At 38.2% G+C, this 123,928-nt stretch overlaps 5 protein-coding genes and 2 non-coding genes across 11 annotated transcripts; 5 read left to right on the top strand and 2 right to left on the bottom strand.

Moving 5' to 3' along the window:
- Positions 1 to 1,570: 1,570 nt before the first annotated feature.
- On the bottom strand, positions 1,571 to 8,378 carry alg3 (ALG3 alpha-1,3- mannosyltransferase). Of its 2 annotated transcripts, none has more exons than XM_027143262.2 (10): positions 8,358 to 8,378; positions 5,156 to 5,255; positions 4,760 to 4,907; positions 4,289 to 4,449; positions 3,954 to 4,074; positions 3,383 to 3,516; positions 3,125 to 3,196; positions 2,558 to 2,634; positions 2,208 to 2,352; positions 1,571 to 1,966 (listed from the first exon to the last, which is right to left on the bottom strand). In XM_027143262.2, exons 1-10 carry the CDS (start codon positions 8,359 to 8,361, stop codon positions 1,795 to 1,797), a joined length of 1,134 nt encoding a protein of 377 aa, XP_026999063.1. In that variant the 5' UTR covers positions 8,362 to 8,378; the 3' UTR covers positions 1,571 to 1,794. The 2 variants fall into 2 exon arrangements, with proteins under 2 accessions (XP_026999063.1, XP_026999062.1); XM_027143261.1 differs by lacking the exon at positions 8,358 to 8,378 and adding an exon at positions 5,845 to 6,087.
- On the top strand, positions 8,376 to 15,356 carry mul1a (mitochondrial E3 ubiquitin protein ligase 1a). Of its 2 annotated transcripts, none has more exons than XM_027143263.2 (5): positions 8,376 to 8,533; positions 12,075 to 12,232; positions 12,401 to 12,488; positions 12,683 to 12,803; positions 13,437 to 15,356. In XM_027143263.2, exons 2-5 carry the CDS (start codon positions 12,116 to 12,118, stop codon positions 14,128 to 14,130), a joined length of 1,020 nt encoding a protein of 339 aa, XP_026999064.1. In that variant the 5' UTR covers positions 8,376 to 8,533; positions 12,075 to 12,115; the 3' UTR covers positions 14,131 to 15,356. The 2 variants fall into 2 exon arrangements, with proteins under 2 accessions (XP_026999064.1, XP_047662248.1); XM_047806292.1 differs by lacking the exon at positions 8,376 to 8,533 and adding an exon at positions 11,466 to 11,602.
- A 6,064-nt stretch (positions 15,357 to 21,420) lies between these two features.
- camk2n1a (calcium/calmodulin-dependent protein kinase II inhibitor 1a) lies at positions 21,421 to 24,475 on the top strand. The gene is made up of 2 exons (XM_027143251.2): positions 21,421 to 21,873; positions 22,223 to 24,475. The coding sequence occupies exons 1-2, from the start codon at positions 21,705 to 21,707 to the stop codon at positions 22,291 to 22,293; spliced, it is 240 nt and encodes a 79-aa protein (XP_026999052.1). The 5' UTR covers positions 21,421 to 21,704; the 3' UTR covers positions 22,294 to 24,475.
- A 2,733-nt stretch (positions 24,476 to 27,208) lies between these two features.
- ece2a (endothelin converting enzyme 2a) lies at positions 27,209 to 99,439 on the bottom strand. The gene is made up of 3 exons (XM_027143250.2): positions 99,050 to 99,439; positions 70,516 to 70,799; positions 27,209 to 28,735 (listed from the first exon to the last, which is right to left on the bottom strand). The coding sequence occupies exons 1-3, from the start codon at positions 99,207 to 99,209 to the stop codon at positions 28,448 to 28,450; spliced, it is 732 nt and encodes a 243-aa protein (XP_026999051.1). The 5' UTR covers positions 99,210 to 99,439; the 3' UTR covers positions 27,209 to 28,447.
- A 548-nt stretch (positions 99,440 to 99,987) lies between these two features.
- On the top strand, positions 99,988 to 123,144 carry ncapd2 (non-SMC condensin I complex, subunit D2). 3 transcript variants are annotated; one of them, XM_027143256.2, is made up of 32 exons: positions 99,988 to 100,146; positions 100,359 to 100,482; positions 101,666 to 101,741; positions 101,845 to 101,903; positions 101,992 to 102,167; positions 103,898 to 104,043; positions 104,635 to 104,762; positions 105,054 to 105,177; positions 106,323 to 106,470; positions 107,843 to 108,040; positions 108,112 to 108,246; positions 108,673 to 108,760; positions 109,283 to 109,475; positions 111,357 to 111,475; positions 111,589 to 111,801; positions 112,113 to 112,287; positions 112,431 to 112,515; positions 113,128 to 113,264; positions 116,223 to 116,355; positions 116,474 to 116,549; positions 116,925 to 117,122; positions 117,320 to 117,474; positions 117,589 to 117,700; positions 117,845 to 117,968; positions 118,217 to 118,372; positions 118,608 to 118,785; positions 118,935 to 119,029; positions 119,104 to 119,184; positions 119,323 to 119,506; positions 119,876 to 120,017; positions 120,480 to 120,590; positions 122,808 to 123,144. In XM_027143256.2, exons 2-32 carry the CDS (start codon positions 100,365 to 100,367, stop codon positions 122,885 to 122,887), a joined length of 4,143 nt encoding a protein of 1,380 aa, XP_026999057.2. In that variant the 5' UTR covers positions 99,988 to 100,146; positions 100,359 to 100,364; the 3' UTR covers positions 122,888 to 123,144. The 3 variants fall into 3 exon arrangements, with proteins under 3 accessions (XP_026999057.2, XP_047662150.1, XP_026999059.2); XM_027143258.2 differs by having other exon boundaries at positions 99,994 to 100,146; positions 100,363 to 100,482; XM_047806194.1 differs by lacking the exons at positions 120,480 to 120,590; positions 122,808 to 123,144 and having other exon boundaries at positions 119,323 to 119,531.
- LOC113640688 lies at positions 107,412 to 107,732 on the top strand. Its single transcript, XR_003440121.2, has one exon. It is a non-coding gene; the product is annotated as a small nucleolar RNA U85 (small nucleolar RNA).
- LOC113640686 lies at positions 108,917 to 109,198 on the top strand. The gene has a single exon (XR_003440119.1). It is a non-coding gene; the product is annotated as a small nucleolar RNA U85 (small nucleolar RNA).
- Positions 123,145 to 123,928: the final 784 nt, after the last annotated feature.

Genomic DNA, 123,928 nt, shown 5'->3' with positions numbered 1-123,928 from the left:
TGTTACAATGTACAATGGATATAAATAGTCATGTCCATGTTAAACTGGCAGGTTTTTGTGATGATACCAAGATACATTGTCTTTTTCCACCCTGAATGTCAAATACAATGTATAAAATCTAAATGAACAATCAGCAACATTTTCAGGAAAAATGAAATTACAATAACCTGGTTGCAGATGAGAGCACACTTTATACGATGTGGCTTTTTATAGACTTTATTCTAGACCTTTTACTGCATTATATTTACACTCCTTGACAACATCAGGTGCATCTATATAAAGGTGCGCCTTTAAAGAACGCCTAGTACAATCCAATTATACTCAATTCAATGAAAAACAAATGACCAAATTCTTATTTTCCATCATAAGAGATTACATTGATTATTTTCCCCTCATAAGAAATTGTAGACCTGGAAAGTTCCTGTGATGGGGAATTTGAAAAAATGGTCAACGAATGACGGCAAATAAACTGGAAACTCTGGGCATCAACTTCATATTGAAAAGAAATTCATGAAAGTATGAGGTGGCACTGTGCCAACAATTTCACATTGGTGTTCCTATCACATTTTATTTCAGTCAAAACATTACCCTATGATTTAGTCTTTAGGGTAAAAACCGCAAAGGATGCTGATTTGTTGTTTTGTTTCTAACATTTGTGGCCAGCTTTCAACTGCATGTTGGTCTACGGAGGAATTATTGCTAAGCACAATGTCCAAAAAGTCTTCTCCCCTTTATACCCGTTCATTATACATTCCATTAAAATTTTGTTTTGAACTCTCCAGCTTTCTAATAACAAACACCAAATATATAGATAAACATGTGCATGAAACCCACTAATCTCCCTGAGATCCTTCCTGCACAGTTCATTAGTTCTGATGCACTTATGTACGTCGCTCTGGATAAGGATGTCTGCCAAATGCTGTAAATGTAAATGAAAATGATGTCTTTTAAAAAAAAAAGTATAAATATTTGTACATACACATGTTTAAATTGAGTCAGTTTGTAGTTACCCATTTCAATTAACTATGTTTTTTCACATTTGTTGTAAAACTATATGTGAACATAAGGGAATGCAAAGTATTCCCTTAAGGCCATCCTTAAAAATATTTTGGTTTGCAGTAAAAAAAAAAAAAAGTTTCAATGTAAAAAAAAAAAGTACAATTTTGGTGATGGTGATTACTTGGGTATGATTTTAAACAAAATTAGCATACCATGAAGTCACTGACTGGGTCTTCAACCCGTGCCTTCGGGTGCATCATTGCAAACCTTATTTTGATGCTGGGCACAGTTTTTCCAGAGAAAAAAAAAAAAAAGGTCGGTCTTAACGCAAATTTACAACCGGCAAGTCAGTCGGACTTGAGTCGGTCGGGTTTTTAAGGATGGCCTAAGTAAAAAAAAATGAAAATGTATAAAAATATACTAAATGGTATACCAGGCAATAGTCAGATGAAATTCCAAATACTGATCCAGATGTGGTCAATTTGGCTGTAAATTAAAAAAAAAAAATGCTGAAAACCACTGCTATAGGTAAGTCTTTCATTGTCCCCAAATCATGAAGTGACACCATTGGTCTTTTCAATTTGCATGTAATGAAATTCTACATGTATAAAGTCACATTATATGCTGATCCACATGAAAAAACATTGTTCTTTAAGATTTTCCTGCACATCTGAATCCATCTTATCCTTTAGAGGTCACAGGCTGAAAAAACAGCAGTGCTAACGTTCTCCCTCCTGCACCCAGCAGAGAGAGTTGTGCATGGAGCAAGAACACAGATGCCAGTAGCAGCAGCACTCATTGGCGTTTGGTCTTATGCGACTCTGAGCCTGTATCTGGTGGAGGAGAGGTTGGGTTGAACCACAGACACAGCAAGATGATGAGATGGCAGACATGCAGGGACAAAGAGCTGTAGGCGGTGGAGGGATACGTGTTCCATGCAAGCTCGATCAGACCCAGTATCAACACTCTGAGAGTCAAAAAGGTATACATAGTAAAAAATAAAAAATAAAAAGACATAGTGAGAAACATAAATAGAAATGTAAAACAGAGAAAGCAAAAAAAAACAAAACAGAAAAAACAGTAGACAACAAGAATAGAAAAAGAACAGGCGTTAAGATAGCAGCAGCTCTGCTACACTTACTAACAAGTGAAATGCAGCAAACATGATCGCTTCAAGTGTATGTGTGGTTATTCATTTGTGTTCTCACCTGAGCAGGTGAGCCAGTTTCTTCACCCCACCGCTCCACAGTAGGTAGGGCAGAGTGTGGAAATACCAAACGTAGAACTGGTAGTGCAGCGAGCGGCAGAAGCACATACCAATGAAGTTTGAAGAGAACAATATGAGAACGATCTGTGAGAGTCAGTTAGGGAGCACAGAACTAAGCAGGAAATATTAACAAACTACAAGTCTGGAAAAGGAAAAAAGGAAAACAACTAATACTTGGTTAGCCCTTTATATAAAAGAGATGAGTTTTCCAGATTTAAATGTTTAATTAATTATTATTACAATTAATGATTATAAAATTCAGCTCTTAAAATGCAGCACACAAAAAGATATGGTCAGCACTGAGCTTCTGTGTCATTGGCTTCCTCACAGAAGGATCTTTGAAAAGAACCCAAACATTGCTCCCTGACCTGTAAAACAAAGACACACACACACACACACACACACACACACACACACACACATACACACACATACACACACACACACACAGTTCAAATGTGTCTGCATTTCTCTTAATGAAAGAGTTTATACCACAATTTAGGAGTTGCGTAGACTGGTAGACAGACAGCAAAGAAACCAGATAAATGTAATCTGTTAGCCTGCACACTTCTACATTTGGGGGGAAAAAGATTTACTTTTGCTTTAATTTACCTGTAACAAATTGATATCACTTTTCATGTAGGTGTGTCCAGCTAGATTAGAGTCAAATAAGTTGTGTGCGCTATTTCAAATACGTCAGTCATGTTTTCGAAAAGTAATATGCACAGACTTCCATCCAGCTTGGTGGACTCTATCCAACTAGGAGTTTATCAATGACTGAGGAGTAAAAATTAGTAGTTGTACAACCCCAACCACCTGGGTCTTTTGTCACTGTGGACCATCAAAGAGTCTACCTACCTCTTCCATCTCCTCAAAGCAAAACAGAGAAGTGTGGCCAGGTGTGCAAATAACAGCACCAGGTGGAAGTACCTAAAGATGGAAACTGCATATTAAAACATGTACATATACTATTGTATTTGCTCTCATAATTCTGATTATTAGAGATAGTGTGACAAAAAGATTTGCTTTTCACACAGAAACATTTATCGTCCTCATACCTACAGTTTACATTAATAAATGAATATATCCTAACTTGCTGGGTAATGAAGAGAATACCTGCTGTGGAAAAGGTCCTCAGGCAAGAATCGCCAGTTCACCGTCCACTTAAACAGAAACTGACGGCCCAGATCAAACGCCCGGGTCACGTAGCCTAAAGGATTCACCAAGAGGAAGGGTAAACCTAAAACAAGCTGAGCACAGAAAGGTAAAGGAAGTTAAGAGATGAAGCACAAAAGACAATAGTATATAAACAAATAATTTGTAACTACTTTTTTTTTATTAATCAAGAAAATGATTTTTTCTGTGATTATATTAAATCTGTAAAGCTGGCCCTGCATTCACTGTAGAAAGCAACAGGATTTGTGACACAGCTGTGATTTCAGCAACAAGCAACCAGCAAAAAGAGACTCTTCTATTCAAATTAGGTACGATGTAGTGAAACAAATTCAAATGATTGGCTAATACATATAAATCATACAGTAGCCTGCATGCAACTTGATTACTTATGCTTCCACCTGGAACTTAAAAACAGGTTGGACATTGAACACTAAGTTGTGAACAAAGTGTGAATGTCCTGCTTTTAAGCTTAAACTTAAGCTCTAATGTCTTTTGAAACTATGTGTGAGACCTGGATGATGGCACAGATTGTGAGCTTGGGAAGAGTCTTCAACAGTCCAAACTCTGACAGGAGGATGAAGAGGAGTCCTGGAGCAAATAGCATCACGTTCATCTTCACCGACACAGCTAGACTGTTCACATTAGAGAATGTACCATTTAGAATTATAATCACATACACAATCACTGCAATAGATGTTTAACTTAGTCATGACATGTTAAGCTTTATATTTTAAAAAGCCATTCAAATCTAGGCCTTTATTTTTCCGTTAGATTTAAAAAATATATATATATATATTCTGAATTAAATCTATCCATCAAATGCCATTCTTGTCTATGTCCTTTTACCTATAAAGGGCACAACCCAGGGTCCAGTGTGCATCCAGAATTAGGTTGACTGCTCCAAAGAGCAGCATCATTGCCACAGGGTCATTAAAGAGTCGCAACACAAAAATGGAGTGGATTCGATATGACGCACAGCACACAAAGAAAAAAACATATGGTGGGACCTGAAGAAACAAGAGGTTTATGTTGATACATGACCTCTTAGTTGGATCAAATTGGTTATATTACCCTTTAATAAAATAAACACAAAAACACATTTGTAAATCTCTTTAACTAATGTCATAAAGACAATCATACAGTGAGAGGAAAAAAAACTGTATGATCCCCTGCTGGTTTTGTTTATTTACCAACTGACATTTAAACATGACACAGGAGTCTATCCCTTTCTGATTGATGAATAGTTAGTGATTGATAACACATCCACTTGTGCTAGGCCATTTTAATGCAGGTCTTTGTGTGCTTAGCCGTTCTCACCTTCTTTGTACGGTGGTAAATTCGGAAGACCAAAAAAAGAGTGATAAGATAGAAGCTAGCAAACGAATACTGTGCCAGTCTAATATTCAGCCCCTGATCTGTTATATAGTAAAGCACAGTGAAAATGTAGACAAATCCAGCTGGGTACCTAAACACACACACACACACACACACACACACACACACACACACACACACAGGGTTAAAACATTTCATCCAGTGAAACAGTTGATGACACAATAATATAAATGTGTATTTTTTTTTTTAGAAAAATGGATACAAAAATACTAAAATAAAATAGAGTCACAGTACAAGATAGGACAGAGTCTGAGCAGTGTGATACAGAAAAATGCCCGAGTTCAACAGTTATGGTCTGCAGGGTTGAATGAAACTCACACAAGAGGCCCTGTGTCTCCCTTTAACTGGGTATAGTCATAGGTGCCATTTATGACACCCTCAACCTCATCCATGTAGGCTTTCCAATCAATCTCTGTATCTGTGGAAGCAGACAGTACGTTTAGAACATAAAACAGTGATTTTCATAGAACTTTTAATATTCTATAAAGGATAATGCACCAATAGTGAACAAATTTTGCTCAATTACATGGCCAGTTGAAATATGAAAGGATGCCATATTTTCACATTCAAGCAGTTCACGGTCAAATTTCGTCATTGCATGTTATCGAAAACTAGAAGTAATCTTGTAGCATTTTAGAATTCTGGTTAACCAAAAAGGGAGCAAAAGAGAAAGCTGGAAAAATAATATCAAAACTTGATGTTGAAACTTGACATGTGCATGCTTAAATTTACATACATATTACACCAATTAAACCGAGCACACTGTAGCTTGGAATATATACAATAAAACACTTTTAAGTCCACAAGGGCACAATTAAATCCATGTTTTCTTAGATTTGGTTTTAGGGGAAAAAGACAGAAAATCTTAATGTCTAATCATTATAACGTCTCAATGGCACCGCAATAGTAATAGTGAACTCAAGACTATTTAGAACTCTAGTTTTGCGACATTTTACGCTACATGGCGGCATTACAGAATTTAGCCGGTTAGCTAGCACCAGACTTACATGATACTTTTTGAATGATCCACAAGTTAATGCCGATTTCCACAAACCACAGGACCGCCGCGACCAAGAGTGTGTGCTCTGGTTTGAACAAAATCAGGTGTTTGTCCTGCCATATGGAATTAATTGTGTTGTTAAATGTGGACTGGCGAACAGTCCTCTTTTTGCCTCCTGCCATGTTTGGCTGTTATGCCTGACTTTTCCCACCCATATTGCACCACGCCGCGTATAGGTGCAAGAAAAGAGAGACATTTTTTTTTTTTTATAATTCTAAATGCGGGTGGGGAAAAAAAATAACGTGTATGCGGAAGACACGTCAGTGGGGCCGCCATCTTAGGAGGGCAGTCTTCTCCTTGTTGAGCTCATGGTCTTAAATTAAAAAAATTAAAAGTGTTTTTCTTTTTTCATTAGTTGCTCAACATTTTAGTTTATTATTTAAATCACATGTATGTTACCGTACAGTGCTGTTTACTTATTTTTCTTTATTTTAGTTGTTTGTTAATGTTGGTTGTACGTTTAAACTTAGTGTTAAAGTGTACATTAATTATGATTTACAAAATTTATACAACCTGAGAATAAGACAATTTAAGCTTGAAATGTAGAAAAATAATATGACTCGATGTATTTCATGTCTTTTCCTTTATTCTTTGTCTGGTTGTGGAAAGTGCTGTCTTTAGAGACCAAACAAACTATTAATGAAGCCTTATTAGAAGGACAGAGTTCTCAGAGTTGGTTAACTAGATTTACTGACTTTTTTATTTTCTGGTGCGGGTCCCAAGGTGTGATTCCCCCCTCTTGAGATTTTCACAGTTCTTCAGCCCTGCTTTTGTTGTGCAAACACCCCCATCACCTGTGAGACCTGGCTCATTTGCATTTGTTCACTCAGAGTAGCTAAGATCCAAGGCAGGCCAAACCTCTGTGTGTGACGGAAACCTTCACGGCCTATCTATACAAAATAGTCTGTTTTATTTGTATAAAAAAATTGTGTGCTAAGGTTTGTCATTGCCATAGTACATCTGATATTTATATAACCCTTGTGCAGACCTGGGGTCTATTTGACTCATCTGGAAAGTTTAATGTGTCATAACTTGGGTTTCCTTCCACATATTTGCCTGAAATTTACCAGGATTGTTCCAAATTATGAACTTTGCAAGTAAAATTAATTTTGTTTATTTTCATTGAACTATGTGTTCGTAAAATAAATACATTCCTCCTCAAGTCCTCCTGAGTCAATTTGACCTGGCCACATTTAGTGGGGCAATAGGTCACACATTTGCCCTTTTCAGAGCAATGAACATACATACAGACACAAAAATGCACACATAAAATGTCCAATTACCCATGTACCCAAAAGACAGACACACACACACAAATTGGGCATTGCATTTCATTAGGCCTCCAGAAAAAAAGGCCACACATTTGTAAATATTGCACAATTTTGATATGCCTTTTGACTAGCAGAGGAGTGTGTATGAGACATGAGGAGTGTGTATGGAACAGTAAGAGTGTGTATGAGACATGAGGAGTCTGTTTGGAACAGTAAGAGTGTGTATGAGACATGAAGAGTGTGTATGAGATATGAGGAGTGTGTATGAGACATGAGGAGTGTGTTTGGAATAGTGAGAGTGTGTATGAGACATGAGCAGTGTGCATGGAATAGTAAGAGTGTGTATGAGACATGAGGAGTGTGTATGGAACAGTAAGAGTGTGTATGAGACATGAGGAGTGTGTATGAGACATGAAGAGTGTGTATGGAACAGTAAGAGTGTGTATGAGACATGAGGAGTGTGTTTGGAACAGTGAGAGTGGGTATGAGACATGAGGAGTGTCTTTGGAACAGTAAGAGGTGTATGAGACATGAGGAGTGTGTGTGTGAGACATCCCTTACTTGGGAAAGAATGATAAGATGCTAATACATGAATAAAATGAAAACTTGATAACACTTCAGTCTCCAATGTATGTTTGTAGACAAATGTCATAAGCTGAGTGAAGTTATGGTCCATGGCTTTTGACATGTTCGTACACATACAGAATAAAATGATGTCATTTCATTTTCATTGGCCATCAATGAATTATAACACCAAAAGTGAATTTTGAGACGGAACAAGAACCCAACATGCCTCCACAGAAGATGCACCATGGTACTGGGAAGCCCTGTCTGAGCCAGACGGCAAAAGACGGCACTGTGTGGGTAGAGGAGGACTGCTTCTCATCATGTTTCACACTCACTCCAGACAGATCTAGACTCAGATACTTATGATAAATAAATTGGGTTTTATTTTGTTTTAGATAAACAAAACAAACTACCTTACATTTGTATTGGTGCTAAACCTACATTGTTAAATTTTTGGCCTGACATTTTTAATTCATTGTTATATGAACCCATTTTGTTACCTGTACTTGTAGAAACGTTTGGTTTTCCACAATTGTAATAAATTTGTAAAAACGTTCAAATAAGTTGCGTAATTGCCTAATTATCCCGGAAATGTATATTTCCACCTTTTTTAATGTCTTACTCATGTCAACGTTGCCGCTGACTTCCAGACGAATCTGACCTTTCCAAGATGGCAGACGTGTACAATCTGCAATTTGCCATTCTAGAGTTTATGGGTAAGGGGAAGTGAAGCTGCTGTAGACCACGTGATCAAAACTAACGCTCAACTTCCGGGGATGACCTCTGACTGTGTTGCTGGTAAATTCGTTACTATTCCTTATTGCGTTTATATAGTTTATATAACACAACATGTGTGTTCGTGTTATGATCGTGTATTTATTCCCAAATTGTCCTTGATATTAAAATTGGACTGTGAAACTGTGTGAATGCTGACACTGTTGTTTATAGCAGCCTGTAGGGACATTTTATAGGGCAGTAAATCCATTGTGTTCAGTTAAGACTTTTATAGAGAAAACTGATTTGTAATTTGTTTGGATAAGTGACATTCAGAGAGTGTTAATGTTTCATTGTAGTTATGTAGAAATATAAATTCCAATTCTAGCAATGGTTCATTAAATTTACATTTACATACAGACGCCCTGATATCTAGAGTGACTTACATTATCTAATTTTTATACAATTGAGGGTTAGGGGCCTTTCTCAGGGGCCCAGTAGTGGCAGCCTGGTGGACCCTCTCTCTCTCTCTCTTTCTCTTTCTACCCCCCGTCTGTGTGCGTCTCCCTCTGTCTCTCCCCTCTCTATCTATCTATCTATCTATCTATCTATCTATCTATCTATCTATCTATCTATCTGTGTCTCTCCCTCTGCCCCCCCCCCCACTCTCTCTCTCTCACTCACTCATATATACATATATATATAAATGTATAGAGAGAGGTGTAGTTCATCTTTAGATTTGATGTGGCACTTTATCAGAATCGGGTTTATTGGCCTTTGAATTGGGGGGCACGGTGGCTTAGTGGGTAGCACGTTCCCCTCACACCTCCAGGGTCGGGGTTCGATTCCCGCCTCCGCCTTGTGTGTGCGGAGTTTGCATGTTCTCCCCGTGCCTCAGGGGTTTCCTCCGGGTACTCCGGTTTCCTCCCCGGTCCAAAGACATGCATGGTAGGTTGACTGGCATCTCTGGAAAATTGTCCGTAGTGTGCGAGTGTGTGAGTGAATGAGAGTGTGTGTGCCCTGTGATGGGTTGGCACTCCTTCCAGGGTGTATCCTGCCTTGATGCCCGATGACGCCTGAGATAGGCACAGGCTCCCCGTGACCCGAGGTAGTTCGGATAAAAGCGGTAGAAAATGACTGACTGACTGACTGGCCTTTGAATTTGGTTCCAGCTATTTGTGTCATTAATAACACTGTACTATATATTTAGCTTTGTACTATACAAGACAATACAGACGATGAAATACAATATAGATAGTATGAGTATTAAATATGAATACAGAATATATGACTGGTCAGTTATGCACGTAAAATGTTAGAATGCATGGTAGTGCAAATAACAGTATTGTGTAATATAATGCTTTTGTACAATATACAGCAGCAGTAGTGTGTGTAACGTATACAGATGATGTGATGACTGACAGTTCTTATAGATATGAATTACTTATAGATATGAAGCAGGTACTTATAGATATGAAGCAGGGAATATAATTATTGTGAGTTGCTAATGAGGGTGCTTGCCTGGTGCCTGGGGAAAGAAACTGTTCTTGTGTTTGGCAGTTTTGGTAAACAAAGTTCTGTAGTACCTTCCAGAAGGGAGGAACTGAAAGAGGTTGTGTCCAGGGTGTGAAGGGACAGTAGTGATTTTTTTCCTGCCCAGTTTCTGGTTCTGGGAGTCTTTCACCTCCTGCTGGTATGCAGACTTGTCACCATGTCGGATGAGTCCAATGAGAATAGTATCATCTGCAATTTTCAGGAGTTTAACAGTTGGGTCACTTGAAGTGCAGTCATTAATAAAGAAGGAGAATAGCATTGGGGAGAGGACATATCCCTGAGGAGCACCAGTGCTGACTGTCCAAATACTGTAGTTAATACCTCCCAGTCTCACCTAAATGTCATAAATGTTGTGCTGTTTTGTGAAGATTATTTTGTTGAACAGAACCATAAAGAGTCATAAACCTTTGTTGGTCTCGGGGCTTACTTTCAACAATAATCCTAAAACCACTAAAAAAATCTGTCGAGGGAACAAGGGTGATGCTAATTTCTGACTTGGTTAATACCTTCCCTTTGAAATGTCACACAGTGAATATATAAAGTCTACACACCCTTAACTAATTGCAGGTTTTTAAAATATAGACAGAAATAACCACATAAACATCAGACTTGTAGCATATTTTATGTGATATAACAAACAGAAATCCAGAGGAAAAAACATATGTAATTATTGTTAATATTTTAATAAAAAAAAATAACTACCGAAGTTTGATGAAGTCTGTCCCTGATGTGTGCTTTGGGTCATGATCATGTTTGAATGTAAAATTCCTCTTCATTTTCAGATTTTTGACAAAATGTTTGTGGCAAAATATCAGTTGGAGCTATTAATTTTCCCATCTGTCTTGATAAGTGCCCCTGGAACAGCTGAAGAGAAGCGGGACCAAAGCATAATGTTAAGACCAACTTTATATAAGTTCAACCTTTTTCTTGACAGACCAGAACACATTTAGCCACATGGCATCTTTTGGGATAATTTAGAGGCTTGCATATTCATTTTTGGAAGAAACAGCTTCCGTATTGTCACCCTACCCCACAGCCGAGGGTACTTGTTCAGAACACAGTAGATGGCTGTCAGATGCAAGAAGAGATCAGAAATTCCTGTAGTTCTTCTGATAAGTTTTTTCCTCATCCTCGCATCAATGATGTCTCTGTGGTGCCACATTTTCTTTACTTATTGTTAATTGATTTGACAGTCTTCCTTGGTACATTCAGTGCCTTAGATATTTTTTATATCCCTTTCCTTATTGGTACCTTTCAACAATCTTGTAGTTTCTTAGCCATCTGTTTGTGGCCCACTTGTGGCTCTCAGTAGAATGCAACCTCAAACACAAATATTAAAGAAACAGCTGACTTTTATCTGGTTCTAATCAGACTCCCTTGTCAAGTGTATGCCATTTACCTACAGGCCTAATATTGACTTTGACTGGTTAACTCTGAGCCCCCTTCTTCTCTGACTTGCCCGGATTTCTGTTTGTTAGATCATCACTTTAATTCTGTAACAAGTCTGATATTTATGTTGTTATTTCCATCTTTATATTTTAAAAACCTGAAATTTCATGAGGGTGTGTAGACATTTTATATCCACTGTAAAGGTTGATGGTATGTAATTTCATCGATATTACCTTAGTCATATCTTATAAGCAGGGGATTTATTTAATTCATTGTGGAACAGTTGTATTTAAACAAATCCACATGACCATGAATGCTGCTGTATTGAATGTCAGCACTCTTGGATGACTTACTTTTCCAGTCAGATTTATTGGTTGTGCCACTTAGCTTTTCAGACTCTTATTAGATAAAATCATTTCAAACTATTTTATTTATTATTCTTTTTTGTTTAATCTGCATATATGGCCATATTGTTGCTCCACCACCTATTGTAGCACCACATTTTTACATTTTGGGAAAAAATGGGAAAAAATTTTACATTTATTTGGGAATAAATGTAATTTATTTTGATGCATTGAAAAGGGAATATTGTATTGTAATTGAATTATTAATGGCTAGGAAAAGAGTCTTTGTTTATTGTCACATTTAATTGATTGCTTCTCTTTTGTTTACACACGTCCAGCTCACACTCTGTGAGATTTAACAAGGAAGAAAAGGAAGAAGATGGAGGAATTCTCTATTGGGACAGTGGAGGCAGTGTTTTTAGGCTCCAGTATTGCTTTCTCAGGCCTCTTCTATTATTTATACAGAAAGAAACGCAAAGCTGTGGACAAACTTAATGTAAGGCCCATCTAGTTTACTTATCTTGCTTATTTTATAGGAAAAAACATTAAAATGCAGTTTTTGCAACCATTTAAAATGCAGACTTTTAATTTAGCTGCATATTTATGATTGATTGTGTATTATATTGTAATGTTGTAAAAATGTGTGTGTGATTTGTGGTTTAAGGATGCTCCTCATATGGCTTTGAATGAGGAACTGGTGGATCTTCTAAATGCGACACCTGGGAAGTGTCTGCAATATGTGGTTATTGAGGGTAAGCTGCTTACTTCTATAATATAATGTAATGTTGCCAAAATGTAACATGAGCAACATACTTTAGTTGGTTCTGCACATATGTGATTAAAACCAGTAAAATAAAGATTTTATAAAGGGATTTCTGTTCATACAAATAGATATGGGCCGGTTACAAACACATACGTCCTTCTGTCTGTGCCCTTGTCACTGCAGGCACTGTGCAGCCCCTGGAGAAGCCCCTGAGCAGTCAATTTAAGGAAGGAACCTTTGGTGTTATACAGAAACTGCTTCTCCGGGAGCATAAACTGGTATGGAACAATTTGGCACGCACTTGGTAAGACAATGTTGAATTTTACATTTCTCTTTTTATGTTGGTTTAATACATGCAGTAAAAGCAGTTTATTTTTTTCTAAACGGTATATTGGTCTAGTGCCGTATTTTTAACATCAGTAGTTACTCCTGTCAAATATTGTTCTGATTTGTGTAATAAGTACAAATATACACCATTGAAAATGCAAAATTATTAGTACAATGATGTGAAAAATATTTACTTTTTTTTATTTCCTATTTTTGTCACAAATAACTATTTCTGATCTTTGACCAAAGGGTAATTTAGGACAAAGAGAACCTGAGTAAAATACTGTTTTTAAATATTTTATTTATTTATGTGAAAACTACATACATTTGGCACTACACATATACAACATGACACAACATAACAAATGTTAAAACAGTCTCAGACTAAAACTTCTGACAGTCTTTGGCTTCCCCTTTTCCCCTACATCAAAAACCCAGCAAGGTGCACAGTCAGAAGAATGAAGCAATTTTGAGATATTTCGCTGTTTCTATCAAGGCTTTCCCATGCACATTTTTAGCTTTATATAAAATTTGATTGATAGAAACCTTGGTAATGACTCCTTGTCTGGTTGACTTTCCCAAACACACAGAATGCTTTTATCTCCTGCAGGATGGACCGAGAGCGTGTGATGCATGAGCGTGTGAGCAGTGTTCCTTTTGCTTTGGTGGGAGTAGAAGGAGCACGAGTGCAGGTGCTTCATCCACTGGAGGCGTCTGGCCCCGAGATGGAAACAGTGCATGAAAAGTTCCACCAGGCAAACTACGGCTTTACTGACCTACTCAGCCAGTATTTGAGTGGAGAGAAAAGTAAAGGCCAGCTAGAGACAGAGGAAATGCTAAGGGTTGGTGTATCCCTCACAGTTGCTGGGGAACTCATCGTCGATTCAGACCGGCTGCTTAAACTCCGCCCCCCTACTGATGGCTCAAACTACTTCCTGACTACAGCTGACTTTGAGTCACTCCGGCTTGACCAAGAGAGCCAGGCATCCTGTTGGTGGGCTCTGGCAGGCACGTTTGCTCTGGTGGGCATCGCTGTTGTTCTTTGGGCAGGGGTTCGATATTATATGCAGATCCAGAGAAAATGGGAGAGAGAAAAGATTAAGAAGGAGTTTGAACAAATAGGAGAAGGGGAGGAGGACCTCGAGAACGCATGTGTAATCTGTTTAAGTAGCCCTAGAGGGTGTGTTTTCCTGGATTGTGGACATGTCTGTTGTTGTTACAGCTGCTATGAGGCACTACCTCAGCCAACATGTCCAGTTTGCAGGCAGGGGATCAGGAGAGTTGTTCCCCTATATCAGGCCTGAAAATAAGTGTGCAAGAGAGAGTAGATTAAGAGGTGTACTTAGCTGTTAGATACTGAGAGACAGAGGTCAGTGGGATATCCCCTACATGTCCTCAGACAGAATGATGCCAGAGAAATGGCTGCAAGTGCAATAAGAGAAAGACAATCTACAAAGGGGGACATTAATAGAAATTAGGTACACTGGTTATGCTTTTGTTTAAAACTTCATCAATATTTTTACATTTCTAAAGGCACCCCACTGTTTCTCTTTGTTGTAGTTCTCTCATGTTCAAGATTTAGTTTTTTTTTCCATGCCCACCGTAAATAAAACTAATGTGTAAGGTGGCCTATAAAAAAACATGATTAAAAGCTCAGCTCACCTGAAGTGAAAGATATGCAAAGAGTCTCTTATGATTATGCCAAATCCCTCCAGAAAGACAAACACTAGTAACATCTACAAAAATATTTCTATGTACAATTCTTCCACAATTAGTTTTTTTGGAAATGTGAAGCAATTGATTAATGACATTAACCTTGAGTGCTTGGTTGTGCTTGATCTTTTATTTATGGCCTATTAATCGTGTACTGTAAGTATAGGTGTGTGCAAGGAGAGTTTATAATGCTGTGATCTTTTCTTTTCAGGACTCTCATTTCTAGTGGCTACTAAAATTTTGCCTCTGTAATGACTTATATTTTTAAATGGAAAACAATCAATGGGTGAATGGTTTTAGAAAAATAAATGCTTTGTCATTTGTGAATGTAATCCACATTTCCACTCTTCCACATTAATAATCTATCCAAACATTTGCTTTGTCATTTCTTATTTTCCTGGCTTAGAAGGCTACGGAAGTGAGATGCCCTGGTATTCCTGTGTTAACACACAGAAAACTAAATTAGGAAATCTGGAATCAGGAATCTAGTTGTATAGAAAATGTGCCATTTTAATGCATCTGGTCACTTTTCAGCTTTATCAGCAATCAATGACTTGATGTGTTATAAAATAAAGGTATTGGATGAAATCTAACGATCATTTAAAACTCTGGGCAGCCAAACTTGGTCTTTACCTTCTAAAAACATGGATGCTCGTCAATTTTTATCTTGGTGCCTTAAAGATCTGTCTTGCTAATATTGGTACTGGTTCTTATTTATTATTTGAGATTTTATTTCAGGGGCTAAAATTGTTATTATTGTTGTTATTGTTATTGTTGTCCATTGTTTGCTGCTTAAATACAATTCTAGAACTTTTAACTTGTTTGTGATTCACTTATCTTCACAATGATAAGGGTAGGTAAATAGTACAATAGGACTTCTCTTAAGCCTTCAAAAGTCTTCACTAGGTGGCACTGGAGCTTTAAATGTACTTAGTCACTGAGTGTAAATTTCCATTCTGTGTACACAGAAGGCCCAATTTCACCCACCACCCCACCAAACACATCCATATTTAATTGATATAAGACCCAGAAGAGTTTAGAGGATTTCACATTGATGTTTGTGTGTGCTGTGCCCTTGTCCTTCTGACAGGCTGTGACATTAAATCCATATAGGGGCTGTTTGTCTTCTTGGTTCTGCCACCTGCTGTAAAATGAAACCGAGGGCTACAGGATTTCAGCTGGATGTTATCTGTTGATTTTGGCTACACTGCAGAAGAATGCAGAATTTCACACACATGAAAGGAATGGTTGTGGTGGGGTGTTCTTGTGGAATGAGTTGAACTGAACTGGGACTGTTTGTGTAGCACTTTTAACAATTGGCATGGCAGTTTTACCAAAACACTATGTCCATGAAACCTCCAAAACTGATCTGAAAAATGGCTTGAAAATCTGTTTTCAGTCTGAACACTGAGACTGAGAGTGTGAGTCCCGGAAACTAATTGGAAGACTCCATATCTGTAGGGATTTTTAGTAGAATGCTCTGCCCCCTGCTATCGCTTTCACTATTCTAGGTACCAGAAAATAACCTGCATCGGTACTGCAGTGTGAGACAATACAGTGTTTTTAGGTCAAGGTTTTAAAATCAATACAAATTTTGACTGGGAGCCAATGTAGTGTGGATAAGATAGGTGTGATGTAGTTATGGTTTCTGGTTCTAGTAAGGACTCTTAACTGCTGAATTCTGGACTAACTGGAGCTTGTTTATATACCTGCTAAAACATCCAGACAGTAAGACATTAAAGTATATCGCCTCTACTTCCTACAAAGACTGAGGAAAACCCATCTAACTCCCCCCATCCTGTCCACATTCTAGAGGGTCCATTGAGAGCATACTGAGCACCTGCATTACTGTCTGGTTTGGGAACTGCAATTTTCCGCGAAGCCAACATCATTGTGGATGGCTCCTCACACACACTCTTCAACCTCCTTCAATTTGGAAAAAGGTACCGTAGCATTCGGGAACTCACAACCAGACTGTGTAACAGTTTCTTCCCTCAAGCCATCAGGTTTCTCAAAAAACAGAACAAAACTATACTGAACACACACTCACACCCAACTGTGTGAACTACACTGGACTGTACAAATAAATCACTCACTCAATTGCTGTTTTTGCACACCGCATTGTTGCACAATGTACTTTATAACATAGAGTATGCACACTGGTCAGCACTATATTGTGTATTTTGTCTTGTGTTTTGTATTGTATTGTTGCACTATATGTGGTTAGGACTCAAGTCTGTATCTTTGTGTTGTCTTATGTAGCTTTATGTCATTTTATGTACCACCATGATCCTGAAGAAACGTTTCATTTCAGTTATATATGGTTGAGATGTCAAAACCTACTTGACTTGACTTAGAAGTAACAAAAGTATGAACTAGTTTTTCTACATTGTGTAGTATTTTGTTCTTAGCACTATTTCTGAGATGAAAGAAGGCTATGTTAATAATATTATCTGGATGAGCTTCAAATGAAAGACTGAAGTCAATGATCAAACCAAGTTCTTATTCTGCTGCACATGATGAAACAGAAAATTTATTTAGTGTTAGTGAGTAATCAGTAAGACTCTGGTTACATGTATCCCTAGTACAAGCACTTCCGTCTTGTCAGAATTAAGTAGGAAACTCCATTAATTAATTTCATTTTAAAGTACTAACTGAAATGAATTAAATATTAACATTATGCACTAACTGAGTATAAAAAATAAGCTTAACTGTTGTACAATGCTGTACTACTGACTGTCACACCTTTGAACCACAGTTGAATAAGCCTGCTTTATGGTCTGGTCCTCATAAGTGACCATTTGAAGAGCGGCTGCAAGGAATTCGTTTTGGGTCTGTGGTGAACTCGGAATTTGCTACTACCCATTAGTTCCTCATGAGCTCTTGGATGCTTAATTCCACTCAAGTACAAACTGTTGAAGAAAGGACATTACTTACGATTACATAATTTCCTTTCCAGTGTCACCCAAATGAGAATGGGTTCCCTTCTGAGCCTGGTTCCTCTCAAGGTTCCTTCTTTATATCATGTCAGGGAGTTTTTCTTTGCCACCATCCCCTCCGGCTTGCTCATTAGGGATAGAAGTTACAGATATATAGTAACTTAATTTTAAACTTTACCACTTTTATTTTGTTTCTATACTTATGTAAAGCTGTTTTAAAACAATGTGAGTTGTTAAAAGCTCTATACAAATAAATTAAATTAACTTGAACTACTTCTTGTATCTTGGAAGTAAATGGGAGGTTTAATATTGGCCTTTAGTTGGACAGCTGACAGAGGTTGAGGTCAAGTTTTTTAATCAGGGGTTTGATAATTGCTAATTTAAAATTTTTAGATACATAACCAGTGCTAAAGAATGAAATTTCTATTTTCAGAAGAAGTTTGACTGGTTCTGGTATTATCTATTTGAAGAAACATATTTATAGATCCCTTAACTAAGTTGATTTTGATGAGGAAATGAGTAAAGTTTCTCAAAGAAGAGTGAAAATTCTTATTAACATTGTATTCGTGAAACATTCTTATACATTAACTTTGCTACAGTATGAAATATGAATCTAGGATTAGTTTTTTTTATCTTAATTTAAGATGTAGAGAACAACTGATCTAGCAGTACTATGAGATACTAAGCGGAGACTCATTTTTGGTTGGTCCATGTGATTGTTAATCCAGGGTCCTAGTTTTTTCTCTCTGATTATATTTCTTTTAAGTGGAGCAATATTATCTAGGGTTCTGTATTGCGTTCTGTGGTGTCAGATGGTGATCCAATTATTGTTGATCACTCTAGACGATTATTGATCAACTGCTACACAGTACCTAACATGAAGGTATGTTTGGTGACATTTAAATGATAATAGACTGGGCTAGCTTGAAACTGTGGACATGTGACTATATTTTTTTTATATTTAATCTGAATTATAGTACTAGATCAAGAGTGTGACCACCATTATGAGGGGGTCCTGTTACATTTTGATTAAGCCCAACTGAATGGACTAATTCTTAGACTGTTCTTAGACTTAGACTAGAAGTCGGCAACAGTTACAATTTGTGTAAAGAAACCAGATTTGAGGTGATATCCACAAATTTATAAAGGAATTAGCTAAACTGGGTAGAATTTATTTTTGTGGCTATATATGTTATGTTAGTATAAAGGAAACCCAATATCCAAATCAGAATCAGAATCAGGTTTATTGGCCAAGTGTGTTGACACACAAGGAATTTGGTTCCAGCTGTTTGTGACTCTCAAAAGTACAGACATAAATAACATTATACTATACAAACTATGAGATACAATATAGACAGAACGAGTATTAAATATGAATATAGAATATGACTGATCAGTTATGTACATAAAGTGTGGGAGTGCAAATAACAATATTGTGCAATATTATTAATTATTTAATTATTATACACATATTAATGATGGTGCTTTTGTAACTGTAGTTACAGGTAAATATAGATCATCTTTGATCTACCTGGAGGCAATGCTTGGCTGAATCTTTGCTGTTCTGACTATCTTTCTATATGTTCAAAAGTATTTGCTCAATTTCATGTTTCTGTTTTTTCTTTTTATCTGGTTAAACCCAGTATCTAGGCTAAAACAGCCTTGATAAGGCTGGTGGCAAAGAAATCAATGGCTACTTTAGCAGAGAATCCAAAGTCCTCCAGAGAGATGGGATAACCTAACAGAAAGACGGATATTTCAGAAATACTCCATTAATCAGGCCTTTGCGGAAGACTGCCAATACGGAAGCTGAAAAATATTCTCAGGTTTAATGAAGAAAAAATAAACTTTTGGGGCTCCACAATAATGTAATGTTTGGTAAAAAAAATCAGGTCCTACCAACAATAATAACATGCCTAACGGTGAAGCATGGAGCTGGCAGGATAATGCTATTGGTTATTTCTCATCAGCATAGACATGGACACATACAACCTTCAAGGAACATGTTTCTACCTTCAAAGTATGAAAGGGTCTGAATACTTATCAGTGGCAGAGAGGGTGTAGTTAAGCACTGCTTGTAAAAGGAGGGCAAAGTTTGGGAGGAGGGGGTAATTGCATGAATAAGCATACAACATTGTTCCATTTATACACTGTGTCTTGCAGTGAGGGTGATATTCTGAGCAAAGATCTGGTGGTGACAAGCAGAGAAACCTAATTTGACAACATCTTGCTGAGCTCTGTGTGTGTGTGTGTGTGTGTGTGTGTGTGTGTGTGTGTGAGCCTGCACACGTGTGAAAGTGACTGCACCTTCCAGTTCTTTTTACAAGCTGATAGAATAAACAGCCCTGTTCTCTCTCTTACATCTACCCATGGACTAATTGCCCTCATGACAGCCAGGGTGTAACATTATCTAAATTACTGATGTTGGTTTTGGGGGATGACGTGATGCTCTGAAAGTGTTCTCTAGAGCTCCTCACTATATAGTTTTAATTATTTTAAAACACTTGTCTAGCATTTTATAAAACTGTGCAACAGCCAGGATGATATATGATGATATATTTTGTGCAGATTTTCAACCAAATAACTCACTTAGTAAGAAACTGTTACTGGGTGGTGACTTGAACCGCTACCTTAATCCGCGTCTGGATAAATTACCAGTGGTTGACATACTGTAGCTCCAGAAACATGGCATGATTGATATCTGGAGATTTTCAAATTGAACAGCTGAAATTTTCACATTATATTCTCACCCTTGTCAGACTGCTTTAAGAATTGAATACATGTTATTTGTGTGAATTCACATGATTAGTCTGCCTGACAAATTTGAGATAAGCCCAATAACTTCATAAGACCACTCGCCTGTCACTGTACCTTTGTTGTGACCCTGACGCATTTACCAATCTCTGACATGGAAGCTTAACCCCATCCATCTCTTAGATGAGAAGTCTTCAGTTACGTATCAGGTGTTTGTATGTCTTCATAGTCACTGAGGAAATTGCAGCAGGTCTGTAGTCATTGACACAGGTTATTTTCTCCTTTATGGCTTAAAAACAGAAAGAAATGTTAACAATGTAGAACAATGCTTAGTGATTGAATAAAAATGGCTGTGGATAGTGGGGTTCGTTGGCTGGCACACTGTTTAAGTGTGGCTGGAGATACATTGTCAAACCCTGCTCTCAACCCCCTGAATAATTTCAGCACATCTAGTTCATTAATAGAAAGATTGCCTGGGGCTGTGGAAGTTGATGAATGAATCATGATGGAGAGGGAAAAATAAATGGCTCATGTAGAGAAACGGGTTTAGGAGAGAAGACTCGGCTCCTACCCAATGTTAATAGCCATCTGATTAATCCAGAATGCTAGCTTCAAAAACTTCACGAAGTGAAAGTCAACTAGTGCTAATGCAGCAGCCCTCAGTGTTTAGATTTGCGCTTTTTTGCTTTTTAAGCCGTAGTGTATTTTCATCACAGCGCGTGAATACAGTAAACACATCCGTTTTCCTCCTGTACTTCCTAGTTTTGCCTGTAGGGGTCAACCATCTCTCTCTCTCTCTCTCTCTCTCTCTCTCTCTCTCTCTCTCTCTCTCTCTCTCTCTCTCTCTCTCTCTCTCCCTCTATGTCCCTCCCTTTCTCTCTCCCTCCCTCCACCTTTCTCTCCCTCTCTCCTTTTCTCTCTCTCTCTCTCACACACTGACACACACACACACACCCTTTCTCTCCCCCTCTCCCGTTCTCTCACTCCACCTCTCCTTCCCCCTCTCTCCATTTCTATCCCTCTCTCCCTTTCTCTCTCTCCCTCCTTTTCTCTCTCCCCCCTCCCTCTTTCTCCCTTTCTCTCCCTATCTCCCTCTCTCTCCCTTTCTCTCCCTATCTCCCTCTCTCTCCCTATCTCCCTCTCTCTCCCTTTCTCTCCCTATCTCCCTCTCTCTCCCTATCTCCCTCTCTCTCCCTTTCTCTCCCTACCCCCCCCCCCCCCCCCGGATGACTTCACTGTTCCGCCTGGGGTTCCTTTATGATCGCGGGATCTCCCCCTCCTACATCAAACACACACAAACACACACTGCGCTCATTCTCGCTCTCCTTCCCACCTGGACGCACTGACTTAGCTTTTGCTCTGCGCTATAATAAACTACTGTGTTTCACGGATATTCGCAGGATTTTCTACAACTTGTACTTGGGTTCGCGTCTGTTTCTGTCGTCTGCTATTCCGTTCCAACTTCTGTCACCATGTCTGAGGTTCTGCCGTACAACGAGGGGAAGATGAACGGCTACGGAGCGGACAACGACGTCAGCCAGATGTCCTTCAGCTGCGGGCTGCAAGACACAAGCTCGTTTTTCGGGGCGTCGCAGGCGAAAAGACCCCCAAAACTCGGCCAAATAGGCAGAGCAAAGAGAGGCGAGTACTGGGTTATAGATTGCTTTATCATTGGACATAATCAAGATCGTTATTCTAAGAACTTGTTTGTATATTTTCAGAGTATAAGACAAGTTATTAAAAACAATCTATAGGTTGCACGCAACCTTTACGCACTAATTCGTGAAAAAAATGCGTTTTATTTTACTTCCAGTGGAAACGTTTTGCAGCTGTTAGTAAAAGTGAGACAAATGAAGTTAATATGTATGAAGGTTAAACTAATATCCTGCACATGAGAATTGGTTTTGCGGATTTTGTGCGTGGTGCTATGGCAACACGAATGAATAATAATAACAACACTATATATTCTCTTGATCTTTTTTCCTTACAGTGGTCATCGAGGACGACCGAATAGACGAGGTTTTGAAGGGAATGACGGACAAAGCGTCATCCGGCGTCTAAAGGTCCAGCGACGCCTCGCAGACATTTAATTTTTAAAACATCACCAGTTTGAAGCAGTTGTCGGCTGTGTGTGAATGATGGAGGACGAAGAGAGACGACGCGCTGCCAAAAGGCGACAGAAGCGTAAACTAGAGAGAGTTGGCGACGGCGAGATACTCGGCATTCGCCGGACATTCTACAAAACGAAAAGCCGATTTCTATATATATATAAATATATATTAAAAGGCCTAAATAAAAGCGTAGCTGCGCAGAAAGTCATCGACGCTGCAGCGGGTTCCCATGTGGCTCCATTAACGAGCTCTGCCACTGCTTTCCACGGTGGACGGATTCGCCTTCACTTCACGAGCATTTTCTTCCAACATGCGCCGTATAAGCATCGACCTTAGAGAGCGCAGGACAAAGCACATCTCCAGCTTTATTATCGTATTTGTACAGAATCTCACATTCGAAAGAGAGTCGTATTTACGCCTGTAGCCAATTTGCGCTTCAAAAAAAAGTGAAAAGTGAAGGGTGTGTACTGAATCAGCACCTGCGCCTTTACGCACAGTGTAGAGTTCATTCCAGCTGCTGCTAGAGCTGTTTATAGTAGTCTAATACACATACACAAAAAGATATTTCAAAATCAAAAGACCCAGTGGATGGTGCGATGTTAATATCTTTAACTGTATAGACTTCTTGTTGAAAAGATGACGTATTTTGCCCGATTTTCATCGTGATGGCGCGCGGTCCCGCAACAAAGGACCATTGTGGGTGTGCATTAAATTCACACACTGAAAAAAGGACTCCACAGAAATAATAGATGATGGCCTATAAAATGGCCCAATGTCATTTTTTTTTTGCGTTTTGTTTCTCCACCTCTTTGCATGTATTTTTATCTTCGGTGCCAATGCAGTTGACATAACTTTTGTGCCGTATTCACATTACTGCGGAAAATAAACGTAGCGCATGATTTAATGACTCCAGCACTGTCGGCGGAGCTGCATATAGTGTATGATCAGGTTTGTAATCATGAGGTGGCAAAGGAACCACATTAAGGGGTAGCACCACTCAGTTATGTAGCTATAGAAAAACCTTGAAGCTGCAGAATGTTTGGTACAAAATGAATGGCTATATAATGACTCTGTTGGCCTTATAGTTATATAGTTTTTAAGATAAATGTTCCTTCATCATCACAAACTAGAATTTAAATAAACATAATCATCAAGATATTATTCGTTTTTGTACATAAAAAGTATTCCATAAAAATAATAGACATGGTTGATAGAAGATGAGGTCAGAATTGGTGTTTTATGATTTATTTAAAGGGTAGCAAGTGGTGCAGCAGACAAAACCATTTGACCTTCCTTCTGGAAACAATGCAAACAAGTAGCATTTAAGGCTAGCATAACAGGAAACTACAACAAGGGTTCTATTACACAAACAAATTCACTTTTAAACATTCAGGTAAAATAACCAACCTTGCAGATCATTTGGGTTTATTATCATTAAAGTCTATCTTTTTTGACGCACTCTAACAGCACAGCATTGAAAAGGTATGAGGACAACACTCAGTTCAGGTCAATGTCCATGGAAACATTTTCCCACAATGATATGAATACAGCATCACTCATGACAGATTTTTTTAAGTCACTTTTGTATTTTTCTTGCATCTAATATTTATTATATATAACCTCTGTTATTTTATTGTCTTACACAAAAATGTTTGTATCTCAGAAAGTTATGAGAAGATAACACAACTGAAAGGGTTGTTACATTGTTTAGTATCAGACAAGGGACTTTATTTCTCTCTTTAAAGGGACATGCTGAATGTGCTGCGGGGTTTATTTGCACAAATCAATGTTATTAATATAACTAAGAAATTGTATACTGTGACTTGAGTTTCATTGATTACTTTGTTAGAAGATGGTGACCTTAGATTCTACTACGCTGTTTACGACTATCCTCAAATAACAGTGTTATTTGATGAGTTTCTGAGCGTTATATCTATGCGTTTTTCTGTTTATTTTGTACAATTCTTATAAAAAAAAATTCTGGTTTGTTGTGCATGAAACCAACTTTTCAAAAACTGGCATTGTTTAAGCAAAGAAGCAACAAAAATGTAATCGCATTCTGAGAATGATTCATTGTATATTATGATGCCATTTTCACTGTACTTGGTGAATTAATAAATGGTGGGAAGAAACATGGGCTTTTTGGTTATTGATGTGACAATCAGTGGACTTTGGGTTTATTATAATGATGAAGGACTAGAGGATGATTAACACACTGAAAAAGAAAACAGAGACTGGCACATAATAAAAATACAAGGCTGTATTATCTAACACATTCATACTAGTACAATATAGAATGTCTGCAAACAGTGCACACAATTTAATCTGCCTAGAAAATTGTTCTACCAACAGCCAGGGTGTGCTTAAGCCAATGTGTGTTGTGAGGCAGGCAGTGGGAAGCATGCAATTTGCTTACAACAATGAGGTGCATCACACCAGTGTGAAGGACATTATGTTTAACACCTGGAAAGTAGCTTTATTTTCTTTCACTGGTTATTAAACCTACTTTTTCACCAGGCAAATATGAATAATAATTTTTTTAAAAAGTTTGTAACCAATAATATATTTCATATACTTAAATGGATACATGACTGATTGGCTCCTTATAAAATGTACATAAGGGGAAAAAAACAAAGTGGATTCATATTTAAGACCGAACACAAAAATATTTGGCAGAAGAGCAGGCCTTAAAACAATGACATTTTTCGCAATGGTAGGACACAGAAACCAATCAAATCTAAACATCTTCTTAAAGTCCCTGAAGGAAGAACATTTGTCAGTTGATGATCAGCAAATCCAGGCTTCTCTACACTCTGTGACATTGTTTTCATTTCTTTCTATTTATTCTTATTTTTTTTCTATTTCATTATTTGATTAAATAATCAAAACTTTTTTTGCACAGATACTTCTTTATATAAAGTTTAACAATTAATGCAACTAGAAAAACGTACAAAATATTGAAATTTAATTCACCATATTTGTGTTTTTAGGGCCCGAGCACCAAATGGTGCGAAGCCCTATTGTTTTTGCTCAGGTTTATTATTAGGGCCTGAGCACCAACTGGTGCTCTCTTTTGGCTCTCAACGAAGGCGGTCGCATTTTCTTTCCCTCTCCTTCCCCTTTACTTTCCCTGCTTTGCTCCTCTCATCTCATCTATTGACTTATACATTGAGAGATTCTCTCCGCACTGCTCTCCAAACTAAAAAACATCAGACCAGAATGGACTAAGAGAGTAGTCGTGTAAATTGGAATGCGTCTACTCGCCCCAAGACCAAACAAACCCAATCTTATCTGCTTTCGGCTCCCCTCAACCAGCACTGGCCTCGGCCAAGGCGCTGCTGGAACAACAATTCCCCTGGAAGAGCACTGCAGCGAGACGCTCTTGCGTTCCTTCCCCCATTTCCATAGACACCTGCGAATTGTTGACTCTGTCTGGGACCTGATCAAGGTTGTCTCCATGGCAACTTGCTGTGTATCGCTATGACAATCTTGCGGACTGAGGCACCGAGATTTGATGCTGGGAGCAACGACTCTCCAGGCCTATACATACATACATACATACACACACACACGCACATATATAAAGATATGCACTCACCCCAACCCCACCCCCCATCCCACGCCTTCGCCGCTTTGTACCGCCAGTCTGACAAGCGGGTCTGTGACCAGCGCCACAGATAAAGCCTGCAGGACCTGATTGCTGCTTGCCTGTGCTGGATTACCTCCACCCCCCACTCCCCTGTGATGGCTCTCTACCCGGTGGAAAGGCAAACCGGTTCTTAGAAGGTTTGCCAGTGGAACCAACTTTGAACCAACACTAGTGCTAGCTCTGAACCAGCACCCGGTTCTTTCCGGAGGCAATAATAGATCTCATCGACCAGAACAACTTTCGCGCTCTAAACTATGCGCTCCTCCCAACAGGAAATCGGCCATTTTGGATTGTTTTGTAAGTGCATGCGGTGAACTTTTAAATAGTCCTCCTAGGGAATTATAGCGCCACCAACAGGCCCCAGGAAGTGTGTCAGTCACAAAGGTGGATTTTTTCACAGTTGCATGCAATGAACTTTTAAATGCTCCTCCTAGGGGATTGAGACCAGACTTGGCCACCATGACGCAGAGATATTAGAGATGCAAAATTGCAAAGGCATTGTGTCAACGTTTACTTTTATGGCTTTGTTCTTGTAAGCATTGTTCTACATTGTTAACTTTCATATTTAAGGCTTTTGGCGTGCTTAGATTAACATGAAATTTGACACAGACATCACATTTGTCGGCTGTTAAGTGTGGATGAAAAGGTCAGACAAAGGTGTGTCTCTTAAGTGGCTCACTAGCGCCCCCGTTTGTCTAAAATGTGGGGTTTCATTTACCTACAGTCCACAAATGGGTCAGTAACAACATAAAATAGTCCACTGATAATTACCCACTTGATGCACTTGCCCACCGTGCATTGTTTTCTGGGAGGCACCGTATAGCGATAAAAAAACGTGCGAGGGCCTGCCATTGCTTCTTGCAGCTATATTATTCTCATTAACTCTCTATGAATCCCTTTACAAAAGCTCAGGTAGGAGCGGGGAGTTAATACCCACAAAATTACTTTTGTGGCTGGCGGTAACAGGAGAATGCAGCGCTCACTATAATTCTCTTTATGTGACCCTCATATCAGCTTTCCCAAGTAGTTTGGACATTTTGTCCGCCCCCCCCCACAATTTCAAGACACCAAAGCAGCCAGGTGAGTTAGTAGAGAAACCAACAGGATCAGCTGATACATAATACCTGCAGCTCACCTGATACAGCACCATAGCTCAATGCTGCTGTACAGAAGATGAAAAAGCCCTTATGCAGCTTAATGAACCATCACACATCTCTGACTGCTGAACTGCTCAACACAGCTAAAATATTTATTAGGCAAATCAATAGCATTTGTTAGCAAATAATAGCATTTTGCCAACATGCACCTCAGTACTGCTTTTAACTAACAAATGAATGCTAAGTGTTACAGTATAACATGGCTAATTACCCAAATGATTAGGCATGATTTAAGGCCACACACAACATATAGCATGCTTAGGACCAACTGGGATACTTTGCCACACTTACATGGTTAAGAGGGAAATATGGTTGTGCTCAAGGTGATTAGATTTTTCATACAGTAATAAATATTTCATACACCAAAAAAAAATAGAACTTTTAACATCTCTCTTTAAGAAGCCTAAGAAGATTTATAGATAACAAATTACACACTAAGAATAAGATGATGCAATACAAATGACCAAATGAATAGATCAACGTTTCAGTTTCAATTTTGCCAAGATATACTGTTTACTACTGGATTTACACTAACTGAGCTTGTATCATCTAAACACTGTTTTACTGCATTAAAAGGCGGTAAAAAGTAACAGTAAACAGTAAAAGTAACAGTAAAAGTAACAGCTCTTCCGATTAAAAGATGAATTTAAGTTCTACAATCCTGCAGCACATCAGCACAGAAAGCTCTGAAATGTGGGCACCTTTTTTCCAGGCTTTAAAAATAGCTAGTAATTAGATTTCAGAGCAAAATTAAAAATAAATGATTTCTGGTTTATTAATGACTGTCGGCAAGTCTTGGTGGCCAGTACAAAATTTAAACCTCATTTACAATAGGATGTGTTCCCTGAAAATAACAAATGAAACGGTTGTTTTTTTGTGATTATTCTGTGACAGGGCTGCCTCTGTATGAGTGTAAATATGTCAGATGAGTTCAGCCTATTTCATATCCATAACACAGCATATAGGACCTTATGCCAGACTGTAAAAAAAAAAAGCATGCAAAATATAAGAATATTTTCAGATTATTTAAAAAAAATGTATAAAAATATTATTATGGAGGCAGAAAATTAAGAATCTAAAATCTAAATCTAACAATATCTCACATTGCTTTACACATCACATATATACAAATCTGAAATCATATACAGATTTCAAGGACCTGAGAATTTTCTAATCTAATACTGTCAAAACAAACATTCCATATAACACTGCCAAAATGAATCCACAATAAAACATTTAAAATAAACAAAAAAACGCCATTGGACTTTGTATACTGGCTAGCTCAGTGTTGCATTCTTTTATAGGCCAATGTTATTGAGGAAGTCCTCATTTTCAACTTCCTGAAATGTGACTACAGTGGGCTGGTCCTCCACCTGGGAAAGCACCTTTCTCTCCAATGCAGCATCTTCTTGGCTAAGCTCCTCCCCTTTGGTAAGAACATATAGAAAATAGTGGAAGCTGTCACCATAGTGATAGTGGTTGATAGACCAGCTGTACTCTTTTCGAGCGTACAATTTCTTCCTGAAGTGCGGCTGCGCAAAGGTCACTGACACAAAACGACCACCAGGCTTCAGGACCCGACTGATCTGTTGATAAACATGAGATGGAAAAATAAAAGCCATCATAAATATTTATCTACAAATATCTATCTATACTTATATATGTATAAATCTATAATAGAAAGAAAATACACAGGTATACAGACAGACAAACAGAAAATGAAACAAAGCAGATATAGACAAGAAAATTTTCACCAGCATACCATTATATATAATAAAAGTAAGTATATTTAAATATATACATATACATATATTATAACATATAATCCATACAGAATAAGCCATTAGCTGAAAAACAAGGAATGCAATCAACTTGAGTTAAATTCATGATTCTGTGTGTGTCATGCAACAATAACCTATGAATCATCTAAGCATCTGCCCTGAGGGACACATGAGACAAAACAGGGTGAGGAGAGGGATGATACAGTATGTGCAATAGAAAGAGAAAAGAGGTGGAATAAAAGCACAAGACTGAAATAAAGCAATTCTTAAAGCAATTCTTATCTGGTGAAAAGGAAGAACGCCAGGTGTCAAATTCTCAATTCCAATTAAAATAATGTCCAGAATATTCCTGCATGTTCAGTTTTTAGGTTAGCAGATATTCTATGTCTGCTATGGGAGCCTTTGGGAACTCCACAACTTAACAATTGTGAGAGTGCCCTGTGATTAATCATTCCTTGTAGTTATAATGGACCACAAAACTCAAGGTTAAATGTATTTACATAAAGAACAGAAAAAAAAAACCTTTGACCCCAACTTCTCTATAAAGTGTGTAAGAGAGGCTGAACCCTACTGGAACCTTAACTATTCTGCTTGAAATCCCAATAGACCATTTCTCCCTTAGAGAGCAACATACATCTGCATCATTTAACCCAATTACCACAATCCTGGAAGTATTAAACATGGATTAAATCAAATTAGTATGTAGCACTAAATGAAGCTATATGTCCAGATACAGTTATATACATCATCCATACCTAACAGGCAGGGGAGGAGGCATCATAGTTATTTATTATGGTAATAAAGGCACCATACAAAAAATCTAGACAAAATTCAACACATTTGAAATTCTTTATAATAACATATTTAGCCACAAAATGTAAATCTACGGAGCTGATTCCACTGATTCTATTTACTGATTCTATTTACAGACATCCAAGCCATGTTCTGAATTCCTGAATCCAGTACATAATAGGACCCACTCATAATGGAGGTCACACCTTTAATGTCTTTTTAAAATTCGCATTAAATCTACAAAATATTGTCACATTTCCACAGTCTGAAGCTATATCAGACCATTATCTCATCTTCATTAAAATGTGCAGTATCTGCAGTAAAGGAAGCAAGTGGGTTTGATACATCAAAATGCTTCAATGACAGAATGTGTTGATCCCTGGACCTAATAAAACTGGCTGAGTTGACGTAAAAAATAACAAATACTTACATGTTTGCCAGAATCAAGGCTGACAGACATTAGAGGATCAGGCTTAAGAAATTTGAAAATAGCTGTGAAGCGAACAGGCAAACAGACACCTTACTAAATTGTAAAATACAACAGCAGTTAAATTGTAAATATTTCCACTTTTTCAAATATTCCTTTTCCCAGGAATGTACTGAGGCTGAAAGAATGGTATGTTCTAACCATAATCAGACCATTATGCAGATTTATGCAGAACTTCAAATGTGTGATGATTGAGATCAGTTTAGTTACTGTTTCTTAATTTTTCTCCCAATATTTTTCTCAGCCGTATGGCTGGACCCAGTGATGCTGCACCTCAGAACAGTGGAAATGCTTCAGATAGTGACAATGGTGTATGATGAAATGATGTAGTGGCATATAGCTTTAAATTTAACAGAATCTTGTAAAATGATTTTTTACATTTGCAAGTTATAAATTGTCTTGATGCAGATCTTGATTCTTACTGAACAGTCCTTGCCAAGTTCTCCTCAGATGTGACTTCTGCCAAGACTTCCTTCTACAAGGAAAAGCTTGAAGCTTCCTCACATGACCCTCAGGAAATTCCACAACATCATCTCTTCTCTGCTCAACCCCCTGGCTCCTCCTTCTTCATCCTCCCTGACTGCAGAAGACTTTGCTTCTTTCTACCAGGAGAAGATTGAGGAAATCTGCTGGACCTTCACTTCAGCCCCGACTGCACTTACATCTCAGAGTATGGATTTCCCTACACCTTCATTGTCGCATTTCTCAACTGTAGCAGCAGAAGAGATTTTACAACTCATCCAGTCTTGCAATCCTACCACCTGCCCATTGGATCCACTCCCTTCCAATATGCTCCAGACCATCTTGCAAGACCTTCTGCCCTTCATTACCACTATCATCAATAGATCCATAGCTCACAACCTTGGGGTAACCATGGACAATCAACTGTCTTTTTCCTCTCATGTTGACTCACTCATGTCGGTTTCTTCTCTACAACATTAGAAGAATTCGGCTATTTTTGTCCACACAGGCTGCTCAGGTACTTGTTCTAGATTACTGCAATGCACTGCTGGCAGGTCTACCTATGAACACAATCTGTCCTATGCAAATGATCCAAAATGCAGCTGCCCGGCTTGTTTTCAACCTGCCAAAGTTATCAGATACCACCCCGCTGCTGTGATCCCTCCACTGTCTTCCGGTAGCTGCACACATCAGATTCAAAACACTGATGCTGGCCTACAAAGCCAAAAATGGACCAGCTCCCTCTTACCTTAAAGCCCTCATCACTCCTCGCACTGCACCCCGCACCCTCCAATCTACCAGCACTGCTCGACTGGTTCCACCATCTCTCAGGGTAAGAGGCAAGTACTACAAGACTTTTCTCTGTTCTGGCACCAAGGTGGTGGAATGAACTTCCCCTAGAGGTCCGGACAGCTGAGTCACTGGCTATTTTCAAGCGGTGGTTGAAGACCTACTTATTCAGGAAACACTTCTTTCTTTATCTTTTCCATTAAAAAACAAAAACAAAAACAAAAAAAACACACAAAACCTTTGACACTTTTTCATCGTAACTTTGAACAAATGTTTTAAACTCATGGTACCTTAAGTATGTAACCTAGTGAGCCAGTATTAATGTAGTCAATGTTAGAGATTTAAGCACTTATGTACTTAAGGGCGTGTGCCAAATGCTGTAAATGTAAAGGTAAATGTAAATGTCTTTGTATACAAGAGGCACAGTCGCCAGTACGATGTGACCAATGTACCCTATTACCCGGTAATGAGTTAAATAGTAGTATGTTGGAAATTTTGTCTGTTCATAAAATACACTCACAATCAATACAAACAAAACAAACTTTAATACAAATACCGAAATTTAGATAGTTATCCGATCAGATGATTATTTTGCAGCAGCAGGATGCATAAAATCCCGCAGATACAGGGCAAAAGCTTCATTTAATGTTCTCATCATACATAAGAATGAAAAAAAGGTATCTCCATGGATTGGCTTTTAATGCCAGATGGGTTTGTTTGAGTATTCTGATCTGGGATTTTCACAACGCGACAGTCTCTAGAGCATAAAAAATGTTGAGAAAAACAAAAAAGCGTGGAGGGTCTGTGGGCTGAAACACTTTGTTGGTGAGAGAGATAAAGAAGAATGATTGTCAGGCTGACTGAGCTGACAGGAAGTCTACACTAACTCAAATAATCATTCTTAGCTCTAGAATCTGACACGGTCGTGAGCACAGACTCAATGAAACTGGACAGGAAAAACAGCTGATTAATTTTCTAATCTTAAGCTGTCAAGTTTCATTCAGTCTGTGCTCAAATTCCTGCTCTAGATAACAGGAGAGGAACCTGATATAGTCTTCTGTTGTGGTGTCTTGTCCACCGCAAGTTTAAATGCTTTTCTGCTCACTGTGGTTATCAGAGATATTATGTGAGTTACAGTAGGGTTATTTTTATCTCTCATCGACAGTTAGATAAATTTGCAGAGTGAGGGTGTTCACATTAAAGTGGACGGCGAGTGCAAATGTATATCAGTAAATGATGTGAGTAACTTTTAGTGATTCTAATTTAGCAAACTGCTAACCAACAGATTTCTCACATCCAATCTTTATAAATGACCAAAAAAAGACCAGAAAAACAAAAAAGAACAGTGTCCCAAGAATCCTGCTTAAGAGGAGTGTTTTAATGCACTGAAACTCTGTGCTTTAATGCCAGGTGGGTCCTTAAAAACATTTTCCTTTTCCTGAAATTACATTTTGCTGTCTAGCGTATTTATTGGTATCACATTAGCACGAAGCTACCATAGAAAACAGGTCAACCCTAATTTTAGCTTGTACACGATTTTGTTTTTAAAACCATAAAATTCCAGTAATGCATATCAACATATAAGCAAATAAAGCTACATGCAAATATAAGTTTTTGCATGTAGCTTAACAAAATCCAGGCATTTTAGTGTAAATGGATTGAGTGTGATTGGATATAGTGTACATGGATTTATTGTACAAGATTATTGAGTGTGCAACAAAATGAGTGAAACAAATCCAGGGTAAATGTGTATTTAATGAAAACGAGTGAAGGAATTTTACAGGTTTAGCACAGGAGAGATACAGCAGCACAGGTGGCTGAGTGAAAAGAGGAATGGGGAGGTGTGATAGAGAGTTGGCTTAGATTGTGTGGTAATAGGGAGCGGGGGAAGGGAGACAATGCAACAACAACACGCTAATATCACCTCAAACTAAATCCAAATAATTTGCTGAAACATTATACTAAATATCACTGTAAACCCTCTGTAGAGTAAATCTTACATTAATTTTGTTGATATGCTTTAATAGTCAAGGAAAGGGTGAATAACAATGAACTAGTGTTCATCTTTTGAAAACACAATATTATGTAATATGTGTAATAAAATGAAGTTGGTCAGAATATGATGAAACTGATTGATAGAGAGGAGTTTACAGGTTTAGGGCAGGAGAGTTACAGCAGCACCAGGGGCTGAGTGAGGAGGAGGGGGAGGGGAGGGAGGGCTGATAGAGAGGTCACTGAGACTGTGTAGTGATGGGGAGGGGGGAGGGGAGACACTGCAACTTCAACACACTAATATCACCTCAAACTAAATTTAAATGACTAATTCCCAATTACTAATATAAGGCTTTTACGGAAAGGTGTATTTTTTATATAATCACAGAAAATTAAGCCACAGTCTTTTTTTTTCTTTTTTTTTTACAACAATGTAAATAAAGTCTATGTAAAGTAAATATTAAATTAGTTTTGTTAACAGTTTAGTAGTCATACATAAAGTGTTGATTAAAATGAAACTAGTGTGTATATCTAGATAACATCAGGGGCTATGCAATGTGCAAGAAAATTAAGTGAAATAGGCATGGGCAGGTCACTTATGATTTTTTAAATCTATATAGTGCTTTATATTTTACCTCCTCGAGGTCGAAAAGGCGACACACATATACACTTATGCACGCACACATGCACACACACAGACATTTGCAACCCAACCCCAACCCAAATTTACACAAACAATGCAATATAATTAATTTCCCTCTTAACCCCTCATTCTGGTGTTAAGACAAAAACAAGAAGTGTATGAAACAGCACTTGACATTTACCACCTATTTTTTCATTAACCTTACATTAAGAGCTTCACTGAATGCCGTTTAAGTGTCACTTAAATGTATGACTTCCAGATGCTTTATTGCATCAACTCATTGCCAGTGTGTATGTAAGTAAATTTAATTCTGCTTTGTATTCCTTCTAATTCCTTCCATCTGTTTTATGTTCACCTGTACAATGCCACGTTCAATGTTACCTACCAAACTCCATAATGCCATCCTAAATAATATGTAGAAACCCTACATCAGCCTCCAACAAGGAAAGGGCATAATATACCACTCTAATCTCTTTCTTTCCCTTAAAACCAGCAGTGTTCTGCTTGGTTGGACTGAAAACCTGCACCCACACCGTCCCTTTCCGGATAAGATTGGACACCGCTGCTTTAAACATTCTATACCTCCATTTTTAAATGAATTTTAAACCAGAAGTGCTCTTTTCCCATTCACCTCATAAACATGCACACAAAAACAAACATATACACTACCATTTCCTCAGAAATGCAGAATTGTTGTGCATGGCAAAAATTAAATAACAAACAAAAAACAAACAAAAAACATTATTGTCTATATCAAACTAATTATTCCTAGTTACTGAGTACCAGGTAAAATAATCACAACTCACTGGGTTGTCTCACATCTGCATTGGAGATCTGAGACCCTTCACTAGAACTAAGAGGCCCAAACATGTTCTATCATGTCACTGCTGGTGTGACAAAGCATGAGTGGCCTGCACAGAACCCTGACCTCAACCCCACTGAAAACATTTTGGATGAACAGGAATGCTGACTCACGGATTCCGTGCCTGACCCCCCTAATGCTTATGTGGCTAAATGGACAAATCCCCACAGTCACAATCCAAAAGCTAATGCCTAGCCTTACCTGAAGTGTGGAGGTTATTATAACAGCAAAGGGCAGAATAAACACCCTAGGTTTGAGATGTGCTTCGAACCTAATGTGATGGTTAGTTGTCATATAGTGAATTTATTGTGTATTGTGCATAAAGAGTACTTTATGCATCAATATACAATAAATTTTAAATGTAAAAAGTTAATGTAAAAAATGTATGAAGTTATAAAGTAGCATACTGGGAGATATTGTATATTCAATACTATAAATTAACACAACATAATATGGCAAGTAAAAAGAAAGTGATATCCTTGTACAGTGTATGCAGTCTAAAAGCATCAGAGAACGAGTGGTCAAGGTTGTCAGTGCTCGCAGCAAGGCAGACTGGTATAACTGACGTTCAAATTCAAAGTAAATTATCACCCTGGATATTATAATTTGTGACTCCTGTTTGTTTATTCTTTTTTGCTTTCTGATTCTCTCTCCCTTAATCTAATTCCTATCATGCCCAAAGTTGGGCCACGAAGATGTTTGACAATCCAAGCTGGTGTAAGCTGGATATACACACATTTTTCTGCCTATTCCAACCTGACAGCCCTGACTGTGATTTACAAATGTCTAGTCATCTCTGCTTTAATTTTCTTGCCACTTGCCCTGTACCTCCATTTGAAAAACATAGGTATATTATGTATGTAAATGATCAGTTTAAATATAAACACCAAACAAACACATACTTTACATTTACACAGAAAGTTTGATGTACAATTTTCTGGGTTTGGCCCCCACCAGTCCAATGTGAGGCAAATGATATACAAATGGAGGAAATTCAGCACCACTGTTACTTTCACCCTGCAAAAATCACTCCAAGGGCACGATAAATAATACTGCCAGAATTTACAAAAGTAGCCCAGGGTAGCATCTAAAAACCTAAAAGCCACTGCTGAATTGGGTATGCTACGAAAAACCTATTGATACACCTATGAATTCTGGATTATGCAAATTTAAGCAGAAATAGAGAAAATTTTAAAGATTTCACAAACTTTCTAACAGCACTGTACCTAAATCTTACAGGCTTATTAAAAGTTATTAATCATTACACAAGCGACAGTACAGTACTAGGCAGTATGTATTTTTTTTAAAACAACCGATTGTTAAATGGATGCAAACCATTCTTATTTTCATGCCCCACTCCTGTTTTTTGTCATCTGACCATAAAACCCAGTCCTAGACAAACCTCCAGTAGCATATAGCACTATATTTATATAATCACTTGTATTTGGTTCAGGTGGAGGTTGTTTCTCATTATAAGACATTTCCATATCTAAAATGGCATAAAAAAAATACATAAAATCTTTGCTTAATGTTTCTTTATAAAATCTTAATGGAATAACTCCTAAAAATAACAACAAAAAATATTTTTCAAAAAGCAAAGCTGTGAACTGTCTCTGAATCTTGTCTCATTGCAAATTATAGCAAACAAATTCAATATTCCCTCAATCTGTTGCTCTAGGTCTGTGAGCTATATAGCATTAAAATTACACAGCTCCACTGTTTTTTCTAGACAACATACATTGCAGGACCAGATAAGCTGGTGTACTCATGAAGCAGTACAGCAGGAGATCTCTGTCTCAGCATGTTTGTGACTGAATTCAGGTTAAACTGCAGAGACACTGGGGAAAGATAGAGTTATCAGCTAAACCACAGAAGGGTTGGTGTTTGGTTGGCACCAGGCATGATGTGTTTCAAACATTCAGCCTTTACAAGCTCTATAAAATGACTTGGAAGAAACCTGCCACTTCTCCACTTCCTAGAGAAATGTTACTATGGAGACTGAAGTTTCAAGCCCTATATCTAGTCCACAAAAAAAAATTCTAAAAACAACAAAAATGGCACGATTTAAGCGTCATTTTAAAATAACACTTGTGTAAATAAATTCTCAGATTATAATAAAACATAAGTGATGCCAATAATAAGGCAGTATAGAATTAGCCTAATACATAGGCTAATTCTATACTGCCTTATTATTTGCATCATCTTATTTGTAATGAAAGACTGAGTCTGATGAATGTATTTTATCCATCTGACCAGTTATAGCAATGTATACTGTAGTGTAGTAAATTTTTGTCAATGTTATTAAAGGTGAAAATAAAGTTCTTGCCAAGCACAATGTACAGTTGGGGAGAGTGGGGTAAGATGAGCCAGATTTTACTTATGTGGATCTCCAGGCAAGTGAAATTTAGACAGAAGTAAAACGAAGACATCTACTGTTAATTTGAGATGTTGCCTATCAACTGAAAATATAAGAATGCACCTATGACATAGATCCTTGAAAATATGACCTCAGAAAAAAAAGTGTTCATGTGACTCAACTTACCCCAGGCTAGGGGTAAGTTGATCCCAGTCAGTGGGTAAATTGAGCCATTTGGGGGTAAATTGACCATCCTATTTTATGCAAGTATAATACAAAAAAACTAAAAAAGTTATTTAAAAATCCCTGTGGACCTGAATCCAGAACAGATATTCCATGGTGTCATTGCTGACATGAAAGCCTCGTTCACACATACAGGGATGTGGTACAATATATGCTGGCTGTAATTGGTCTTGAATGGACCATAGACACTCTTATCCAGAAGCTGCAGGCGATGAGATGTGTGGGGTGGAATTGTGAGCATAACAATCCCCTTTCTCTTTGCTTAAATCAAGTAGTAGCACTATTAGATGGTCAGATGAGCACTTGGTATGCTGAACCAGATGTTCAAAGAACTCTGCAAATGTTTCTTCATTGATCCAACCACTGGTTCAATTTACCCCACATCATCTGGCTCACTTTGCCCCATAGTCACCATTTTGGTAAAAATGGCCTAGCTTAGCAATTCAGGCTAACTTTTAGCTTGATGATTCACATGGTTTTATATGTTGACAAATCACCAACATGTACCATACACAACTTTAGACCTAGATAAATTTGCTTTGGCACAACAGCGAGTATACCCGAAATGCAGAAAATCAACTTTAACAAGCAAATAAGTGTTTTTGTGAAAAAAACCAACTTATCTCTTGTCCCATGTGCTTCTCCTCTTCACAAAAAATTACAAATGATGGAGTCCTTCAGAATGTATGGTCACATTACACCAAATTTGCATAGTTGCCCAGAAACAGGGGGTGGGTCAACTTACCCACTGGGTCATCTTACCCCTCTCTCCCCTACAATAAAATACATGAACTTTCATTTAGTCAACTACATTAATTTTCATTTAGTCAACTCAACTCACCACAAAATGGCAATTAAATTATGTTTTAATTACAACTAGGAAAAAGTGTGTGTGTGTGTGTGTGTGTGTGTGTGTGAGAGAGGGAGAGAGAGAGAGAGAGAGAGAGAGAGAGAGAGAGAGAGAGAGAGAGAGGAGAAGAGTCTGTGTTTCAAATTAATACATGTATCCAAATAAGGAGAGAATTAGAAAGTTCTCCAGCCATCCCAAAAGGCTGCTATAGTATCATAAACACTAGAAAATGGGCCAGTGTGTATCCCAGGTGACAAAAGTAGTAGTCAGGCAACTGCCAGAATCACTGGGTATATGGGCCAGCATGTCAGAGAGTGAAACTAATTATATAGGCCATCAGTGGAAATACATTATGGCATAACCAGTGTAATTGATATTTCTGTTGTAACCATGCCAATGCATTAATACTATAGAGAAAAATAGTGGGTCATTAACCCTGGCTTATTTTGCATAATAATCTTTAAAAATATAATATAATACTACATTAAAGATAGGGGACATCTTAAAAGAAAATCAGAAGTACTGCTGTGCTTGGGGCAATTTCTGCTCACACGGTGTGAGTACACTTATTCTCTTGGAAGGTCACTGCCAGGCAAAAAGGTCTTCTGGCTATTCATCCACATGTGACTGAAAGATCATCACTGAAAAATAATCAACAAGGTTTACAGCAGGACTACACTAAAATGTAGCCATGGTAACTGCAAGAGAAAAATTCTGATATTCATCTTGTAATGACTAAAACAAACCATCTAGTTAGGATTACTTTTCACAGGTTTTTTTTTCCACTGCTGTTTTTGAAGAATGCATGTATGAGTGGGCAAACATCACGAATAGATTACTAACAATGAAATATTACGGTCTGAATACGAGTGTAAGTAAACACATGCTGTAACATTATTGTTCCTTCATTGAACCCCAATTGAGCCCCAAACAATTTCCAGCATTAACAGTGCCCCTGTTTAAAAGCACTGCCCATGAAGACACAGTTTGCAAAGTTTAATGTGGAAGAAAATGAGAGGCCAGCACAGGGCCCTATAAATAAATTTGAATGCTGACTGCACAGTAGGCTAAAATAACTAATGCTTGTGTGTATGAATGAACAAATCCCCTCAATCCAAATTCAGTTACATCTTGTTTGAGAAATTTGACAAAATTCTCATTAGGTTTTACTAACTGGTGAAGGAGAAACACTCTATTACATATAGATCACTTTAAAACCGTGTGTCAAGATACTGAGTGTGACCAAATCTGTAGACTTGTCAGATGTAGTATGAAAGAAAGATTATCATCAATTAGGAGCTGGAATTTAGACAGGCACAGCTTTAAATATCTTAAATATAATTGAAGTTATCTACAAAACAAAGCTCAAATAGAGTCTGTATGTAGAGTTCTAGAAAGACAATAGAGAGACAGAAGCAAAGAGACAGATGAGATTTCTGTGAATCCGAACTCCATTTTAGGAACATATAAATAAATACAGGGCTCTCAAGTTTTGAAGACAGGCAAGAGTGACTTTCCAACCCCCCAGCACCAGTTCGGCTCAAGCCCAGACATTTTTAGGGTCATGATTGAGGACAATGTCCCGTCCAGAGACAAGCTGTTTCATGTTGAGGTTTTGTTCAAACAGCCCATCAAAAATACCCTCGACTAAGAGCTCCAGGGGAGAAGCGCTTGATTCCTGCCCGGTTCCATAGCGACAGCGGTACGGACTGATACATTTTGGGCGCTGCGGCTTATTAAATATATGATCAATAGTCAATTTTCTGCGCCCGAAATACAATGTGTGAGAGTGAGAAAAGACCAAAATGCGTGACTGTCACTCTCAATGCGTGACACTTGACAGCCCTGTAAATACATCTGACACAAGCAAGTGACCAAGCAAGGGCCATAGTTATGCTGACACACCCACACCTCCACATGCATACACACTCACACCAACAAAGTCTCACATCTAGATCTAGTTTTTACTCTTTAAGTCTTACAGACTGATATGTGAACACTGTGTGGGTAAGAAGTGTGGATGGATATAATCCTTTACACATTCAACACCACTCCTTCTGACATTAATTTTCACTCTCTCTTACATGTATACTCCCTGTCAATGTACAGTCTTAACTTGCTGCCTGTTTTCCTCTAGCTCTCCCAGTAGGGTGCATTGGAAGGGATTCTGGGATTTCCCCACTCTGTGAAAAGTCATAAAAGATATTTTCAAACCCCACAGGCAGTGCTAAAAGTGTATGCTATGCTATGCTGACATGCATTCAAAGTGCCCCATCCCAGCCTCACCCCCAAACACAACATAAAATGACCTAAGGGTTACTAAATTTGGCATAAGTAAACACATACAAAGCATCTGATGGAATTACAAGCAGTTAAATAAATGACCACTGACTGTGTCTACAAACAGAAATGATAAAAGGATAGATTTGTATTTGTATTGTGTGTTTGCAGAAAAGTGAAACAAAAGCCAAAACCAAAGTGACATAATCCCCCCTCTAAGGGTGGCCCCTGGCGCCCTTAGAGAACACTCCATCCAAAACAACAAATAGTACGGGAGGGTGTTGTAAAGGTGTCGGCACCTGTATTTTCATTCTAGTCCTATTTAGAATTACAGTTACAATTACAGTAGAAATTCCCAAAATGTTCACAACTGTGGTATATACGTTAGATTGTAAACTGAATATAACTGACCATTTAATTTTCTTGTTTTTTGAGCAAACTATAAATAGATCCATTCAGATAGTCAGCTGACATCAGGCAGACTTTAGCACCTAAAGCAACCCTAAAACAGGATAAATCTGGACTCATCATACAACATTACCTTTTTGCATTGCTCCAGAGTCCAATCTTTATTCTCCCTAGCAAATTGAAAGCTTTTTTTATTAGCCTCACTGACAAGGGAACCCATCCTCATCTGGGTCTGCATTTCCGAAAACATTTTCCTTCTATATCTTTATACTACATAGCAAAAAGGTGCAAATGTTTAATCTAACTTGAGCTTTTATGTGCAACTTACGAATATGAGAATCATGGTTCATTCTGAATTCACTATAGATCAGTTCAATTACAAAGTATTTTTTAGAAACGGCTGATATTCTGGGATTTTCACTCTATAGACTCTATAGTTTATAACTACAGAACAGTGGGAAAGAGAAAAAACATCCTGTGAGTGAATGGTCTGAAACACCTTGCTGAAGAGATAGATCAGAGAAGAATGACCAGACAGGATTGAGCTGTCTATGCGGACTTAAATAAACACATATTGCAACCATGGTAAGTAGAAAAGCAGCTTAGAAGGCACAACATATCAAACATTGGATGGATGGGCTACAACAGCAGAAAAAAATATCAGGTTCCACTCTTATCAAGAATCTGAGGCTATCATAGACAGAGGACTCACCAAAACTGAACAGCAGAAGATTCGTTTCCTGGCAGTTTGTTTTCACAAAAGCCTCATATTGTTGCTCTTAACGGACAAGATCGGAACCTGATGAAGTGTTCTGTTGTTGTTGTTGTTCGCCAACTGCGGGGGTCGACATTGGGTCCATGCTGCACCAAGTGCAGGGGTCGACATCTGGTGCATGCTGGTCCCAAGCTTGAATCAAAAAGTTTTTTCCACTGCTATTTCCCTTGTCCTTCTATTGTTTACTATGTTAAATATACCTAAACACTTTGCATTGATGTGAAATTCATTTGTGTTGCTTTCTATAGTGTCAATCTATATAATCTGCCCAAAAAACATTTAAATAAAAAAAGGTGTTACAAAGCACATCGAAAAAACATCTGTATTATTAACAGCCCTTATTTTTCCACATACATGCAAACCATTAGTCTAGGTTGCTAGTCAGATATATTTGGGGGCTAATTTTCAAGGCAAGTTTAGAAGGTCAAACAAGCAAACAACCAAAGTTTATGTGCCTATAAAGTGCCAGATTATAAAATTCAAAATCTTGTTAATGTGCCAGTAAAGGTGTAGGCATTTAATTAATTATGCAGACAGGCCTCACTGTACATGATAACAGACTGTGGATGATATGTTTACACCATGTGGCTAACCATCACACCACAAATGGAAGCTTTTAGCTGTTATTATGAATCACGTTCAATCTGTAATGTTTTCACTTTAAGAATTGGCCTTTGCTCACTCTTTGTTACTTGGACTGCTCTGACATTTGTATGATAATAAAATATGTAAGCTTGCGAAAACAATGTCCATTAAATGGCAAGGTGTGTGTGACTTATTTGTCTAATTAGTATGGAAATTTACTCCATTCATCTCTACAGTTGTATATTAAGATTTTTTTAAGATTTGCATCCACTTTTGTACAATATGGGCAGCCGCTCATCCCCGAACAGTCAGGAAAAAACAAGCTGTCTGCCTGCAAATACAGTAAACCCTACATAGTTTTATCTATAATAAGCTCTTCTGAAAAGCTGAAAAGTTTGCATCAGCATGTCTGTGTATCTCATCATCTTTTATTACTCAATATTGGTAAATAAAATCTAAAGAAAACAAAAAATATATCAAAAGACTAAAAAGGCATCAGCAATCTTTTCTTTGTTAAATGGCAGGGATGAATTGGTGTTGAAAGCACTGATTAACTTTCTATAGCAGCATGGCTATTATATTTGTTCCAGCTGCAAGCCAAATTACAGATACATATTATGTACTTACAGAGTACTTTATTAAGAAAACTATACTAATACTTGCTTCATTGCATGAATTCCACAATATTTTGGAAACATTCCTTGAAGATTCTCATCCAGGATGACATGAGTACATTTTGTAGTTCAGTTGCCATTGGTGAGAATCCCCCATTTTACCACATAACGTGACAGGTTCACGAACACCTAAGTCTGATTCATGTACATAGGAAGCAACTTCTAGCCCATCTTGACTGGTTTATAACAGGTGATCAGATGCTGTTTATGGTGTGTAGCCACAAGACTGCATTACGTCAGTAGTCCTATGCATATTTTCATGGCACAGATGCTCTTTGAGGTTTGCCTTCCAAGGACAGGTAATCTGATTCAAAGTCTAACCATGTGGCCTGTTTATGACACCTCAGATATTCCCATGGTAAAACAGATGGCCCTATTACCTCTGATGAACAGGGATACTACCTTATTTGGAAGTTTTTGGCTTTTAAGAATCAGACAAACTGTGGCATGTCCACCTTCTTGACACACAACATGGGGCAGTATCATAATGATATCTGGGGGAAAAACTCCCTAGTACCTATGCAGGCCTCACAGATCATCAGTCTGAAGCTAAATTCACTGAGAATGCCAAACACCCTGTTACTCAAACATTATCACACAGTGCTTATATAAGCAGCATTCAAGCTAGCGACATATTGGCCATGGAAAAGCTGTTACTCTGTTTCAGAATAGTTATTATATTATTTTTTATCCCAATCGTCAATACAAGAACTTGCAGAGAAATTAATTCAGCTCTGGGCATAAAAAAATGTTGTGACATTGCATGAACATCTCTTCTTAACCTAGAGAGCCCATCACTCTTGTCAGACCACATGACCTTTGTCCATTGCTCCAGAGCCCAATCTGTATGCTCCTAGCAAAATGAAACCTTTTTTTATTAGCCTCACTGATACCTTCACAGCTGTTTAGTCCAAATCTCTTCACATTTTGTGTGTGAAATGCTTTTATTTTCACTACTTAACCAGCTATGAGTTCTACTGTTGGCCGTTCTTAAACCAATTTTAGTGGTTTTAGCAATCTTCTGTTGGTCAATAATTTGGCCTTTCTGGAACAGGTGAAACATATTTTCCATGTAACATATTTTCCATGACCACAGGATACCGACATTGTTGATTATGAAATGAGAAGCTACTCACTACATCAGTTAGTGTAAAAAATGTAAGTAGTATTAAATAGTTAATAGTGTATAAATAATCATTTGATAATTAGCGGTAATAATCTTTATATAAAGAGAGAAAGAGAGAGTGAGAGAGACCACTGCTCCTTCATCCAAGACTACCATTATTGAACAGCCCAGGCCCACCATTGCACAGGGTTCCAGCTCCAGTCCTGCTTCATGGGTCTGACCCTCTATCCCACCCTTAACACTGCTGCCACCTTTACACCACCCTCCCGGACTTTTTGTTGTTTTGGGTGGAGAATACTTTAAGGGTGTCAGGAACCACCCTTAGAGGGGGGATTATGTCACTTTGGTTTTGGCTTTTGTTTCATGTTCTGGGTTTTACATCTTTTATTTTGAACCTGTTTCGTATTGTTTGTGTCTTGCTTCCCTCACCCTCATGCCTAGTGTATGTGTCATGTTCTGATTGGTTGTTGTTAGTCATGTGTTCCTGTTCTCATTTGTCATTGGTTCCCTGTATGTATTTAACCCTAAGTGTTCTCATGCTGTTTGTCGGTTGTTGTCCTTAATGGCTGTTTCGTATGCTCGTATTTCTAGTCCTGTTAAATTAAACCTTCTACCTGCATTTGGATCCTCTGCCTCAATGTTCAAAGCAGGTTACAGTGTAGTATAATAAAGTTGCATAAAACATTAAAAAAATTTATATTTACATTTAGTTCCTGTCAAGCCAAACAAGTTAAATTAGAAAGTGATCATATTGAAATTAAATCATGTTTAGTAGATTATTTTGGAGATATACCACATAGGCTTTATTGGTTTATTATTCTTAAGTTTATTGGGAATACATTTTGCAAGGGGTTGTTGATTATGGTTCTGCATTATTATACATCCACTTTTAACTGTCTGTCTCGCTCACATTCCTTCTCAACAAGGCAGATGAGAAGATGAGTCATACTGCTCCCTCAAGCATGCATTGTGATCTGGTATCCATGGAAACCTGCTGCTATGGAAACACCTCTTTCTCCCTCTCTCAAATAAGGAGATGCAGAACAATCCTCCAACGCCCGCAAAAACACGGATAGATACACACAAGTAATGCAATTATAAAACTTCATGAGTTTCATGTAATCCATCATGTCAAGCTCAACATTAAAAAGTTCCATATAGCAGCATAGAGTTGCAGCCTCATATACTGCTAGATGATTAATTATATGTTATATTCTGCAAAGGTGATTTCATTTATTAGTCCACTATTTTACATGTGATTAATTCTACATTACACTATGCTCCACATGTAATTGAATATGCCTTAACTTATATGAGACTAAAGCTATTCTACACTATACATCCAAGGTGATTACATCTATACTAGGTAAGTCTCCACAGATAATAGCTTAGGGAAAACTATGTACAAAGTGTGAAGGACAGATTATGTGGTCTGAAAAGCAAAATATTAAGCATCCTACAAAACCTCCAGAGGAGCTATGTTTTATCATATCAGTAACAGCAGAGAACAAAAGGAGTAGACAAAAACACCTCATTGAAATTCTCGTCAGCACCGTCAGTGTTTGATACTCTAAACATTATGTAACAGGGAAGTGATACAGATTGCTGTGTCACGGCACACAAGCTGACTGACTTACATACGCTAATCCATTCCTATCACTCTGTGTCTCATTTTGGTACAAACACTCCATTTAATGCTCAATATAACACCCAAGCAATCTAACACTTTTTAGCACTCCCCATATGACTGCCATAAACACACTTTTACATTCACAGGCACTCTAACCCGCTATTAACCCAAGGACGCAATTAATACTCTAGAACACGATGTCTCTATAATGTGTGTAAACAATGTGGGAGTTAGATTGAGTAAGAGTCTGGTACTATGAATAATATAAATAGATTTCAGTTTGCTAAAGGTTTTTAGCTTCGTTCTTGCTGAACAGGTGAGATAGTTAATCTTTCTCTATTTTGGTGGGAAGATAATTAAGCAACAGAGCTGCAGATCTATTCTGAACATCAGCAAGGCTGTGATACGGTTGTGGGTTTGAGACAATAGGCTGACTGCCACAGGTAATCATAGTCATGCTTATATTCAGTACAACCACATATCTGTGAGTGTGAGATTGCTTTTATACAAAAGTTCCATAAACAAGAAATTAAGATAGAGTACATTTACAGCATTTAGCAGATGCCCTTATCCAGAGCGACTTACAATTTTATCTCATTTTTATACAACTGAGCAATTGAGGGTTAAGGGCCTTGCTCAGGGGCCCAGCAGTGGCAACTTGGTGGACTAAGGAATTGAACTCACAACCTTCCGATTGGTAGCCCAACACCTTAACCACTAGGCTACCACATCCCGAGAGTATCTACCATCAAACACAATATGGTCAAATATTGATATATTTTATGCAGGAAACAAAGACAAGCAGAGAAATACAAACAGTGAAATCAATGCTGTTATACTAAAAATCACCAGTCTTAGAACGCCACTTGTCCAATCAGATTACAAGAGCAGAAGTAACTGTTGTATAATGAATGATGGAGTATAGTCAACTGATTTGTCCTTGTTGTAGAGCTCATATCGAAAGCTAGTTGTTGAGCTTGAAAACTTGTGATGGTTGGTAGTGACAAGATTGCTCAGATTCTCAAGTTGAAATAATTCAAGTCCTCTGCTCTCATGATGTGTCTTTGTATAGATTTTTCTAATTTGCAAAGAATGTCTGATTTGTGCTGAACATTATTTGACAGACATACAGATTAGATAGCAAGATACATTGAGTAAACCACTAGAAATGCCCACATTTTTTGGTTTTGTTCATTACACTATAATTTAGCCAGTTGTGTCCTGGACATGTGTTGAGCCTCAGGGAGAGCCTGTACATTTATCCTATCCTGTGCTTTGCTACATACTGTATCCTCAAGGATTACAGCAGAGAAACTATTTCTCCTTCAACTAGAACTCATATTTTTAGCTAACCATCTAAAATTAGTTTAATAGTTAATCTGAAATGATTTGCTATTTTTTAATTTTGTAGTATGAACACGAAATCCCAAAATTGTACATTCAACCTTTTATCTTGAATGCAAGCATAATAAAGACTCAAAAATTAAGACTAAATTCTATAAAAATTAGACTAAATCTAAAGTTTGCTTATTAACTCTCAAAATGCACAGTTTTAATTTTTGTACACAAAAAGTGAAAAAAAGTTTTTTGTTTTTTTTATGCTTAACGTGTACGTCATGCTGTTGTTCACAGGGTCACAATTTAGAATGAGATACAGCAAGTTTGGATCAATGGTGGCAAGTGACCCAAATAAAGTGTAGCAGTATTATAATATTACTGAAAAACAGTTCACAAGGCTGGTCTGTAATATGTCTAGGTTCAACCATGTGGCATTATTAGAAGCATTTAGAGCTAATCACACAATACACATACTTCCACAGGTCATTTCACAATGTGCACAAGGTGAAAATGTGGAAATGGGAATTTGGTGATGTTTTGCAATGCCTGAGAGAAAAGCACGATTGGGTAAAGATACTCTCTCTCTCTCTCTCTCTCTCTCTCTCTCTCTCTCTCTCTCTCTCTCTCTCTCTCTCACCCTTTTCATCCAATCTCTCTGTTGTGGTCAGCAAAGTTCTTCTGCTTCCTGAGGGCAGAGAGAGAGAGAGAGAGAGAGAGAGAAAGAGAGAAACTGACAGACAGACAGACAGACAGATGGAAGGAGAATACATTCACTCCACAGAACACTAAAAGGCTGGAAACTGTGGTGATGGTGTGACGGATATGGGGTGTGAATTTATTAAATGTTAAATCTGGGTTACACTGTAATAGTATATAAACTGAAAAGGTTATGTACATTGTGTTTTACATTTTGAGGTAAAGATGATGACATTCTTAGAAGATCAAGTCAGGTAGCACAGGTGTCTGAGACATTAACCTTTTGTCTTTATACACTTCCTGACCATTGGTCAGGGTTGAAAGTCACGTGACATACGGCTAAGTATGGTGAACCATACTCAGAATTCGTTCTCTGCATTTGACCCATCCAAAGTGCACACACACAGCAGTGAACACACACCATGAACACACACCCGGAGCAGTGGGCAGCCATTAATGCTCCGGTGCCCTTGGAGCAGTTGGGGGGTTCGGTGCCTTGCTCAAGGGCACCTCAGTCGTGGCCAGCCCGAGACTCGAACCCACAACCTTAGGATTACGAGTCAGACTCTCTAACCATTAGGCCATTAAAGGTGAATGCTAAGCTCAAAGAACAGCTGTGCCTTTGACTCTATGATAATGTGAAGATATAGGTGATACTGTCAGGCTGATTGGATTAGCACCTATGCATTTAAATTACATTATTATGCTGATGAGATCAGGGCTGGGGAATTTATATATATATACACATACATACACACACACACACACACACACACACACACACACACACACACACACACACACACACACACACACACACACACACACATACATATATACATTACATTCATACATACATACAGAGGTCACTGCTATCCCTGTATATAGAGTTGCTCAATTTTAGATGCCTCATATAAACCTGTCATACTTTCTCTAATCTGTCCCTCTGCACCTGCATAATAATCTCTTTCATACACAAGTCCCTCTGTGTGACTATGATCAGCATGTGTGTATGTGTGTGTGTGTGTGTGTGTGTGTGTGTGTGTGTGTGTGTGTGTGTGTGTGTGTTAAAAGAGCTCATATGGGAGGGATAAGCAAATTTTCCAAAATAAAACTGCTTACTAACGGTTAGGTAAGCATATCTGCACAGACAAAAATGTGATGCAGAGGCAGGGTAGACAAGAAGAGCTCTAAAACTTTATGATTGTAGCAACAGTAAACAAGATCCTGGGCAAACTTTTCACTCATCTTCAATAACCACTTTTTGTTAGACTCACACAGGGTACTATGTTTTTGGAAGGTGGGACGAAACCATCCAGAATAAAACCCATTCTGAAAAACTGTGAGAAGATATCAAACTCCATTCAGACAGTAATAAAGTAATTTTAAAGAAAATTAACATAAATAAATCAACATCCTTAAACTGAATCAAATCTAAGAACTAAAAATGATAAAAATTGAACCCAGATATGCATGTCTATTCTTGTTGTTTTGATGCAGAAATATTCAGTGTATTTAAATATACTTTTACGTACTTAGCCGCAAACAAATTAGCCGCATACTAAACTTCCACCATCAACACACAAGGGATAGTGTGGAAGGAGAATTAATGTGCAGGAAGCTGCACGATCACAAACTACACAAACATGTTTGATTACCCAGAAACTAATGATATATCATTTGTGTTCATGTCAGCCTTTTTCATGACAGACTAAAGATGTCACTCTTGCAGTGTAATTTAATCAAAATGCTTCAGTGGAAACATCTGAGCTGTTTGAATGGTGATGCCTGTGTTTGACTCTCAGCTGTGTGAACTGTACAAGGCAGCATGAAAGGGCGTATCAGCTGCACTGCTGCTCACCAAAGATGGCTATATGAAGTCAGTGAATTAGAAGCAGCGACCAGCTATCAAGCTAAATAGAAATAAATCTTCTCAATTAACCAAAGACACAGCAGACTCAATATTATTCTATAAAAAGAGAAACTACTGTGTGTATACAAAATTTGTTTATACAGTTATTTAGTGACGTGACGTGACATATGGCTACGTATCATGACCCATAGTCAGAATTCGTTCTCTGCATTTGACCCATCCAAAGTGCACACACACACCAGTGAACACACACACACCGTGAACACACACCCGGAGCAGTGGGCAGCCATTTATGCTGCGGTGCCGGGGGAGCAGTTGGGGGGTTCGGTGCCTTGCTCAAGGGCACCTCAGTCATGGCCGGCCCGAGACTCGAACCCACAACCTTAGGATTACGAGTCAGACTCTCTAACCATTAGGCCACGCAGAGTTAAGTAAAGTAGTGCAATTTCCTTAGGGTAGAGTATGATTTCATTCAACACTTTACAAGATAGTTAAGCAAGGACAAATTATCATTGGTCAAAAATGTCACAGATGTCTATTAGAGAAAAAATAAATTATATACACGGGAGCCAAAAAAGTTGAAACAAATGTTCTGACTCACTGATGAAAAACCAGACCACTGTCACAGTGCTGACTGATTTACCCTGTAATCTGAGTCATAATGTGGATCAAAATATGTTTCCTGTCATAATGTGCATCAGGACATGAAATGGGCTTTTTTAGTAAGACAACCTAAAACTTAAATTCTTAAAACATTCAAAGCAGCCGCAGTCTGTTATCAGCAGCCTGGGTGGAAGGGATAGCATACTTCTTTCCCCCATTAATCACGGTGAAACTAGCCAATCAAAATTGTCTGTGAGCTCATATATGTGATGAGGGCAGATATAGCTTTCTTCTGTGTGTTATTTTTGGAAAGGAAATGTGGCCGGTTAGCATCATTCAGGTGGGAGTCTGGTGACTAAATTGTGAAGAAAATGGGGAAAATTTTACTATTGACATCAAATCAGCATCTTTACTGTACTCACATAACCCTGAAATCTACTGAAATAGAATCTGATTTTAACAGTGAGAATGACTAGAAGCAAGAAAAAGAAACACTTTCCATGTGTTTGAAATTATAAAGGCGAAGTGTGTGGGTGAGAAGAAAGTCTTGGCTGATTCACTGTACTGGACCAGCATTCTCAGAAAATTGTTTTTGTTCTCTTAACTCAGAAAACAGTATCATAAAGTCAATTCCCAATACCATGTATCTTCTATTGCATAACAATCTATAGCATGAAACTCAATTTTGTCTAAAAACTAAAATACGTTTGTTAGAGGACTTAAAAGAACTCATCAGTGAGGGCTTGAATATCTGATTAATTATAGCACACAAAGAACAACAAATACATTTAAAATTCTTATCAGCAGGAAAACAAGAGTTTTTTTTTGTGACAGCAGGCATACAAACGTTTTACATAAAAAAAAGTGTTTACAAGTACAATTAAGTAAATACAATAAAGAAAATTATATGGCTGAAGTAGAAAAAGAACAGCATGACAAAAAACTGCTGATATTTAATGATTAAGATGATAATTGTCCCTGTGCTCGCTTGATGCACAGGGACATTGTCATGCTGGGACATGTTTTTGGCCAAAGTAATTAAATTATTCACTAATTAAATTGTCCTATATCTCAGACATGGAGATCACAATCAATATTTGCTCTGTTATTGTACATATATGTATATATAATCAGTGGTATATAGTCCTAATGGTAAGCGCAAACAGTTTTATTATATACTGTTCACTTCTCTAAATCTCTGTTTTGTTTATAGACAGTGCAGCATCTTTAATGGTCGGTTAAAGAGGTGCATCATCGTCACAGTTCTAACCATTCTAAGCATTGACAACAACAACAACAAAAAAAAAGAGAGAGAGATTTAATGCTGCTTTACAGAATTACAGCTCCCAACAGATACAGGCATGTGGGGACATATTTGTAACCCACACCAAGGGTGTGAATTTTGCAATTCAAATGGGACCAGAATAATCAGAAGACTAGGTTTGTCAGGGAGAGAGATGGAGCGACAAGAGTGAACACAACCAGGCGTTCAATATTCAGGAACAAAGTTTACTGTATTAACCACAAAAACTTGTAAAATAAATAAAAAAATTAAACAGTAGCACCAGAATGTTCACTTGTCAATATTTCGTACTATATCCTTTTTTCTTAGAATATTGCAATCACTATATCAAAATAAATTCAACAGGTTTAACACAAGTTGTGGCCTATTAGTTAGAGAGTCTGACTCGTAATCCTACGGTTGTGAGTTCGAGTCTTGGGCCGGCCACGACTGATGTGCCCTTGAGCAAGGCACCAAACCCCACAACTGCTCCCCGGGCACCGCAGCATAAATGGCTACCCACTGATCCGGATGTGTGTTCACGGTGTGTGTGTGTTCACTGCTGTGTGTGTGCAATTTGGATGGGTCAAATGCTGAGAACGAATTCTGAGTATGGTTCACCATACTTAGCCATATGTCACGTCACTTTCGTCACTTTCACAAATCAAAATAAAACAATTAGAGGTAATCAGTAATCCAGTGACATGAATTGAAAGAAACTCAAGTTTTTAAATTTTCCCAGTAACAACATAAGAATTACAGTGTCTAAATTCAGTTCAGTCTCAACAAAAAAAGCGGAGCTATAGTGACATCACGCGATCTCATTGGTTACCCCAATAGCGTGAGCATATTATTGGAGAATTTTGAGACCTTCAATATTTTACACATATAGATTTTTTTTTTCTTCTTTCCTTTCCTCGGTCATTAACCATTAGTAACCTGGGTTACACCTCCCCCTACTGAATGAAGGCACGTCCTCGGGCATGCTAGATAAGTGGTTGTCTTTGATGCCTCTAATGGGGAAGTGCTAGGCATGGTTACAGACTGATCACTGACAATCGTGGGTTCTTCTATGGAAGTTGTAAGTGCTGAACTCAGGCCTTGCAGCAATGACTGAATAACCAGTGTCAATGGGTTTCCTAATTTATGATACTGAAACTTGTTAGGGGGTCCACACTGCCTTTTAGAGCGTCTAGGTTTAGTGGCCCCTAGGTCATCATCCATAACTGGTTGGTTACCAGAAGCATCTTGGGCAGGTGAGGTTTGATTACTGGACTGCGCTTCTTCAATCGCAGGGTCTGATAGGCTTGGAAAATCCAGCACTCTTCCATTTGCAGGCTCTGACTGCTCTGGACGTTCAGTCTCTTTAGCGCATTTGTTTCCGCCTTTCTCCACTCCATCAGTATCAGTTTCCACAGAAGTATTCACAGGTAAGTGACTTCCTTCTTCCTTATCTGGTTCATCTTCTGTTGAGTCCGATGCCGTGTAATGTTTCTTTTACAGGGTGCATGACAACTGAAGGAAATTCCATGTTATCAGGTAAGGTTTTATTCACAAACTTTACTGTAGCAGGAGGTGACTCAATGGGCTCTATTTCAGTTAGGATCTTGGCAATCTTAGGATGTTCTGGAAAAGGTGAGATGGTCTTTGTACTGAACTCCAATTGGCATTCTGGATTGCTAATACAGATGGTGTCATCATCTGATTCTGACTGACTGCTCAATAGATGTTCTTGGTGGCTCGCTTTCTTTACAGAGTGGGATCTGGTTCTCGGCTTACGACAGATCTTTGGAGGGTCTGTTTCTCTAATTTCACTCGAGGGTAGAAACCCAAAAGGCAGTAGCAAATCACGGTGTAGGGTGCGGGTCGGTCCATCTTTCCCTTCTGGACAAACTGTGTATATTGGCATGTCACCTGCCTTCTGGAGTACTACATAGATCTCTGGTTCCCATTTGTCAGACAATTTGTGTTTCCCTCTTAATCTGACATTTCGCACAAGGACCCGATCACCTGAATCAGTGATCGGGCCCAGTGCAGAGACAACTACACTCCTGTCGAAATGTCTTTTGTTCTGATTAGCTACTTTTGATGCATTGTGAGTAGCAACTCTGTAACTCTCCTCAAGTCGATTCCTTAGGGATTTTACGTACTGCGAATGAGACTGGAATGGGAAGTTATTTGTAAGTCCAAAAGCAAGGTCAACCAGTAATCGAGGCTGTCTGCCAAACATAAGCTAATATGCTGAGTATCCCATTACATCACTCCTGGTGCAGTTATATGCGTGCACCAATGGCTTGACATGATCTTTCCAATGAGCTTTGTTCTTGTTGTCCAATGTGCCCAGCATCTGCAAAAGGGTCCGATTAAAGCGCTCTGGGATGGTAGGGGGTGGTTCTCACCTTGCGGATGCCAGCGACCTGACACGATTCTTGGATGGTACGAGATTCAAAGTCTGGCCCCTGGTCACTCAGCAGCTTGTCTGGAAAAACCGTAATGGACGAAAAAATTATCCCACAGGCATCTAGCTACTGTTTGCGCTTTCTGGTTACGGGTTGGTATTGCAACAGCGTACTTAGTGAAATGGTCGGTGATGACCAAAATATCTTTGGTGTTACTGCTGTCTGGTTCCAGTGTCAGAAAATCCATGCAAAGCAGTTCTAAATGTCTGTGGGTCTGAATGTTCACCAAGGGAGCTGCTTTCTGTGTGAAAGCCTTCCTATGAACACAGCACTCACAAGTTTTTATTTTTATGTCCCCATCTGCTGCCATCTGCGGCCAGTAGAATCTGGACCGAAGAAGATCGAGTGTTCGCTCTAGGCCAAGGTGGCCCATATCATCATGGAGACTGGCAAGTACCATTCCTCGAAGATCTTTGGGTAAAGCCAGCTGTTTTATCACTTTATCTCCATCCATCCTCTACCGATATAACAACCCATTCTTTAGCTCAGGTTTGTTCCATTGCCTCATCCACAGGATTACTGCGGGTGAGTGGAATTTCAAGTTTGATGGTTTATTATTAGACTCAAAGTACTCGATTACTTCTTTAATTTCAGGGTCTGCTCTTTGCTTCCTGATCAGATCCTCTTCAGACAGGCATGGCATCTGTCGGAGTCCATGGACACCTTCTGTCTGGATTTCTTGAGGTAATGCCTTTACATCCATGCTCCGAGACTCTACTAAGGTCAATGGGAAGGACTGAGAATCAAGGGATTGACTTACGTGATGTTTTTCACAGATGGCCCCCCACTACTTCTGGCAAGATGGTATTGGTGTTACTTTCAAAATCTGCAAAGTGATGTAGAGTGAACTGTCTGATCCTCTCTTGCTCTTTTTTAGATTGCCAAATCATCTTATGCTTCACAGTTTGGATGACGGGACAATCCGTCAGCATCTTGATTTTAAGTACCAGCTCTGTACTGTATCTTAAAATTGTATGTTGAAAAACTGGATATCCATCTATAAATAGTGGCATCTAGTTTGGTGAAGGTAAGGACATAGGTGAGGGGATTTCTATCCATGACCACTGTGAAGTCTGCCCCATACAGATAGTCATGAAACTTAGTGGTGACTGCCCATTTGAGGGCCAAAAATTCCAATTTGTGGGCTGGATATTTGGCCTCACACTTTGTCAGTCCACGGCTGGCGAAAGCTATGACTTGCATATGTCCTTGCTGTTCTTGATACAGAGCTGCTCCAAGACCTGTAGCACAAGCATCTGTATGTAATAGGTAGGGCAAATGTGGAATATAGGGATATGGGAGTAGATGTTAACTTTTCCACAAGGCTGTCAAACGCCTGTTGACACTCAGTAGTCCATCGGTCCCCCAGGGAGTCTTTTGGATTGAGGTAAATATGATCTCTATCTTTCCTTCTTCCCTTTCAAACGGACGATAGCCAGCAGTAAGATTGTTGAGTGGCTTTGCAATCTTGGAGAAATCTTTAACAAATCTTCGGTAATATCCGGTAAATCCTAGAAAGGACTTAAGTTCTCGAAGATTCTGGGGCCTTGGCCAGGTTTTAATGGCCTCAATTTTTGATGGGTCAGTCTCTACACCATTTTGGGAAACAATGTGGCCCAAGTAGCGAACAGATGTTTGAAAAAATTTGCACTTCTCAGGTGAGAGCTTCAACCCATATTCTTTCAGGCGGTTCAGGACTTGTATCAGCCGACGCTCATGTTCTTCAAGGGTTTCAGAAAATATGATAAGATCATCTATGAAGACCAAGACTTCTCTTCTATTTAAATCACCCATACAACGCTCCATGTTTCCTGACAGCATCAATGTCTTGTGGATGAATGGGATGGGCTCTATGCTTGAAGGGAGTTTCATCGCTCAGTTTAATTCTGTGCTTCACCTTGTCTGTGTGCCCATAATCCATGTCGTTCAGAGCAAAAACATCAGGCATAGAGTTTAACCTGGCTGATATCCGTTCTTTCCATTCTGATGACAGCGGGGAGTCTCCGAAATCAAAGGATAGCTGTGTGCTTCTGGGTTTTTCTGTTATTCCAGAAGCATCGCTTGGTAATGGCTTGCCTATTACCTGCTGAACGGCATGCATTTCTGCGATGACAGTCTTGGGCGGAATCACTATGTTAGACTGAGTCTCATTTTTGGCCACCACGGTCAAGGAGAAGGATCGCTTCACAGGTAAACCGTGCAACCCGCTAGCAACTAATAGACCCCCAGGCAGGGATGACATTTTTGGAGGGCTTATAACAGTCAGTTTTTCTGCTGGAAGACAATTTAGGCAGACTACTCCTTCCAGAACAGTGGTGCATCCTGCTGGCACAGTTTCAGGGACTGCCCCCTTTAACATTACACATCCAAGGGTTTCAGCACATGCTTGTCTATATCTCACATCAAGTGTCTCCAATACAGCTGCATATCCACGAGAAGCTGGATTGATGCTAACAGACTCCCTTTGTACATAGAGTAAAGTGCATCCAGGGTGTTTGTACCGACTAGGACCTGTGGCACATTTATCAGATCTGGGACCACCAGTGCTAATGTGGCGACCTCTGTATCTGTTCCTAGGAACTCTTTGGGAAACATTAAGGTTAATTCCACATACCCAAGGTAAGGCACTGATTGTCCATTGGCTCCCTCCACTTCCAGCAGAGTCTTCAATGATTTCATGGGGTAATGGGACAAGTTCTTTTTATAAAAAGACAAGGGGACAGTGGTCACCTGGGAACCAGTGTCTAAAAGGCAGTTCACTTTGATTTCATCAACATAGATTTGAGCAGTACATTTCATTCCAATTAGCCCCTTTGGCAGTTTGGTTTCAGGGCACTGATGTTTTGACTCAGTCTCCATATGCCCTGCTACGAGACTGCATGCTGTTTAAATGGGCAGTAGCTGCTTGGTTCTTTAGATCCCACTGGATCTGTCTTTCTCTCAACTGACATCTCTTTTCATCCACTTTAGAAGGGTTAGGGTCATTTTCACAATTGATGGCAAGGTGTCCGTCTTCCCCACATCTAAAACAGTATCCAGGACGAGGACGAGAATTATTTCTAAGCTGATTGTTCTCATTCCTCTCAGCTTGTCCATGTTTAAATTTTGCTGATGTGCTTTTGGAGGTTGTCGTCTTCCCTGAACGATGTTGGGGTATTTCAGGGGTGGTCAACTGAACCTTCAAGTCTGCCACTTGTTTCTTCAATTTGGCTAGTTCTTTAGCTGCTGGGTTTTCTTTTGCCACTTTACCAGAATGTGATGTATTCATAGTCTCTACTTGTGCTTGTAGTTCTACGAGATCTTTCTTTAACTGGATCACATCAGCGTTCTTGGAATAATCAGGCTGGCACTTCGGGTAAGGTGAAGTTTGCATAGCAGCAATCTGAGCATGAATTTCAGATATCTGAGCCCTCATAATATTCCATAATCCATATGTTATATTCCATATCCATAATAAGGATCAATCATGTCCATTGTAAGTACTGGATGGGGTAATGCCTTACTTGCAGGATTGCTAATCCTACGGATAGATCTTTCCTTGGACAGATTTTGTGATTTCTCAGATTCAATTCCATCAACTGGTGATGTTTCTGATAAAGGAAAAGTGTCTTGCTCTGTTGTAACTCTCTGCGATTTGGCTGGGGACAACTGTTCATCCAGTGAGCTGGTTGTGCTGCTATCGTGCATTTGAGAGTCTGCTAAATTTGTATGCTCAGCTCCTTCAACTGAAGCAGATAAGGGGTCTACAACAGGACGGCCACCCTTTATTTTCTCTAACTCCCCTCGAGCACTTCTTCAATAGACTTTCCACTTGCACTAGCAATGGATTGCAATTCCTTCAAATACCCCTTGGTGGCACTATCACTAGCTACTTGAGGGTAGACAGAGTTCAAAGCACGCACTACAAAAGTGGTATCTTGGTCTGATGTACTTACCATTGTCACAGGGAGCAAGGGCATACCAGAGCTATACGTGAACTCTATAATAGCATGACAATGGAATTCAGAGTTTGGGCCATCAATGAGAAGGTTGCAATTGATACTACCATATCTCAACAGCCATGTTTCTAAGTCCTGATCTGTTTCAGTCAATGTCAAACCACTGACTACAATGGAATTTGAGATATTTACATTCTCTCTTTTTACAATATCCATGCTGATAGATTTCTACACAAAGTGTATTCTTTTTTTTTCTCAAATTGACTCAGCTCTTCTAATCAGTCACTTTTGTTGCAGACCAATCCCTCTCCTGGCTGGCTCGCCAATTTTTGTGTAACCCACACCAAGGGTGTGAATTTTGCATTAATTCAAATGGGACCAGAATAATCAGAAGACTAGGTTTGTCAGGGAGAGAGATGGAACGACAAGAGTGAACACAACCAGACGTTCAATATTCAGGAATAAAGTTTACTGTATTAACCACAAAAACTTGTAAAATAAATAAAAAATTAAACAGTAGCACCAGAATGTTCACTTGTCAATATTTCGTACTAATTCCATTTTTTCTTAGAATATTGCAATCACTATATCAAAATAAATTCAACAGGTTTAACACAAATCAAAATAAAACAATTAGAGGTAATCAGTAATCCAGTGAAATGAATTGAAAGAAACTCAAGTTTTTAAATTTTCCCAGTAACAACATAAGAACTTCAGTGTCTAAATTCAGTTCAGTCTCAACAATAACAAAAAAAGGAATTGTCCTTTAAATGTGCAGCTGATCCAGGATTAGGCCACAAAAATAAAGAAAAGGAGTTCTGCAACTTTGCTCCTACCGTTCGACGACAATCACTTTCATGCTTATAAGTTCTGAGGATTCACAACGGGTGGCTCACCAGTCCAACCCCACCCAGATGCATAAAGAAAATGTAGGAGAGGGTTGAGACAAATCAGAGGGATTCACACGTGTCTATTCACATCTGGATCAGGCAGCGTGCAACAGCAGACATCAAACTCGGGCTACATCACAGGAAGAAAAAAAAACCTGGCCAAGGAATGTATACTGTACATGTATACTGTCACATGTATATTGGTCGAAAGGGGAAATTCCGGAAAATTCCAGATCATACACGTTCCAAAATGTCGCTTTCCACACAATCCGCTTCTCTCTGAACCATTACTCTTCTCTGATTTCGAAAACTGAAATCTCCTGGAATAGCGAGAAACGTTCGTCTGCATCCAAAGTTATAGAGAGAAAGAAAGATCTCGAGCTTTAGTGACGTCACGCAATCTCATTGGTTACCTCAATAGCGTGAGCATATTATTGGAGAATATTTTACACTTCAATATTTTACACATATGCATAAATATATGCATGCGATTATGTATTATGTAATTAATAAAACTTGATTACACCATAATCCATAGTTTCAGCCTCTTATGGCTCCAATATGTTATTTAATTCGAAGGTTATTATTTTTTTTCTTCTTTCCTTTCCTCGGTCATTAACCATTAGTAACCTGGGTTACATATTGTTCATTAAAGACAGCGCACACACTCTACACACCTTGGGGTGTGTAGAGTGTGTGCGCTGTCTTTAATAGTAAATAGCTAAAGAAAATAGTAAATAGCTAATAGTAAATAGCTAAAGAAATCCCATAAAACACAGCGCCTACATTTGACTTTGTGACCTGTAATAGTAAATTAAACATTTTCTAAACAGTTGATAAGTTCAAAATATAACTCATGTTATGACTAATATGAATTTAATGGCCTTGTGTGTATGGAGTTTGCATGTTCTCCCCGTGCCTCGGGGGTTTCCTCCGGGTATTCCGGTTTCCTCCCCCGGTCCAAAGACATGCATGGTAGGTTGATTGGCATCTCTGGAAAATTGTCAGTAGTGTGTGTGTGAGTGAATGAGGGTGTGTGTGCCCTGCGATGGGTTGGCACTCCGTCCAGGGTTTATCCTGCCTTGATGCCCAATGACGCCTGAGATAGGCACAGGCTCCACGTGACTCGAGAAGTTCGGCTAAGCGGTAGAAAATGAATTAATGAATGAATAATTGCACTTTCTAACCATATAGCACACAGTTATAGTAAGGAAATTATTTATAATTACACTGTACATTGAGGACGGGCTCCATTTGGTTCCTCTCAAGGTTTCTTTTTAATTCATCATTCACCTCTGGCTTGCTCTTTAGCAATAAAATTCTACATCTTAAATTTACATCCTGAATTTATATTTTTCTAAACCTCATGAATTAAATCACCCACCATGATATGAATTAACCCAGCAAAAAAGAGAAGCATTGAGGATCTTCTTTTAAAATCTTGTTTAAACTTTTTTGTCACTTTTTCTTCATCTGCCCTGCCCACCGCTCCCTCTTTCTTTCTTTCTCCCTGTATTTTGCTGCTCTATTTGTCTCTTGATGCCTCTGATTTATGAAACCTTACCCCCACCTAAAGCCCTCGGGCATGCAGTGTATGAAGTCTCCATAGCAACACTGCTATGTGGTCGATATTGGCTGAGTGTTGCCGTGGGAACCACAAACGGGGCCACCTCATGTTGTGTCTGTTTGAATTAAGCTGCAGAGTGTATTTGTGGGAGCCAGGTATCATGTACACACACACACACACACACACACACACACACACACACCCTGATAGATCTATGACCACAGAAAAAAATTACTACATTTTTTATTACTACATTTTTAAAATCAACTATCAATCAAGCAAAGGTGAGTCCAAAAAAAAAAGGACAAATCAGTAGAACAAGATCTTCAGTATGTCTATTTTTCACAAACACAATCCTACATGCACATACATAGGACTTTACATGATCTCTATCTCTCATCTATCTCTCCTCAAAGAAGATGCAAAATGATGTGTGTTCCTTGAAAAAATACAAACAAGACAAAAACAACTAGCTAAAAAACTTAGGCAAGACACTTGAGTATAATTTGAATGAATTAATTTCCTGATAATTTGAATGAAAGTTCCTGTTATAATAAAGGAAAACTCCCATGCTGCCCCAGAAAGTGAAAGATAAACTGAGAGTTTTACTATGGAGTAGCTGCTACAGTAGCAGAGGAGTAGCATTCAGTAGCATTTGATGGCCCAGAAGCTGGCAAAAGGTCTCTAGATGGCCACCCAGGAGCTGGTGAACATGAAAAATGTTTCCACCACTGCCAGAGTTCCTCTCCCTGACCCTAGCCACAATTCTCAGAGACTTCTCTCCAGCAGATGATTATGTGAAGTCATTCCTTCACACCTTTGATTGTACAGTGGACAAAGAGGGCTGGTGAAGATGCAACTGGGCTAATCTCCTTGCACCATTACTGACCAGAGAGGCCCAGCTTGCTTACCATATGTTGGATGCAGATGATAGTGTAGGACTATGACGTGGTGCGAGGAGAGTTCCTAGCACACTGCAGCTAGTCTCCCGTGAATGCTATGGATTTCCCTCAGTGGAAATACTCCCTGCAGCCTGAGCTTCTCAGCTTGAAGGAGTTCATTGAACATGTGGCAATGGACCAGCTCCTCTGACCACATTCCAGCAGAAGAACGGAAGGCCATGGGAGTAGAAAACACTATGAGTCCTATGAATAGGTATTGTATAATGTGTAGTGTGTATTAGGTATTCTATAGTGCAGGGGTCGGCAACCATTCATTTTAGTTGTCAAAAGGGTTTTGTAGCTCCCTGTGTTTTTTTTCTGTGGGAAACGGGTCCAAATGTCTCTTTGAGTGTTTAAGGTTGCTGACCCCTGGTATAGTGTATAGTGTCTGTATTGAATTGAATGGGCTTGTCCATGGGTCCCAAGGCTGGGTAGTGCTCCTGTCTCTTCCGCTCCCCACCATTCCCCACTGGTCCGCCAGCCTGAAATGGATCCTCCTGGGGAGAGGAAGAGACAGGAGCACTGCCCAGCCTCTGGACCCACAGACGAGCCTAAGCCCACCAAGCCGGATCTGACATTCTGCCTTGAGCCTCAACCCTGCCTGGCTGGCTGCAGCCTTCACACCCTGACACTCCCAATGGAAGTAAATGGACCACCTGTCCCAACTCTGCTTGACTTAAAGCACAGTGACCCTTGTTTTGGGAGACCTCTGGAAAGCGAAGTTATGAGCCAAACCCTAGCGAATGGCAAATGGAGCTTACTGAGGCACTGTACCTGGGATACTCCTGGATGATCTCTCCCATGGTTATGCACTTTGGGCATGACCGCTGCTGGCGGAGGCTCAGAGCTAAGAGGGGGGCCTGTGATGGCGGCGAACACACTGCCTCACCAGATCATACTTTGCCCCCTAAAACCAAACAATGCTGAAGAAACAGAGTAGACAGAGGAGCCAATCAGGAGCGAATAATAACTCCATACCCTCTGGTAGGAGGTGACCTGAGAGAGCCATGCCATTTAATCCTTGTCACTCTGCAGATTCCCCAGAGGACGTTGCTGAAGAAGACAATGCTCCCCAGTTTGCTGAGCCAAGCCATGTTTCTGGGGACACTTTGCTGCCTTTAGCTTCCCTGCACTCTCCAGTGCCACTTTCAGCACTCTTTGTAAACTCTTGAGACTGTTGTGTGTAAAAATCTGAGGAAATCAGCAGTTTCTTAAATTTACAAACCAGCTCATCTTGCACCTAAAATCATGCCACATAGATGAGACCTTTTACACATTCTGATATTTTATGTGAGCAATAACTGAGCTCTTGAAGTTTATCTGCATCATTTTATGTACTGTGATGGTTCCACATGATTGGCCGACTGAATAACTTCATAAAGGGGCAGATGTAGAGTTTCCTACTAAAAGAAATGATGAGTATGCATTATATATATTTCCATAGGCCTCTATAATTTTAAGCAAATATCTGTTTATACAAATACCATTTCAAGTCTTCACAGAAGCTTTTTATGAAGCTCATAATTTTTTTCATTATACAGTGTCTTAATTTACAAGGTGCTTAATTGCAAAACTTGCCCCAACAAATGATATGCACAGTTATTTAAAAATACATTTACATTTACGACAGGGCAAGTCATGGCCTAATGGTTAGAGAGTCTGACTCGTAATCCTAAGGTTGTGGGTTCGAGTCTCGGCCCGGCCACAACTGAAGTGCCCTTGAGCAAGTCACCGAACCCCCCAACTGCTCCCCGGGCGCTGCAGCATAAATGGCTGCCCACTGCTCTGGGTGTGTGTTCACGGTGTGTGTGTGTGTTCACTGCTGTGTGTGTGCACTTTGGATTGGTCAAATGCAGAGAACGAATTCTGAGTATGGTTCACCATACTTAGCCGTATGTCATGTCACTTTTATAGAGTCATATACAGTTGTTACCTCATGGAGAAAGTTTCTCTCAGACTAGTACATATTGCAGTAAAGTTTGTAAAAAATATTTGCAGGGTCTCCAGATGAAGGGAAATTTCTCATCTTTACTTTCTGTGATCTTCTGGGAAATACTTGACATTTTGTTTGTGTAGGAGATCTTGTTTTGCTCTGTTTTTATCTCCCACAGCAAAGAAGAAAAAGGATAACTCTCAATTAAATTTTTTTCATTGAAGATGTAGAAACACTGGCCCAACTGTAGGTATAAAGTTGAGCCTACACCAGAGAAATAAGAAACTAAAAACGAAATTAAACACTATGTGATTCAGGAAGTTATTCATGTTGATATTGGTACTTGAATAATTTTTATAAGCTCTACACAAACGACTGTGACCTATTTTCGATGACTGAATAAAAGCCCAGCTTCTGAGACTGAATGTAACAGTGTGCTATTATTTATTTATTTATTTATTATTATTATTTTAACACTAAAAAATACTAGGGTATTCGTCAAAAAGAACAGAACTGAAATAAACTGACTAACAAAAGAGCAAAATAATAACAAAATCTTTACTTTAAAGCCTTTGAAGGTTTTTAAATGGCTCCATATAAAATATATTGGCCGACATTAAAACCACAAAAAAACTGGTGTGTGAATTTTTGAAAACACACTTTAATTTTACCACTATCAGGTGTGTTCAGTGAAGGAGGACACAATCTTGGCATTTGACAGAAAAACAAACACTTTATTTCATATTTCTCCTTCATGGGAAAGGGGCTTTGGTGAATCTCAAGGCTATGTCACTGGGGGCTTAATGCTCCCGAGAGGGCCACTATCCAAAAAACTCCTATGAAAGAGCCTAAAAAGAACCTGCCAGGATAAGGGTTACCAGTCCTGATTTCTGGAGCTAGGACTGGGGTGTTGCAGCCACCTAGCCCAATCAGGCTTAGACTGAAATGCAGAAGCAGAGCCATTTCTTAGGCTCAAATCCAGCAAGATGAACGGTAGGGTCAGATGGCAGTGTGTTTTTTAATGTATAATCGGGTTGTCATACTGTGAGAATTTCAAATCTTAACCCCACTAACAGATACTTAAGAAACCAAGAAATACATTTATAAATTGTGTTAATTATTCAGTCGGTTCTAAAAGTATTTGGACAGTGAGGCAATTTATGTAATTTTGCCACTCAAGATGTGATTAAAGTCAATATTTTAGGTTTAACAAAAAGGTTTAACAAAAATATAGCATCAACCATTATGAATTTGCAAGCATATCTTTACAAACAGTAGTCCAATTATTCTCACAGGCTGAAAAATAATTGGATACAAATTTTTACAGTTAATGACTGCCTGACATCTGGAACACATGGACATCACCAAATATTGAGTTTCCTCCATTGAGATGTTTACTGAGGCCTACTACTGCAGCCAGCTTCATTTGCTGCTTGTTTGTGGTTCGTTCTGCCTTCAGTTCTTTCTTCAGTAAGTGAAAAGCATTCTCTTTTGGGTTTAGGTCAGGTGAGTGACTTGGGAATTTAAGAACATTCCATTTCTTTTCCTTAAGAAGCTTACTTTCACAGTATGTTTTGGGTTATCATGTGTCTAAACATCATTGACCCAGTTCTGTATTATCCATACATGCTTATGCCATTACACTTTCTCCTCCATGTTTGACAGATGATGTGGATCATGAGAAAAATCCTTTCATTCTCCATACACTTATCTTCCCAACATTCTGATACAAGTTAATCTTGGTTTCATCCATCAAAAGAAACTGGTCAGGCTTTTTAGATGTTTGGTGAATTTCTAAATTTTCTTTCTGTTGTTTGTTTACCATCTTGAGGTAAACCCATGAAGGTAAATACAGCATTTACCTTCATGAAGGTTTCCCTTGATTGAAGACTTGGACATGGATACACCAACCTCCTGAAGAGTGTTCTTGACCTGGTTAGATGTTGTGAAGGGGTTTTTGTTCACCAAGAAATTAATTTGCTCTTTTGGTGCAAAGCTCACTAGTGCAGTTAATTTTTGTTTAACCATACCAAATTCATTTTAACATACCAAATTTTACATTTTCCACTTGAGATAGTAAACATGGAGGAAATATGTAAAAATGGCTGTAATTCCTTCATTTTTGTTTAACCCCTTAAATTAAACTTAAAATTTTAGACAGCACATCTAGATTGCTTCATTTCAAATCCACTATAAGTCTTATCTTATTACTAATAAGTTTGTCAATTTTTTGTCCAAATACTTTGATCAGCTCTATAACAGCGAATTGTGTTTTCAGTCCAATCAGGTCATTGCCAGACCACCTGATGAATGATAAAAGTTATCACTGCATGACTATTCTTGTGCTGTGTTTTGGTTGTGGAAGAACAGACACCAATGGGATTCATCATTTATTCATGCATTGTTATCCATAATTGACAGTGTGTATGCTGCTCTCTCTCTTATTCACAGGCACACCATCTTTCTTCTCTCTCTCTCTCTCTCTCTCTCTCTCTCTCTCTCTCTCTCTCTCTCTCCCCTCTCATTTTTATCCTTCAATTCTTCCTAAAACACCAGAGCTGACCTAAGACAACACAGCACCTTCCTGTCTGCCTTGTAATCCACTTGTAGCCTCGTCACAGGATAATAGGTGACTGAGGTGATGTCACTGACACATGAGAGCTGGTGAAACAGGTGATGTCACTGACACGAAGAGACCCACTTTACCATGCTGAGGTCATAAACGCAAAACGGTGCCAAACGAAGGTGTCATTTTGCAGCAGCTAATCTTAACATCTAACTGTCCACCTCCATCTCTTTTGCTCTCATTGTCTTCACACATACACAGGGATCAGTTACAGTGGAGGGCAGGAGAAGACTGTGTTGGATGGGTTGCTTGTATGTGAGTAGTTAGGACTACAAGTAGGTGTGTGTGAACTCTCACGGAAGGGGTGATTCAGAAGGGGAGGTGTGTGTATGTGTGTGGTTTTTTTTTTTGTTGTTTTTTTTTTAACAGATTGACCATTGTGTCTGTAGGAGGTGATTTGGGTTTAATGCATGAGGATGTAAGCATTGAGAAGTGTGTGTGTGTAGTGTATGCAGGTGAGTGTGATATACTGAGGACAATGTAGAGTTAGACTTTCAGGGACAAACGGCCATTTATTGTTGTCTACTATTACACAGACGCACACATGCTTATTACACAATTAACCTGCCGTCTAATATTACACTAAATGCATAAAAGAGGCTTTCAATTGTTTTGACACCCCTCCCATACTGAGAAAAAAAACGTAACGCCTGGTTTATTGAAACTCACTTCTAATCTAGAGACTAACGGGCAGTTGCTCAACCATTTAAGTACACAAATATTTAATATAAAATCATACATTCACTTTCCTACATTAAACACTGTGATGCTGGAGCATGCATGCCCTTAAACATTTTTAAACGTTTTCCCACCACTCACGCAGTGATGCTAAAGGGACAGCGATACTTTAACACCACGTTTGTTTTGGACAGCCGAAGGGCACATAGTGGAAAAAACTCATCAGCCAATCAGAGCGCATCTTAGGCTGCAGAAGCAAACGTATGTTCTCTCTTCTCTCACACAGATTTGAGTGAACTCTTAGTAAGCTGACTGTAGAGGTTGACGTCGAAGCATTTTTGTAGACTTTTGAGCACATTGCGGTGTGAGAAGGATGGCCTGGTGTGCAAATAATGGTATTCAGCATAAAAAATAACCTGCACCTGTGCCACTAATCTCCATGCCCATTATTGGGGTCCCCTTTAAACACACTGGCATGAACCTCATCGGGCCGCTCCTGAAGTCAGCCCGAGGTCACAAGTACATTTTATTCATGTTAGACTACGCCACCCGAAAGTGAAGGGAAGTCACTTCGGAAGTCCACCACCCGTAACATCGCCTGAGAACTTCTGCTCTTCTTCAGCTGGGTTGGGATTCCCAAAGACATTCTGACAGATCAAGGAATGCCTTTTATTTACTGTCTCATGGTTGATCTGTGCCATTTGTTGCAGGTGAAACACCCAAGGACGCCTGTCTATCACCTGCAAACAGATGGCCTAGAGAAACGTTTCAACCGAAACGCTAAAGAGAATGCTATGCCGGGTGATAGACGAGGACGGGAAAAAATGGCACTTCCTCCTGCCTTTTGTCCTCTGCGCCATCTGAAAGACCTTGCAGGCTTCGACTGGCTTCACTCCCACTGAGTTGCTCTGCTAGACATGGCCTGAGAGGCTAAGGGTGAGCAGCCCTCACCATTCAGGTCAGTGATAGAATATGTACAAGAAATAAAAGAAATTACTCCAATTGTGAAGGAACACATGAAAGCGGTGCAGAGCGATCATCAAAAGGCCTACAATCACCCAGCACAGACATGGGAGTTCGCCCCAGGGGATCGAGTACTCTGCTGGTCCCTAACGCCGCCTGTAAGTTCCCCACTTTGGCAAGGCCCGTACACAGTCCTGGAAAGGGCGGGGGCTGATTCCTAGTGGCAGGATTTAATGGAGTTGGTGGACCAGTTTGTGGATGTGTTTTTCTCGTATCCCCAGCCAACCTATCCTGTCCAGAGTGGTGGTAAAGCCACGGCCACACAGAGTCCCCAAAGCCCGTCATCATGTCATAGAAATGAAAGTAGACCAAATGCTACACGAGCGCATTATCGAAAAGTCCACCAGCCCCTGAACTAGCACCACTGTGGTTGTCTTCAATGGCTACCCTCTTCCACTGGTGGACAAACTAGTGGAACTGCTATGGAGAGCTCGGCTCATCTCCACCCTTGACCTAACTAAAGGATACTAGCAAATTGATCTACTTATGCCTAAAGAGGTAAAGGTATAAGCTGTAATGGAGTACCTCTGCTTCCTAACAAAGAAACAGGTATGTGCCTTTTCACGGTTGGCCGGATATTATACAAGGTTTGAGTTGGAGCTTGTTCTGTGCAGATTGAGTGTTCCTTAGACGACATAACATGCAATTCGCAAGTTTGTCAAGCAGCAAGTTCCAAAGCTTTCATACATTCCCTGTGTGTGTATATTTATGTGTTTGTGTGTATGTGTGTCTGTGTGTGTAGTAAATGTAAGGTCACCATATAGCATTCAGTTTCTGGTAAAATATGTAATGATGCCTTTCTACATTTGACACATTTTGTGTGACACTTATCTTTATGCTAATATCAATCTGAATAACCCCCATGTGTAGCATTTATCTAGGTCTATCTACACAGTAATTAATAACTCCGGTTGTTTCTCTTTTTATTCACACATTCCCTTCCTCTACCAGTTTTTAGTATCTTTTCTCTCTTTGTTAGGGGGTTTTTACATCTGGTCACTTCATGCGTTTTCTGTGATCCGATAGCTATCCGATCGTAAAAAGACCAGGTGTAAATGCCCCCGAAACGGTTTCAAGACGGATATAAATCCGATCGTTCAAACCACTTCAGGAGGTGGTCTGGGACACATTTCAGATGAAACTGGACAGGTGTAAATGCATGTGCTTGTTCAAGCCACATACGTCAGCGCTATACTCCTCCCAAACGGAAGTACCTCACTTTCAGGTGACTCGTGAGTCATGCATCACGCCAGAAAAAAATATGTTTTCCCACCAGTGCTGGCTCCGATCTTTCACCCAGGTGTCTCGTTGGGTCTTAAAATGCACTGCTGCCAGCAGCGAAAATGCAGCAAACAGTAAATGCTGTTTTTTGTAGCAACCCCATACACCAAAGCGTGTTTCCTCCCCCTCATTACCCCGGAAAAATCGGATTGATATCCGATTCGCCAAGACGCATTTATCTGGCCTAATGTAAATGGAACAGTTTTAACAAATCAGATAGCTATCGGATCAGAGAAAACACATGAAGTCACCAGATATAAAAAGGCCCTTATATACCTCTGATTGTTTGCATCTAGTGTTCCAATGTTTGCAAGAAGATAAATAAAGAAGATTTCATATAAACAGCACACTTTCATATCCAAGCTTTGATAGAGCAGAATGCACAGTTATGATCCAATGTTGACATTTCTGAAATGAGCAGAACTAGAAAGGTCTAGTTATGCAAGTAAATTTACAGAATAATATTTCTTATTGAGGGTTGTTTTTTTTTTCAGAAATGTTAATATTGCAGATTCTTGCTATCGCTGTTGGTATGGCTTAATAATTTGCTGGCTTGCTTACACATATCTGAATAACTATGGAAAAGCTGGCAAGGACAGTCAACACTGAAAAATGAAATCTAATAAAGTGTAAAGACTTTGAATATAGTCAGATGTATCTAGTATTTCTTACAAGATTATATTAATCAAATATAAGATTACTTAGACCTAGTGCAAGACATTTACTAATTTCATGCTTGAGATAGACTTTCTTTATTGGCAGATAATTTTAAGGTTTAACAACAAAGTAAAATTATCTGCAAATGAATGTAAAAGCAAAGCTTGAAAGTAACAATGTCTAGAAATAAGCTTAATGATTTTCTATTTGGTTAACTTATCATGCATCTGACTTTATATTGTTACTTTCTAAGATGTCAGTTTTTGCAGTAAAGTGCGAGAAGTATAAAGGTGGCAAAGGCACTGCTGTAAGAAATCAGGAGGGAGAGAGAAGCATGAAGACTCACACATACATAGAAACGGGATTTTATAGAATTTGTGATATTTGTGGATGTTTCTAGCAGGCTCAAACTATACACAATACACATATTACTGTATCCAAAAAGACACACACAACTGTACTGTTTAATTACCATACTAATTTATCTAGCCATATGCTGACTAATACAGCTGAGGCCAAGAGTTTTGTTTAATTTCATAAGAGGGCTAATAATTTTGGCCTCAACTGTATACTTTTAAACAATTTTGTCAGCATAATTAGTGCACTTTTCGTTCCACTTTTAATCCGATAAGATGGTTGCACTGATTCACTCAGCTGAACAGCCAATCAAAGATCTCTATTTCCTAAGTCCACCAAAAGTAATTCTCTTTCTAATGCAAAACTACTGCCACCAATCCTCAGCTTGGTGTGTCAGTTTCCTAATGAACTAGAAGTAAATAAATATATGTAAATAACAAATAAAATAATATAAATACCACCTCCTACTGATATAACAGACTGTATTACCTCTTTGAGTACTTTGTGCAGTAGTTGGGTGTTGGCATCTGAAATGTTCCATGGGTCTTGTTCCTCCACAAGCATGGCATCCAATGTGCCCTTTTCTATGACCACGTCAAATGAGGAATCAGGGAAAGCCAGACGACGGGCATCCATGCACACCCAACTCATACCCATGCAGTCCGAATGACGATGGGCCATGTTCTCCACACACACATTGGAGTAGTCCACGTTAGTGATGGTCGTGTAGCCAGCCAGGTACAGGTGCAAGCTTAGAGCGCTGTTCCCACAGCCTGACACAGCAAATACAAAAAATAGAACAATGTAAAAAGTCTACCAAGTACAAACAACAATTGATAAAAACATTTTAATTACTTCTTAATCCCAAGCATCTGGACTAGAGGGCTGTCCAGTTAGCACAATTTGGATGTATACCAAACACACAGAAGTTATTAAAACTCCACCAGGTTCACATTTCCTCACAGGCTAGTCAAACCCCCCCGGAGAGATGACCTGAATATCCTGAAACAGCATTACACTACACAGAGGTTGATCAACCAGTTTAATACATGTTGCCATATCTTCTCCAGTCAACTCAATTTATATTTAATATGAGTGATTAATAAAGATGATCAAAACATTCTAAACCGTGACAGCAATACTGGGTCTTTGGCGAATTCTATTCAAGGTCACTGCCAAAAAACTCAATGTTCAACATTTATAAACAATGTTATTGTTTTTATTTATTGAATGAACTCTTAGTTTATTAAATGATTTTTCAAGTCAAGTCAAGAAGCTTTTATTGTCATTTCAACCATATATAGCTGACGAAGTACATAGTAAAATGAAACGGTGTTTCTCCAGGACCATGGTGGTACATAAAACACCACAGACCTAAGCACAGTCCTAGCCACAATAAGTGCATCGTGTGCAACCTAGTGCAAACAGTGCGAAGCAAAAGTCATTGCAAACAGACAATACAAAAGACTACAGGACAGATACACAAAATAGCAGAGACCAGTGTGTATTCTCTATATTGTACAGTACATTTGTATCCACATTTGTAATGAGTTATGAATCTAACAACTATGATATGATGCAGAGTTTATACATCTCTATATTTCATACTCCTACAGACTTAAAAAATCTTATGTAAACATACACAGCAGTATCCCAGTCAAAACATTTTTTATTTCTATAAAGAACATTTTCATTTAATAGATGGTTTTATCAGGCTATGACCAATTTAGTCTGTCTTTGTGCAAGTACAAGCCTCATCCAGCATGTAACTGACAAAGTCAGCAGGGCTGTCACCATTTTGCCACCTCTGTTCCATAACCGTGAGTAACACTAATTATCACTCCTTTAGTTTGGTTAATTAAAGAGCTCTTAAGAAGTTGTGACTTGGCAAAGAAATTTGATCACAGATTCTCTCCTTTTCTCTCAGTTCTTTTTTTTTAATGTCTACATCTTGATCCATGTTTTAGCAGAAAAATAGCAAGTAATGTCAACAGATTCAATCTACTAAATTTAAAGTGATGTCTCTACACAGGAAGGCAACCTTTGTGCTTTTGAGAGCAAGACTGTGAGAGAGAAAAAGACGGACCCACTGAACTTCACTCTATCAAGGACACCCCCCTAGACTTTGTCTATTTCTGTCATGACAACATGGACACATTTCTGGGGCTGTGGGTGCTTCATGTAACACACTTCCCATTCCATCCCACCTGATTTAATTCATCAAGACCTTGATAACGAGCTGCTGAGTTGAACTAGGTGTTAGAGCAAGGAAAACCTGATTCAAGTTGTACTGTAACAGAATATAGCTATGTGACCTTTATACCTTAACCCTAACCAGTACCTTAGATGTACGTACATACTGTATGTTGGCTGCAAACATGGGACCATTTGGCTGTAGCAAACAAAGTTTATACAAAACCAGTTGCTCCTTTTAAAACCTCAATTTTCTGTACCATAATTACTCTGGTTGTTATTTTCTAAAGATATGCATTCTTTCAATTAACATTTATGTACATTGGTGACTCCCAGGACTGTATTGTGGTCTAAAGCACAAAATGTCACTTTCTTTCTAAACGTCTGAGAAGATTTAATAAGATTTAAGACAAGCAGAGTGTTAAATTTAGCACTGGAAATACAGATAAAACTATCTCTGTCTCTCACCCGCATCTCCTCTCTCACCATCTGTCTCTCATTTTTCTACTTCCATCTTTCCCCACTGCCTTCTTTTTTATTTGTTGACGTGTCGAACAGAAAAAGGAATTCCCTTCTGAGGAAAACCATTGGAATGTTCTGGCAGATCAAACCAAGGTATTAGGCTGCAGGGATGTGTTTTAGTACTGTTTATAACACACACTTGTCACCTTTGATTGATCATTTACCCTTTGGGAAAACCCTGTTGCTATCTTGAGCTATTTTAAAACTTTATTAGCCCAAGTGAAGTTTGTAACATAAGCTCTTGGAAGCCTAAGGGATCGAGTCAACAGTGATGTACAATTCATGGGAGCAGAAGCTAGCAAGGGGTCACTGCAACATGCTGCAAACATTACAGGCTGTGACATATATTCCTAAAACATAAACAGCAACAATAAAATACATATAAAAACATCTCATATACAGTACAGACCAAAAGTTTGCACACACCTTCTCATTCAAAGAGTTTTCTTTATTTTCATGACTATGAAAATTGTAGATTCACACTGAAGGCATCAAAACTATGAATTAACACGTGGAATTATATACCTACATAACAAAAAAGTGTGAAACAACTGAAAATGTGTCACATTCTAGGTTCTTCAAAGTAGCCACCTTTTGCTTTGATTACTACTTTGCACACTCTTGGCATTCTCTTGATGAGCTTAAAGAGGTCGTCACCTGAAATGGTCTTCCAACAGTCTTGAAGGAGTTCCCAGAGATACTTAGCACTTGTTGGCCCTTTTGCCTTCACTCTGCGGTCCAGCTCACCCCAAACCATCTCGACCGGGTTCACGTCCGGTGACTGTGGAGGCCAGGTCATCTAGCGCAGCACCCCATCACTCTTCTTCATGGTCAAATAGCCCTTACACATCCTGGAGGGGTGTTTGGGGTCATTGTCCTGTTGAAAAGGTGGTGTGTCCAAACCTTTGGAAGGATGTCCAAACTTTTGGTCTGTACTGTATGTTGATTTGATAGTTCTTATTTGTTAGTTCATAACTACTGATGCAAGGCTGAAACACTATATTCTGTTAACTACTTAGCAAGCAGCTACTTAACTACCACACCTGCTAGACAGTAGATTCAGCATCATATGACAAATAAAATTAATCAAAATACATGTCAAATACATTTTATTTTACTTTATATGTATGTATATTGACGTTGCCTATTCTTATAATCTTTGGCAGGATCTGTGGAGATTATATGTTCAATGCCAACATACTATTTTTATTTTAACGGAATTGTGTGCTGAACTGTCCTAGTTTCGTTTTTTGAGATGATGATAGCAATATAAAATGAAAGGTATTGATATTATTAAGCACCCTTAACTGATCTTTAAAGATAAACACCAAACTAATATCAGTTAATATATATTCTATGGGTTTAACAAAACTACAAAACATTTGTTTGTTTGTTTTTCCTTTGCTGCTGTAACATAGAAATTTCCTCACTGTGTGACGAATAAAGGTATAAAGGTACATCTTAACCTTTTTGGAAGTACAGTTTAAAGTCACTGCTCCAGTTCTCCATGTAACTGTGATCCTCAACCCCAACCTTGTTCAGTGCCTTCAACACCTCTGGCCAAATTTCATCCATCCCCACACCCTTGCTATTATGAATGTGACAGATGCCAGGGTAACCAAGGCTACAGTGAAGGACACCAAAACACCAGAGATTTCTACCAATGCCTCCTGAAGGAAGGCATGTTCAAGTTATAAAGAAATTCTTCAAAGTACTTTTTTCCACATTCAGCAATATCCACAGTAGAGATTAAACTCCCTCACAGTAGCTTAGCAAATCCCATGCATGGTGTCGTTTGTTTATCTTAAGTCGCTATCAGTTGATATATCTTTATATATATATCACCCTAATCTCAAATAGATTATTAACTATTTTTCTGTTAACAATTTTGTCATTAGGATTGATTTTGCCAGATCTCTACATTTAGATTATTTTGACAAGACTAGTGCTTAGGAGAGCATTAAAATCCTGGAGTCATAGCCCTGAAATTCACTGAAATACAAAAGCTCCTTCACAACGACAAGGTCTCAATCCATGACAAGGACAGGCAGACATCAATGTGTTCTAAACACACCACAAGATGCTAACTATAAAAACTATGACACTGTACACATGTATTACATAGCAATAATTGAGATGTACTCCTTTCCAACATAACTCTCACAATAGCACTCATGTCGTTTATATTTTATCTCCTGTGGGTGCAATGTGAGCACTACTGTTGCTCAAAGAGGGTACATTGTCTGTCCAGACATTTTAATAGATGTGATGAGAAATGGTAGTAGCTAAAATGCACAAACTACAGCAAACATTATACTCAGAATGAACGCTAATATTAAAAAGTAAAAAATATTACAAAAATTGGTTGTACGTTACATCCCAGACTATGTTTTATCTTAACAGCAAAGCAAGTTTACTGTACTAGCTATTTTTATATGCCAGGCTTCATATTGACTATTACTAGATTATCACTGCAAGTTATGTTTATAAACAACAACCACTCTCTAGAAAACACAATAGTCTATGTTCACCTACTTTAAAGCTTTGCAAACATCCATAGAAAATAAATTCTATGCTGTTGCTTTGTCACTTGCAAGAATGAAAGCAAGGTTTCATACACCTATTTATTTAAAAAGATCACTGAAATGATTCAATGATAGTGATCACAGTAAAGAATGACAAAACCTGCCATTCAGGGCTCATCATGCAGTGCTACAGTGTCTTTCTGAATTTTAATTTTCTAGGTCTTAGCCACTTTCCCTATCACATGACAGTTATAAACTGGGGAGAGTGGGGCAAACATGTGGTTCTTCTCTCAGCTAGCATATATTTTTGAATTGTTCATCGTGCTATGTCACAGAACACTGAATTCATTAAGAGAATATTGCTATCTACCCTCTTCTGAATACATGAACACAGATGCCCGTAACTCGTTAGCATCGCTGTGACTGATCTAAAGCTTTCATTCCATGAACTGCTGCAACATCATGGGATTCAAACCTGTGATCGCTACTGAAATTATAGTAAAAACGTTATTAATAAGATTAAAGTAATAAAAGTATTAGCACTTTATAGTTAACCTCTATTACTACTTTTACTGATGATCCAGTTTGTGTGTTGTTCTGTAGGTTTTCTGGGAAGTACCTACTCTGCAAACCAGCTACAGCCAACCATATTTATATGTAAGAGAAAGAGTATAATAGGAATATACAAGAATCCAAGAAACATTCAGAAATCCAGATACAGAGAAATCCAGATATCCATCCACAATCACTCACACTCTCACAAATACAGGCAAGTCTGCTGGTTTCTCAACATACAAGAGGGATTAATATTAGAACGCTGAAAAACACGTTTTACACATAGAATGCAATTTATCTCATTATTCTAGTGCTTGAGGATGTGCATATTTTAAGAAATACTCCTAATCACCTGTATGTAAATACTAGTGGTAGAAAAGAAACGGCATGTATGTTTATTATAAGGAGCTCCCAGCACAGTTCAGAGTAATTACTGACTATGGTGCACACAACAGGATAAAAACAAGTGAAAAAGATGAAATACAAAAGGAACATCTGGTACAGTTTGCACCAGCTGCTTTACAGAGGTATTGTGTTTCTGAGGAAGAAACCTCTTCAATCAGTTCGTCAATCAGTTAACATGTCCAATTTAATTAGGGCCCGAGCACCGAATGGTGCGAAGCCCTATTGTTTTTGCTCGGTTTATTTATTTATTTGTTTGTTTGTTTGTTTGTTTGTTTATTGCACACATTGGCCAATTGGGGTCCCTTAACATGCTCGAAAACTCTTGAAATTTGGCACGCACGTCAGAGTCGGGCGACGCTAGGCTTGGGCAAAGGCTGGAATACGGGCATGGCAGGGGGGCTCTGTAGCGCCCCCCTGTAATGCAAAAACAAACATTTGTGCACAGATCGGGCAATTATGTGCACACATGTACAAGAGTTAGTACGCATATAGATCTCATCGACCCGAACAACTTTCGCGCTCTAAACTATGAGCTCCGCCCAACAGGGTCGGCCATTTTGAATTGTTTTATAATTGCATGCATTGAACTTTTAAATACTCCTCCTAGGGAATTCATGCGATTGACATCAAACGTGGTGCACATGATGAGACAATTAACTTTTAAATGCTCCTCCTAGGGGGTTGAGACCAGACTTGGCCACCATGACGCAGAGATATTAGAGATGCGAAATTGCAAAGGCATTTTTGATATCTCAAACACCGTTGCCATGGCAACGTGTCAAAGTTTACTTTTACCTCAAGCATATTTAAGGCTTTTGGCGTGTTTAGATTAACTTGAAATTTGACACATACATCACATTTGTCGGCTGTTAAGTGTGGACAAAAAGGTCAGACAAAGGTGTGTCTCTTAAGTGGCTCACTAGCACCCCCGTTTGTCTAAAATGTGGGGTTTCATTTACCTACAGTCCCCAAATGGGTCAGTAACAACATGAAAATAGCCCACCATGCATTGTTTTCTGGGAGGCACCATATAACAATAAAAAACGTGCGAGGGCCCGCCATCGCTGCTTGCAGCTATATTTTAAGTTGATCTCTGTCTGCAATTCACCCCACATTTGAAGAAGCCAATAAAACACAGTAATAGCATCCTCAAGGCCTGGCATTTTCCAACTAAGAGCCAAATAATGCCAATTTATATCATTCATGCTGCAATGCATTACATTTCTGTATTTGGCAGTGTGAAAGGCAACAATAATGAGGAATTTCTCACCATCAAATGTTTTCCAAATGCAACTGGGGCAAAGGATTGCACACATAAATAAATGTGTGGTGATAGTTCTACACATACTTTAATTAACAAAAATAAGTCAATGTGTTGAATTCCACTTGATGCTGGATTTGAACATAGTAATTAATTTCAAATGTTTATTATTAAATATGCAATAATTGCAGTCACTCAATCTCATTCCCAAGTGGAGCTCTGTATATTGGTGAATCATCCCCACCTCTGCAGAAGGCTGCTGTATTGTTTATTCTTTATACACACTCAACTGTTCAACTTGCAGTCATGTATACATCTGTGTGAAAACTTACATAGCTCTTGCAAAATCTTTTGTACTGAATCCTACTATTCCTTCCAGATACAACCCATGTTCTTCAGATTTTGCTTACATGATGTGTTACTTAAGAATGTAAGAAAGGCACAACAGGGCATTAATTTAGATATATCCTGCGAGATGATACAAAAAAGGAGCGAAAAGCTAAGAGGCTGGTTTAAAACCAAACTATGGACATTTTGCTGGTGCTAATATCTGAACTCTTTAGAATCAGTAACCAAATTGTACAAATAAAAACAATGTGTGACGTGTGACAATTTTTTGAATATGGATACTCTTGAAAGACACTTGCACTAAATAAATTGGAGATTATATTTGTGTCACATCTATTATCAAAATTTAAAATTTGGAGCTTTTCATTTTAGTGGCTATGTCCATAAGTCAATACTACAGTACAAAACAGCAGGTTAGCAGTAACAGTGATATTTTTATATATAATTTAGAACAGTGTTATATAGTTTAGAACCACAACCACAAACTCTTTAGCAATCCTGTTTCACACCACATGCCCATGTTGCATCACCTACTGTCTAATGGTGTCCTTCCCACTCAGCTGCTTTTTCTTTTCTTTCCTTTTCTTTTCTTATTTTAGTAAGCAGCAGCCAGAAAGCATATTATTGAGAAGCATAAGTGAAACAGGATAGAGAGGAACAGGTTAAATAGCAGCATAGCTTAGATAAAGATGGATAGTTCTGGTAAACAAGGAGTTTACCAAAGGGAGGATGTATGTGGGGGGCAGTTAAGAAATAAAATAGTACCCTTCTCTTATTTTTTTTTAACATCTTAAGTGTCTATTTTCCATTATACTGTTTTTGGTAGCTATAAGAGAGAGTGTGTGTGTGTGTGTATGTGTGTGCATTTTTCTTTCCATCTCTTTCCCTCACCTCCGGTGGAGTTTAGTGCTGCAGAGCAGTTTAACATGTTAATAATCAAAAGTGCTAAATTGTGCTATCACATGATATCTCTGATCTTTCCCAAAAGTCACTGAGTGAGTTATTGATGCAATCACACTCCTAAAAGATTTTACGACTACTGTCTTGAAGTAACACATGGTCCTCATTAAAATCCTGTCTCATACACAGTTTCCAAATCAAAATTGTTGTTGTTTAATGTTAAAAGTTTATTACACAGTTTATATAATTCTGATGAACACAAACAATGTAAAAACAACCATAAAAAGGAGGCCAGACAAGATGTCCTGTATGTGTGGATCAGCAGCCAAGAGGATATTTCTAATTACCCCCCTGCCGGGCAGAAATCTGTGTCCGAGACACTGTCTGTGGTGATGCCAAAACATGGCTGCCTGCACTGACACCTCCTTTGGTTTGTGGGATCCCAGTACAATACAATTGTATAATACTGATTAAACCCTCAGGGTAAACTGCATGTACATCAAGCACATAAACTGAATCAACCTGTGATTTATTTACTTGAACTGCTACAAATTTAAATTTATAATTAATACATATATTACTAAATTCAACACAAACCACTGTACCCTTTTACAATTAAAAGCAGACAATTATGTCAAATTTTAATGATAATGTATCATAGTCATCATCACACTACATCTTCATGTACAACTGATCTACAACCCCAACACTTAACAGTACAACAGCTACTGACGACTCAAGCATATTCATCGAAATTGTCTATGCAATAATTATCAGTGCCATACATACACAAACGCACATATCCACACACATCCATGTGCTCACACACACACACACACTGGGAGGAAATTTTAATAACTGGATCTCTTTGAATTTTAATTGAATAGCCCTGCTCTATATCCTGACCTTTCACAGAGACACATAACTACAAGGGTGTGTGGCCTCAAGATGTGTGATTTGGTGCAGAGCTGACTCAAAGTGAATTCCTGATGAGACCTAATGTACTTCACACACACAAGACCTTGGGCACAACCCACTCTACAGACTCATTACCTAAACAAGGTAATACAAAATATGCAAATACATGCATATTCAGACTGGCAGATAAACATGCACCAGAGGGCCTATTAGCAGGCATCACATCCAGAAAAGAATGAGGGCAAAAGGGACAGAAAAAGAGACACACAGTGAATGATATCTTAACAATATGTGCACTCCATCTGGTTTATTTAGTGTGACCAATGATCCAGCATTTCATGAGACAGACCCAATATTCAGTTCATGTGGGAATATTCAGATAAAATAATTTTCTAGTATTTTCTAATAATTTTCTAGAAAAAGAACGATTTTGGATATTTCAGGCATAAGCAACAAGTGCAGAGTTATGTGTTTGAATGTTACCAGTGGGGTATATTAGGCAGCATGTTACCAATTTACAAGGTTATTTGTTGACAGCAGGAAAAATTGACAAGCATAAGGACCTGAGTCACTTTGACACATTCCAAATTGTAATGACTAGATGCAGTGGTTAATATCTTCCAAAACTGGTCCAAGGAAGGACAAACAGTGAACCAGAGAACCAGAGACTGGCATCCAAGGCTAAGTGATGTGCAAGGGGAGTAATCCAACAAAAAAAATGTTGATGCTGCCTATGGAAAGGTGTATAAACACACAGTGCATTGTGCCCGCAGCCAGGCCAGAGTGCCCATGTTGATTCCTGTACATCACTAAAAGTGCCTACAATGGGCATGTGAGCATAGGAATTGAACCATGGAGCCATGAACAAAGGTAAGGCAGCAGGATAAGGCAGTGTGATGCTCTGGGCAATGTTCTGCTTTGACACTTCAGTTCCTGGCATGCATGTGGATGTTAATTTGACAAAAACCACCTACCTGAACATTGTGTCAGACCAAGTTCATCCCCTATTGGCAATGGTCAACCTTCAGATATCTTGGTGAGAGCAGGTCCATTTAATGTCATGGCTGATCAGTGCATTGTCATTACAATACATAGTTACTACTGAAATGTAATTTCCATTCATATTCATTTAATGTACCCTAAACTGCTTCTAGCTGCTGTTTATACCTCCACTTTAATGTACATGAGAACTAAGCCTATCGTTTGTGCTTCAGGTACAATATTTGTACATTAGGTACAATATTAGGTTGCTAATTGTGTTGTTTGAGATATGTGTGAACTGAATCATGTTGTGAACAAACACCAACAAAAATTCCTAAAGTACATGTAATGTAAAAGAATATAGTGAATAAATGCTATAAAATGCTACACAGAAAATTACATTTAATACTGTAAATCCCTTTTAGTACTTCAGCATTTTAATATTTGTGAAAGTGCATATTGTTTATGTAACAGTTCACAATGATGCAATTCCAAGCAATCAATAGTCTGTGTTTGGGTCTGGTGTCTCTGTCACTGCCCAGTGCTCTATATATTAATCTTTCTATAGTAAAGAGTGACAGAGCAACACAGTGTGCTTCAGTAAAGTTCAGACACCGGGAAGCTTTCAGATATTACATAAGGAAAGATTTTTCCTTTTCTTCATCACTATGGTAACTGGTAACGGATAAAAAGTCTCTCTCTCACAACAGATAAGAACTCTCTCTCTCTCTCTCTCTCTCTCTCTCTCTCTCTCTGTGTGTGTGTGTGTGCGTTTGTGTGTGCACGAGGGTGTGTGTGTGTGTGTGTGTGTGTGTGTGTGTGTGTGTGTGTGTGTGTGTGTGTGTGTGTGTGTGTGTGTGTGTGCGCGAGTGAGATCCAAATAACCCAAAGCACTAAAATTGCAAGTAATGGATCTAGCTAGATTCTTTGTTTCAGACTTCTGTATTATATTCTTCTGGCAGGGAAACAACTGGACCAGATTGGCACAGACTTCTGCCCATCTCTGTTAACATTTACATTTGGCATCTATTCTTATCCAGAGTGACATACAGAAGAGCTTTGAAGAATCCATCAATGAATACTAGGTCACACACTAATAATACCATCAGTCTAAAACTCTGTAATATATTGAAGTAATATATCAAAAAAGCAAACAAACAGCTTTTTTGTATTTTGTCCCTGCAGTTTTTAATTTTCCACTTTCCCTTATGAATTTCTGCAACCTAACTGTAGATTTCACACTTAAGGGTTACAAAATAGCTGCACAATTTGCATTCACCAAATAACTCTGAGATACCTTTTAAAGTGCTTGTTATGGCCTGATCATTTGATGAATTGAGCATTTGATTTGTTGTTAAAACCCTCTTAATGTAGCCTGTCCACAAACTGTCACCTATCAACTCAAACACACTTTCAGCATACACTGCTAGAGCTGTGTAAAGCATATTGCACAAATCCGTATTTCTGTACTATATTGGTTATAGTTGTACTGTACATGTTTATATATCTTCTATGCACATAATCTTCTGATTTTAAAAATGAATGATCACATTTTATATTATATATTAGCCAACTGCATTATCTATACATGTGAACAAACAGAACTAATTACATTTTTCAGTTAGTCAGATAACAACGTACATTCTATATTATTTAGTAAGCTTATAAGATTTGTGAAAAGTTGTAAGAGTCAAGACAAGGATCACTCCTCTGAGTTGCTCATGTTGCTGAGCGGATTTCATGTTATTTTTGTTTCTTATATTGTGACATGACATCTTTTTTGCATACTCAGTGTACTTTCTGTAACGTAACGTAATCAGCTTTCTCCAAGTAAAGCTTTTCTCCTTATAGAATTCCAAGTTGTGCTGACTGAGTGGATGGGTTTTCAGGAAGGAAAAAAAAAAGTTTCTCGAATAAATTGAAAGATAGGATTTTTTTTTAAAAACCTGTGATGATGCAGCGGAAATGTTAACAGCCGGCAGCACACTATAAACATAAATATTAGCAGACTGAGAACAGGGGTCGATCCATTACTCAGACTGACACATTTTCATTACAACATGTTTTGATGTACAAGTTTGTGCCATATATGTATGACAAATATGTATGTATTGCCACCTCCTGTGCATATTTTGCTTGTATGATTATAATGTGTATAATTTGCTTATTAGATTACAAATATTGCCATAACTGCATATATTATAATCAACTGTAATGACTGAAAGAAATACTTTAAATTACAGAGCTAAGGCTGCAATCAGGAGAGATGCATAAGAGAGGAATCCACCTTCACATGGTCACTAGTGCATTCAATCAGCTCTAACCTAATATTTCATCAGCCACATATTCTTTTCCCATATTAGCTATGGAGTAATGATATCAAGTAGACTAAAATGTGAGCTAAACATCATTGAATCATGTATCATTGAAAAGTCTAGCAGTCGCAGTAATCAGTGAAATGAGTCAATATCTGCCTGCAGTTTAAAACCCAACAGAACATAACTCAATATATCTCTCCCTTGCACATGTCTACTATGCAAATACATGATGCAAACACATACTGTTTTACTATGCAACATGGCCACATGTTCTCTAACAGTCATGTGCCTTTTCCTTGCCCCAGTAACATCATCTGCTGAAAAGCTACATATACATGTAAGTAATTTATAATGAACTGAAATAGGATATAATTACACTAGTCTATAATTACATTATCTTGTGTCAGCCAAAATGGTTAAACGGTTCTTTTTCCACTCCTTCTGTCGTCTGTCAAGGCTAGTGAGAATCACCTGAAAAAATTGTGCACACATTCCGAAACATTAGTTATTAAAGAAAGATTTAAAGGCAGGGTCTCTGTTGTTTGAAAGTCAATGTCGACATTTGAAATCACCAAAACAAACACACCCCTGACCCAAACGGCCCACACATACATACCTAACCCAGGCAAATAATGGAAAGAAATGTGTCTTTATCATAGCTGAAGGGAAGAACAATACGACTGCAGATAAACAAACAAGCAAAAATGACACACAAGCATAATCATGCAAAGGATGACGTTGTGAAACAACGCAAACCACGTTACTCACCTATCGAGAAGGAAAAAAGCGCCTCAAAGCGAAAAAAGAGACAGATTCCAAGGGACCGTCTGCAAAGTGCAAAACCCGAAAAGCGAATACTAAAAAAACAGTCAATAACTTCACTGTAATACACTGTACTGTCACCAAATTCAGCTCACACATCACTGATGTCTTGATAGTTATACTACAACACTTATTTGGGAGAAATGTCTTTTTAATACATACGGCCAACTTTACTAAATATTTAATATGTGGCTAACTAATATGTGTAGTTAAGTCCCTCGGCATTCCATCGCAGGCCTTCCCTCTCCTTCAGTTCTCTCCAGCACTGGAAAGCTGATCCTGTATTAACACGGGATCTACTTCTTGCCTTATCATAAGCCTTTCTTCGCTTTCTTTCTTTGTTTTTATCCTCCATGTCAATGTTAAAACCACTTTCAGCTAATGCCACACATGCGCACTGAACACTCTCTCCACCCATATTGACAAGACACACCCCTTTCTGCTCATTGGCTACACATTAGTTTTGTTTTTGTTGTGTTTGCCGGCCCAACTCAGTTTTCTGAAGCATTTCTCAAACAATGGAGACCCTACCTTTAAAAGTGACCATATAATCTGACATTCAATAAATATTAAAAAAAGGCTGCACTCTCGAGTCCCTTGAAGGACCCTGAGTCTGTGGGTCCATTCCTGTCCATCGAGGAAAGGAAATGGACAACAGCCCAGAACATTGCTCATTGTTCAGCAACTACATCAGACCAGTGGGATCTGTCACAAGAATGTCACAAGGGTATAAATTTCAGATGCACTTTCTGCCCTCAACATTCTTATACTCCACACCATTAATATTGCTGATCTGTTCCAAGATGTTTGTTCCTTTTTTGATTTCTTAAAAGTCACAGTGTATGCAAGAGCCCTTCATACACAGATCCTTGTGACTGTTTCTCAAGTACAAAGTGTTCCTACATTGTTAGCACTTGTGCATACACTTACACGCACACAAACACACACATGCTGGTCATAAAAGGTGTCAGATCATCGCTCTCTCACTCGATTGTGATGTTACTGTTACTCCTAATGGTCAGAAACTCTTTCCTGTTTACAATTAGACACACTGATAGATACCCTGTCTCACTGTCTCTCTCAAACACACATACAATGATAGTGACAGAGGTAGTTATACAGGTTTCTCTCTTTCATTTTCCCACCCATACACAAACCAAAGTAATCAGAGTAATCAGTAAGCAATTCTTATCTCTGTCTCATTTACTTTTTCATCCATAGTCTTTACTGGTAAAAGCCTAAATGTTAATCATAACAGTTGTGTGATATGAATATTGTTGCAGACAGATTTTTAACCATAAATATCCCTTATTTTAAAGTAGGCTAGAGTTTCAGTAGTTATTGCTAGATTTAAATATCATTAACCATGTGGACCACTATGACAAATGAGCTGGTGCAGCACTGATAACATGTGAGTATCTGCTGCATTGCCACTCTGGCTGAATTGAAAACACACCATTGCAGTAATAAAAGCCACACACTACAAGCAAATTCACATTCACTCCAACACTCCGCTCTCTCTTAACCTCCAGTCCAAATATCATGCCTCATCATTCTTCCTCTCCTTCTCTGGTACATTGTGTTGGGCCATTTTCCAGGCCCGGATTAAGTCTTGTCCTTGAATAAATCACCTTTAGAATCTTAATTACCCACTACAGTAGGCTTTATCAGGGGTTCTCAAACTTTGCAGCCATAGACTCCTAAAAACCTAAGAAACCCCACTACAGATTTATTAAATGAACATAATAATCTTCACATATTAGGAACTTAGCCACTAACATTGATTAAATGTAAATAATAATATTTAATGGAGCCAGTGAGTTTTATTGCTGCAAAACTGTCATAAGATTTAAGTTGACATTATTTATAGACCTACTTTTGTTAATGACATTATACTGACAACGATATCCTTGTGTGTGCCCTAAACTCTTGTCTCAAAGTTGGAGGCACATAATTGTCAAGAATGTCTTTGTACACTGTAGCATTAACATTTCACTTCAATTGAAGAAGAATAAGAAGATATATATATATATGAATCAAAGAAGACCAAACCCGTTTCATCATGAGCGCCCTTAACTTAACCCCATTAAACACCTTTGTGATGATCTTGAACGTCAAATGCAGGCAGGAGGCCTCAACCAACAATATATACATATATATATATATATATATATATATATATATATATATATATATATATATATATATATATATATATATATATATAATTAGCTACAGCACAACAATGCAAAATTATTTTCCAGGATGTATCTTAGAAAAGAGTTTTAGAGAATATGGAATTGAAAAAGAGGGGGTGGAGGCTTTTGGTATATAAAGGAGGATTACCAGCATTGTTTACAGCAGCTTTAATGCTCTATACAGTAGAGGAAGAGAAAGACAGAAAAAAGAGAACAAACCAGAGACAAGAAGAGATGGAGGTCTTCCTGACCAGCATACTTATGAGTTTAAAATGGGTAGGGGACTGCGGCTGAAAATCCAAACACATCCACTCACATCCACACACATATCCACACACACACACACTCACACTCACACACACACTCACATCCACACACATGCACCCCCACACACCCCAATACCCCACACACACACCCACAGACACACACATCCACCTATACACACATACACACCCACACCCCAACATACACACACACATTTGTCAATTAACTATATAATTAATTTCTAAACACATATTTTTAAAAAAGATTGGCAGAAAAATGGAAAGGTGTAAACAAATTCATGTTCACATATAGAGGCAGGCACACGCTAACACTCATTCATAAACCACAGCACAGCAGAGATGAGTGGGATTTGTGAATGTGTGAGAGTGAGTGAGGGGGGATAACCCTGAAAGACTGCGGCATCTTCTGCGCTCTCTCATCTCAGCCAATAAGATGAGAGGAGGGGAGGGGAGGAAAGTGAACAAAGCAGCAGGGTGGGCAGAGCTGATGCCATGGAAACTGCATAAAATACACACATACACTCTCAATACGCACACTTTGCTGTGCAGCCCACTCATTCATCCTCAAGCTCTTTTTCTCTCACATTCACTCACTTGTTCATTCAGAAAGTGTGCGGCTGTACTCCTGCCTGACATGACGCCATCTGCGACCGATGCTACAACTGCAGGGTGTTATGATGGGAGGGGATCTGTGCAGTAATGCTCTGAAAAAATCTATTAGTAGAATCACACTGTATGAACATTGCAAGCCTATTTATGCTGTCTCATGTTCAACAGTGCAGTCATCATTCATTTATCCACCATTAACTCACATCTATATCACAATATCCAATATTCAATAGTGCAGAAAAAAACAGAGTAAGATTCAGATATATAGAGAGATATGGAGAGATGCGCAGAAGCTGCTGTTGAGCGACAGAGGCAGCTACAGGGAGAAAAAAGAAAAACAAAGAATGGCTTAACAGTAGATGTTGAAATCTTTGCCTAATATAGAAATCACAGTTTAATAAGCAATTATTCTGCCAGTTTTAGAATGATCCATTTAGGTGCATCATGTAACCTTTCATATCAACAGCAAAAAGCTTTTACATTACATGTACTGTATATTAAATTGCTGATTATACTGCTATCTATATGACTTCACTTACCTGAATAAGAGTTGACATTAGAGTTGTTTATGGTCGCATTCATCAGTTGAATTGTGTGTACATAGCAAGGATTTAATAATGAAATTGCACACAGCTAACACTTGGTGTTTGGCTCAACACGATACATTCATTCAACAAGTATATCACAATCAGCACATCACAATTACCTTCCAAAATTACACCAAATGTGGAAACATTCTTCTCAGTTGTAATTTACATTAAAGTTAGAGAAACAGCAGCTGGATGCAGGTTAGGGTGCATTAAACAGAGCGGAACAAGTGGAACGTAAATAATAGCAATGATGTTTAATGATGAATATAATAATAAATTATGTGTTAAATAGTCATAAAAATATATATTTATTAATAACATTAAAAAAATCTTATTTAAAACTTGCTAAATAATTCAAATAATTTAATTATGAATATAGTAACAAAAATAGTAACAGCACCATCTATAGCAATTGGTGCAAACTATTTTTTTCATTATTCTTTATTTAAAAGACCTTTTTTTGTTAGCTATACTGTTATATCTGTTATATATTATAACTATATATATCTGTTAGCTATACCTGCTGTTATTATTGCACAAGTCTATTCCAATAAATTAATTTTGTAATTAATTTTCAAATACAATTATATGTAATTATTTTATTTATTAATTATTTTATTTTATTTATTGAGAATTGTTCAGAAAGTTTAAAGAAATTTGTTTGTTTGTTTTTTTTTTTTGTTTTTTTTTTGCTGACAGTGTAGATGATAAAATGTTTAGCATGCATATTTAAAATGTGGGAATAAATTATAAGGAGAGAGCATACAGTATTATCAAAAACGTTAATTATTATATTATTAATTCAATAATCAAAATACCAAATAGAACATGGGATAAAACACATTACAATTTCATATCCTTGATTTACAGAGGATGCATTATGTGATGCACACAATTAACCACTGGCACACAAACATAGGATATGTTGGACTGAAGTGTTTCCATTTAAAGTTAGTGCTTTAGACACTTTACTAAAAAACCTTGTCTCCGATGCCTCAGAAATGTGATTGAAATGCAAGTTACTTATATGATCTTAATGGCCTACCCAAAAATTTTACTTAAGAGGAGTGTAACCCAACTCAGGTTTTTGAAATGTTGAGTTGAGTTGTCGAAAAAAAAAAAAAAAAAATTAATTAAATGTGTTAAAGGTGTCTGCCTAATGCCATGACTGTAAATGTAAAATGAAAGTAATAAAGTGTGTTTTGATGACCAAAGAGAACGAGTAAAAGGGTAAAAGAGAATGTGGAATAATAGAGAGAATATGAAGAACAGAGAAAATGTGGGATCTAGAAAATTGTGGGAGAAAAGCCATCAAAAGCCAGCTGCAGCCTCTTATACACACACACACACACACACACACACACTCTCACACACGTGAACACGCGCGCACACACACACATTTTCTCACACATTTATACACACTTTCACACTCTCACACTCACCAATCTTTCCACAATGTCAGCACTAAGAGTAATGAATGTAAGTTTGTCCTCTGACTGTGCGGAAAAAACATCTGAGGACACACAACTCAATGCTGTAAACACTGACACACTAACGACGCCCAAGGAGGCTCTCAAAATACTAACTGATCTTGTTTCACTTAAGAAATACAACCAAATAAAGCCAAAAAAAATGCTGAAAAGTTGTATTTCTTTTTTATACTGTAGGCAAACACATATACATACACAAGATCACAGCACCAGGAAAACAATAGTTGAGGACATACTATCATTCATTTTAGTGAATAGAAACGTATTATTTAAAAAAACGTGCATCCCAAAAATAGATAACAGACACAAAAAATTACACAGAGCTACAGAAAAGCTCGACTTACATGCCTTAAGTTATGAACAAATCAAATGTACCCTGCTGGAAAACATGAACACTGGCAAAAGGCCACAACCTACCCTGGGGCTGTAAACGCTCCGTGCTTTGCCACTGTGCTGCCCTGTTCTCACAATCTAGCAACCTGTGTTATGTAATTACATTACATTTTTCTTCATGTTTCATTTGTTGCTAAGGTTGCTAATTTTTCACCTGCTAACCAAGTTAACGAAGGACGAAAACATAAAATAAACATGGACACCTTTTTTTTAACTGTTTTTTTAAACTGAGACGTTAGATTCTGAAGCATCATAGAAAAAAAAGCTTAGTTTAATTTTTAGAAATCTGTTTGAGTTGAAGAAGAACTGGATCAAAGGTGATGGGTGAGATAATGATGTTATTATGCTGTCTCTGGGGGTAACACCAGTAACGTAACCAAGCCCACTACATGTTGCTGTGACGTACATACTCTGACACATTCTCAACTGAATTACACACTTCACTAAACCTGAGAAGAAAAGACAGAGTGATCGAAACAGAGAATATACAAGAGAGAATGTGTGCGTGTGTGGCTGTCGAGTGCGTAGTACATAGGATTGTAGCTGTGTACACACAGAGTTAGAAATACAGAGCTTCAGGCTGCAGCAGACCCTAAGAATCGCTCCCTACTGAATTATATATTTCTCCTGAATGAACGGAGTGCAAAACAGAGAGAGAGAGAGAGAGAGAAAAAAAGATCTTGTTACGTCTTGAAGAGCCGAGAAGTCTAAGGGGACAAAACACCCAAAACGACACTGTCAAACTGGGTCAGTGGTGGAACATTACATCATCACTAAAATCGCATATTCCCCAGGCAACCGTTGATAAAAAGCAATAGCTGATGCTGGAAAACACTGTTAAGTCCTAGCTTAGTCAATTTGAAACATTTTGCCCTAGTCAAGAAGTGCAACACAACGTGAGCTGCTTGTATTGAAAAACTCCATACATTCTACGCACATTTTAAATGTTAAGAAACATGCAGAGAAGAGAACAGCATAGAAGGTAGGATTCGTGGAGTTCACCTTCTTTGGTAGCTTGAAAGCTAATATGCTCGTGCACACCGATAGCTTCTTTCGAATTGAGCAAACTAATCCTAAAATTCAGCTCCAGTTTCGAACAAATAATGTTAATGTAAATAATCAGTGTATGACACATTACTGTGTGAGAGCAATGTTACAGTAAATAACTCTTCAGGAACCTAACAATTCTAACACTAAATACGATAGATATTCTTGTTTAGTATCAAGGGTTTTATTGCTGCATTTGATCAGACAGCCTGACAAAGTAGTGGTCCTTGGTTGACATGAAAATATCTTCATATTTTAGTCAAAAATTAAACTTTTGTGTTCTTAGTAATTTTCCAGAATAAACATAGCTTCACTGTGAGTTGCTTTTAAACGTCACTGTAGAAAATTTAGCATGTAGTTTAGATGTAAGAGAAAAGATTACATCAACACTTTATAGACTGAGAATATACCTGTTTTCTTTCCTTTTTGTAGGTTTTGCTTGACTAATTGAGATATGAGGTAGAATATTATACAGAAACATATGGTGGATAAAAAAAATCATGTCAAATATTTTCAGACTTTAAGATAAAAAAAAGTGAAAAGTGAAGAGAATAACAAGCGGAAATCTTTAAGGGGAAAAAAGAAAAACCTGGTTGCCTAAGTATGACACACCCATAAACTAATACTCTGTCAAAGCACACCTCAATGTGCCAATTTTATTACACTCCACCTTTCAAAAATGCTCCAGATCTATCAAATAGTAAAGGGATCTCCTGTGCTCTGCCCTCTTTTGGATCTGGACTCTTCGCTGTCTAACTTCAACTGTCTAACAGAGGCCTGAAAGTTATGTTCCAAACTTTGGATCTATCCATGAGTCTGTCTACCTTAACTACACTGGGATGTGGTAGCTCAGTGGTTAAGGTGTTGGACTACTGGTCGGAAGTGATGAGTTCGAATCCCAGGTCCACCAAGCTGCCACTGCTGGGTCCCTGAGCAAGGCCCTTAACCCTCAATTACTTAGTTGTATAAACTGAAATAAAATATGTCACTCTGGATAAGGGTGTCTGCTAAATGCCGTAAATGTACACTGTGGCTATGGTGTTGTTGGGTGAGAAGCTGTCTTGTTTGATAATTATGCCCAAAAATGTATGTCTAAATCTTCCTTGGACTTATAAGATCACAACACATTTTACCACACAATTTGGGGTGATTTAGTTGAGAATGTTTTTTTTTTTTTTTGTGAGAAAGTGCTTCGTAAGCATCTCTCTATATAGCACCCATGTGAGTAGTGCTTTAAATAAGAGGTTTTTGTGAGAGGGTCTTGAGATAAAACCTAGGATGAACAACAGCTAGAACTTTACACTTGCATATATATGATTGTAAAACACAACAACACCATTTCATATGAAAAAATCTGCAAACTTTACATTAGGGCTAAATAAAAAACATAAAACCTGACTGTAAATGTGTGAAATATAAGATATTTTTGGTATGCTACAAAAACACAAGACTTGCCAGTACAGCTGCAATGCAGAAATAGTTTATCAAGAACACAATGTTTTCATTAAAGCCTTGTAGTTGCACCATGTAGTCGTGTTTCAATCAGGCCTAACATTTACATTTATGGCATTTAGCAGATGCCCTTCTCCAGTCTTACATTTTTATCTCATTTTATGGTGGATTCAAACTCACAACCTTCTGATCAATAGACTAACATATTAACCGCTAGCTACCACATCCTGCAAAGAGAAGCCTTTATTTTGTCACATATACATTACAGCATATACATTACTTTCTTTGCAAATCAAAACTTGAGATATTTTTCACAATCAAAATGACAAAGACTCAAATTTAAATTTATACCTAATGAGCCAGCCAGAGACAACAGTGTTACAGGAAAAACTTGAGAAACCTTGAGAGGAACCAGAATCAGAAGTAAAAGCATGAGATTGTTTAAATAATATCTTTTCTACAGCTGTGTATATTGAAGTGGAATTATTAAGCAATAGTAAGTAATAAGTATGAGCATCAGCATATTCTAAATTTGTTATAGATTTAACATCATCTTTCTGTCAAAGCCGTTACAGAAGCCTATAACAAAAATCAAAAATACAATGAAAACTGGTATACTGGTTATTTTTGCTTTTTCCAGTGTTTTGAGGTATAAATCTGCCATCAGGCCAAAAATAATTCTATGTTTTGTTTTCTGCATGCTGACACCTTGCACTAAAAAGACAAATTGCACAGAATTACCAATTCATTTAGACATTTTTTTGAAAGCAAACTATGAAAATGTGCTTAGATAAAGTATTTTTCACTCCCTAACTACTGTCCAGAAGGCATTGAATGGTTAGACAACAGAGAATAACTATGTACAGTCAAACAAACAGCAGAGAATAAAGTGTCACAGTGGTAAATTTTCTATAGAAGCTAGTAATGAGCTTTAGATAATATAAATTGCGTAAATTGACATCATTTTTAGCGGTTAGATCTTAGTTAGGCCTGCAAATAAAAACCTCAGCCTGTTTGCCTGTGACTGTGAGCTTTGAAAGCACCTACCAGATGTTAGCTTGACAAACAGGTTGTAAACTGGATGACTATAGGGCGCCATAATATTTAGTTTAATATTTATAGGCAACTACAGGCAGCCTGTCTGGTAGATATCCTTAAAGTTCCTGAGTTTGCCAGCCTGTGATTTGCTCAGTTTGACAGTGCAGCTGCCAACTAGACAATGCAACCACTTAGAATGCACTCAATAGTACAGTGTTAGAAGCTTGAGAGAGCGTTACAGAGCAGCTCAATTTTCTTGAGCCTCCTCTGATGGGCGAACATTGCAAGTCCAAGCAACCTCGTCAGTGATGTAGAAACATAGACACATGCAGTTGGTGATTCTATCCACAACAGCACCTTCGATGTATAGAAACATACTGTACTCTCCTTCCTGCTTCTTCCGCAAATCTCTGATCATCTTAGTTTACAGACATACATTACTGTTACACTAGTCTCGTCCCTGTAGACAGTCTTGTTGGGGATGAGACAGTATGGAAATTGAATCCACAAGTCTACTGATCAGAAGGTTGTGAGTTTGAATCCAAATTTCAGAATGGTGTTTTAGATGTGCTTAGCTGCATATTCATGAATTTAAAAGGAGTACAGAAGGAAGCACGTACTTGTTTATTGCCTGTGTTCAGAGTCAGTATGGAGTTCACTTCCTGGTGTCTGCCAGTCAGAAAGTCTAGTATCGAATTGGACAGGTGGGTTTCCAGGGCTTATGCATTAAGCTTGGTGATGAGCTTAGCAGGGATGTTCTGAATGCTGAACTATAATCAATAAACAGTCAAAGGTCATATGTACTTATGATGTAGTCGTAACCGACAAACCAAGGCTTAAGTGCAAAGCCTAATATATATATACATTTTAATTTTATGTATTTGTATGGCGCTTTTAACAACGGACGTTGTCTCAAAAGTAGCTTTACAAACATCAAAATATAGAATAAAACTTCAAAATTAATATTTAAATGAATAATTATTAATAGTGTTCCTGCATATTGGTACTGTATTATCATCTTAATACAAATTCTAAGAGCTGATTATTTAAAGCAGCTTTACAGAGAAAAGGGAAAACTCCAGGCTGAAAAGTGATGCGTAACAGCAGCAGCTCACTCTTCTATCTGTTTTATACTTTTAATTTCTTTTATTTCACTCTCTCTTTCATTTCCCTCCCTGATGACTGTGTGTAATATTAATGTAGTTGTCTAAGGCTGATTTCCAATTCTCATCTCTGCGCTGTCCCTGGGAGACACTACTGACACTGTGGCAGCCCTCCCCCCCCTCTTCATGTCTCCTCTACTGTCAGTCCTCATCTCCCATGCCTGCTCACTCATTTCTTTCACAACTCACGATTTGTATTCCTCCCCCGTTCTCTCTACAAAAAAGTGTGTTGGCAGGGTACCCTGAAGGCGCATGTGTTAAGGAAAGCTGCTCTCTCCTACTGCAGCTCGACGTAGGCACAGAGAACACAGTCATGGAGTGTGTGTGTGTGTGTGTGTGTGTGTGTGTTTATATGTAGGACTGAATCTGACCGTGGGTTTGGAGGTGGGAGATTATAGAATATGATCAGATTTTATGTAAGTGCAGAAATATGTGAGTGGGGAGAAGAAATTGGAAGACAGGCAATTTTCTCATATGTTTTTATTTACTGCAAAGGAGCATGTTCAGCCTGGCAAATACTCATCTTATGTATACAAACATTGTATTTAATATGCCACCTCTTGGTAAACCAGAGGTCCAAAGAACTGAAGCAATGTCTCGGTCCTCTTCCACACTAAGCATCTCTCTATATAGCGCCCATGTGATGAGTGGTTTAAATTCTCAGATGACTGTGAATGGGTCTTGAGCTAAAACCTTGGCTGAACAACTAGAACTCTACACTGACAAATATAAGATTGTAAAACACCAAGAAACCATTTTAGGTTCAATAATGTGCAACTTTTTCATTAGGGCTAAAAGAAAAACATAAAAAATGACTATAAATATTTGGAATACATTTGAACATTGACAATTGATCAAAAACTCAATATGTTCAATATGTTTATTAAGGCCTTATTAAGTAGTCATACCATGTAGTAGTGGTGTGTCAATCAGACCTATTGTGTTCTATACATCTTCTTTTATTACAACTAAATCGCTTCAAAACCGTTACAACTGAAACACACTTTGAAATCATTATTGAATAAAACTAAAATTACACAGAACACAAAGAATTATCCATCTCTATATTTACACTAATAATGTTTGTGTGTATTGAGGATAGGAAGCAAAATGTAAACGGTACTTATTCTAGCTAGTTAAACACGCATTAAATAATTCACTTATCTGTTTGATAACCGGTTGTTCTATTTGATGTTAGATGTGACAAAGCTAGGCTTTGTAGGCAGATTAGCAAAGGAACTTATTTACATACACTCACCAGAGCCTCCGACAATCTGTGTTACTTCCTTCTAAGCTGTTTAATTATTGATGTGTATGACAGGATTAGAAAAAAGCACATATGGATTTGCTGTTTCTCACAACATACCCGTGTTTGCATAAACGGAGAAAACCTCTGAAAACTGAAATGTCACTCTTCACTAAAATGTCAGGTACCTGTTAATGTGAAATTATTTTAAGTACCCTAACCGTGTATTTGTTATACACTGTTGTTCCACTTGCCATGTTTAACAACATGACATGTCAAAAGGACATCAGAGGAAAATCACAATGCTCTTTATCACCTTAGGGAGCTGTAAATGCATGCTTAACCTATATTTGTGTCAGTGGTGGGGACAAAACAAGCTGTCTGAAGAGATGCTTTAAGCACTTCTTATACGCTGAGAGTTGTATATCTTAATGTTAATCTAGTGTCCTCCAGCCCAACATCCCTTAAATTCCAGACGGGGTATTTACACTGAAATGGAACTGAAACAATACAGAACTGCTGGAAACAAATTGTTGCATTATATCTTTTATGAGGTGTCTTGTACTATTCGATTGGAATCTTTTTTACATTGTTAGCTGTTAAGGGCTTGCTCAGAGTTAAAACTGAAGTGTTACAGCAGAAAAAAACAAACAATGACCACCAACATCCAAAAAATCAGAAAAAGAGGCACTTGTCTGTCAATCATTATGGCTATAAATTCTAACACAAAATTACCAATGACAAGGGGATGTAATGTGACCCAACCTGAAGTTCCAACACTGGAGCTGAAATTACTTTGACACAAAATGAATCAACACATTTTGATCAATCAGGTATAAGAATTCACAAGCATTGTGGTATAAATAGCAATAAATGTAGGAAGTCCTGACTTGTACCTATGTGATCTGGAGTATTGGGACTGGAGTTCTGTATTAGAATCAGGTCAAATTAGACATAATTTAGGAAGGTTGATTTTTTTTTTTTTTGGTAATGCTAGCTGAGTTTTCTCCTCTTAAAATAAGAAGTTTATTTCTAGTTTGTTCCTATAATTATCTAAGATACAGAAACTGTTTTTTAATAACTATTTGTAATATTGCCACATCTCTTTGCCAGTACTGTGTTATAAGACTAGCAGAGCTTAGGACTACTTTTTGTTGTATGTAACACAGAAAGGAATACATAAATAACCAGAAGAGTGTTTCACTTGAGTATTCCTGAAAATTGGATTATCAGTAATCTGTGTGTGCATTTTCCTTGAGAACCAAGCAAGTTAACTCATGATACCATTTGTTTATTATATCGCTATCGCATTCACAATATTGATCTCAATAATCGCAATATGACATTTTCCCTAAATCATGCAGCCCTAATGACAATCTATTCAAAATTGTTATCGCAGCGCCCTCTGCTGTCCGTGTGTGTTAATTACACAAGCTGCATGTTAAGAAAAGCACTTTATGCCCCGGGGCCTGTTGCACAAAAGTAGAATTAAGACATCCAGGATAAATGACTGAGCTGAGCTCAATGAATCCAAAACAAGTCCATCCGGGCTTAATTGGTTGCACAAAGACCAAGCCAGGATGAGCAGACACGGATTCATCAAGCCAGGTGAAACCAATACTGGATATGTGCATGCTCACGGCTCACACAAACAGACCCGCCACCGATCACAGATTCACTGATTCACCATGGCAACTAGAGCGGCGTACTTTTCCCCATAGGAGGCACAAATCCTCATGGAGGCATACGAGGATGTAAAAGACACAATTAAGAAGAAAGGCAACACCGCCACAGTGATAAAGCAAAGAGAAAAAGCGTGGCAAAGTATTGCAGACCGCCTGAATGCGTAAGTAGTGCACAATAACACACTCACCGCTCTGCTAAAAACATCACAATTACAATCCAAATAGTTAATTCACATCTCCTAAAACGCAGTTGTACTCTGATTATGAAACATTAGAATTTTTAATTGAAATGGACTGCAGTTATGAGCGAAACTGTGTACAGTAACTCCATCACACTGTATAAGGCTTTGATAAATTATCAAAGCCTTACATTATTACGTCGCTCACTAGTACGGTTTAATCTTAGCCGTTGTACTCTAATAATATAATAATCACTTTAATTTATATAGCGCCATTCAAAGGACCCATGGTCGCTTGCACACTGACTACATATGTTCTTGTGTGATAAAGAAAGTGTCTCTTTTCGTGTGTGTGTGTGCATGTGTGTGGGCCTCCAGAGTGCCACCAGCCATGGACTGGGACAATCCGGCAATCTTCCCTGATGACGACATTGGTCGGCTGCTGAGGGACCAATATGTGTTGAATGATTTTAGCTAGTATGTGTGCTTTCAATTTTGGTTAAATATGTCCTGCGGTGGCAGAGGAATTTGGGGGTTTTTGTGATTATGTGATATAATCACATAATTATGTATATATATATATATATCACATAAATATATATATATTTAAATTGGCCTCTTATGATGTTTGTGCTGTATACTGTGTGTATACTGTGTACTGAGGGAGGCTACTGCATCCATTCATTTGTCTGTTCAGTTGATGTGTATGGATTTGTCCTGCATTTATTTCAGTGTGCAGACATGCAGGGTTTGTTATATACAGACCTTTTTGAATGTGTATTTATCCTTTTGTATCCTGTGTGACTTCAGTTTTGAAAGGAGCTGATGGTTTACCTGCTTTGTTTTATCCTTATTCAATAAAGGAACATAATGTTACACTTTGTGTTTTTATATTTATATGGAATGTGTATTTTATACGACAGAGTATTAGGGCCAAACTAGGGAAGAAGGAAAAAGTCATAAATTTATGAGGCTCTTTCTTGCTACGGGAAAGATGCATATTCTTTTTACAGTCCTGATACTTATGACAATGATTAAGTATGTCCTTGTTTGTGAAACCATACTGAAGAAGAATTCCACAAAATGCCCCACAGCTGTCATTTTAACAACTGTCCTCCTCCAAAAATGACGGGTTACAATATTATTAAAGACTTCATTCTCAAAGTTTGTGAATTTTCTTTTTTTCCTCTGTGGCCCTAATATTCTATCATTTTATATATAGCCTTATAGTCTATGGGAAACTGTAAATTATCTAATGATAGCAACATCATCTAAAAATCATAATTTATCCAAAATGATTGAAATTAATGATCACAAACGTTTAAATAATGACAGTTGGTCTAGTTATATGTGATAATGTATAGTGGGCAGTGGAATAACTATTGGTTTCTGTTTGTGGTGACTGCTGACTGACATAAGGGATGAGATTAAATAGATCCTAGTACTTAGCCTGGTCTGGAGCAGGCTAGCTCCACAGAATAAATCTCCATGGTAATTTATACCATAACATTATACCGCCCCCTAATCCAGCTTTAGTGCAACCGAATCATGGATAAATTGAGCCAGGATCACCAAGATATCCCGGCTTAATCCCTTATCCTAGTTTTGTGCAACAGGCCCCCGGTCTGTATTGGTTTAGTAATAATAATAATAATAATAATAATAATAATAATAACTACAATAATAATAACAGTAATAACAATAATTGTTATTACTGTTATAATAATAATAATAGTATTAATAATAAACAAAAATATCTAATAATAAGAAGAAGAATAGTAATAATGATATTAATAACAGTAATAATAATAATAATAATAATAATAATAATAATAATAAATACTAATAATATTGTTGTTGTTGTTAATATTATCATTATATAGAGGAATGTACCTACATACCCAACATCAGGATGTTTTCCTCTTTACCCACATGCTGGACCAAAAGATGCCGAAATTTGGGGAAGTCCCCGAACCACTCAAAAGTCTCTTCGGTTTTGTATCGTTCATTCCAGTAGTCCACGTCTTTATACTTCCTATTAGAGTGTGGTAAGTGCTCCATACTGCTCAAGTATAACAGGTAAAGGAGCAGCTTGTCAGTGTGGTCTGTTTACAACTGAGATAGGAAGAAAGCACACAAAACAGTGTGATCAATGAGCTGTGTTTACAATATCTGACTAAATAAACCAGACTAAGCTCAAGCTTCCTTCATAGTGTACGTGCAAAGCTGTCATTACACACTAGTTTAAGGTAGTATGCACTCTAGCTGAAGCCACGTGCTCGCCCTTTGACCTCTCCATCCGAAGTTTCAAAATAAAAGTCTTTCAGGATCTGTATCGTGTAGACTATATCAGGTGAAGTTCGTCTGACAAAGTATTTTATTATAAATCTGCACTATATGTATATTTAAATATATAAATATCCTAACGTTTATTTACAGTCCACTAGTATGATTGAACACAATTTGAATTCTAGTGACAGTTTGAGAGCGAGAGAGAGAGAGACAGACAGAGAAAGACAGAGAGAGAGAGAGGCAGAGGGAGAGATAGAGAGAGAGACAGACAGAGAGAGAGAGAGGCAGAGGGAGAGATAGAGAGAGAGACAGACAGAGAGAGAGAGGCAGAGGGAGAGATAGAGAGAGAGAGACAGACAGAGACAGACAGACAGAGAGAGCGCAAAAGAGAGAGAGACAGACACATGAGAGAGACAGACAGAGAGAGAGAGTGAATGAATTCATTTGTTGAGATTGAGACTGTCACTAGGGGGCCAAAACCGACAGTCATGTCCGTTTGTCGTGTAAATTAATCGTACATGCTTTTATTTTGCTTGCGTGGGCCGGGCGATGACGCATTTCCTTTGGCGCGAGTGTGGCCAAATTCAAAGACTCGGATTCAACCGTTACATTCGCGCATGTTGACACACAACAGTTGTTAAGAACAACTCGGATTTACGCTGTTTATACAGCATTGATATGTGCTGAAGTTATCACCTTTGTATCAGTAAGTACACCTGGGTTTTGTGTTCCGTCTACTTTGTGAGCTGTGAGGTTCATATTTTCTGTATATGTTGTTAATGGAAGTTAGCTGTTAGCAGTTAGCTGTTAGCTGTATCTAAGGCTGACTCGGTCTGTTGCTATGCACTTAGCCTTGTTTATTTAATCGACGTCTTTGTATGGACTCTGTACAAATGTGTGTGTTGTTATTTGTTTCAGACAGAAATGTCGTGGGATTTCGTCGTGCCTGTTACTTTGGATGATCTTCTGAAATCCGGAGCCATCAATCAGTATGTGGTACAAGGCGTGTTGTCGTGTAAACAGCTGCCCTCCATCCTACACAGTACGTACAATACAATATACTCATTTATTCTGTTCTCTAGAAGTCAACTTTATTACTCAAGTATGACTGAGCATAGAAGGGAATAATAGTGTCTACTTTTTCTGCAACTACACAGAAAATATACATTTCCAAAATCGATTTGTCATCATAAGAGTCCATACAAGAAGTACACAGGACCAAACACTAGATCGTTTGTTTATCGTTCTTGTTAGATATATACATGATCCAGTAACTTGAGCACAGTGTATTTTCTATTATGTTCTGTGAGGATTCACTGTTATCGCATGTTTTCTTTTTTCTTTTTTTTCTTTCCTTTTTCTTTTTTTTTTTTGCCAAGTCTTCTTATTGCAAACAAACAAAGTCGAATAACAATACAGAATCCCATTTTGGTTTTACGTAAAAAAGAAAGGGGAAAAAAAGGCATAAAGTTAGAGTTATAATAATAACAATAATGGAAAGGAAGTAGAAAGAAAAAGAAGAAAACAAACCACCCCCACTGAGGGTCCTAGCCCCTTTTAATGATCAAATACAAGTCATTTTAAGTTGCCCAAAGAAAAGAACCTAATTTGCTGAAATATGTAATATTCAATGAAATAAACGGTTGCCATTTATGACAAAACCTGGAGGTATTACCTCTTATTGAATATTTACTATTCTCAAGCTTAATAAATAAAAAAAAACGCTGTATCCTTTAGCCATTGTGAGTGAGATGGTGGGACAGAGGACTTCCACTGAAGAAGGTGAAGTCTGGCCAACAATGATGTAAAGCTAATAACTTCCTTTTGCATAGAGTTTAACTGATATGCTTCGTGGGTCAGGGTTCGAAATATACTCCCAGAATAGTGGACATCGTACTGAAATAACCCAATAATTATGCATATGTATTCAATTTTACACTTTTCCATATAGAAATCGAGCTATGTAGGTTTGGTGTTTTGGATATAGAGGAACAAGCTCACATTTTATTGATAAACACAGTAGAGCATCAGGTAGTTTGATTCACATTTGAAGTTTGCATGATCTCCGCATGTCCACTTGAACGTGCACACTAATAAATCCTTGGTTTTTGTTTCAAGTGGTTTATTTTTTTGTTGGTTAGCCGATGAGGGTGGTGATCCAGATTACTAGTTCAGAGTACCTAACTAAATGGGTTTTTATGTTTTTGTTTTCCCCTCTGATTCAGGCCTTAAAGCTGCTTTGCGAAGTCAGGGCCCTCTGTGCATCTTGGAACATTTTGACACCGCATACAGTGTTCTGCAGTGAGTACAGCGTTGCTCAATTTATTATAACTGTTCACTGTCGTTGACTATATGCCAAGTCTGAATCTACCTTAAAAAAAATTGTACACGATTTCAATTTCAGGAATTTTCGCACAGTGGATGTTACTGTGAAAGAGGACACGCTGGAGCTTCTTATACAAGGTATGCCTCAGTGAGGAAGGCTTGCAGCTGAGTGGTAATAAAGGTCTGCATCTCCTTTAATTGATATTTGCCCCATGTGTATTTTTAGTGGTCCAGGGCCTGTCCATTTCCTTGCCACCACTCCTCCTGTCTGGGTCTTTGTCGGCTGCAAATCGCAAAGAACAGCTGAATGCTGTCAAGATGAGTGTCTTTCTGCTCTGCAAACTCACTGAATATCTGGAAAGTGATTCCTACAGGGAGACTGTTGTCACTGCACCCAGCAAGGTAATGCGTTAACAGATGTGCCAGTATTGCACTCTTTGGGTACCTAGTGGTGATGTAGTTGGCATTTGAGACTAGGTTCCTTACTGCCTTAAAGCTAAGGTAATTTGTGTTCATCACTAGCTTCTGACTAGAACTGAGTGTACAACACTGAAGAAAGGGGAGGTATTTTTGGATTAGATCTTCTCAATCTTCAAATAGAAATCAATAGTGCTTTTCCCCCCAGATGAACCCAGTGACAATCAGAATAATACTCTGACTTTTACCTGTGTTCTGCCATGTGTTTGGCGAACGCCCTCTAGCCTTAAATGTAATTCTTGTAGAAATATATCCCTTTATATAATTTTCAGTGTTCTCAAAACCCATGGTGCTTGAGCCCAATGATGAGACTATGGCATCTATGAGCTAAAGGACTGAGAAATTGTGCCCCGTGCCTGGTGGGTAATCTTGGCTGAGCAGTGGAGACTGACTGCCCTGCTGTAAGGGCCCACCGACAGTACTGCTAGTAACCAACATTCTTTGTTTCCCAAAGAAATGGGTCTACAAATTGATGGGAGCTGGCACAAGTATTTCTCTCTCTCTCTCTCTCTCTCTCTCTCTCTCTCTCTCTCTCTCTCTCTCTCTCTCTCTCTCTCTCTCTGGTAGTAGGGGCACATTTCTCTGTGGTCATTCAGCTTTGAGCATGTTCTTTGGTAATCTGAGGGCAATCACTGGGCAAACCAGAGGTAACTATGACAGGGAAAATATTAAGATGGAACACAATTCAAAAGGGATGCCAGCTATTGCAATCAGAAATAATTCCCTTCTGTAACTGTGTACTATATGGTGAACAAATGATATAACACAGATGTTTAATACAGTTTTACACTGAAGTTTTTGTTGTGCTTATTAACTATTCACTGATTGAGAATTTGGTCAGTATTGTTCATATCAGTTTTAGTGAACTGTAAGAAATTACAGAAATTGCACCCAAAATCCACTCCAAGGTACACATCTAAAAAGAGCTCATTCCTAAGAAGTATCATAAGGTAATATGTTTAGGACTCTAAACGTATAAATGTGATTCAATTATAAATATGGGGACGGCAGCAGGACATTAAGGATCACCACGAACAAAGGGTCTACGTGGCCGCGATTACCATTTAAAGTAACCACTTGGGTGCTAGCAATTGTAACAATACCAAGACAAGGTGTACGTGACCATGATTAACATTTAAAGACATCAGCTAGACAACAAGGTTTGCAACCAGTTTGCTAGCACCCAGCCATTTGGGAGACATTCAGTTCTTACCCTCAATACACATTCAAAGCGAAACTTCATTTAAATTACCAAAAGGGAAAACTGTATATAAGGTTTGAGCAGAATTTGCTCTAGGTTCGTGTTCTTTCTGACTCCGACGAACCCAAAGTACGCCATGTATTTTGTCACTGCTATGCTGGAATAAACTTCTTGTTCTTTATTAAGATCTTCAACATCATCGTCTTATTTTTACACAACGCATTTTTTCTTACAGAACTGATTGTACTGTAATCAGTAATCTCATGTGTCTTTAGGTTGTATCTGTGGCACCATCCTTAGCATCAGTGAATGCTGAGAACTACAACTATTTAGCTTTTTTTTTATTTTAATTACAATTAGGTACTGGTTGGTGCAAGAATTAAGATGTATGGTTTTTTAAAATTTCATCCATATGGGTAACGTACAGGGGCATAACTGCATGCATGTGTTACAGGGCCGTAAAAAGGAGAAGGCTTGTGGTAAGGGCTTGCTGCAGTGGGACAGTGAGCGTGAGACAGTGTTGCGGTGTCTGACCCAGTTGCTCCAGGTGGATATCCGTTCTCTGTGGAGCCTTTCACTGGTTGAAGAAGAATTTGTTAGGTGAGACATGCCCACCATTTTTCTTCTTTGTGAATGCACCAGTTTTAAAATCCAATATCCATTTACATTTACATTTACATTTACGGCATTTAGCAGACACCCTTATCCAGAGTGACTTACAACTGAGCAACTGAGGGTTAAGGGCCTTGCTCAGGGGCCCAGCAGTGGCAGCTTGGTGGACCTGGGGTTTGAACCCATGACCTTCCGATCAGTAGCCCAACACCTTAACCACTGAGCTACCACATCCTCCAATATCCAATATCCATCTACATATCTATAGCCTATGGTCATAATCCTGGGCCATCAGAGAATGAAACGGACACAACAGAATAAAACATTTTCCCCCCTAATCAGACAATTTACACCCTGAATTTTTTTTTTTAAATTACAGATTTTACTTAATTTAATTACAGGTCTGATGGCGAAGGTTTTTTTTTATTTATTTATTTATATATTTTTATCCACTCTCCTTGCTAATTAACAGTTTCTTTTTTTGTTGATTATGAATATCTCTGTCAGTTAAATAATGATTAAAAATTAGTTTTGTTCTGTGTCTTTCCTCTGTCTCACATTTTTCCCTGGGTTCTCTAGCTGTGTGACATGTTGCTGTTATAAGTTGTTGGAGAATCCCACTATAAGTCACATGAAGAGTAAACCTACACGTGATGCTATCATCCATGTGCTGGGACTGATGGTGAAGAAATACAACCACATGCTTGGTTCGTGAACACACAAGTACATGGAGATGAGGCTGTATATTTAAAGGCTTTTATAATGAGCCCCATTGATTTTTATTTGAAATGTTTTTTTTTTTTTTTTTTTTTTTGCTTGATTGCTTGTTTTAATACCTAATTGCCTACCTTTTGTGAAGGATTGTGTTTAAAACATTACACATTTTACTTTTCTATACAAATGTTGATGGCGGTAGAGCAAGATTTAAATGAAAAACTGACAACACTTTTGAGTGTGTGTTTATTTACAGTATTATGATAATTGTTTGTGTGTTGCAGGAGCATGTGTGAAGGTGATTCAGCTGCTGCAGCACTTTGAGCAGCTCTCTGCAGTTTGTGCACAGGCAGTAGCAGCCTGGAGCTCGGAGTATGGAATCAAAGCAATTGTAGGAGAGATCATGAGGTACTGTTTATTCCAAAATGCTAGCTACGGTGTTCTCAATACTGCCAAACTAAGCAAATGTGAAATGAATCTGAGGAAGAATGCATCATAGCTTACAATGAGAACAATAACAGTAACAATAGTCTGAGCAAAGAATAAATATTACTGAAAAGACTTCTTTATGTATGTTAAAATAAACAATGCAAAACGATTTTTGCATTTTGTCTGTAAAACTAAAATAGCTACAATAGAGGCACAGGATAATGTTTTAAAAGCTGCTGAAGAAATATTTTTGGTGGTTATAATATAGTAGCACAATGCATGTTAGTTACTTATTGTGGTGTGGAAATACAGTATCAATCACGTCGCATGTATAATTTAGCTCCGAGTTGTGTGACTTGGACCTCTGGTGTTTAGATGGTGCAGCTTCATTCAATGCACAATTTGAAGAATTATCCGAAAAATAAAAATTGTATGTTTTTCCAACGAACATTGTTACTTTTTGCATCATGTCTTTGCATGCATTGTCTTTAAATTAATAATGCCAATTTTTTTGTAATTGATATAAAAATAAACACCATTTTTCTTGACACTGTATTTAGTTAAACGTGATTATATGCATTTAAAAGATGGCATTTACATCTGTAATTGTAAACAGAGTTTATAGCATTAAACAAGTAACAATTTGAGAAACAATTAAATCTGCTATGAATTCAGATATAGAATTCAGGTATAACATGATTAGATTCAGGTAAATTTGTTATGGTCTAAATATATTTATTTTCATGTTTTCTTATACCATGATGCCTGAATGCAGAATTTCTTGAGATTATTTTTATATCTAGTTCACCTCACCTCTTACCGTTCTGCATAAGTAGACTTGATGTATGCAGGTTCTTATTTAGTCTGGGAATTCTTTCCTAACAGCTCCTGTTCCAATAATGGTTTGCTAGTTTATATGTAGATTGGCTTTTCTTACGTATCTTGTAACTGTGTATTATTTATACATGTTACTTTTGTTGTAAAAAGAATATTGCATATTAACTTAAAAAAATTGACAGACATAAGCCGATAACACAAATATCTGTGCACGTATGCCTGTGGCCCTGAATGTGCATATGCATGTGTTATGAATATTTTGAACTGACTGTTTTTGTGTGTTTCAGAGAGATTGGACAGAAGTCCAGTGAGGAGTTGGCTAGAGAGGGGTCGGGTGTGAAGGCCTTCTCTAGCTTTTTGTCTGAGCTCAGTACTCTGGTTCCTGAAATAATGATCCCTAATATCAGTGTGCTTCTCACACACCTGGATGGAGAGGTACACACACAAACACTTGAGCAGTGGCCTTTAGTCCTTACTGGCATTAGTATTTAAAAGCAATCTGATACTAATGAGCTCCTAATTTCCTGCTATTTAATATATAATAAACATTTGTAGCAGAACTAGGGTTATATTGTCGAATAGTTTCCATTCAAAGATAAGAGTTTTGGCTCATAATATGTTCATATATTAGTTAAATTAGTCATATATTGCCTGTATTCTTCTACATTGTGCCCACTGCATGTTTGATTTCAACAGTTTCTCATCACAATTTCTCTCCATAAATGTTCTGGTGGTGTTAAAGGTTTATATATATGATGTATGTTAATAGATAGTAAATAAAATAGTAGGAATAATATAATGGAAGAAAAAAAAGGAATTTATTGTTGCTTATATTTTATGTGCAAAAACTATATGGACACTTGATTGTCCTATCAGGCTACATATTTGAAAGGACACAATAGTACAGGGAGACTTTGGCTTAGGTGTAGAGAAAATGCTAAAGCATACAGAGAACCCAAACAGTACGACTGTGACAATGCTCCTGTGCAACTCAATACACTATCCATCTTGGTTTGCCAAGACTGGTTTTGAAGATTTCAACCCCATTGTATTGGAATGTTCCTTGACCCAACATAAAAACACCAGTAATATTCTTGTGGCTGAATGGGCAGACATTCTCACAACCACATTCCAGTCTTCTGAAAAAAGTTTGAAGCTTTAATGACAGGAACTGTTGGGACCAACCATGTATTAATGCCCAAGCTTTTGGAATGGGATGTTCAACATGATGGTCAGGTTTCCACATAAGTTTGTCTATATATTTTATTTACGTTAGAGAATACATATAATAGATAAGGGTTAGTATAATGCTGTTTTGAGTGCAACCAAAAAAAAAACAAAAAACATGCATGAGAACAAGTCTTTGCCTATATTTTGCCCAGTGATGATACCAAGGCGAATGTGAGCTCACTGATTGCGAGTCTGAGTTTTCCTGTGTTCATTTTGGCTGGTAATCTTGACAGGGCAGTTGAGATTTGCTGCTTTGTTGTAAGGGCCAGCCTACAGTCATCAAGCCCCTTTCCCTCACACTCTTCTCTAAAGTATGAAGTGAGAGCATATCTGAAGGGTGCTGACAGTGTGTGTGTGTGTGTGTGTGTGTGTGTGTGTGTGTGTTTGTGTTTGTGGGCACAGGTAGATTCTCAGCACTTTGCTTTATTCAGTAGGCATTGAACTGCATCTTTGGTAATCTGAGGGTGATCTTTCGTGTTTGTCACCACCGACATGAACCTTATTCAAGATGGTATTCACTAAACATGAATACTGATTAAAAATGATATTCCTTATTTATGATGTCTGTCTCCTTTAGAGTTCCAGTATGCGTGTGGCTGTGTGCGAAGTGTTGGGGGAGGTGCTTGTACGTGTTCTAAACGGCGATAAATTAGATGATTCTGGTCGAGCCGATCGAGACCGTTTCCTTGACACCATCCAGGAACACATCCATGACACGCATTCGCACGTCAGAGCTCGAGTGCTTCAAATGTATACTCGCATTGTCAACAGCAAGGTACATGTGATCTGATCGAAGAAGTAAGTTTGTGTTTTGAAAACAGAAAAATGAATTCTTCTCTTTCTTAGGCTTTGCCATTATGTAGATACACCGATGTAATGGAATTGGCTGTTGGTCGTCTTGGTGATAAATCCGTCAATGTGTGTAAGAGTGCCATCCAACTTGTGGCTGCTTTCATCGCCCATAATCCCTACAGCTGCAAGGTAAACTCTGGTTACCTGCCTAGATGTACTGCCTTAGAATTGGAATGTACACTGAAGTCTGTTAAGATTTTCATATGTATATTTTTAAATATAGTTTATAAAAAATATAAAAATAAGTAATACAAACTACAAGGATGTTGGTTTTGTTTTTAAATGTTTTCAAAGTGAGGTACCCTACAGCTGAGGGCCTGTGGGAGGTATCTTTAAGAGTGCCTAACATGCAAATCTAATAAATCAGGGCACATTGATTGTGAATATGCTGTTTGATCCCTGTCACCTACCTTTTGACTATACCACGATGTTTGATTGTTTGACTGTTTTGTTATGTCTGTTTACCAAGTCGTCATGTCAAGATAATGTTAGATTAGAGTTGTAGGTCCCAAAGCAATCTTCTTAATAATATAATGTTGAATTACCTTTATTCAGCTGAGCAGTGTGGACTTAAAAAAACCTCTGGAAAAAGAGACAGCCAAGCTCAAAGAGATGAGGGAGAACACAAGGGAGAAAGCACCAGGTATATGCTTCCGTGTTCGTTTATTCTTTGTTTGTTTACAATATGTACAGATAATAGATTAAGAAGCATTATGATAAATATACTTATTAATAATGACATTGCTGACTATATAAAAAAAACATTAGCAAAATGTGTAGTTTCCTCTAAATTGAGCTTGTCCAGTGATGATACCAAGGCGAATGCGAACCTACTGGATGCGAGTCTGAGTTCTCCTGTGTTCATTTTGGCTGGTAATCTTGACAGAGCAGCGGAGATTTGCTGCTTTGTTGTAAGGGCCAGCCTACAGTCACGAAGCCACTTCCCCTAACCCTCTTCTCTAGTGTAATGCTGGAGAGGGTGTGAAAGGGCCGACAGTGTATACGAGGCATGTGTGTGAGAGAATCTCAACTCCGCGTTATCCAGTTGTCTATGAGCTGCATCTTTGGTAATCTGAGGGTGTTAGATTAGCTCATAAACTTGTTTTGCCGTGAGTGTTTTATCTTTAGTGCCTCTCCCTTGAATTTCATTTTCTTTTTGTTTCAGTCCCAGTAATCTCTGCATCCGATCTGTGGGCTGCAATGGAGCCGGAGGTTTCACACACAGTCCGAGCTCAATTGGAAGTTACAAGTGACTCGGAGAGGGAGGAAGAGGATGAAGAAAGAGAAGGCAAACCTGACCTCACTGACAGAGACACTGCTGTCCAAATTGCTCAGTACCTTCGACTCAACAAATACAGGTAACGGAATCGAATCAAGATAAGTTTATAATATTTTTAGGTGGGGGAAAGATGTTAGTATTTTAAGTTATTTTATATATTTGAAATATGGATTTGCATTTCTGCATTGCATTTCCAGACTCTACACACACTAAATTTACATTTTCATACAACTTAAAAATTTAACGTGTCTTGCTTTAAAAATCAAGCTTCTATCCAGGCCTCCTTTCAATAAGTAAGCATTTTCTTTTTGAAGTTAAAGAATAATTTCTGAACACCATGGGCTAGACAATGAAACTGAAACACCTGGTTTCATACCACAATAATTTATTAGTATGGTGTATGGCAGGCATCACCAAATGGCGGACCGTGGTCCGAATCCGGACCGAGTTACGGATCTGCCCAGACCCGTTAAAATTCTAATATCATATTAAGCATCTCCTTATTATAATCTAATATTATAAGATTATATAAGCTATTTGATATTAATATAAAGATAAATCTTTTGTTCATGCGCAGTTAATCTAGTTATTACGACAGGTGCGTCATCAAAAGCCAAGCCAAAAACAGATTGTTTCTGTTCCATACTCCAGAGCAGGAGGTGGTAGTAATGCACTTAATTTTGCTGGCAGGACAATTAAGATTCAAACTGCTGGCAGGACAGTTACATGCCCATTTCTCTCACTTGGAACGGAAGATTGAAAGGGAGTAAAGAGAGGTGGAAAATTTTTTTCAGTTATTTATTTATTTATTTATTTATTTATTATTAATTTATTCAGTAAATTCTGCCTTGTTCTATTTTACTTGAAGTGTTCTTTTGCCTAAGGTTCCTGTGTTATTGATGTAGTTAATGTTTAAAAAAGGGGAAGCTCAAAAGTCTTTTGTTTAATTTTTTTCTTAAAGATTAAAAGCACTTTTATTTTATTCAAAAGATTCTGAATGATTTACATTACTTGAAATATAGGCCCTAAGTTCAGGCTGCTCTAAGCTGTTTGCACTTTTTATTTATTTTATTCAGAAGTTCAGTGTCTGTTGTCTGTTACCTGACATGTAGTAAAGACAACTACAGTATTGTTTTCCATTCAAGTGCCATACAAGTTCAGACTTTGAAAACCCTTGAAATTTAACAATAAATTATATAGAAATGTATGTGTGTGTTTGATTTTATTAACATGAGGGTACACTATTTTAAGTGACAATATTAGATTCGGACCTTTGCTGGGAGGAAATTTTAGTAACTGGACTAACTCTTTCACCAGTCTTGCTATGTGTATTAGTCTATTATTGCCCTGATGTACAGCAGTAAATGGGTGTAATATTTGAACCACTAGGTGCACATCATCCTTCAGAATGGTTCGGTAGTCTTTGGAAGTGATGTGTCCATATAGCACAAGTAGTCTGACTAGTGAATGACAGTCACTGTAAGCATACAACACTGTAAGTGGTAAGCTTCTTTAGGGATCTCTCCACACCATAACTCTCCGGGATGTCAGAAAGACACTGAAGGTTTACTCATCAGAGAACAATTCATTTCACATTGTCCACAGCCCAAGATTTCCACTGCTGGCACCATTAAAACCAAAAACTGGCATTAGTGACCAAAGCTTGTATAGCAGATATAGTACCCCTATGTATAATGTACCCCTTTCAGACAGCTTCCCGTTGTGTTAACAACTCTTACTGTATACTGACATTACCCTAAATATCGTGGCTTTTGATAAACCACAAATACTTGATGTCCTAGTCACAGATGCCGCAGCAAGGCAACCGTGTTTTTTTTTTTTTTTTTTTTTTTTTTAATTATTTCATATGACCGAACTCTGTCTTCTTGTACATGTTAAAAAAATTTCTCTCTCTTCTTTCCTTCTCTTCTCCGCCTGTTCCTGTTTTGTTTTTATATAGACAAGCGGTGCGGCTGTGTGTGCAAGCCCACACTCTTCACCCCGAATCTCCATACTTCTCTGCTCTGTCCAATTTGAATGCAGACACGCTGATCAGCACATTGGCTTCTCTTTTCAAAGGTACGCATACTGCTGATTTTACATTCCATTAATATTCTGGTTAAATGCCTTCAATCCATTTGCACACATTCTGAATCTCTGAATTTTTTATTTATTTTTTATTTTTTTTACAGGCCCTGAAGAGGAACAGGCTACAGATATGGGAGCAACGGATCAGCCCCCTCCACCACAGAAAGAAAGGGATGGAGAGGTTGATGAAAATGAGAGCGAGCTGAAGAAGCAAGAGATGTTGGTTCAGTACTTGAAAGACACAGAGAGCTTTGCCCTACAAGTTGAGAGCGCCATAGCAGTCATTAACAACATGCTGTACTGGAAAACCACTACAGGTGTCGTTTGCCTTTTTATTGGAAAACTTGATTACCTGTTTGTACAACAAAAGTGTTCTCTTTACATTATGCATGTTGTGTATCTGTATTAAAGGACACTTATTAGATACATCATTCAGTGTCTAGTTGTTAGGGAAGAAATATTCATCTTTTGTTTTTTTTGTGTGTGTGTTCAGTTATTTTCCATCTTGTATTTTAGTTACTTTTGTTAATTTTCTGGACAATATTGTTTTCTGTTGTTGTAAATTCTAACAAGTAGTTAAGTACTTGCTGTTTTACTTCTAAACACTTCACTTTTCTTATACTCTCAGTGGTTCAGGAGGCAGTACAGTTCTGTGTTACTGCATGTGAGTTCAGCGTAGCAGACTCTGTATGCGGGGTAAGAAAGATGCTACCACTGGTCTGGTCCTCAGATGCTGCAGTCAAAGATGCTGTTGTACAGGCGTACAAACGGCTTTACCTCAACCCTCACGGAGACAGCACCAGGTGTGTGCGTGTTCTCTACCTTGTTTACAGTGTGTGATTGATTAAACCCTGCTAATGAATCATACAGTCTGTAAGAATAGGTGAGAAATAAGAATGAATAAAAATCATGTTATATTCTTTGTCTTGTCTCTGTTACTGGATAGAGCTAAGGCCCAAACTCTTGTGGACAGTCTGTCTGAGTTGATGGTTGATGCCTCCCTGGGAACCATTCAGTGTTTGGAGGAGATAGTGAGTAACTGAGTTATTTGGTGGAGTTATGAAGTGATTGTCAGTGTATTTTTATTATTTTTGAATGTCCAGTTACAGGTGAATGCTTTCCAGCTCTGGTCCTGTTCAGACAAACTAACTACTTTATGTAGTTTTTCTTCAAAATGTTCAGTCATATCTATTAATGCATTAATGGTGTTTGGGCAATTATCAAGCATTAGTACCCCAGCATTAGAAAATAAAAATAAAAAAAAACAGACTGGCTTTAAAAAACTGGCTACATGAGTCATTTATAACTTTGTCCATCTGAACAAGTAGGTTCATCTTTGAAGAATGAATATGCAGATAATTGTATATATTTAGAATTGAATTTATTAATGCTTTCAACTGAAAAACAAATGATGAAACCCTCTATGGAAATGTCTCTCAGACTTCTACGTAATTGTGCCATGTACCGATAAAACCTATACATGTTTAATTCATATAATCTGTAAGTGAATTGATCAGAATAAGAAATAAAATTCCCACATGACCGATGAAATGATTGTATAAATGACGGATTGAATATCATGGTCTTAAACGGACTATGCTTCTGAAAGCAAGTCATCATGCTTAAAGCCTGTGTGTTTCCAGGTGCAGGAGTTTTTCAGCACTGAGAATGCTCTGCAGGTGTCTGTGGTGCAAGTGCTGTGGGAAAGATTTTCAGGAAAGAGGGATTGTTTGGCACTGCACAGGAGAGCCGCAGTACTTCTGCTAGGAATGGCTGCACGGTGAGACGTAAATCTTTATTCACAAACCCTATTCATTTGTTCAAACTCATACCCTCATACTTAAATTCATGATGCAATAAAATGCAAAAATGAAAGTCACACTAGCTCCAGAAGAAATTTTGAGCAGTTCCACTTATTCCGATAGACACGTCTGACCTATTTTGAACATTCCTGCAGACAGAGACATGACAGCATTTACAGTAATTAGTAAGATTTTAAGAAGTTCAGAATAAAATAAACAGCAAATATAAAGTCCAAGTCAGCTCATCTATTTATTGAGCTGTTAATTGTGTACTTGTGGGCTACTAAGAACGTCCAAAGGAATAAATATGTATAGCATATTAGAGTAAACAAATATGGATAAATGTCTTGTATGGTTCTCTTTGATTATCTTGCTGCTCACTCTCCCTTCTTCTGCAACTCTCTTGACCGAAGTTATTTTTACTGTAAAAGTCTAATGCTTTGTTTCCTAAAATCTCATTAATAGTTAAACGTCTTAAAAAATTTACTTAGGTGGGCATTCGTATGTCTGGTGGCAACATCCGAATAACCTGTGTGTGAAAAATGTTGAAGAAATTGTTTGGGTCAAAATTAAAATTAGAGTACAATTTATCCCAACATCATATATGATCATATAATCCCTTTGGCTTTGAGATGACATGAGGCTTAGAATATGGCACCTTTTGTTTGAACCGACCCATCTTTGAAGCATCATTTTTTTATTCCCATGTGTGCCTTTTGATTTAAGCAATTAACAAATCTGAATGGCTACTCTTGATTTAAGCCCTGGTTTTGACTGTGAAGACTGTATTTGTTGTTAAATATGAAAAACCAACATGAAGACCAGATATGTCTAATTATAGAAAAGCAAGCCATTAACATTAGACATGACCAAAACATCAGGATAGATTTTTCTTCAATTTGGCTGTGCGGTCGTTGGGTCCCTCGTCAATGTACTAGAATGATTCTAATATGTAAAAGAAATGTAAGCTGGACCAAGTTTAGGGGGAAAGAGTTTATTGAAGATAAAGGTATGGTCTGTGTAACCAGACTTTATACCTGGTAACAAATGGCCTTTAAACAATAAACAGATACAGTTAAGATCTCCTACTGGAAAACTGGACAGGACAGAAGGGCCATCCTGTGTATTGATCAGTTGATTGCTTTACAGATAGGCCATTATGTTAACTACTAAGCACAGGCACAATGTAATCAGCCATTTGGCTCACTTGCATTTATATGTTAATCACAGGTGGGTCACAGGAACATCAGACTTTGATTATGCATGAAAGAACTAGACCTAAAAGCCTTCAATCCCCCCTTTGATCAGTTTTGATCACACCCAAATAAATGCAGCAAAATAAACTGTACATAAAACCAACTGCATGTATGTTTTTATTGTCCACAGCACTAATTTTGGCACCCAAAAGAGTGTTGATTAATAAAATTGCTTGTATGAGGAGTAATGCCATTCTTTTGTTTTGGAATATAGTCCTGTGGTAGTGTTGACTTTGCAGATGAGTGTTGTATGATCCTTCCAGCAACTTGATGGCGTGATCTGGAGCAATACATTTACAGTTACAGCATTTGGCAGATGCCCTTATCCAGAGTGACGTACATAAGTGCTTAAATCTCTAACATTGAATACATTAATGCTGGTTCACTAGGTTACATACTTAAGATACCATGAGTTTAAAACATTTGTTCAAAGTTACAATGAAAGTGTCAAAGTTTTTTTTTTTTTGTTTTTTTTAATGCAAAAGATAAGGAAAGAAGTGCTAGTTGAATTGTTTCCTGAATAAGTAGGTCTTCAACCACCGCTTGAAAATAGCCAGTGACTCAGCTGTCCGGACCTCTAGGGGAAGTTCATTCCACCACCTTGGTGCCAGAACAGAGAAGAGTCTTGTAGTATACTTGCCTCTTACCCTGAGAGATGGTGGAACCAGTCGAGCAGTGCTGGTAGATCGGAGGTTGTGGGGTGCAGTGCGAGGAATGATGAGGGCTTTGAGGTAAGAGGGAGCTGGTCCATTATTGGCTTTGTAGGCCAGCATCAGTGTTTTGAATCGGCAGTAAATGACCTGCAACACACAAGAAAGAAAGGGAACAGTATATTGCCATAGAACTCAAATTTAATCATTCATTACCTTTTACTGTTGTTACTGTCCCTATTTATTTTGGCAGGACTCTACAGTGTTTATCAGTGATTGTGCAATCTTCATCCTCAGACGACAAGCTAAAAACTTTAGTCTTGCCGTATCTGGACTGATACTAGCTCTTTACTGCTGCCTAGCTCTCTTCTCTTGGTAGATTAGCTAATTTGCAATGGCTCACCGCTTATTCTTTCCATATACTTTAACTGGTGCATTAGTGACCAAAAGGACTTGAAATGGACCTTCCCATCTGGCTGCCAATGGTAATCGCTGAGGTCAATGAACCATTACCCATTCTCCAGGGACCATACTATGCCCCTCTGGGGTTGCTTTCATGCATCATGAACTTGCTTCTCGGCACTCTACTGCAAAGCTGAGTCTTTCACAGTATTGAACGAGGCTGTCAGACGTCAAGTGCACATCAGCTTTTCTTAAATCGATGGTGCCAGGTAGAGACACGAGACGGCCTGTGATGATCTCAAAAGGGCTTAGTCCAGTTTTCTTGTTGTGGGTTGTTCGAATGCTGCAGAGTACAGTTGGTAGGGCCTCAAGCCAGGGCATTCCTTCCTGGTGAAATGTTCTTTTATCCTGTTTGTCCTGACTGTTGTGGTCTGTAAGGGCAGTGTAATGACCATTTGAGATTCAGCTGCAGTCTCTAAATGAACGGAACAAAATCCTTCAGAATGTCCAAAGAAACCAGTGGTTCCAAAGTCAAGGGAAAGTTCATATTCTGTATTATGTTTTAATGTCGCATAATATAGCAAAACTGTGCACATTACATTTTATTTCTCTGTATGTCTGTGTGTAGAGCTGAGAGGGAAGTTGTACTTGGCAACCTGGACACACTTTGCTCTGTTGCATTGGGTGAGAAGGTGACTGAGGATTACTTGCTGGCCAGAGACACTGTTAGAACCATCACCAATATTACTGACCACATAAGGGTATGTTAATATGTAACAATCCTGTATCACTAAACATTTACACGTCTTTGAGCATGAGAGAATAGACCATATTGTATGTATACAGAAAGGTTAATCATAACTATACTTTGTGTTGTAGCAATCTAAAGGAGCTGCATTCCGGCTACCAATGGATCATCATCTCTTCAGCTGTCTGACCCAGGCTGTTGCTGATGGTACAAGGCTTTGTATTTTCTAGTTGCTGTTTGATGCACAAAATGCAAAAATAATGCTAGAGACATTTACGTTTCCAGTATTTGGCAGACGCCCCTATTCAGAGCGACTTGCATTATCTAATTTTTATACTAAACATTTGAGGGTTAAGGGCCTTGCCCAGTGGCCCAACTGTGGCAGTTTTGTGGACCTGGGATTGAACTCACAACCTTCTCATTGATAGCCCAACACCTTAACCACTAAACTACCACATGAGATACCAGACACACTCTGGTTACCAAACCATCCACAGTAACTGAAGGAAAAGGAACCATTGTAAAAAAGAAACTAAGGAAAAATCAAAATACTTTATCATTTACCTTCACCCTGTCCCCTAGGAGTGATATTGTCAGACCCCCACTGGCAAACTTTCATGGAGCAAGCTGTTCGCCTTATCTACTTCCTTGCTGAATCACCTGATCAGCTATGCGCTCGCCTCCTCCAACGCTCAGCTCACCTCCTGCTGGAACAGATTACAGAGAGTGCGGAGCAGTCACAAATTTCAGAAGGCTCCCAGGACTCCCAGGATCAAAAAGGTACAATAGAAATGTGGAGTATCCTCTGTGGAGCAAAATGCATTTCCATTATGTCATTATGTGTGAAAGTATTGATTTTGTAACAGGTTTAATCCAGTTCCTGTTGGCTCACTGTCCAGTAGTTTGCGTATCCTTCTTTTTCAAACCAAACTCCTCAATAGCATCTTTTGACGCTCTCCCTGTCTCTCTGTGTGCAGTAAACTGTGTAAGTCTGGCACAGCTGCTCTCTCTCTCTGGATTCGTGGCCTTCTGGCAGGTGTCCCACCTGGAAAGAAGCGTGAGTGCTGAGCTCCGGCGGCGGAGAGGAGAGAAGGAAGAGGAAAAGGAGAAGGGGCCTGTTAACAAGAACAAGGTCTGTATCAACATGAGGACCATTCACCACAGTCTTCACAATGGAAGGCTGATTCTTGACTGACAGATTTCATTATGATCCTGATATCCATCTTGTAATTTACATCCTATGCAGCGGGAAGCCAATGACAGTTGTGTGGAGGAAGAGCTTGGCTTGACTGGTGCCTCAGCAGAGGACACCGAGGCAGAATTCATACGCAAAATCTGTGAAACAGAACTTTTATCTGGTTAGTGATGGCTTCCTTTTTTAATTTATATGGCTAGTTCATGAAATCAAACGTTTTCATATCAGCTGTGGTAATAATCTGAATAAACTTTATTAATTATAACACTAATGGCCTTTTGACTGCTCTTTTCTTTTGTGTGTACAGAAGGGAACATGCTCAGTGTGTTTTTGCCTTTGCTGGGGAAGGTTTGTAGCTCACCTGGCCGATATTCTCATAACCAGCTTACCACTGCTGCCTGCCTTGCGCTCTCACAGTTCATGATGATCAGGTAAATCACTGCATTGTATCCAACTTTTTGTACTATAGAATTGAAATCTGCAATAAATATACATTGATATAAATATACATGTTGATGGTGTGTACTCATGGTTTGAGTGTGTGTTAAGTTAATGTTTGAATCCTGTTGCTACAACAAACCAGTGATGGAAAAGTCAGAGACTAGCCTGAAGAAGTAAGAAATTGAGTGTATATTATTTATTCTAAATATTTGCCCATTTCTCTCTTGTTCTAACTCAGTCCAGCGGTTTGTAAGGATAATATCCGTTTACTCTTCACTGTGTTGGAGAAATCTCCTCTCCCAGTTGTCAGAGCAAATGCTATTATTGCCCTTGGAGACCTTACTGTACGCTTTCCCAACATTCTGGAACCATGGACCCCCAACTTGTATGCCAGGTATGCCAACTTGCCTAATAACTAATGTTCATGCATTCGGTATCAATCTCACTGACAATGTAATATTTATTTTTATTAAATTTTTTTATTTCATTTATATAAACTCCTGTCTGCACTTTGCTACACTTTATCCAGCTAAGCACACTGCACAGAAAAAGATTTTGTGACCGATATAAACACTAAATAATATATACTATATATAAACTATCATTCTATATTGCATGTTTCTATAAAGGCTGTGTGATGAAAATGTGTCTGTGCGCCTGACTGCCATCACGGTTCTGACCCAGTTGGTGCTAAAGGATGTAATGAAGGTCAAAGGTCAGGTCAGTGAAGTTGCAGCTCTCCTGCTCGACCCTGAGCCACATATTGCGAACCTTGCAGTCAACTTCTTCAATGAACTCGCTGCAAAGGTAGGCATGTATTCGTCTAACATACTTGGACAGTTTGATGTGATTAAGGAATATTTTTTTCAGTTTGTTGTTGTTTTGTGCTGTGTGTCTTTGATGTACTTTTTATTTCTCTTTCCGTGTTTAATCATGTCGATGATTTCCTCTCTCAGGATAATGCTATCTACAATCTGCTGCCAGATATTATAAGCAGGCTGTCGGATCCAGAGAGGGGAATGAAAGAGGAGGACTTTAGTACCGTTATGAAGTAAGTTTATTTTCATTTGGTATGTTGTTAATATATATGTAAATATGTAACTGATTCTTCTCATTTTGTCATAGGCAACTCTTTTCCTACATAACTAAGGAGAGGCAGACAGAGAGTCTGGTGGAGAAGCTCTGTCAGCGTTTCAGAACTGCAAAGTGAGTATGCATGTACATAGTTCACAATTCCAGAGAGCTGTGATGTGAATGTTTTAGCCACAAGTTATATTGCTTTGGTTTATTGGTTCACTAAATTATAATGTATAAACAATGTTCTGTGTGTCTTATTTTTCTCAGGACCGAGCGACAGTGGGCGGATCTGGCTGTATCTCTGTCACTGCTCTCCATGTGTGAGCGAGGCTTTAAGAAGCTACAGGAGTGCTGGGAGTGTTATAGTGATAAACTTACAGAGGATGCAGTTTACCAACCCCTGCTCTCCATCTTGGCCAAACTCCGCCGCCGAGCCAAGCCCCAGTTTAAAGTACGGTAGACTTCACACAAAGGATGTAGGCATATTCAAAATTTCCTCCGAAAATTGTTTTCCCAAATACTGCATTACATTTTCAACATATGCTTTTAAAAATGGCTTGGCTAATGTCCCTCATAGAAACCTTAAACAAATGGGTACATACAGCACACACTTTTACTGCTAACCTGTATTTGAATGCATCTGAGCTTGACCACAGGACATCAAAGCAAATACGCAGCATTTAAAGCACTTTCCCAATATCATTACCATCAAAAAAAATTTCTTCCACCAGTTGATTTTGTTTAACTTGTATCTACTAAATACTTTTTATGGTCGCTCAAATTAAATTGAATGTCTTCTTTCTGTCCTCTAATGGCACAGGCTCAGGTAGAGGAGTTTGAGAAGAAGATAACAGCAGTGCATATGAAAGGTCTGGAAAATGTGGAAAATGAAGAGAGACAGCAGCAGCTGGAAGATCAGAAAAACACTCCGGCGCCCAAGAGTGCTCGCAGACCAACACGAGGTAAAAACACATTGTTGTTTCTCAAAATGATTTCTATCATGCACTAGCTGAGATCTGATTTATTTATACAAACATCAGCAGCAGTGTATTTCGATATATCTTGGTACCTTGTCTAAATGCCTGGAAAAAAAAAACATGCTGCACAAGTTAAACCTTCTTTTAAATATGTGTAAAATATGTTTTTTTGCATCTACCCTTCCTTCTTTAATGCACATCCAGAAAATAATTAATATGACACACAATGTATACCACCACAACTTATTGTAATATTAAGAAACTGGTCAAACAGCACGTTTGAGGGGTTTAAGAGAAAAAACATCTCTGTTGTGATGAGATTTAATTTTTAATGTTCTGATAGACCTGCTTACAATGGCTCTGCTCTCACAGATTCTGTCTTAACAGAGCATGCTGTTATCAGGATGTGTTAGATTAAGTAAAAAATAACATCTTGCCCCATTACAGGCCGTGGGAAATCCAGGATGGATGACACTGACTTGGTGACCCCCAAAATCTCCCGCACTCGCCCCAAAACAACCATCACTTTTAGCAGTGATGAAGAAGAAGAGGAAGAAGGTGAGATGGCAGTGCAATGCTACAAACTTTATCAAATTGGGAAAACATGATTAGATGATCTTTAGCATTGATGTGTGTTTAAAAGATTGGTTTGGGTTGTGTTTCTGCACATTTCCATTATGCATATTCATATACATATTCATATTCATCAATAGACTTAGACTGTACCAAATAGGGTTGCAAAGGGGAAAACAATTTCTAGAAACTTTCCGTAGGAACTGTGGAATTTTGGAAATATTACAAATTTTTGGAATTTATGGGAATTGATTAGAAATTTGAAGAAATGTATATAAACTGCATCATACACAAACATAAATACAAACATTTTGTTTGGACATAAGTTGAGATGCAATAAAAATGACATTTTGACAACATTGGCTGAGGTGAAATGTATCCAAAAGGTAATGTGTGGCATAGTTCTATAGAATAAGATTGGAAAAAAGCTTGTAAAAATATAAATAAGTAGTTGAACAATTGGAATAAAAATGAATAGAAATAGTCTAGATGAATAAATACTGCTCAGTCAGCATGACTGCTAAAACAAACTATAACCTAGTATATACAATAGTTCAGTCAAACGTTTGGACAAATTACAATTTTTATATTTACGAAGGTGTTATGCTCATTTAAGCCTGATTTATTTCAAAGATAAAGGGGAAAAAATGTCATTGTGAAATATTATTACAGTTTAAAATGTAACTTTTATTAAGCAGAAAATCCCGAAAAATTATAACAGGTTATAAATAATTATGAGGAGCAAAAGAAGTCTAAAACTGATGAGAAATCAGCATATTGGAATTATTTCTGAAGGATCGTGTGATACTGAAGGCTGGTGTAATGGCTGATGAAAATTCAGTTTGCATCACAGAAATACATTATATCTTGAAGTATATTAGAAATCAGAAAGCCATTATAATATTTCATGAACAGTTTGTCCTGTATTTTTGATCAAATGCACTTCTTTCAAAAACATCGTAGTGTGTCCAAACTTTTGACCAGTACTGTACTTCTGTAAAATAACAGAAAACTGGCTAACACAGAGGACAGAAGAAAGAGCAGAACAGCTTGAGTTAGTGAGCCTCATAAACTGTCAATAAAATAGTGCTAGCTTACATTTAGCATATCTGATTTACTGGCTGGCCAGATACTGTATAAACACATTTTGGTATTTGTTAAATAAACTTTAATACTGTAGATAAAATATATTTACCAAAGTAAAAACAAAACTTACTTTAATTGATGCAATCACCTGATTCAACTGTAAACCTGTGGAATATTTTGTTCTGTGGTAATCAGAGCCTGGATGGGGGAGGGGTGACTAAGGGTAGATTGTAGGATTATAGGATTGTGGGTGATAGTTAATTCCAATGGAAAGTTTCCGGCTGGAATTTTGCAACCCTAGTACCAAAACTGGTCATGATGGTCTATCTGCTTTGAGTTTCTTTTAATATACAGCTTGTGTGTGTGTCCAAAGCAATAAGTAAGAATTTGGAAGCTTTGTGACACATGTTCGAGTTGAGAGTTTGATTCCCAAGATCACCAAGTTACCACTACTGGTCCCTTGAGCAAGGCCCTCAATTGCTTAGTTGTGTAAAATTAGATTAAATATAAGTTGATCTGGATAAGGGTGTCTGCAGCAAGTGCTGTAAATGTAGACTGTTTTTTTGCCTTTTTGGGAAATCTTCAGTGGATAGCTACATGTTGCAGTGGTGTGGTGTGGAAGTATTTGGGGAGATTTAAACCTAGATATATTTTGGATCAGTTGCAGAGGTTGGATGACAGGTGGAGGCAGTCCAGCCACAATTTCTTTGCAGTATTTAAATCTAAAAATGACCAGGAACTGGACAAGTACCCGAGTGACATCTGTGGATAGAAATTGTCAAATATTAATACTAATTTAGGGAGAAACCTGTGTGACTGTCAGTTTATGAATGTGAAGTGAGAAGGCTTTAGTTCTCTGGGTCTACCCCAAGGTTGTGTGAATTGATTGTGAGAGTTGTTCACGGCGATCACAAAATCTTAATGCCATAATTCATCTCCATGGATGAACATCAAATAAACTGACACAGAATTTAATTCTGGTTTTAGGGGCACTTTGTGTTTGTTACAACTTTAAATTCTGTATAGTGTTTTGTATTGTTGAATTCGATGTATGATTTGTGTACAGACATGCAGGTAAATTCTTAATTGTGGGTTGTTGTTGTTTTTTTTACCTAGATGCTGTCATGGCAGAAAGTGAAACTCCAAAAGTCACCACCCCCATCTCACGTACACGACGCACTCGTCTACGCCATTAGCCTGCCTTCCTTTTGCTTCCATCACTTAGGGGTCTGCCACCATTCCCCCGTTTTTATATTTTCATCTCTATCTTTATTCTGTCCATTCTGAAGGCACTATTTTCATGCCTTTTTTTTCTAATACTATACATTTTTATCCATGCTTTTATTAAATGTTTTATGCAAGTTAAAACAAGTGTGTAACATCTGTCCTAGGCTGCATCATTATTACATCATTTTGAATAATGACCTTAATAAAAAAAATAGCCTGTAAAGAATTTCTGTGCAATTTGGGTGAATACTGTATAACACACAACATTCCACTCACTTTTTTTAAATTAACTTTAGCTATTTTAGAAATGTGTGAACATCAGCCTATTATTACTTACTCTTACATTGTCTTATATGGCATAATGCTATAATGTCCTAACTGTGCGTTTTAATACAGTGCCTTGCAAAAGTATTCATATCCACTGAACTTTTCGACATTTTGACATGTTACAACCACAAAGAAAAATTTAATTTATTGGGATTTTTCTGAAATAGACCAAAAGAAAGTGGCACATAATTGTGAAGTGGAATGATAATTATAAGTGGTGTCCAAATTTTTTTACAAATAAATATCTGAAAAGTGTGGTGTGCATCAGCCCCCTTTACTCTGATACCCCTACCTAAAATCCACTGAAACCAACTGCCTTCAGAAGTCACCTAATTAGTAAATAGAGTTCACCTGTGTGTCATTTAATCTCAGTATACAGATGCAGCAGCTCAGAATTGCTGTTTGACTACTGCATGATTCTGGCAGACATCCAGCAGGAGTGCTGCAATAGTCATGTTCCCCCGCTCTGACGTGGTTAATGAGTAGCTGCCTTATTCACGCCCCCTACGCGCGTCTGTTGCAATGACGCATTGATCCACCAGGTGGCGCAGTGATCAGTGTAACAGCTGCTATTAACTAATGAAACGTCTCTAAATTAAATGTAAACAAATTGCAGCAGACAGAGAGAGACATTATTTTTATGTAAAATAAAAAGTTGTTTTCAATACAATTTTAGAGCAAAG

The sequence above is a fragment of the Tachysurus fulvidraco genome, chromosome 22 (assembly GCF_022655615.1).
Source record: "Tachysurus fulvidraco isolate hzauxx_2018 chromosome 22, HZAU_PFXX_2.0, whole genome shotgun sequence".
NCBI classification, from domain to species: domain Eukaryota; kingdom Metazoa; phylum Chordata; class Actinopteri; order Siluriformes; family Bagridae; genus Tachysurus; species Tachysurus fulvidraco.
Note: the sequence above shows the minus strand (reverse complement) of the source record. Positions and strands in the feature narration are given on the sequence as shown.

Excerpts from the sequence above, each read along its gene's own strand:
- alg3 (XM_027143261.1), bottom strand. The coding sequence starts at position 6,019 with ATGGCAGGAGGCAAAAAGAGGACTGTTCGCCAGTCCACATTTAACAAC. Across the intron at positions 5,256-5,844 it reads GATCATTCAAAAAGTATCAT|ATACAGAGATTGATTGGAAA; the intron begins GTAAGTCTGGTG and ends CTGCTTCCACAG. Across the intron at positions 2,635-3,124 it reads GCTTTGAGGAGATGGAAGAG|GTCAGGGAGCAATGTTTGGG; the intron begins GTAGGTAGACTC and ends TTTGTTTTACAG.
- mul1a (XM_027143263.2), top strand. The coding sequence starts at position 12,116 with ATGGAGGAATTCTCTATTGGGACAGTGGAGGCAGTGTTTTTAGGCTCC. Across the intron at positions 12,233-12,400 it reads AAGCTGTGGACAAACTTAAT|GATGCTCCTCATATGGCTTT; the intron begins GTAAGGCCCATC and ends TTGTGGTTTAAG. Across the intron at positions 12,489-12,682 it reads GCAATATGTGGTTATTGAGG|GCACTGTGCAGCCCCTGGAG; the intron begins GTAAGCTGCTTA and ends TTGTCACTGCAG.
- camk2n1a (XM_027143251.2), top strand. The coding sequence starts at position 21,705 with ATGTCTGAGGTTCTGCCGTACAACGAGGGGAAGATGAACGGCTACGGA. Across the intron at positions 21,874-22,222 it reads AATAGGCAGAGCAAAGAGAG|TGGTCATCGAGGACGACCGA; the intron begins GCGAGTACTGGG and ends TTTTCCTTACAG.
- ece2a (XM_027143250.2), bottom strand. The coding sequence starts at position 99,209 with ATGGAGCACTTACCACACTCTAATAGGAAGTATAAAGACGTGGACTAC. Across the intron at positions 70,800-99,049 it reads GGAAAACATCCTGATGTTGG|GCTGTGGGAACAGCGCTCTA; the intron begins GTATGTAGGTAC and ends TTGCTGTGTCAG. Across the intron at positions 28,736-70,515 it reads TGCACAAAGTACTCAAAGAG|ATCAGTCGGGTCCTGAAGCC; the intron begins GTAATACAGTCT and ends GTTTATCAACAG.
- ncapd2 (XM_027143256.2), top strand. The coding sequence starts at position 100,365 with ATGTCGTGGGATTTCGTCGTGCCTGTTACTTTGGATGATCTTCTGAAA. Across the intron at positions 108,247-108,672 it reads ATAATCCCTACAGCTGCAAG|CTGAGCAGTGTGGACTTAAA; the intron begins GTAAACTCTGGT and ends ACCTTTATTCAG. Across the intron at positions 112,288-112,430 it reads CCTCACGGAGACAGCACCAG|AGCTAAGGCCCAAACTCTTG; the intron begins GTGTGTGCGTGT and ends GTTACTGGATAG.